At 42.0% G+C, this 144,179-nt stretch overlaps 3 protein-coding genes across 6 annotated transcripts; 1 reads left to right on the forward strand and 2 right to left on the reverse strand.

Moving 5' to 3' along the window:
- PDZK1 (PDZ domain containing 1) lies at nt 21,947–54,032 on the forward strand. 4 transcript variants are annotated; one of them, XM_021089949.1, is made up of 10 exons: nt 21,947–22,251; nt 22,818–22,893; nt 39,018–39,234; nt 40,006–40,252; nt 42,397–42,533; nt 43,359–43,554; nt 46,127–46,323; nt 50,575–50,793; nt 51,418–51,708; nt 53,544–54,032. In XM_021089949.1, exons 3-10 carry the CDS (start codon nt 39,025–39,027, stop codon nt 53,595–53,597), a joined length of 1,551 nt encoding a protein of 516 aa, XP_020945608.1. In that variant the 5' UTR covers nt 21,947–22,251; nt 22,818–22,893; nt 39,018–39,024; the 3' UTR covers nt 53,598–54,032. The 4 variants fall into 4 exon arrangements, with proteins under 4 accessions (XP_020945608.1, XP_005663592.1, XP_020945607.1 ...); XM_005663535.3 differs by having other exon boundaries at nt 21,990–22,251; nt 22,813–22,893; XM_021089948.1 differs by lacking the exon at nt 21,947–22,251 and having other exon boundaries at nt 22,703–22,893.
- Nucleotides 51,714–109,106, reverse strand: LOC100154179 (Golgi pH regulator). Its single transcript, XM_003481473.4, has 14 exons — nt 108,886–109,106; nt 96,065–96,124; nt 94,286–94,389; nt 87,490–87,596; nt 86,823–86,924; nt 81,314–81,434; nt 80,159–80,239; nt 75,119–75,228; nt 72,826–72,914; nt 71,790–71,882; nt 58,321–58,416; nt 56,495–56,584; nt 55,304–55,369; nt 51,714–55,158 (listed from the first exon to the last, which is right to left on the reverse strand). The coding sequence occupies exons 1-14, from the start codon at nt 108,925–108,927 to the stop codon at nt 54,952–54,954; spliced, it is 1,368 nt and encodes a 455-aa protein (XP_003481521.3). The 5' UTR covers nt 108,928–109,106; the 3' UTR covers nt 51,714–54,951.
- GJA8 (gap junction protein alpha 8) lies at nt 118,616–121,805 on the reverse strand. The gene has a single exon (XM_021089950.1). The coding sequence runs from the start codon at nt 121,532–121,534 to the stop codon at nt 120,203–120,205; it is 1,332 nt and encodes a 443-aa protein (XP_020945609.1). The 5' UTR covers nt 121,535–121,805; the 3' UTR covers nt 118,616–120,202.

A 144,179-nucleotide genomic window follows, 5' to 3' on the forward strand; every position in this document is an offset into this window, starting at 1 on the left:
CACTTATAAAATGATTTCACAAAATTATTAATTTTCCTAGATACAATTACTAGTCAGAAAATACGATAGAGGAAAAAAGTCTCACTCATAGCAATAAAGAGAAACTTCCATGCATATGAATTTAAAATGTAAAAATATTTCTATTAGGACCCATATGATAAAAACTATAAAGAACTGTTAAGGAACATAAAAGAAAATATAAATAAAGACAATTATTAATTTTCTCTATATTTATAAATTTGTCCAATCCTAATTAAAAAATTCCAGCAGCAGCCCAGTGATCTGGCCCCCATTGTTGCTGCCTTAGCCTTGACCTCTTGTTCCCATCCTGTGTTGTTACACCTTTGTGCTTCACCCTGTCTCCACCAGAACGTCTTGCTAACCCTTAAAACATTGAAAATTTAGGGATATGCTTTTGTATCTCACTACAAAGCATTATCTGAATTGAAAAGTAAGATAAAAGGGAATTGCAGTGATTCATTCAGCCCAGGAGTGTGGCTCAAATCATAGACTCTGGAGCCAGACTGCTCGTGTCCCAAAACTCATTTGTGGTGAGAAAGGCAAGTTTCTGTACTCAGGCCATAATAAATGAACACCTTTGACACACACTGAGCAACTACAAAGTGTTAGGCAACACAGGGCACAGAGAGACAGACTATCTTAGTGGTTAAATGCAGCCTCTGGAGTCAGAAGGATAGGTTTGTAATCTGGCTTTCACAATTATTAGCTGTATAATGTTGAGCAAATTCTTAATCTCTCTGCAAATCAGCTTAATGATCTATAAAATGATGATAATAATATTCTCTTTCCAGGGTTGTTATATAGGTTAAATCAACCAACCTATGTGAACTACTTGGTATAACACCTGGCATAGAGTAGGAGCTCAGTACATGTTGGCCATGATTATTTTTATGGTTCCTCATATTTGAGACAATTTACAGTGTCTTAAACACATCTGCATATATGATCTGTGTTTAGTTCTTATAAAACATTGAACTATTATGGTTATTTAAAAATTTGTCCGAGTTCCCTTGTGGCACAGTGGGTTATGGGTCAGGCATTGATACTTCAGTGGCTTGGGTTGCTGCTCTGGTGCATGTTCGATCCCTAGCCCTGCAACTTCTACATGTCACAAGAGGGCTAAAAATTTTTTTTAGGGAGGTCCTATCATGGGGCAGCAGAAACGAATCCGATTAGTATCCATAAGAATGCAGGTTCAATCTCTGGCCTCGCTCAGTGGGTTAAGGATCCCGGTGTTGCCTTGAGCTGTGATGTAGGTCGCAGATGCGACTCAGATCCTGCGTTGCTGTGGCTGTGGCATAGACCAGCAGCTATAGCTCCGATTGACCTCTAGCCTGGGAACCTTCATATGCCGTGGGCGTGGCCCAAAAAAGCTTAGTTCATTTGAATTAAGCATATGGAGGCTTAGAGAGGCATTGTGACTAGCTTAAAATCACAGCCTTTAAGTGGGTGGACCAAGGATTCTAACCCCCAAGTTATGGGGTCTTTCTCTTGGAATTTCTTTTGTCTCTTTTCTCATACCCATCCAGTCATTCAGGAACAGCTGCAACACAAGAAGGCCTCTGATAACAATAATAAGATCATAAAGTATATCAAGGAATAAAGAAGGAGAAATGATAAATGAAGGATCTGGAAAGATGGACGGCAGTGTAGTTAGGTGGTGACAGATGTTTGCTGACTTTGGGGAGCCAGGGCCTCACAGGTACAGCAGTGAGTGGGCTGGGAAGATTTGGCTTCCAGTCCTGGCTCTGCACTAGCTAGCTGTGAGCTATTGAGAAGGTCATATCTCTTTCCTAGGCGTGTTTCCTGAGGGACTGGAGCAAGTGAGATGGGAGGGGACAGGGGAGGAACTGCTTCCAAGAAGAGAGTGTCAGAGGCTGGCCGGGTCGTCAGCGCTGATGCAAGAGTGGCAGCTTCGTGATGCCTAGGGCCGAGCTGGAGCCGAGAGTGTAAGTCTTTCGCGGGCCGTTCTGGAGGGCTGTGGGTAGGCGGGGGCCATGGGGGCAAGGATGCTCTTGAATTAGGTGACCTTGGTGCTGGAGATGGGGACACTCCGGTGTGGCACAGGCAGGGCCCTGCTGGTTCTGCACTATGACCGCTAGAGGGCACTGCATCCCAGTTCAAGCCCGAGACCCGTCCAAACCGGATCCTGCACAGTTCCTGATCCCAGTCTCTGGCCCCTTGAGCCACGGGGGTGTGGGATGCATTCCTAGACTAGTAATGAAGGTCTGGAGGGTGGAAGATCGGGTCTGGCGGGTCTTGGGGACCCAGCCTAGACTAGCGCGGCAGCTAGTCCTCAACAGCAGGAAGAGGGGGTGGGGAGGAAAGTTTGGGGACTTTTTGGGTCCACCATGTGCTGGAGGCAGGTCTCCTCTCCCTCATAAAATGTGGCGAAGGATGAGAACTCAGGTGCTCAGGGTTCGTGGACTTTCATCAATAAGAGGGACTCGCAGCCTGCAGGAAACGCCCTCCTTACCCTGACCTTTTATAGAGCAAGGCACATGGAGTCCTGAACTCAAATCCAAGCTTCTTGCTCAGCCTCAACATTCGTCTTGTGTTTAAAGCTCCCTCATGAGAATGTTGTGACTATGTATATATATATAGTTGTGACTATATATATATATATATATATATATATATATATACACATAGGACCGCACCCATGGCATATGGAGATTCCCAGTCTAGGGGTCCAATCAGAGCTACAGCTGCTGGCCTACGCTAGAGCCACGGGCAACTCAGGATCCGAGTGGCAACTTCGACCTACACCATGGCTCATGGCAAGGCGGGATTCTTAACCCATTGAGCCAGACTAGGGATGGAACCCACATCCTCATGGATCCTAGTCAGGTTTGTTAACCACTGAGCCACAAAGGGAACCCCCTGACTGTTAAATGACACGTGAAACTGTCCTCAAGATTTTCTGGGGCAGGTGGACTGTTACTGGTGGGAATGAGAATGTAAAGAAGAGGTTCTGTTCTCTCTGCTACCAAAGCCCAGATCTAGCCTCTCCGAGGAGCTGAAAGGTTACCAATAAGTTCAACAAGTTATATCAAAAGAGTCATCCGGGCATTAGAAGGATGTGTGATAGGAGTTTGAGGCATGGTTCAGTAGTAACGAATCTGAGTATTATACATGAGGACGGGGGGTTCACTCCCTGGCTTCATTCAGTGGGTTAAGGATCCAGCATTGTAGTGAGCTGTGGATTAGGTTGCAGACAATCCCGCATTGCTGTGGCTGTGTCGTAGGCTGGCAGCTGCAGCTCCATTTCGACCTCTAGCCTGGGATCTTCCATATGCCATGGGTACAGACCTAAAAAGACCAAAAGAAAAAAAGAAAGAAAAAGAATGTATGATAGATCTAGCATCAGCCTAATAAACTCTTGTATTTTCATAGTAGTGATGAGCACATATGACATTTTGAGAAATCTCTAACAACGGTAGGGAGATTTGAAAATTATTATTTCTATTGATGACAAATTCTATTTCTATTTCTCTTGATGACAAATTCTAATATAGTTTGTTGCCTCCACTCATAATTGACGCAAATGCTAACTCACAGCCTGAAACTGGTGAAAATGATGTAATTCATGATCCCATGAGTGAAGTCGTGAAGCTCCAGCTAAGAACCCCCACAGGACAGTCTCCTCATTTTGCAAGTAGGGAAACTGAAGCAACCAGGTCTCCTGATTCCTAGATGAAAGGTCTTCCCACTAATGTGTATAATTCTGGAACGTGGGGAAAAATACATCTAAACTATTCTTTTCACCCTAGAATTCTCAGGTTTGCTTTGCCAAAAACGTGCCAGAGGCCCAAAGCCTCCCTTGTTTGCATCGCCTCCAGAGCATGTATCTGGGATGTGACCTTCCCTCGAGGTAACTCCTAGGGCCAGTCCCAAGCTCCATGAAACCCAGTGGCTTGTCCCAGGCCAGCTTTTAAGGGATTCCGAGGAGAGTTGATTCAGGCCTTGGTAACTTTCCTCTGGTAATCATCTCTTTTTTATTTATTTTATTTTTTATTTTAATTTTTTTTTTTTTTGTCTTTTTGCCATTTCTTGGGCCGCTCCCGTGGCACATGGAGGTTCCCAGGCTAGGGGTCTAATTGGGAGCTGTAGCCACAGGCCTATGCCAGAGCCACAGCAACGCAGGATCCGAGCCGCTTCTGCAACCTACACCACAGTTCAGGGCAACGCCGGATCCGTGACCCACTGAGCAAGGCCAGGGATCAAACCCGCAACCTCATGGTTCCTAGTCAGATTCGTTAACCCCTGAGCCATGACAGGAACTCCAATCATCTCTTTTTTATTGATAAGAACAATCCTTTGTCCTTTAGCCTCCATGAAGACTGAACAGAAGAAAGTAGCCTGGACGATATAGAACAGTGTAAGGAATTTAGGCTTTGTCGGGTACAGGTGCTTCAAGGAGTTCACTTGGATTTCCCTCCCATGAACACACAGTGTGTTTCTTTCCCATTTGAGGAAATTGTGTCCCTGAAAGCCTCCCGCCCCCAAGAAAAATGAGCCTGCTGGCCCCTCAGACACGAGTAACACTTCCCTCCCCAGGCTCCTGGGGATAAAGAACATTTCAAGAAATGGGCTTTCGTAGGGGCCTCAGTGGAAGCCTTTCTTGCTTGAGCAGTTTTGTCAACGGTCCCATCCCTGCTCCTGGACCCCAGGTCCCCAGTGGATCTCTTTACCTTAAGACAGAGGCTCTTCTTTCCTGCTCTCAGGCTCTGGTGAAAGCACTTTGAAGCCCTTGAATAAGCTCTCAGCCCTTGACTTTTTCTTTGGTCTTGTTAAAACTCCACCTCTCACTTCTGTCACTGCTGGTGCCTTCATTACGAATATATAAGTTCTTGGAAAACAACAGAATGGGTTCTTTTTTAGCAGTCAGGGTCTTCCTGCTGTTCTCCTCCTCTACCCCCACTGTGAGCTTCTCCACCTCCTTACTCCATTGCTTTCTTCTTTTCCTTTCCTCTTCCGTGTGTGTGTGTGTGTGTGTGTGTGTGTGTGTGTGTGTGTGTGTGTGACTAACATCTTGAAAGGGCTGAGAAGAAACACTCTTTGAAACTGTTTTCTTCACTTTGGGGGACAAAGATTTTTCACTTGATAATTCATAATAAGCATAAGACTGATAATAGAATAACTAAAAGACATAAAGACAGAATGTGCCCTCAAATATGAAGGAAGGTGCCTGGTGTCTTCTTGAGAGAAGACGTGGCTGAGGTGTAGGACCGAGCACAAAGTTCTGAGTGTTGTCAGGTGAGACACACATGGGGAACATTGCCTTATTCCATCAGAGTGTTCAGCTTTCACTACAGAATGAGGCCATTCCAGGAGCCTGGGGTATAGAAACCCTTGTTGGTAGAGGGGTCTTTCCTCCCATTTCATGACTCTCAACACCATCCTGGTCTCAGGACCAGTCCACTACAGCCCATAGGACATCTGGCCAGGTAGAGGTAAACTGTTAGACTGGACCTGGTACCTGGTAACCCAGTATCCTTGTCCCTACAGTAGTGGTAAATTTATGACCTTTCTGTTCCCTCAAATGGAGATTTGTCCACGCTTGTCTCTGGGGGATACTTGGAAGGATGGCTATGAGGGCATCCAGCATTTCTCATCATCCAGGAGTTATACAACAAAGAATGTTATGAACATGAAGAGGAGCTGAAGATGATGGGGCTGTGTCTGCATGAAGGTGGGGCCACTTGAGCCCAGCAGAGCACATGTATTCAGACTCCTCATTGCAAAAACCTCAGAGTTCTGCAAAGACCTCAGGGCAGCATCTGTTCATCTTGCAAACAGTTGCACACACCATTTTCCTAAAATGCTGCTCCTGATCCCTCATCACTGAATGTCATCACGTGGTAGGCACTGTGCGGTTGACGTGACGGAGCAGGGTCTGCTCTTAGAAGAACTTGCTGTGCTGAGAGGTCCTGGTGAGATGAGGCAGAGAAAACCCAGGAAGGAGAGAGGGAAGGCAGACCACCCCGTGCACCAGATACTCTCAGGCTCTTTTGTGGACATTTGAATTGAGCTTTTAAAGAAGGGAAGATTTCAAAAGGCAGAGGCAAGCATTTTTCAGATATAAGAACAATAGGAACAAACAAGGAATAGGGACACACGGGGCTTGTTTGGAAATCAGAGGAGTGATGGAGGTGGCTAGAATGTAGGCTGCCTCCCGGTCGGGGGCGGAGGAGCAGCCCCTCCCCCACAGCCTCCCAAATATTTATCCTGTGAGCTTTTGGATGGCTAAGGTACCTGGGTCCAATCACATAATTTAGCAGCTAATACATTGCTTCCAAGATATGACTAATAAGTGCTCAAGGTGAAAAGAAAATCTGATTGGATGTTAAATTATATTTGTATCACACTGTCCTGGGACTGGGAGGTCTTAGAGATGGAAGGGACCCATGCATCTTCTAGTCCAGTTGCAAGCAGGGTGCAGACACTTCCCTGCCAGTGGTTCTCAAACTTGAGCTTGTATCAGTTCACCAGGATGGTTGGTTAAAATATGGGTGTCTGCGCCCAGCCACAGAGCTTCTGATTTAGTAGGTTTGTGGAGGGGCCCAAGGATTTGTACTCCTGACAAGTGGTTTTCTGTCACATGTCCCCTTGAAGCTCTCCTGGCTCCATCCACATGTGGCTCCTCATGTGTGAGTGTGTAGGGTGTTGTTGGCTGGGAAGAGCACCTCTGATCTTTGGTCTGGTTTGGGGCTTACACTGGCTTTGTGACTGGCGTGCCAGCAGCCCAGGTGATGTGACGAACACCTCAGAGGCTGATGGAGAAGAGGACTCTGCTCCCTTTCTCTGTCTTGGCCTCAGCCCTTCCAGCGTCTCCCCTGGGGAAGGGTGAACTGACCCCTCTGGCACAGCCGACAGTTTCCTGGAAGGAAACCAAAACTCAGGGCCAGAGGGCACTTAGAGCAAAGCTGCGTAGGCATTTCACTCCCCACCCCCCCGCTACTGTCCCCACTGGCCTTTTGCCCAGAGTCCTTGGTAACATTGTATGAGGAGGGAGCCAGGGCTGTGGGGACAAGGTGGCAGCTTCAGGGGTGGGGGTGGCAGGGTGATGGGACAGGCCTGGGAATAACACCTCTCTGTCTGTAGTGACTGGTTCACTGGGAAGAGTGGGCTTAAGTTCTGACTTTTTTTTTTTTTTTTTTTGGTCTTTTGTTGTTGTTGTTGTTGTTGCTATTTCTTGGGCCGCTCCCGCGGCATATGGAGCTGTAGTCACCGGCCTACGCCAGAGCCACAGCAACGCGGGATCCGAGCCGCGTCTGCAATCTACACCCCAGCTCACGGCAACGCCGGATCGTTAACCCACTGAGCAAGGGCAGGGACCGAACCCGCAACCTCATGGTTCCTAGTCGGATTCGTTAACCACTGCGCCACGACGGGAACTCCAAGTTCTGACTTTTTAAAGGAAGGCAGAGAAAAACCTGTCTGCCCAGGTCACCGTGGTGTCCTGTCTCTTCCAGGGCACAGAGGACAGCAGGTTCCTTCATAGCCAGGCCTCCCTTCTGCATGACTGCTGGCTCGGCAGGCCACACGCTGCTACCTGCTCCACACACTGATTTGCACAGGGATAACCTGAGTTTCTCCAAGACACAGCAGCCTGATGGCAGAAGCAGCTGCAGTCACAGCCCTGTCCTCTGGGCTAGGGCGCCCCCTCATCACCACCACGAAACCACACTGTGCTGTGTGAACAAATAGGATGACGGCTCCTCTCTGCAAGTCACGGCCTCTTGGATGCTGAAGTCACTAGCATATGGCTCTGCAGCTGCAGGTCCCCGTCCTCCCCTGCTTGTCGCCTCTCAGGAGCTACACCACATGAATCCCAGGACTGAGCTCCTCTCCAGGGCTCCTGCCAAGCTCTGTCTTTGGTGGAAGGAGTTGAGGAGGTGAGCCTCAACTGTCCCATTTTGTGACAGCTGCCTTTCTTCAGCCTCCCCACAGCCACTAGGAATCCCAGGCCCTCCTGATGCCTAATTCTTTGAATTAAGGACTTAGCATTTGTCCTCCAGAATATTTCCAATCTCATTTAGTGAGGAAGGAAAAGATAGTGTTTAGCAAAGTGTCCACTGCTGAGTGTGGGGTGGCAGGACTCCTACTGGCTGGGGGCACAGAGGCTGTACCCCAACCTTAAGGCTGATCAGATGGGAGCATCCTTAATCTGACCTGGGCTTCTGAGAAGGTGTACATTCTTTGGTGGATAGTGAAGGTGAGTATTGTGGGGTTTTTTTCCCTGGCATGTTAGGATTCTAAGCAATGGGAAAAATGGGGTGCACGTGGGTTAGACTGTTCTCTGAAGTAGAGTGTCAGGGAGTCCTGGGACCATCCTGAAGGAGTGATACTTTCATGCAGGGGTCTTTTAAATCATGCCACAGACTTGGGCCCAGCAGGCTGTTCTTTGTCTTGATGCTCTCTCAACTGGCCCTTTGCCTCTGGACGGGATGGTCCCCAGTCTCTCTGTGAAAGGTGGAGTCAGGCTGTGGCCTTGAGATCCAGGGCACTTTCCCTGCTGTTCTCCTGTCCCCAGGCTTGTTCCTTTGGGGCCCCTGAGAAGCTGGCTCTTTAAGACAGGGTCCAAACTTCCCAAGCACCATAAATTCTCCGTTTCTGTGTTTTTCAGAAAGAGGCAAATAGAGAGCCTAATCTATGTTCCAGGGGTGCCCAGATGGTGGTACATTCAGGAACCCAGGACATGGCCTGTTCTTGCTCTGTACCTCAGTTTTTCTCTTGGTGGAAAAGTACTGTGTATTCTGACCCCTCAGCTGGGAAAAGGAAGAGGGAGGGAATGACTGCTAAAGTACCTTTTGCAGCCAGCTTGCAGGTATTAATAAGTCACAGCTCTCCGGGGGTCCTCAGGCCTGCCCTGCCCTGCTACCTGGTTGGTGAAGAAAAAAAAAAAACTAGAAAGTTTAGATCAGCAGTCATGTGGGATGACAATGTGTGAAGCAGCCAAGGAGTGTGGCTTTGCCCTTCCTTTTGCCCATCACCTTGTCATGCTGTAAAACATTTATCTCAGGTCTGCATCTGGACCTTGGCCTAATAAATTCCTCCAAAGATATGCAGGCTACACAGACTGCTTCTTCAGGTGTTGGATGAGGTCAGAGTAACACAGGGGAGATTGTCGTAAACATTGACTCAAGTCGGGGACAGAAAGCCAGTGGAGCTTAAAATGTCAGGCTCTGAGTAAGTTAATGAGCTACTAAAAAGACAAGGTAATAGTAGGATAATCAGACCTGAAGCTGGAGTAAAAATTTGGGCATATCAGGGATAGAGCTCAAATGTGACATCTTGTGCTAAGCCAGGCAAAGTGGTATAGTAGAAGGGACATTGGCCTTGGAATTTTTTTTATCGACATTTAGTTGATTTATAACACTGTATTGGTTTCAAGTGTACAATATAATAATTCAATATTTGTATAGATTATACTCCATTTAAGGTTATTACAAAATAATGGCTATATTTCCCTGTGTGGTACAATATACCTTGTTGATTATTTTATACCTAATAGTTTGTGCCTCTTAATCTCATAATCCTATTTTGCCCCTCCCCTCCTCCCTCTCCCCACTGGTAACCACTCCTTTGTTCTCTATACCTGTGCCTCTTTTTCTGTTTCATTATATCCATTTGTTTTAATTTTTAGATTCTACATATGCGTGATAATATATAGCATTTGTCTTTCTCTGTCTGACTTCTTTCACCAAAGCATAATACCCTCTAGGTCATCCACATTGTTGCAAATGACAGAGTTTCCTTTGTTTTTATGGCCGAGTGATATTCATTGCATGTAATACATCTTCTTTATCTATTCATTATTGAAACTTAGGTTGCTTCCATAGCTTAGCTATTGTAAATAATCTTGTAAATATTGCTGCTATGAACATTGGAGTGCATATAGCTTTTCTTTTAAGTGGCTATGCCTGAAGCATGTGGAAGTTCCCTGGCTGGGGATCGAACCTACGCCACAGCAGTGATCTGAGCCCCTGCAGTGACAATGCAAGATCTTTAACTTGTGGAGCCACCAGGGAACTCCCTTCATGGATCTTTTCAAATTAATGTTTTCATTTTCTTCGATGTATGTCTAGAAGTGGAATTGTTGGATCCTATGGTAGTTCTACCTTTAGTTTTTTTGAGTAGCCTCCGTACTGTATTCCATAATGGCTACACAATTTTACATTCCTACCAACAGTGTAGGAGGGTAACCTTTTCTCCATAACCTCATCAACATTTGTTATTTACAGACCTTTTGATGAGTCATTTTGACATGTGTGAGGTGATATCTTACTGTGGTTTTGATTTGCATCTCTGATGATTAGTGATATTGAATATTTTTTTAAATGTGACTATTGACCATCTAAATATCTTCTTTAGAAAATGTCTATTCAGGTCTGCTGCCCATTTTAAAATCAGGTTTCTTATTATCAAAATAATATAATGCTATATATTATTTTGATATTGAGTTGTATGAGTTGTTTATATATTTTGGGGTATTAGCTCCTTATCAGTCATATCATTTTCAAATATTTTCTCCCACTCAGTGGGCTGTCTTTTTTTTCCTCGATGGTTTCCTTGCTGTGCAAAAGCTTTTAAGTTTAATTAGGTCCCATTTGTTTGTTTTTCCTTTTGTGTCTTTTGCTTTAGGAGATAGATACAAAATAAATATTGCTACAATTTATGTCAAAGAATGTTCTGCCTATGTTAACTTCTTGGAGTTTTATGGTTTTGGGTCTTACATTGAGGTCTTTAATCCATTTTGAGTTTATTTTTGTGTATGATGTGGGAAAAAGTTTTTATTTTTTATTTTTTTTATTTAACAGATGCACCTGTGGCATATGGAAATTCCCTGGCCAGGGGCTGAATCAGAGATGCAGCTGAGGCCTCTGCCACAGCCACAGCAACGCCAGATTCAAGCTGCATCTGTGACCCATGCTGTAGCTTACAGCAATGCCAGACCCTTAACCCACTGAGTGAGGCCAGGGATCGAACCCACATCCTCAAAGAGACAATGTCAGGTCCTTAACCCACTGACTGAGCCACAATAGGAACTCCATGAGAAAATTCTAATCTTATTCTTCTACATGTAGCTGTTTAGTTTTCCCATCACTACTTACTGAGTAGTCTGTCTTTTTCCCATTTTATATTCTTTCTCTCTCTTTAAAAAAAAAATGTATGTATATAGTCTTTTGGGGGCTGCACCCTTGGCATATGGAGGTTTCCAGGCTAGGGGTCGAATTGGAGCTGCTGGCCCATGCCACAGCCATAGCAATGGGGGACTTGAGCTATGTCTGTGACCTACACCACAGCTCCTGGCAACGCTGGATCCTTAACCCACTGAGCAAGGCCAGGGATCGAACCCGCAACCTCATGGTTCCTAGTCAGATTCATTTCCTCTGCACCATGGCGGGAACTCCTATTTTTTTATTATAGTTGATTTACAATGTTCTGTCAATTTCTGCTAGACAGCAAAGTGACCCAGTCATACATATACATACATATATGTATGACTTTTTCTCACATTATCATCCATCATGTTCCATCACAAGTGGCTATATATAGTTCCCTGTGCTATATAGCAGGATCTCATTGCTTATCCAAATGCAATAGTTTGCATCTACTAACCCTAAACTCCCAGTCCATCCCACTCCCTCCCTCTCCCTCTTTGCAACTAGAAATCTGTTCTCCATGTCCATGAGTATTTTTCTTTTCTGTAGATAGGTTAATTTGTGCCATATATTAGATTCCACATATAAGAGATGTCATATGGTATTTGTCTTTCTCTTTCTGACTTACTTAATGTGAGAATCTCTATTTCCATCCATGTTGCTGCAAATGGAATTATTTTTTTATGGCTGAGTAGTATTCTATTGTGTATATATACCACATCTTCTTAATCCATTCATCTGTCCATGGACATTTAGGTTGTTTCCATGTCTTGGCTATTGCGAATAGTGCTGCAATAAAGATAGGGGTGAATGTATCTTTTTCAGTGAAAGTTTCCCCATTGTATATTCTTATCTTCTTTGTCCTAGGTTAATTGACCGTTAGGTGTGTGGGTTTATTTCTGGATATTCTATTCTGTTCCACTGATCTATGTGTACGTTTTGTGCCAGTACCGTGCTGTTTTGATTACTGTAGCTTTGTAGTACAGCCTAAAGTTAGGGAGCATGATACCTCCAGCTTTGTTCTTTTTTCTCAAGATTGATGGGGCAATTCAGAGTCTTTTGTTATTCCATCTAAATTTTAGGATTATTTGTTCTAGTTCTGTGAAAAAATGTCATGGGTATTTTGACAGAGATTGCATTAATCTGTATTACTTTGGGTAGTATGGACATTTTTAACAATATTAATTCTTCTAATCCAAGAACGTGGGACACGTTTCCATTTCTCTATATCATCTTTAATTTCTTCCATCGATGTTTTATAATTTTCAGAGTGTAGGTCTTTTATAGTCTTGGTTAAATTTATTCCCAGGTATTTTCTTCTTCTTCTTCTTCTTTTTTTTTTTTTTTTTTTTTTTTTTTTTTTTTGTCTTTTCCAAGGCCGCACCCACAGTATATGGAGGTTCCCAAGCTAGGGGTCTAATCAGAGCTGTAGCCACCAGTCTACACCAGAGCCACAGCAATGCGGGATCCAAGCTGAGTCTGTGACCTACGTCACAGCTCACAGCAACACTGGATCCTTAACCCACTGAATGAGGCCAGGGATCGAACCCAAAACCTCATGGTTCCTAGTCAGATTTGTTAACCACTGAGACACGATGGGAACTCCCTATCCCCAGGTATTTCATTCTTAAAAAAAAAATGTTTTTAGGAGTTCCTGTCGTGGTGCAGCAGAAACGAATCCAACTAGGATCCATGGGGTTGTAGGTTCCATCCCTGGCTTTGCTCAGTGGGTCAAGGATCTGGCATTGCTGTGAGCTGTGGTGTAGGCCAGTGGCTACAGCTCTGATTATACCCCTAGTCTGGGAACCTCCACATGCCATGGGTGCAGCGCTAAAAGGACAAAAACACACACACAAATTTTTTTTTAGGTTTTTATTTTTTCTATTATAGTTGTTTTACATTGTTCTGTCAGTTTCTGCTGTATAGCAAAGTGACCCAGTCATACATATATATACATTCTTTTTCTCATATTATCCTCCATCATGTTCCATCAGAAGTGACTAGACATAGTTCCCTGTGCTGTACAGTAGGATCTCCACTCCAAATGCAATAGTTTGCATCTACTAACCCTAAACTCCCAGACCATCCCACTCCCTTCCCCTCCCCCTTGGCAACCACAAGTCTATTCTCCAAATCCATGAGTTTGTTTCTTTTCTGTGGATAGGTTAATTTGTGCCATATATTAGATTCCACATATAAGTGATGTCACATTGTATTTATCTTTCTCTTTTTAATAGGATTGTTTTCTTATTTTCTCTTTCTGTTACTGTATTATTACTGTACAGAAGAGCAACAGATTTAAGTATATTAATCCTGTATCTTGAAATTTTACTGAATTCATTTATTAGTTCTAACAATTTTGTGTGTGTGTGTATGTGTGTGTGTGTGGAGGCTTTAGGGTTTTCTATATAGTGTCATGTCATCTGCAAACAGTGAATTTTACTTCTTCCCCTCCAATCTGAATGCCTTTTATTTATTCTTCTTGTCTCATTACTGTGGCTAGGACTTCCAATACTGTATTAAATAGCATTGGTGAGAGTGAGCATCCTTGTCTTGTTTCTGATTTTAGAAGAAAGACTTTTAGCTTTTCACCATTGAGTTGGATGTTAGCTGTGGATTTGTCATAGATAGTCTTTAATATATTGAGATATGTTCCCTTTGCTAACTTTGATGAGAGCTATTATCATGAATGGATGTTGAATTTTGTCAAAAGTTTTTTTTTTTTTTGGAGTTCCTGTCGTGGCACAGTGGTTAATGAATCCGATAAGGAACCGTGAGGTTGCAGGTTCCATCCCTGCCCTTGCTCAGTAGGTTAAGGGTCTGGCGTTGCCGTGAGCTGTAGTGTAGGTTGCAGACGCAGCTTGGATCCTGAGTTGCTGTGGCTCTGGCGTAGGCTGGCAGCTACAGCTCCGATTAGACCCCTAGCCTGGGAACCTCCATATGCCGCAGAAGTGGCCCAAGAAATGGCAAAAAGACACACACACACACACACAAAAAGTTTTTTTCTGTGTCTATTGAGGTGATCATGTGATTTTTATCCTTCCTAATGTTGTGTATCACATTGATTCATTGGTGAATATTGAACCTTCCTTGCATCCCTAAAAGCCCAGGGTTTTAGCCATGGCTGTACTATGAACTTGGGGTGACCTTGGCTAAGTCACTTCATCTCTCTGAGTCTTTGTTTCATAGTAAAAAATTTGAGTCAGCACAACTCAATAACAGAAAATCAATCTGATTAAAAAATGGGCAAAGGACCTGAAAAAAGGATCCAAAGAAGAGATATGAAAGTTTAATAAGCATATGAAAAATATTCATCACTAATCTTTAGATAAATGCAAATCAAAAGTATAAGGGGATGTAACCTCATACCCACTAGGATAATTATTATTAAATAAAACAGATAATAGCAAGCGTTGGTGAAAATATGAAGAAATTAGAAGTCTTGTGCATTGTTGATGAGAATGTAAAATAGAGCAGCTGCTGTGGAAAAGAGTATAGCAGTAACTAGAAACAAATTAAACATAAAATTATCATATAATCCAGCAATTACACTTCTGGGTATATACCCAAAAGATTGAAAGCAGAGACTTGAACAGACATCTATACACCCATGTTCATAGCAGCATTATTCACAATAGCCAAAAGGTGGAAGTACCTCATTCATCACCCAGGGAATGAATACATAAAATGTGGTGTATACATACAATGGAATGTTATTCAGCCTTGAAAAGGGAATTCTGATACATCGAGGAACCCTGAAGACATTTTCCAAGTGAAAGAAGCCAGTCACAAAAAGACAAATACTGTATGTTTCCATTTATGCGAGGTACCTCAAATAGTCAAATTCATAAAGACAGAGAGTAGAATAGTGGTTGCTAGGGCTCGGAGGATGATAAAAGTGGGTGGTCGTTGTTTAATGGATGTGTGTGATTTCAGTTTGGAAAGATAAAAAATTCTGGAGATGGATGGCAGTGATTGTTGCACAACAGTGTGAATGTACTTAATTGACTCTGACACTCAAAAATGGTTAAAATGGTACTTGATGTTATGTATATTTTACCTCAATAAAAAATTGAGGTGGAGAGATCAAAGACTCCTGAGGTGGGTCAATGCCAAGATACTGATCCTTTCCTGTTTGGGATACTGTGTTGCCATGGAAGCGGGCATCACCCACAGTTCTGTCTGCTCTTTGGACATTTCATAAATGGAATCCCAGAATGAAGACAAATGACCTACAACTACACACAGCAACATGCATGAGTCTCACAGACACTGTATTAAATAAAATAAACCAGATCCCATAGGAATACACTGGAAGAAATTATTGGAAAACGTCCAGGTTTTTCCTCTGTTCTTGGTCATAAATTAACTGTTTTTCTTTGAATGGGTCATTGCGGGACATTCTAGTCTAGTCCATTGATCCATTGACTGTCTTGTGCCCATGCTGTACTATAGCAATTTACCTTCACTCTGCTGTCTTGTTAACCCAGTGGAGTAACTCCTTCCTTGTTCTGTTTTTCAGAACTAGCCTATCAAGTTTCACCCCAAACAAATATAACCAAACAATCCCTGTGGAAAGTTTGACTGGAAATTCATTAACCTGTAGATCAATTTGGAGAGAATGACATCTTTGTGCTGAAATTTCAATCCACAGATACGGTAAAATCTTAATTTACTTATGTTTTCTTTAGTTGCTCCCACTGATGTTTTACAGTTTTCTACAAGTATGCCAAAATATTGATCCCCTCAATCTTTGGGGAGTCTAGGCAGAGCTTGGGGCAGCTGCCCCTAGGCGGTTCACTTCAGCTTTGAAAAGCCTCCTCTGGTTACCCTAGTAAGCTATGCAGCTATTATCAATTTCTCTGTGACGTGGTGGGAAAAATACTGGGAAGCATTGGGATGTATTTCTAGTTTTCTGTTCCTGACCACTTGCACAAAACGTTGTGGGAAAAATGCCATCTGTGGAGTTCCCGTCGTGGCACAGTGGTTAACGAATCCGACTAGGAACCATGAGGTTGCGGGTTCGATCCCTGTCCTTGCTCAGTGGGTTAATGATCCGGTGTTGCCATGAGCTGTGGTGTAGGTCGCAGATGTGGCTCGGATCCCGCGTTGCTGTGGCTCTGGCATAGGCCGGTGGCTACAGCTCCGATTCGAGCCCTAGCCTGGGAAGCTCCATATGCCACGGGAGTGGCCCAAGAAATGGCAAAAAGACAAAAAACAAAAACAAAAACAAAAAAACCCCAAAAAGCCATCCGTAATTCCCCCAAACATCCTGAACTCCTGAATTGCCCACTGTATACTTCTAGCCCATTTATTTTTATGTGTTTGTTCAATGTGTGCCCATTATTCTTGCAAAAACAATTATAATGTTATTATGTACTGAGCATTTACCAGGTTCTAGATGATCTGCAAATATCTTAAGTCTCCAAGAAATCCTCTGAGGTTGTTAATATTATATATATTTCACTGAAGAAAAAGCTGGAGGGTTTTTTGAAATGAATTTTTTTTTTGTCTTTTTGCCATTTCTTGGGCTGCTCTTGCTGCATATGGAGGTTCCCAGGCTAGGGGTTCAGTTGGAGCTGTTAGCCGCCGGCCTACACCAGAGCCACAGCAACGCGGGATCCGAGCCGCATCTTTGACCCACACCACAGCTCACGGCAATGCCGGATCCTTAACCCACTGAGCAAGCGCAGGGATCGAACCTGCAACCTCATGGTTCCTAGTCAGATTCGTTAACCACTGAGCCACGACGGGAACTCCAGAAATGAAATAAAATTTTATTAAAGTATAGTTGATTTATAAAGTTGTGTTAGTTTCTGGAGTATAGCAAAGTGATTTATATATATATATTTATATATATAAAATATCCATATCATATATGTATTCTTTTCTGGAGTCTTTTCAGTTATAGGTAATTAAAGAGATTGAATATATAGTTCCTGTGCTATACAGTAGAAGCTTATTGTTTATTTATTTTATATATAGTAGCATGTATCTGTTAATCCCAGCCTCCTAATTTATCTCATCCCTGCACTTTCCATTTTGGTAACCATAAGTTTGTTTCTGGGTCTGTGAGTCTATTTGTTTTTAAATAAGTTCATTTGTATCTTTTTTTTAGATTCCACATATAAGTGATATCATACGATTTTTGTCTTTCTGCCTTACTTCACTAAGTATGATAATCTTGAGGTCCATCTGTGTTGCTGCAAATACCATTATTTCCTTTTTTGTGGCTGAGTAGTATTGTGTGTGTGTATACACATCTTCTTTATCCATTCATCGGAGAATGGACATTTAGGTTGCTTCCATGTCTTGGCGATTGTAAATAGTGCTACAATGAATAGCAGGATGCATGTATCTTTTCAAATCAGAGGTTTCCTCTTTTCCAGATCTATGTGCAGGAGTGGGATTGCAGGATCATATGGTAACTCAATTTTCTGTGTTTTAAGAAGCCTCCATGATGTTCATTGCAGTGGCTGTACCAATTTATATTCCCACCAACAATGTAGGAGGGTTCCCTTTTCTCCACACCCTCTCCAACTTTTATTTGCAGACTTTTTGATGACGGCTCTTCTGACTGGTGTAAGGTGACACTCACTGTAGTTTTGATTTGCATTTCTCTAATAATTAGTGATGTTGAGCATTTTTCATGTGCCTGTTGGCCATTTATATGTCTTCTTTGGAGAAATGTCTATTTAAGTCTTCTGTCCATTTTTTGATTCTTTTTTTTTTCTTTTAATATTGTGCTGTTTGGAGTTCCCATCATGGTGCAGTGGAAATGAATCTGACTAGGAACCATGAGGTTGCGGGTTCGATCCCTGGCCTCATTCAGTGGGTTAAAGATCTGTCATTGCTGTGAGCTGTGGTGTAGGTTGCAGACACGGCTTGGATCTGGCATTGCTGTGGCTTTGGTGTAGGCCAGCAGCAACAGCTCCAATTGGACCCCTGGCCTGGAAACCTCCATACGCTGCAGGTGCAGCCCTAAAAACAACAAAAGACAAAAATATATGTATATGTTGAGCTGTTTGTATACTTTGGAAAGTCAGCCTTTGTCGATAGCATCGTTTACAAACATTTTCTCCCAGTCTGTCAGTTGTCTTTTCCTTTTGTTTGTGGTTTCCTTTGCTGTGCAAAATCTTCTAAGTTTGATTAGGTCCCGTTTGTTTATTTTTGCTTTTATTTCTATTGCCTTGGGGGACTAACCTAAGAATACATTAGTACTATTTATGTCAGAGAATGTTTTGCCTATGTTTTCTTCTAGGAATTTTACAATGTCCTGTCTTATATTTAAATCTTCAAGCCATTTCGAGTTTATTTTTGTGTATGGTGAGATAGAGTGTTCTAACTTTGTTGATTTACAAGGGGCTGTCTAGCTTTCCCAACATCACTTTCTAAAGAGACTCTCTTTTCTTCATTATATATTCTTGTCTCCTTTGTTGAAGATTAATTGACCATAGTTGTGTGAGTTTATTTCTGGGCTCTCTATTCTGTTCCATTGATCTGCATGTCTGTTGTTGTGCTAGACCACACTGTTTTGATTACTGTAGTTTTACAGTGTTGTCTAAAGCTGGAGTTTTGAGAAGCAAAGTAACTTCTAAGTGGTAGAACCATTTCTGGAAATAATGGCAAACTAGATAATCCAAAACCCTTTCTCTACATGTTCAAAGTTCATAGAAATACTAGATAAAATATATCAAACATTTCCCCCCAAATAGATAGCTGAACTTGGAAGAAAGGAACGAAATCTCTAGGGTCCAGAAGTGAAGAGAAAGCTGAAAACTGATAACCAAACAGCTTGTTTTTACAGGGTACCTTTGGGACAGGAGAGAAGACCTAGGCACTGAGACCCTGCACAGAGCCCAGACCCTCAGAGCTATATGCTTAGTGAAAGGGTGGGATACAAATCAGTCCTGGAGTTCCCATTGCGGTGCAGCAGAAATGAATCTGACTAGTATCCATAAGGATGTGGGTTTGATCCCTGGCCTTGCTCAGCGGGTTGGGAATCTGGTGTTGTTGTGAGCTGTGATGTAGGTTGCAGATGAGGCTCGGATCCTGCATTGCCGTGGCTGTGGCGTAGGCTGGTAGCTGTAGCTCTGATTCGACCCCTAGCCTGGGAACTTCCATATGCCACAGGTGCAGCCCTAAAAAGCAAAAAACAAAAACAAAAACAAAAAAACCCCAAACCCAAAACAAACAAGTCCTGCTGGCAAAAAGAGATGCTCTTATTCACTTACTCATTCAATAACATTTTGGAAAGCTTTCTGTAAGTGAGGCTTATATTTCAGACACTTGGGATACAGTGACCAAAAAAACACAAATCCCTATCCCTGGGGAAATTTATATTCGGTGGGGAAGAGACAGAAAATAATTAATAAACATAGGCTATGAGTATGATAAAAGGAGATATGTTTATAGAAAAAACAGAACAGGGAAGAATGGCTCAGTAATACCAAGGAAATGGTCTAACTTAGGCTGGGCTCTGGGGAGAAAAAAGAATCCTCTCCTGCAAATTTCCAACCACAGATCTGCCTTTAGGAGGTGCTGGGGTCATAACTGACATTAACTGTTTGCTTGGTCTAGAAACATTCAGGCAAGTGATGAACATAAATTGCCCCAGGCTTACCTTCATCATGCTAGGGCTGTGGAAAGTGCTGCCTGACAAAAACAAAGGGAAACCCTCCACCCAAGCTGCCAAGGGTTCCATGGTTAAAGCCCAGACAAACTTGAGCTGACAATAAAAAAATACAAAACTGGGGTTCCAGCTGTGGCTCAGTGGGTTATGGACAGGATGTAGTCTCTGCGAGGATGTGGGTTCGATCCCTGGCCTCGCCCAGTGGGTTAAGGTTAGGGCATTGCTGTGGGCTGCGGTATAGGTTGCAGATGCGGCTCGGATCTGGTGTTGCTGTGACTGTGGTGTAGGTGGGCAGCTGTAGCCCTTCCTAGCCTGGGAACTTTCATATGCTGCAATTGCAGCCTTAAAAAGAAAAAAGAGATACGGAATTATTAACAGCAGATTTAGGATTTAATTCAGTGCCTGCTCAATGCCAAATCCCATGCTCATAACTCTTATCTGCATGCCCTCTACGCCCACACCTATGGCAGGACCCACTACCCCCTCATGGGCAGCACCCATAGCATTTAGGTTCACAGACTCTTAGAGTTGGAAGCGACCCAAGAGATCGCCTACTCCAGGCGCCTAACAATGCAGGACATCTTTCCGTAACCTGACACAAGTCCTTATCAGGCTCTGCTTCAGGGAAGAAAGCACATTCTTTTCCTGGATAGTGGGAGGCTTCATTGCAGAGGCAACACAGTGCGACCTAAGGAGACAGACAGGCCCTTTAATCCTTCTGAGCCAGGGGATCTCAGGCAGGATAATTAAGCAGATGAATTTAAGCTTTCTTATCTCTAGAATGGGGATATTGTCCCATAGGATCCTGCTGAGGGTTCACAGAATGACAGATATAAATGTCTATACAGTAGACAAGGTTATTTTCCCTTTTCATGAATGTCTAGAGCTAAGTAATCAATATGAAGACTTACTCTGCTTGGCATGAACCAGATCAGAGCCACTTATAGGCATGAGTGGTTTTTTTGTTTTTCATTTTGTTTTGTTTTTTGTTTTTGCATGAGGTTTTTTTAAAATCCCAATTTTAGTGAGCACAAATCTCATTCAGTTCACCATGACGTATTTTGCCATTAAAAAAAAACAAACAAAAAACAAACCCAAGCAAGCAACACTCATTTCTATTTGATTTTGAACCCACCCTGTCTCTGTATGTTAAGGCCTCTTCTATTTCCAGTTTGAAGGCTTGTGGCTATTTATCCCATCTGGGCTGGGGTGAAGGGTGAGTCTGAGAAGTCTCTTGATTGAGGACTGAGGAGTATAAATAGACTCCACTGTCTTTTCTTTTGGTGATCCAACTTTTTTAATTATAGAAGCTTTAAGAATAAATTCTACTGACTTAGGTTCTTCAATTTAAAAATGAAGGAATCACTTCAGTGCAATGTAATTCACCTATTTTGGTGTAGAGTTTGGTGAAATTTGGCAATTGGAGATAATTGCATAGCCAACCCACACTCAAGGTACAGAACAATTTCCTCACCTTTAAGGTTTCCCCTTTGGCCTTTGAATTTGAGAGAGACATCGACAAACTAGCTGGGATCCAGGGCGAGAAATCTTGAAGTCATGGGATAGACAGAACACCCAAAAGAAGGAGGGCCATGCATTGTCCCTCCAGAGAAAAGAAGGAGAGGGCAGCCTTTGAATGGTGAAGAGCTGCCGTAGCTGTGGCTTAGTCAGTGGAGGAGACTTAGTCAGTGGAGCTCAGAGGGAGCCATCAGGACTGAGGGGCAGAAGTGAGATATATTTTGATTCAATATAAACACATTTCTAAAAACAATGTAACCACTATTTGCAGATGATGAAGGCAAGTGAGACTCAGAGAGTTAAACATAAATTACTGTAGATCAAACGCTTAGGAAGTGGTGGGGTCAGAATTTGAACCCAGAAATTCTGCTCTTCAATCCAGATTTTCTCCTTCTACCCTCCACTTTGGAAGGTCTATAGGAGACTCAGGGAGCATGGGGTTAGGTGGAGATGACCTGATTTGAGTTAGCTGCTCAGGTGTTTGTCACTGGCTCGGGCCACACCTTCACACGGGGCAGCCAAGGCCCATCAGAAACAAGAGGCCCTTGGAGGGTGGGTGGAGGAGGGTGAGGCCACCTTGTCCCCAGCCTCTGGTTCGATTTGCTTCACTGCTCCTGGCAATCTCTTGCCCTGATTTCCAGTGTGGGCTGAGGATCCAGGTCAGTGAGAAGCCTGGCACTAGGTTTGCCTGTGTGGGTGCTGCTGATAGGGATCAGCTGCTCCAGGCTGGGGCTGGGCTGGGTCTGGGGGCTGGGGGTTGAGCACAAGACCCCAGCCCCCGGCTCAGGCTCTGTGGAGGAGCTGGTGGAAGTGCCTCTGCCTGCCTAGCTGGGCTCACCTGAGAGGTTCTGAGCCAGGACCAGAAGAGAATTGTCTGTAGGTTGGAGAATAGAAACAGAGTACCCTCAGGTGAGAGAGGGGCAGGGAGGGAGAGGGAGAAGGAGAGAGAGAGAGGGGAGAGAGTGTTTGAGAGGAGGCAAGGACTGGGGAACAGAGCGGGCACTTTACGGGCTCAACTCTTAGGGAGCATACAAGTGAGAACTCGCAGATGGAGGAGGAAGGATGGGCTTTGCTCCATTTCCTGGGGCTGCCGGTCTTCCACTGGGTGGGAGCGGCCCAGGTACACTCCCCAGTGGGGCATGAGGATGCTCAGGTGATGGTCCTCAGCCCTGCCTGTGGCTGGAGGCTCCTGAGGCTTTGGGTGTTGTTTGGTGTGACTGAGGCATCTGGGGCGGGGACAGAGCCCGGCAAGGCCCCTCCTCCCAGGCTGCCCCCCTGCCCCCTCCTTGTCTCAGAGCGGCACCCGCATCGCTAGGCAGGTGGCCTGGGAGCCAGGTTTGCTGAGCGTTTTTTCAGGTTTGCCCAGCTCGGGGCCCAACCATTTGGCAGGAAACAGGACAGAGGTCACTTGAATTCAGACCACACGTCCCTGTTAAATACATCAGCTTTTAAATCAATCTTTGTTCAAAGTCCAGTGAGTTCCAAGACTAGCTCTTCAGCAGAGAGAGAATTCCTCAGGGAACCCAGTGGCTCCTCTTCTCCAGGATCCAGGTAAGAGCTGTCTCTCCGTTCCCCCCCCTTCCACCCTGGACAGGGGCACTGGCCACCTGGGTCCGAATCACCTCCTTTTTTTTCTTTTTCCTTTTCTCAGCAGGAGCTGGCTGTCCAGGGCAGAAGAGGAGCTGGTGGGGAAGGAGCCAGGCCCCTCTGCGGGGGGACGGGGTGGGGTGGGGTGGACTGTCCACCCTCTGAGCTCCTCTCTGCCTGAGACGCCTGCCCCTTGCAGGCTGGGGTCTGCTTCACAAAGGAGCTGGTAAACTGACCCTCAGGAAAAGCTTTCCGGGGTTGGGGTTGCATGGGGGTGTTGATGTGCAGCCAAAGGGAGGGAGACAACAGGCCTGGCAGGACACAGGGGAGCTACTCATTCACAGGCCTCCCACTGTCCAAGTGCTTGGGGCAGCAGAGCTTTGCTTCTGGAAGCAGCCCTGAAAGGATACAATCTCACTTTCTCACTGGATAATAAAAACAAATGTCTTTCCTCTTTCATTATGTTGTAGCACAAGGGGAAAAAAAAAAAAAAAAAAAAAAAGAAGGAAAAAAGAAAAAGGCAAAAACAGTGGATTTCCAGGCTGGCTGGATTTGAAAACAGAGACCCCCTGGCCTACTCTTTGGAGCATCTAGTTCTTTGGGTTTTGTGAGGTCCTGAATTTTTTTTTTTTTTTTTTTTTTTGAACACTGTCCCTCCCCAGATGACTCGTGTGTGCAGGTAGGTTTGGGAACTCTAGTAGCTTATTTCCTAGGCAGAGGGGATTGAGGGACTTCAATGTCACTGTCCTCTCAGGGCAGCCAGCCTAGGCGACTCCCGGTCAGCACGGGCCCTGGAAGAACACGTTCCTCCTTGATTACACTTCCTGCAAAGCACGCAGGGGCGTCAGTCCCCGTTTCCAAAAGTCCCAGGGGCTCTTTGTCTCAGGCCATGGTTGTCTAGTCACCTGGAATCACATGTTCTTTCCCGCAGCAAATAACTCAGGGACTTTGAGTTTGTGTGTTAAGACAAAGTAAATTGTTCTTATCTTTGACTCTTTTGTTTGTTCTTTGCACCATAAACGATGAACTTGCTGATAATGATGTCTTGTGTTCATGGACCACTGGCTAGAGAGCAATTTCTCGTCCTGGAGGAAGAAGATGGGGCTGGGATACCCATAATCTGGGTTTTGATTTAGTTGTTAGGGACAGGCCACTGACGTCGCTTCTCCAACTGGAGTCTCCATTTCATCATCTTCCAAAGCCTTTCATTTTTCCCCAGATAAAACTGTATGTTTGAGCATAAGCACAAATGTGCTTACACTTCAGATGTGTGTGTCTAAAGGCTCCGTGGGACAGTGGGACAGCCTTGAGGTCAGCCGGGAGGCCTTGTCCCGTCTTTTAATCTCTTTGAGCCTCTATTTACTCATCTATCAATAAGGAGTTGAGACTAGATGATCGTTAATGTCCTTTTTGGCCCACCAGGTATAAGCGACCCGGGAGCTCTGAAGGCTGGCTCCTGCTTGTCCTTTGGGTATGAATTAAAATGTTGCCTCCCCAGGAATGGCTTTTAAATTCAGCGTCCTCACTCCACCTCACCACCATGTATCATCAGAAATCATCGTGCTACTTTTTGTCACTTTTGCCAGATGTTAAGCTTCAAGAGAGCAGGGGCCTGGTCCTTTGTGTTACCTGCTGTCGTCCCAGCTCCTGGAGTGATACCTGGCACAGAGTTCATGCTTTTTATTTCTGTAAATGGAAGTTTATGTGCCTAGGAGGGGGCTGCAAGAATAGAATCAGTGTGTTTGGATTAAATGCTCTTAGCAAAGAGGAGGCTGAAGAACCCTGATATTCTCTCAGGCACCTAAGGTCCTGATTCTGATCAAGTGGGAATGGGTGTCTCTGGTCACACTGTGGTTAAGAGGTTTTCACATTTGTTTCATGGGAGTTTGATGAGAGTAGCAAGGTGGAGCTAGATGTGTTTTCCTCAAGATCTCAGCGTCTCCTTTCCTTGGCCCTTCGTGATGGTCTCTTTGCCTGGGGGGTGTCATGGATAACTGGTTAAGAATTAGAGACCTGGAGTTCCCATCGTGGCGCAGTGGTTAACGAATCTGACTAGGAACCATGAGGTTGCGGGTTCGGTCCCTGCCCTTGCTCAGTGGGTTAATGATCCTGCGTTGTTGTGAGCTGTGGTGTAGGTTGCAGACGCGGCTCGGATCCCGAGTTGCTGTGGCTCTGGCGTAGGCTGGTGGCTACAGCTCCAATTCGACCCCTAGCCTGGGGACCTCCATATGCCGAGGGAGCGGCCCAAGAAATAGCAACAACAACAACAACAACAACAACAAAAGACAAAAAAAAAAAAAAAAAAGAATTAGAGACCTGAAGTCCAGGGCAGATGTATTCTTCCTCTGTAGATCTCTAGTTCCTCTTTGGTCAAATGGGCATAATAGAAACTCATTCCTAGTGTTATGATGATTGGATGGGAGAAGCACATAGTGCCTGGCACACCTTAAATGCTACTATTCGGATGCTCTTTGGGCAGCTTTCTGACTGGGCATGACCCCAGGGAAGGCAGGGCCTCAGGCAGTGGTAAGGAGTTTTGATAAATATGAGAGAGAGCCCCTAGTATACCCTACGGCAGCTGGGGAAGTTTTGCTCTTGGTCTCAAATGGCTCCCAGCTTCTGAGACGTCAACACTGAAGCTCCTCTGTAATCTCTAGAACCGACGACTCTCAGGTGCTTCACAGTCCACGACCTGACCTGCTTCTTAATTTCAACCTACACCCGTTCTCTGGGCTTTCGGAACCAGTCACTCTTCCTGAACATCCCTGTGCTGGTCCTTTTGCCCAGGATGCCTCCCCCACTCCCAGTCTAACTACTTGAGTTCCCTCACACGGCATATCCCTCATGGTTGGGAGGCTGGGGAGATGGTGGGAGGAAGCCAGACTCAACTGGATTTGAATCCAGGTTTGGTTGCTTATCCACATAGCTAATGGGAACCCAATGTACCCAATGTACATTTTCAGAGACTTTTTTTCTTGTAAAATGGACCGTTAGGATTAAATGAGAACTCATTAAGGTAGCTTGGCTGGTGCTTGGAGCCTAGTAGGAGCTCCATAAATGTGTACAACAACAAACAAACACCTTCTTTTCAATATTCCAACACCCACATTTGGTAGTTATGTCTGTAGCTTTCCTCCACTTGACTCTGGGCTCTGTGAGGGCAGAACAGTGTCTAATCTGGGTTGAACCTCGGTATCTGCCTCATCTCAGGTACTAATCATAGCTTATTGATTATGTAAATGATACTTGAGATTTAGAGGATTGAGCGATTTCTTCACTGTGGTGGTCAGGAAAGAATTTACGTTTAACCTAAAATTTGAACTTGACAGTGGGTAGGTCTTGAATTCATTCACTTGGGAAAAATGTTTGCTTAGGACCTACTATGAATAAATAATCGGTGGGGGTAGGCATTTCAGGCAGAGCAAAGGGCAGGAGGGTGGGGCTGACCACATGCGGGCCAGTTTGGTGCCTGCTGAGGAGCAGAGGGGAAGGAGGTAGGGCTGGGTTAGGTTGAACCTCAAAGCCTGAGCAAGAAGTCTGGATTTTCGGTTCTCGAATGTTAATCTTTAAGACTGACATGGTGAGAGCAAGATTAAGTTTTTCTTGAGGCAGTGACTGCGAGATCCTGGATGCTGGAGGACCCTGAGAAGTAGGAATAAAGCGAGGGGGTAGAAATGGAAGTTCAAGGGGTCTTGTAAAACAAGATACCAGTTTGGGGAGATATGATTGTTCCAGCCAAACCTTGGGATAGTTTAGCTGTTTTCAGGTACTAGTTCTAGCAGCAGCACGAGGGTATCCTTTCCCTGAGGGCATCTCTGTCCTAACTTGGCAGAACTCTTAGATAAGCAAGTAGGGAAGGCCTTGAACTCCAACCAAGAGTCCTGCCATATAGGACTATGTACCATTCATGATGGGTGGGTAGGGGGAGTGGCATTTAGTACCAGCAGGCCAAATGAACTTCAAGATAAGAAGATTCCATTCCTTATCACAAATGAGAAGTAAGAAGGACTCACTGGACCTCTCATCACTTTTCTTTATTGGAACACATTCCATTAATTTTCCACACTTGAAATCTATGGCTGGCTAAAACCAAATGGTAACCATCATGGTGGGGAAGTACTGTTAGTAAAAACAGGTTTTGGAGCCCCGCTTATTTTCCTATTTTTGACACTAATTATTTAAAATTAACAAACTTGAGTATTTGAATTTCCACACCTCTTGCGTTTCAAAGGAGGAATCCAGGTGGCTTGTGTATAACCTGCAGCAAAGATACAGAATCTGCTCTAGGTAAAATACTTTTGGAGAAGGATGAAATTGAATTACATTTATCTCCTTCTTGCTTGAAGCATCTGTCAGCACCAGCTGAGATACAATAGGATTTATTTGCTGCTGTTGGGAAGAGACAGCGTGTGCCGAGGCTCTGGGGCAGCTCTGAATGAAGGCAGACACTCCTGGCCCAGAGCAGGACACCCTGATCTATCACCAGTCTCCACCAATCACATTTTTCCAACAAAAGTCTAGCAATTTCTTTGTCTTACTCATTACGCAGATGCATGTAAATGCTGGAGGGGCAGCATTTCTCACAAGGGCATGGATATGCCTTGGTCAGGCTTCTGGGAATGTTGCTTTCTCCTTGCTGAAGTTCAAGGTGTTTTGTAGACCAGCATGAAGTTCAGGGCCAAGTGAATAACATTCAGGTTGAATCTTACCCAAGAGCTCCTGCCTTCCCTTCCCCTCATGCCTCAATGCAACAGAAATAATTTATTCTATGGTTACATCCTCGGTTATACAAATTTCCTTCTACAGTTGCGGTAACTATAATTAAACACTGTTCACTTACTGTCTTAAGTTTTTGCTGTTTAGTTTTTCATGGTTCAGGTGTTGTTACATCGGTGCCTTTTAAGGAACAGCTGTGTTTTCTTTGTAGTCTTATACTGACTGCCTCACTGCATCTTCACTATTAGAGAAGATGGTGGTGGGTCCAGGGTACTCGTGACTAATGGTTGTAGGTCATAGTATTTATAGAATGATCCTACTACATCCTGCGTTTGGGGAGACAGGCAAAGAAGACAGTCCTGGCGCTCTTTCTTGTCTGATTCTCCCCCTGCAAGCAGAATGCCGTTCATCCCACATCCTTTCTCTAATCTTTTGGAAGTCCAGTGATCTTGTCTGGTGAGTGACCTGAACTGATGACCGTGATCTATACATATATCCATAATCAGGTGAGGTGCGTCTTCTCCACCTTTGTCTGTTCCTTGGGCCCCTTGGCTGGTGTATCTTTTACTCACCTCTGTTAGAGCTTATCTGCTCCAGGTGTTGGGACTCTCTGGCCAGCTTAGTTCTGTATAAGCTCCATGGAATCTTACGCCTCCCCTCCTTGAATCTTGGCTATGCTTCTTTCTTCTTCTTCTTCTTCTTCTTCTTTTTTTCTTTTTAGAGCCGCACCCATGGCATATATAAGTTCCCAGCCTAGGCATCGAATCGGAGCTACAGCTGCCATCCTATACTACAGCCATAGCAACGTGGGCTATGTCTATGAACTACACCACAGCTCAAGGCAATGCCAGATTCTTAACTCACTGAGTGAGGCCAGGGATTGAACCTGCATCCTCATGGATACTAATTGGATTCGTTTCCACTGCACCACAAGGGGAACTCCTGGTTCTATATATATATATATATATATATATTTTTTTTTTTTTTCTTTTGGCTGCACCTAAGGCATGTGGAAGTTCCTGGGCAAGGGATAGAACCAGCGCCACAGCAGTGTCCCAAGCCTCTGCAGTGACAACACTGGATTCTTGACCTTTTGCACCACAAGGGAACTCCTTTTTCGGGGGGGGAAGATATTCTATTTTTGTAATTCCATAGCTTTCTAACCCACATGATACTTCTGGGTTTAGGGAACTCCTAGTTCATTATTTGAGCTTGATTTCATGGGGATCAAAATCTCCAGCCCTGACTTTTCAGCAGCCAACACTCACTTTGCTGAGGTGGGTCAGAGTGAGGGGAGAGAAAATCCCTGACCTGACGAGCAAGATACCTGCCCATCCCTAGTCTATCACTTAATCTCTTGTCTGCTTCAAAAGGAAAATTGGGAGCACTGCTCAAATGTCCTCACGAGAAACAGGGTTCCCTCTGCATCAGGACCCCCACCAGAGAACTGGGAAGCTGATGTGCCTGCAGTGGGCTTCTCTGCTCCAGATACTGTGCTGAGATGATTTACATGGTCCATCTCAGTCATCTTTGCTGCATTCATGTGCATTTCCTATTTTTGGTGTATTTCTATTTCCAGTTCAGAATGAAGTCAACCATGTTCTCACAGCAACAAGTGGTGACACTGGAATCAAAAACCAGATTTGGCTTTAAAACTCTTGTTCTTTCTAATGTACTCTATCCAGACTAGTGTGCTGAGAGAAGACGGAAATAAAAATACAGATTCTCTTCACATTAGCCGCATACCTGTTTGGCCACGTTAGACTTTTTGTTACTGGAAACCACTCTGTTCTAAGATGACTTTTCCTGTGTTAACCCCTTAATTTTTTTTTTCTTTTCTTTTTAGGTCTGCAGGTGTGGCATATGGAAGTTTCCAGGCTAGGGGTCCAATCAGAATACAGCTGCTGGCCTCTGCCACAGCCACAGCAACGCGGGATCCTAGCCGCATCTGTGACCTATATCACAGCTCATGGCAACGCCGGATCCTTAACCCACTGAGCGAGACCAGGGATAGAACCTGAGTCCTCATGAATACTAGTTGGAGCCATTACCGCTGAGCCACAACAGGAACTCCCAACCCCTTAGTTTTTGCAACTTACCCTTCAGTGCCTCCTTCTTGCCTCTCCCCATCCATCCTGCTGCCCCAATCCCTAAAACACCTCATCTTCCCAATGGGACCTTTGCGGCTCCTCTTTCTTGCGCATTCACATGGCCCCACATTCTAACATTCTGATGGGTTCTGTGCTCATTGTAAATGGAAACCTTCACCTCCTGGCCTTCTGTTTTCAAACATGTCATACTCCAATGTGGGTAAAAATTACCACTTTCTCCTTCTATTCTTCTTCTTCTTTTTTTTTTTTTTGGTCTTTTGTCTTTATAGGGCTGCATCTGCAGCATATGGAGGCTCCCAGGATAGGGGTCTAATCAGAGCTGAAGCTGCCAGCCTACACCACAGCCACAGCAACACCAGATCCAAGCCGCATCTGCAAATCCGAGCCGCGTTTTCGACCTACACCACAGCTCATGGGAACACCGGATCCTCAACCCACTGAGCAGGGCCAGGGATTGAACCCGCAACCTCATGGTTCCTAGTTGGATTCATTTCTGCTGTGCCACGAAGGGAACTCCTCTCCTTCTATTCTTGATGTACATTATGGTGAGAAAAACCCACAAGAAACCATGCTGGTTGGTCTGCTATAAATTCATGAGATTTATCTAATGAAAAAAATATTTAGCTTAAGTGGTTTCTTAGAAATTTTTAATCTGTTGACTCATTATAGTGAAACAATGCTGTGGCTCTGGATATCCTTTTTGCTAGGGTTATAATCTGCCAGCCCAGGAGTTCAATTCTGTTTAGTTTACATGAAGTCTCTTAAAACTTTGAAATAGCTGGCAGCTTTTAAAAGTGGGGACATTTCTCATAAATCTGGATTTCCTGGTCCTCTGGAGAAATTGGATGATCTGGCACATGGGGTTCTTATTTCCTCAGAGCAGCTGTCTTTCGGTGGTTAAGTTCTTCTGTGGTGCAGTGGGTTAAGTATCTGGTGTTGTCACTACTGTGGCTTGGGTTGCTGCTGAGGCACTGGTTCGATCCCTGGCACAGGAACTTCCACATGTCATGGGTGTGGCCAAAAATAAAATAAAAATTTTAAAAAGCATAAAGCTGTAACTAGGAAAAAAAGCACAATTAGATTATAATTATAAATAGAATACACATTTAGTAACCACAGCAGAAAGACCTTGGTCTGAGAAGCAAATAGCTAGACAGGAGGAATTCTAGAGTTTGGATTAAAAAAAAAAAAAAAAAAGGTCCACAGCCCTCTCCTGACCAGCTTCACGGATTTATCAGTTTGAGCCCAGTGGCTATTTTGGTCCATAGCCTCAATTTCCTGGTTTGTCTCGGGAAGTTGACCTTATCTCCCCGGTTATCTCATTTTTTCCACTTCTCTCCTGCCTTAGTAGACGCATTCCATCTCATCAGGCCACACTTACTTCCTATAGTCTCCATATTACCCCTTGCTATACCCACATGAAAACTAAAACCATTCATCACCCCTGGTTTCCCCGCGAGATGCTGTCTCAACGCTCATTTATCTGTTTCAAGATAAAGACCCTCATCGCCTCTGTTCTTTACTAGTATTTACTTGCTTGCTCCCTTAGTCCCTTTCCCTGGATTTCCATTTTCTAGACTTAATTGCCTTTTCTGTTTTCATTCTCTTTACCTCTTAGCATCGTTTTTTCTTTTTTTCTTTTTTCTTTTTAGGGCCGCACCTGCAGCATGTGGAAGTTCCTGAGCTAGAGACTGAATCCGAGCTACAGCTGCCGGCCTACACCTTAGCTACAGCAATACCGGATCCTCCCAGCTGCACCTGCAACTTATGCCGCAGCTTGCAGCAATGCTGGATCCTTAACCCACTGAGTGAGGCCAGGGATGGAACCTGTGTCCTCACAGAGACTATTTCGGGTTCTTAACCCACTGAGCCGCGATGGGAATTTCCTCTTAGCGTCATTTTGCATTGGTAAGTTTCCTGTCTTGCTAAAATTCTTCTTTTAGTTTGGTCTACACTGTAAAATCTTGATCTTCTTATTCCTCCTCTGCTTGATCTTCTTGTCTCCTGGGTACAGATATTGCCCAGGGCTTTATTCTTGGCCCTCTTCCTTTCACATTCTCACTGCCGGGCCAACTCTAGTCTATCACCTCCTGAGCTCCAGGCCTGCGCTTGCGTCTACTTGCAGAATGTACTGCCAATTCTTCTGATTTATGACCTTGCCATATCATTCCTCATAACTATACCATCTTTTTTTTCCTATAAGTGTGTTTGTTTATTTTCCTGTCTTTTTTTTTTTTTTTTTTCTGGGGCTGACCTGCGGCATGTGGAAGCTCCCAGGCTGGGGGTCAAATTGGAGCTGTAGCCACTGGCCTACACCACAGCCACAGACATGCCAGATCCAAGCCGAGTCTGCGACCTACGCAACAGCTCATGGCAGATCCTTAACCCACTGATCGAGGCCAGGGATTGATCCTGTGTCCCCATGGATTCTGGTCAGATTCGTTTCTGCTGAGCCCCAGCGGGAATTCCCAACTATACCATCTTTTAATAGCGCTACTTTTCTACCAGTCACAAAGGCATGAACCACTGGAGTCTTTTTGTTTTTTGGATTTTTTTTTTTTTTTTTTTGGACCTCTTCCCTTCCTAACATCCAGCCCAAGTGGGCAACATTACTTGAAAGATTTATTTGTCTCCTAGTGCCAGAACAGAACACCAATGGCAGAATACCATGTGGTTTAAACAGAATTTTTTTCTCCACACTTCTAGAGGCTGGAAGTCCAAGGTTAAGGTGTCCGAAGAGTTGGTTTCTCCTGAGACTTCTCTCCTTGGTCTACAGATGGTGGCCTTACTGTGTCTTCACAGCGCCTTTTTGCTGTGTACATATACTCCTTGTGTCTTCGTATAGAGATGCCAGGCCCCACCTTTATGACTGTGCCACAATGGGAACTCCCTGTGAAGCTTTCCTTAATTTGTCCCCTGCTATAGGACTGTTGGCTTTTATGCTCTGCTCATTGTGGTAGCTGTTTTTTGTAGTAAAACTTTTCCTTCACCCCTGTTTAACTATAAAGTCACTTGAGAACAGAGGCGTTGACTTTATCCCATCAACCACTTAACAGCGTTTTGCATACAAGTGTGAGGCAAATGTTTGTGGCATGGGCAATTAAAATCAGATTTGGGGTGATGTGTCTTCTTGATGTTCATTGCAGAGTTGAGGAAACTGCATTTATGATCCTAAACAAGCTGCACCTACCCCAGTATGCTAATGGGAGAATCTAACTGGCCTCAGGCAGGAATAGAACTCAGGTTTTCACCCATATGGAGGAGGAGAGATGGCTTCAGCTCTTAAGAGGGTTAGGTTTGGAGGACTTCATTCATGGGATAAAGAGCCCATGGCAGCTGAGAAAAGTTGTCTTCATTGCTTGATTCCGTTTGCCTGGCTCAAAACTAGAATGTGGCGAGGCAAGCAGAGGCACAGTCTCCCACACTGGCCGGGCAGGACCGTGGGAAGAGCTGGATCCTGAAGACCCTTCGTCACCAGGCTGCCACCATGGTTTCTCTGGTTGAGTAAAGGTAATCTGAAGGCAGCTGTTAATAATCCACCCAGCCCTGACCTTCTTCTCTGGCCCATGAGGGCCTTATTCCAAGACTGAGGGGAGAGAAGAGGGGCTGGGAGCAGCCAAGGGTGGTTCTAAGCACTGGTTTCTTGAACTGGTGGGGATCCTAAAAATGCTTATGCTCAGGTTTCAAGCTTGTGGTTGAGTTAGTAGATCTGAGGGCCTACTAACAGGGAATGGGCATCTGTTTTTGTCAATTTCTGCAGGTGATTGTGAAGGCAAACTAGGGCTGAGATTTAAACTCTAAGGCGATTGTGAGGATTAAATGAGATAATGCAGCATGCCCGACTCCTGGGGAGTCTTTAAATGGACTACTGCTGGCATCACCTGATGGTCTATAGATTTACAGTCTTAAGTAGCTCTGTGTCCTCAGGTGAAACCAGCCCCTGCCTATGGGCGTGGGTAGACCTCGCCCAGGACGGAGGCGGTGCATGAAGATCCTCTAAATTCTTGCTGACTTCACTCTTTCAGGACTCATTTTTTCCTCCCTCAGAAGAATTTGTTCTTCCTTGGTTTGTGTTTTAGCTGAGGTATAGCAATTTCAGGATTCTTTTATAAAGTAATACCTGGAAGCTTATGGGAATTAGACAAATAACTCTGCTTTGGAGCAGGAAATAATTTGGAGAACTCCGTGTTCCTTTTTGTATTGAGAAATGCTTTGTGTTCTTGTCGGGTTCCCATTGACCTTGAAACTCAGATATTTCTGGGTGATCAAGGACTTTTGATGAACTAAGTGGCTTGAAAATCCCTTCACTCTTAGCCCTGCCTCCTGCACTGGGTGGGTTTAGGAACAGTCATGCTCATGGTTTTTTCTTTTTTTGTCTTTTTAGGGCCTCAGGTGTGGCAGATGGAAGCCACCAGGCTAGGGATTGAAATCAGAGCTGTAGCTGCCTACACCACAGCTCATGGCAACCCAGATCCTTAACCCACTGAGTGAGGCCAGGGATAGAACCTGTGTCCTCATGGGTCCTAGTCGGGTTTGTTACTGCTGAGCCACGATGGGAACTCTGTCTCTAGGGTTCTGATCTCTGGATTGTCTCAGGAAGTAGATGGGGTTAGGGACTGAGGACACAGGAAATAGTATCCTTTTTTAAAAAAAGCATTACCTCTACTTATTTTTAATTTTTAAAATCGAGGTATGGGTTTAGTAGATGCAAACTGTTGCATTTGGAGTGGATAAGCAATGAGGTCCTGCTATATGGCACAGGGAACTGTATTTAATCACTTGTGATGGAACATGATGGAGATTATAATGTGACAAAAAGAATGTATAAATATATTTGTATGTCTGGGTCACTCTGCTATACAGCAGAAATTGATAGGACGTTGTAAAACAATGATAATAAAAAATCAATAAAAATTGAGGTATAATTGGTTTACACTATTAGTTTCAGGTGTATAGCATAGTAATTAAATATTTTACCAGATTATACTATTTAATGTTATTATAAAATATTGGCTATAATCCCTGTGCTGTACAATATATCCTTGTAGTTTATTTTATATGTAGTAGTTTGTACTTTTTTTTTGCTTGTTAGGGCCACACCTGTGGCATATGGAAGTTCCCAGGCTATGGGTCGAATCAGAGCTGCAACTGCCAACTTAAGCCACAGCAATGCCATATCTGAGCCGTGTCTGCCACCTATACCACAGCTCATAGTAATGCTGGATCCTTAGTCCACTGAGTGAGGCCAGGGATGGAACCCACATCCCCATGGATACTAGTTGGAATCATTTCTGCTGTGCCACAAGGGAAACTCCAATAGTTTTTTTACCTCTTAATCCCTACCCCTATCAGGACTTTCCCCCTTCCTTTTCCACACTGGTTACTACTAGTTTGTTCTCTATATCTGTGAGTGTATTTCAGTTTTATATTCATTCGTTTTACTTTTTGGATTCCACATGAGTGATAATGTATAGTATTTGTCTTTCTCTGACTTATTTCTCTAAGTGTAGTACCCTCCAGGTCCATCCACGTTGTTGCAAATAGAAGAATTTCATTCTTTTTAAAGGCTGAATAGTATTCCAATGTGTGTATGTATCATATCTTCTTTATCCATTCATCTGTTGATGAATCCTTGGGTTGCTTCCATATCCTGGCTATTGGAAATAATGCTGCTATTACCATTGGGATGTATATCTTTTTTTAATTTTTTATAATGATTTTTATTTTTTCCATTACAGCTGGTTTACAGTGTTCTGTCAATTTTCTACTGTACAGCAAGGTGACCCAGTCACACATACATATATACATTCTTTTTTCTCACATTATCATGCTCCATCATAAGTGACTATAGTTCCCAGTGCTATACAGCAGGATCTCATTGCTTATGCATTCCAAAGGCAATAGTTTGCATCTATTAATCCCAAATTCCCAGTCCATCCCACTTCCCCTGCCAGCAACCACAAGTCTGTTCTCCATGTCCGTGATTTTCTTTCCTGCAGAATGGATCATTTGTGCTGTATATTAGATTCCAGATATAAGTGATATCATATGGTATTTGTCTTTCTCTGGCTGACTTTACTTAGTATGAGAGTCTCTAGTTCCATCTATGTTGTTGCAAATGGCACTATCTTGTTCTTTTTTATGGTTGAGTAGTATTCCATTGTGTATATGTACCACAATTTATTAATCCATTCATCTGTCAATGGCCATTTAGGTTGTTTCCATGTCTGGGCTATTGTGAATGGGATGTGTATCTTTTCAAATTACTGTTTTCATTTTCTGTGGCTATATACCCAGGAGTGAAATTGCTTATATGTTAGCTCTATTTTTAAGTTTTTGAGGAAACTCAATACTGTTTTCGACAGTGGCTGCACCAGTCTACATCCCCTCCAACAGTGTACAAGGGTTCCCTTTTCTCTACAACATCCTCATCAACACTTGTTATTTGTGGTCTTTTTGATGATAGCCATTCTGACAGGTGTGAGGTGCCATCTCACTGTGGTTTTGACTTGCAAAAAAAAAAAAAAAAAAAAAAAAAAAAAAGGAGGAAGAAACAGGAAGCAGTATCCTTAAATACAAAGGTCCTTCCTAGTTAGGCCTTGTGTTCCATAGTCCCAGGCATCCTCATCACAGAGCAGTGACAGTCTTGCTAAAGTGACTGGTCCTGGCCCTGATTTAGGAGCCAGTGTAACACTAGGCTGTAGACTAGACAGACCCAGGTCTGGAGCTGGACCAGAGCCCTGCCCTCTCAACTCCCAGGTGAATCCCTTCTCTATAAGATGGACAGGAAACACATAGCTTTAGGGCCCCCAAGAACCTCGTGTAAGGCCAGGCTTTGGGGGTTTTGCTCAGCTTTCTCCTTTGCTACAGTTGAAGGTGTTATATATTTCATCAATTTGGTGTGGGCGCCAGCATTCACCCTATAGTGACTGAGCTGTGGGGAGGGCAGATGGGGTAGAAGGGGGTGATCTGGGGCTGGGAATAGGGACTGTGAACTGGCTCTAGTTCTCTGGGCTTCAACCGTAGATGTGAAAAGAAACTCTGATCTCAAGCACCTGAGGCTTCAAAGACCTAATTTCAGAGCTGAGTGATTTGTGTCCTGCTCTTTGAAACTCTAAAGAAACAAACAAAAAAAAACTTGAGATTTTGGCCCAGAAACAGGGATTTGTCTTGCCTTATATATCAGACTTTCAGGTCTCTATTGAAATACAGGATAACTTTGCTGCTTCTCTCCCCAAGCTCTGGACCGACCCACCAGCAAGAAGCTTTCACTTTCCATCCCTGAGAAAGAGAATAAGATCCCGGGGCTGACACGGCAGAGTGTGAGGGGGCTGCATTTTGGGGTGTGTGTCCAGGGGGCGGGGGGTGAAGAATTTTATAAATAGACTTTCATCTGCTGATCACAGCCTCATCTCTTGATGGAAAGGTAGCATCGAATGGCCTTTATTTTGGACATGTTTTGAATTTTGTAGGATTTGGATGAGGTTTCTCTAGAATTACCTCCAAATTTCAGAGGGCTTTTTTTTTTTTTTTTTTCTTCAAAGCTTTTCAGGACTGTGAAATTGAGAGCTGATAGGGATCCGGGGGTAAGTTTGCACATAGATGAGGTGGATTCAAGTTGGAAAATGGAATGGATGCTTGCAGGCTGGGTGGTCAGCAGAAAGTGAAGTGGAAGATCAGAGTCTGAGGGGCCACTCAGGTGCTTGCACATGAGGAAACCCCACCCTGGTGCTGCCCTGTCTCCCCTAGCTCCCTACTCTCCTCCTTTCCTCTCAAATCAGCATCTTCCTGGCACTTGGTCACGATGTGGCAAGGCTGCTCCGCTCTCCCAGGTGTGGGCAGTGATTGCCACTTGCCTTTTCTCTGCCCTTGATCCTCAGTGGGGTGGGCTCAGGTCTCACTTGAAACATTGCCTATTTCTTGTTTCCCTGCCTGCTTAGTCATTCTTGCCCCTGGTGGCATGGCTGCCAGACTCTGCTGAGACCTAGTGAAAGAGCCAAGGGATGGGGCTGTGGGAGGCTCTGTGCCCCATTTGTACCATATGGCTGTGCAGGTACCGAGGTCAGAGTTGGCCATTTCAAATCACCAGGGCCTGGCTTCTTGGGAGCCTGGAGCATTTTGTCATCTCTCCTCCACTCTTCACCCCCACACCCTGTGTGCTCATCTGCTCCTGTCTCTCCAGGAGAGACAGCTGGTCTACTCTGAGTTACTGGTGGGGAGCTGCGACGAGGGGAGCACCAGGGCTTGCCCTGCAGGCAGTTTAACCAGCAGAGTCTGGCCTTCTGCTCTCCACCAGCAGTTCTGGCCTCCGTTCTCAATCTCTTATGAAAAACAAGCTTAAGCCAGGAGGGGCCGGCCACTGGCAGGAATCTTGCCCTTAATAACTGGGTGTCAGGGCCCCAAGCTGCTGGTTTTCACACTTTGCCTTTCCTCCTTTGGTGGCTCAGGACCTTGCTCCTGCAATGGGGCATAAGGAGGGGCAGGATGGATGGCAACAGAAGGGGCTTCAGGGGTGCAGAAATCTGACCTGGCTGCCAGGCATCCCTACTTCGCTCTGACTGGAACGTCAGGGTCCTGAAAAAACCACTTTTATATTTGTTTCCATCTGTGTCTGAAGTCAGTGAAGTCAGGTGGTTGAGGCCTGGCTTCTCTGATTTTTAATTGTTTCAGATCTTCCTTGCCCCACCTCACCACTGCTACTAATGCTTCAGGCCTTGGAAAAGCTATTTCTCAGGAAGTCATTCTTAATGCCTCCCACCCACTCCCTATTCCCAAGACCCTTTGTTACATCTCCCTTATCACTCTGTTCTTCCCCACAAATCATCACTATCTTTCTGTCGAAATATGTTCTCCCATATGGTATGAGAGGCAAAGTATAGATCTGTCTTCAATGCCTAGAACTTGGCAAGCCCTTCAAATATTTAAATGAAAATCGACTTGGATTTTCTTAAAATTTTTAGGTAATGTATTTGGAACTCATTTCTTTTGGTGAGGGGACCAGGAGGAACTTGGTTTCAGAGCTATTTAAATTAAGCATTGGTGTCCAGTGCCCAGCCAAATACACGGGTCTGAAAGTCAAATGAAAGGTCATCTTTGGGGAAATAGCTTTGGAAATCATGAAGGTGACCTCCTATACCCTTGGTGTTGCTACTCAAATAGTCTAGATGTGGTGTGATTTAGAGGAAAAGACTTCTAGGAGATAGAGGACAGATCAACACAATTTGATGTTCTTTCCCATGGATTTGCCTGTTTGTTTTTCAGCACAGAAATGGCTTCCTCCTTCAAGCCCCGAGAATGTAACCTGTCTAAACAGGAAGGGCAGAGCTATGGCTTCTTCCTGCGAATTGAGAAGGACACTGATGGCCACCTGGTCCGGGTGGTTGAGAAGGGTAGCCCAGCAGAGAAGGCGGGTCTGCAGGATGGAGACAGAGTTCTCAGGATCAATGGTGTCTTTGTGGACAAGAAAGAGCATATGCAGGTAAATGGGAAACTTGGGGTTCTTTTGGAATCTCTTCAGCCCCTGCTTCTTTGCTGACTATAGTTTTGGGGGTCAATGGAGCTTTCTTGGCTGCCACTCGCAAGGCAGGGCACCCTTAGGGCTGTATTCTGCCAGCTAAATTGAGTCTCCTACAATTAACCATGAACTGTAAAACTTGTTTTTAGATTTGAATAGTGTCAAGTCTCATATGTATTGCAATTTTGCTATAGGCCAGGAACTATGCTAGGCAATTTCATATTCATTATTTTGTTCAATCCTCATCCCAACTCATGGGGTACATATTACCATTTCACAGATGAGGAGGTAGAGGCTCAGATAACTTAGCTTGTGTTCATGCAATGAACATATGGGAGGGTCTGGCCGTACCCCAGTTCTCTCTGCCTCTGAGTGGGTGCCTCTTTTCATGATAGAATGCGGTCTCCATAGACCCTGGAAGACCTGTTGTGCTCTAGGGAATCATCCATCCCTAGAAAGGAGCAGTCCTAGTAAAAGTCCCCCGGGCTGGGTTTGGGCTACACTCTTGGTTACAATATTGCTAGAGGCCCGGCTTCATGTGTACCTGCATCTCGGGAGGGCCTGGGCAGAGATGGCTGGGGCACTCCGCTAACTATTTGGATGTCAGGGGTCAGCCAGTGGAATCTCCAGAGCCATATAACAAGCCAGATAGTGAGCACTCCCCCCAGTCACCACCCTTCAGTGATTGATAGAGGGTTATTGGTTAAAGTTATCTTTTTCCTTTTTTCCTCCTAGGTTGTGGATCTGGTCAGAAAGAGTGGGAATTCAGTGACTTTACTAGTTCTGGATGGGGATTCCTATGAGAAAGCCATGAAAAAGCAAGTAGATTTGAAAGAGTTGGGTCAAAGTCAGGAGTCGAGTTTGAATGATAAGAAACTACCTTCTGTGATGAATGGAGGAGCACAGACTTGGACCCAGCCACGGCTCTGCTACCTGGTGAAGGAGGGGAGTAGCTATGGCTTTTCTCTGAAAACTGTCCAAGGTGAGCCTGAGGGTGAGGCATGGACAACCAGCTTTCCAGAAGAAAGATATTGTTATCTGTTAACGACTCCTTTGACTAATTTTTCAAGTTGCTATGGATATCCAACAGCAGCTTCTCTCCTTCCTTCCCTGGCCCTTCCTATGCTTTGCACAGTTGTGCAAAGAGGAATCAGAATGTTGGACAGCAGTATTGTGTGAGTGGGAGGGGGCTAGGGGGGATGCTGGGTACACCTGTCCCCAGTGTTTGTTAGGCTGAGCATTTGAGGCCAGAGGAACCCTTGGTGAACCTTTGTTATTTTCCAGCTTCCTTAGAGTGAAGGTGGAGGGGAGGATAGAGAATAACAGGCAAGGAAAAGGAGGTTGTTCACAATAGCTACTTCTGAATAAGAATACTATCTCTTTTTTTTTGAAAATTTTATTTTTTTATGATTTTTATTTTTTCCATTATAGTTGATTTACAGTGTTCTGTCACTTTCTACTGTATGCTATGTCTTTCCAAAGATCCTTTTTTTTTTTTTTTTTTTTTTTTTTAAGGGCCACAGGTGTGGCATATGTAAGTTCCCAGGCTAAAGGTTAAATGGGAGCTGTACCTACTGGCCTACGCCACAGCCATGGCAATGCCAGATCTGAGCCACATCTGGGACCTACACCACAGCTCATGGCAATCCAGGGAGTGAGGCCAGGGATTAAACCCACACCTTCATGGATACGAGTAGGGTTCTTTTCTGGTGAGCAACAATGGGAGCTCCTCATTCAAAAATTGTTGAACACCTATTTGTGTTATTGGACACTGTTATAGTTGCCGAGGGCACTGAAAAAACCCCCACCCTCCTGTCTGTGGCATTTACATAGTACCCTCAGCTGTGGCCAAGTTCTGAGGTGCCTCCCTGACCTTTAGCTGAGAGGTATATAGTGATTTGAAAAACTCCAACCTTTTAGAAAGTACTAGAAATTCTGTTCCTAGAATTTCAGAGGTGCAGGCTGACCCCTGCTCAGTTGACCATAGTTTTCTAATGGTTTCACTGGGGTTTAGGTTGCAACCATAGCTGTGTTAGCCTTTTGATTCTATCTCTAATGCTGTTCATTCTCCGTTCTTTCTGGTGTTGGAGAGGCACTGGTAGTGGGTCATAATTTGGTAAGTTATAAAGAGCAGACCAGTAATAAACATAAAATAATTTCTAAGGCAGGCTTATTTAACCTGTGGCGAGACATATAAACTAGCCATAAGAAGTATTTCTCAAGTTTGTTAGTTATTACAACACAGTGATGAAGGTGGCCAAGGGAAGCCTGGCATTTCTTAGAGGTTATCAGTAAAATGGAAAAAAATTTTCTAATTCAGATTCTATTCATTTGGGCTTTGTATAATGTATGTGGTGAATGGTTTAGCTTAGCTTATGGAGAAGTTGTTTTCTTTATGACAAATATATAACACAGTAGCAGGAGAAATGTTTAAGTGTTTAAGGAAGCAGAATTTAAGCTACTGTTTTTCTTTACAAATGATTTTTCTAGTCGTTATGAAGCTACCCTTTGCCTAGGCTGAAATGGTAGTATCTTGAAAGAATTGACAGCATTTCTTTAAGAAGCTCCTAAATCACCCCACCTACTCAAGACTGTGTGTGTGTGTGTGTGTGTATACTGCCCTCTCCTCCTGGGCCTCTGTCCTCTCTAGCCTGTATCAGTGAGATTTAATCACCTATTGGGATGTGACCGTTGGGGACAGCATTAACTAAAGAGGACAGAATAGAGCAGAGGCCTTCTAATTCTACAGATGCAAAGACAGGGAGTATGATGTGGTGATGCAGCACAGGCATGATTGGGTACCTTCCGGTTCAAGCGGCCAGTGCCACCTGAGATTTCTTCTTTGCATTTCATTGGGCTCAGAAATTTTATTCACAACATAAAGTGCTAACCACTATATGATCACAGCCAGAAATTCTGTTCAAATCAACAAAACCTAACTGAGTAATGGCTGTGTCAAGCTTTGTGCTAGGAGCTGTAATTTAATTCTGGATCAGAAGCCAGAGGCTCTTTGAGTTAGCTCTAAAATGCGAAGTTCTAACTTTATCTTATTGAGAGAAAACCCTTTGCTGTTGGTCTTTCTGTGTAATGAGCTGTGATGCTTGTCTACCTCCTACTCTCTTTCAGATAAAAAGGGAGTGTACATGACTGATATAAAGCCTCAAGGTGTGGCTATGAAAGCTGGAGTCCTGGCTGATGATCACTTGATTGAAGTGAATGGGGAGAATGTAGAAGATGCCAGCCATGAGGAGGTGGTTGAAAAGGTATATCCCAAAGGAGTACTTTTCTTATCTTTCATTCCACTTTCTTTGGAAATGACAGGGAGCAGGAATGGTAGTTTATGATGGGAGGAATATAATAAGGGGAAGCTAAATCTTTGTACTGAGAGCACACAGACCCATTAGTGATGCAAGCAGTGTTAGTATAGGGTTTGTGGATAAGGTTTTTGCCAATTTTACGTTGTTTTAAAGAAAGATGTTCTAAGAACCATTGATTTATCTTTGGGGTCTTATTTATAACTGATTGGAATCCTCCTCTGAATTTAAAATAAATTCAGTGTTGAGTCAATGTTACTAAAATGCTTCAATATAAGCTGGAAGATAACCAAGGTGGGTGATGAATATCGAGATGCACGTGGGGAGTCAAACTGGAAGGCCCGTTATATCCCAAATCTTACGCCCCAGCATGGTGCTGTGATGCATGGAAAACACTCAGACATCTTCCTCTGGGCCATAGGGAACCTGGAAAATTGACCTACTTTATCTTCTCTAGGTTGAAGGATCTTTCAAAGCAGACCTTTACTTTCTTTTCCTTTCCAAACTCCATTCCTAGTCTTCACCTATGTGCCTTTCCAAGTTTTCTGAATTCCAGCTCACAACTGGGTTCCCTTAGCATCTGTGTGGGTGAGGTCATACTTAAAACAAAGGGAAAAACAACTGTAGAAATGATAAATGCCAGTATTACAGCCTAAACTCCGGCCTTACAACCCATATTTCCTGTTGAATCTAGAGACTATGTGCCTCTGGAAACTTTTCCCAGCATCATTCTTGGAGATTGAGGTTGGTCCTCACCTGTATGTGTTGCTGCAGGTGAAGAAGTCCGGAAGCCGTGTTATGTTCCTGCTGGTGGACAAGGAAACTGACAAGTACCATAGTGAGCAGAAGATAAAAGTCAAGAGAGAAACAGCCAGTTTGAAACTGCTACCCCACCAGCCTCGGATTGTGGAGATGAAGAAGGGGAGCAATGGCTATGGTTTCTATTTGAGGGCAGGCCCAGAACAGAAAGGTAAGGCAATAGAAGAGCAGAAAACCTGGCAGTGGAACCATCCAATTCTTTATCCCAGCCTGACTCCTGCGTTCCATTAGGCCCCCACTCCCCATCAAATTCATAGAGGAGACAGTAAGAAACTAGAAAGCATAGCTGGGTCAGTTTCCACATTATGTGGTGGCCTGATGATGGGCAGCCCTCGGTTTCCATAGCAGAATAATAAGGCAGAATTTGGGATCTGGGCAGTAGTATGCTGGTAAATTGGCTCTCTTGGGGGAAAAAGCCCCAATTTGTAGCATGTGTTGTTGTTGTTGTTGTTTGTGGTGTAAATACTCCCACCATGTCTGATTTCAAGCTGTCAACATGGAGTCACAGACTGCAAAGTTGAGAAGTTCATGCAAGTTTGGCTCTCAGAAACTGCTGTGAGCCAACACCACTAGATCTGAGGCAGAGGTGTGGGCTGGGATCTGGGACTTGAATAGAAGAGTCTTTCTGATTCCTTGTAATTCAATAAAGAAACGACAGTGGTCCTCCTATGGAAGCTGAATACATTAAAAAAAAGTGTTGGTTCAGGCCATGCAAACTCTTATTCACCCAGAAGCTGCTAGTTTCTTTTCATTGTATTATATGTATATAGTTATGAAATATTAACTTGGTTCATATTATATTAAAAACACCCTTGGGGCCTTTGAGAATATCAAGCGAATCAGACAAGAATTCTTCAGTCAATGAGCCTTCTGTTTAGCAGAGGAGATAAGACACATATGTCCACAACCGAAGATAGATGGCAAGAAACACCTTAATACAGGGGCCGATAGAATATTGTGGAAATTCAAGGTTGCAACAGATTTTTCTCACAGAAAAGGCACTGGGAGGCCTCATAGTAAAGGTAGCACTTGAGCTGAAGCTTTGTAGTATGAATAGAACTTGGACAAGCTAAGGGGTGGGGACAAAGAAGTCCAATCCAGAGATAGGATTGCATGAATAAAGCAGGGAAACATGGGCACAGTTTGATTGGCATCTAATGTGTAGCACAGAGAACCAAGTTAGAAAGGTAGGTTGAAGAGAGGTGATGGAGGTTTAGTGCCAGGTTGAGGAGTTTGGACTTGGTTCTATGTCAATGGGGAGTTAAACGGTTTTTGAGCATTGTGAGAGAGAATTAAAATTAAGCCTTCAGGGCCTTTGGGGCTTTACACATCTCAATTACTTCTGATAATTCTGCAAGAATTGCTGAAGTTGAGGACTTGAAGATACAAGCATTATAAGGTCAAATAGTTGTGGTATATTTAGTCTCAAGTTCAGGTCTGTTTGGTTCTAAAGCCCATGCCCACGTTGTGCTGACTGACTTGGTCAGACACGGCATCAAGATGAAGCTGAAGGCAGATGTGCACTGGAGAAGGTAGAATTCAAGACAAGAAATAATACAAACTGCATTTTGTGTAGAGGAACTAGGCCTAGAGGAGCTGTTTAACATACTAAGGTAGCATTGAAGGACTTAGTTGACTAGACATGGAGAGTGGATGCTGAGGAAGAATCAGCTGTTAAGTGTCAGTGACAGGGGGGAAATGGTGCTCCCACTAACAAGTGACCAAGAGGAAGGGCCTTGGAATGGGGAGATGGCCTAGATGGTTTTTGGTTTGAATACATTACACTTGAGGAACCTATGGGGTATCCAGTTGGAGATGTCAAGCAACTAGCTTTTTTGGAAAAGTAAAACTGGAACTTGTTAAAACTGTATGAGGGACACAAAAGGTATGAGAGATGTGGAGGCATCTGGTGAAGACAGTTCAGATCAGAAGGCTAAAGACACATCTTGAGGGAGTGTCTGTTGTGGCTCAGCAGTAATGAACCTAACTAGTATCCATGAGGATGCAGGTTCGATCCCTGGCCCTGCTCAAGGATCTGGGTTAAGGATCTGGCGTTGCTGTGAGCCATGGTGTAGGTCGCAGATGTGGCTTGGATCCCACGTTGCTATGGCTGTGGTAGGCCAGCAGCTGATTCAACCCCTAGCCTGGGAACTTCCATAAGCCACAGGTTTGGCCCTAAACAGCAAAGCAAAAAAAAAGCAAAAAAAAAAAAAAAAAAAAAAAAAAAGACACATCTTGTGTCATGCACACAAAATGCATTCACAATCAAACATGCCCAACTGCTACTAAAATGCCAGCATGGATTTTCTAGGGTCTGAATTCTTTGGTTTTGTTCATCATTCTTCTCTTTCTCCTGCTTGTGGCTTAGCTCCTACATAAGATGTATGGATACAAGCATGCACACCGATTTCCTAGGATCTTGGGACCCTTAATGCTTACCATGCTATTTTGTCAGATACTTTTAGTAACAACATGATTCTTTAAGATCCTCTCGTTATTAATGTCTGGGTTTGTTCCTGGAATGAGTTCTGACCAAAGAACAAGGTCTACTGGGATACATATAGACGGCCTAGGGTGCCAGTGGGAAGGATGGGAGCTGTACTCAGCAGGCTTTTTAATCTATTTTATAAGGCCCTTAGGCTCCAGCAGAAACATCACTGTTTTTTAGGGATCTTTCTGATAATTTTATTTATTTAGGGTTTTTTTTTTGGGGGGGGGTGTAGGTCAAATTGTCAAGGACATAGATTCCAGAAGTCCAGCAGAAGAGGCTGGCTTGAAGAACAATGACCTGGTGGTTGCTGTCAATGGCGAGTGTGTGGAGTCCCTCGATCATGACAGTGTGGTGGAAATGATTAGAAAGGGTGGAGATCAGACTTCATTGTTGGTGGTAGACAAAGAGACGGACAACATGTATAAACTGGTAAGTAACACAAGGCCATATATTCTGGCTAAGTTACCACTTTGACTCTTCATCCTGGAAGGAACATAGCAATCATCATTAAGCCTGCATGAAAGCTCAAATGGGTAAGGAGAATGCCAAGTGATTGATACATGAGTTTTAAATACTTAGATTGAGGATTTTAGAAAGAATTTGAAAATATAACTGCAGAATTTCTCTTGGTGACCTGAGAAAATCTATGAAAAATATTCTGGAAATAAGCAGATGTAGCCCTAACTTTCCCAAATAGGGAACAACTGGATTCTAAAGTATAGACCAATAAGTAAGTTCTGTCATTCCCATGTAAAAGCCTGGGAGGGATTATTAAACAGTTTATAAGTCCTTAACAAGGGAATAGAATCATAGCATTAACCAAGATCAAGTTGTGTCAAACCTTATTTCCTCTTAACTCTTAATCACAACAGCTAATCTGCATATTTTAAAGTTTTTTTTTTTTTTTTTTTTTTTTTTTTGCTATTTCTTTGGGCCGCTTCTGCAGCATATGGAGGTTCCCGGGCTAGGGGTTGAATCGGAGCTGTAGCCGCCGGCCTACGCCAGAGTCACAGCAACGCGCAATCCGAGCCGCGTCTGCAACCTACACCACAGCTCACGGCAACGCCGGATCGTTAACCCACTGAGCAAGGGCAGGGACCGAACCCGCAACCTCATGGTTCCTAGTCGGATTCGTTAACCACTGCGCCACGACGGGAACTCCATATTTTAAAGTTTTTATAACATTTATTTTATCATAAAAACTGAGGTTCACTCTAGCTTAGCAGAAATTTGGGGACCTTCTTAAGTACCATCTGCCTTGCTGGGTTGGTTACAAAAATGAACAAAGATGAACTTGTTCTATGTGATATACAATAATGGATACATCCAAAAGTCTGTAAATGATATAGAGGGAGGAATATTATGGGTGGTGGTGGTTGTGGTATTAACCTCCTTTTTAGATTAAAACCTGAAGCTTAGAGAGACTAAGTGATTGGCTAAAGTCACCTAGCTTAGTAAAGACTGAAGCCAATATATGAATGCAAGTTTTAATTCATTATACCATATTCCCTCCAAGCACAACACTTTGATTAGATATTTGAAGAGACCTGTATAATGAAAGGTAAAGAGTGAACTGGATGATAGAATAATTAATGGGTTTTTAGCCAGTTGAACAACCATACCTAAAAAATACGTGACATTGGACAATGTCAACCTGAACAGGTGTCTCTAATGAATGGTTGCTTGTCCTATCCTAGTTTATTATTACCTGTAAATGGAGACATGGAAAATGTATTTGACATATGTGATACAGATGACTTAAGTCTGATCATGGATAATTAATTTACTAGAGACTATAATTAATATTCCAAGTAGTATACTAACTTAAAGCTAAATTGTATGAATGCCAAACGGTGAAACCTAATTTGATGACTAGAAAAAGAGCACAAACTTGATGATACTCTAAGTAGCTGTCCCCTCCCCAAAAAAGTCAATTTAAGGTTATATTAATTGACATTGGGCTTTTGGAGATGATAGTAGTATTGTACTGAGTTGGTCAGACTATACTTTAAACTACCGGTGGTGTAATCTTGGGCAAGTTACCCTCCTCATGCCTGTTTCCATGGTTGTAAGATGAGGGTAGCTACTGTGACGGGTGGGTATGAGTGTTAAGTGAGTTAATATTTAGAGCATTCAGAATAATGCCTTGCAGTGTTTTATATCAACATTGTGTCCAGTTCTGAGAACCTCACTTTAAGAAGGCCAGTGTCAAGAAAGGTAACCAGGGCAGAGGATTTACAAGACATTATGTGCATATTCAGTTGAACAAGCATAGAATTTGGGGAAGAAAGGAGAACATCTCCAAGAATTTAAAGACTAAATGGTGACTATGTAAGGTGATAGATGTATTAACTAATTTGTGGTAATCATTTCACAAGGTGTATATATATATATATATATGTATATATATATATATAAAATCAACATGTACAGCTTGAATATATACAATTTTGTCAGTTATACTTCATTAAGGCTGAGAAAATACATGAAGCAAAAATTTACAAAATTAAAAAGAGAAATATACTTCTACAATAATAGTTGGAGACTTCAATATCCCATTCTCAATAATGAATAGAACAACCAGACAGAAAAAAGCAAGGAACCAGAAGACTGGAACAACACAAACCAGCTAGATTTAACAGACAAACACAGAAGACGCTACCCAACAACAGAACACATGTTCTTCTCAAGTGCACATGGGATATTCTCCAGGACAGACCATATGTTAAGCCACAAAATGTCACAATAGCCAAATGATGGAATCAATCCGATGGAATCAATCTAAGTGTCCACTGACAGATGAATGGAATTTAAAAATGTGGGGTGTGTGTGTGTATATATATATACATACATACATACATACATACACACATATATATATATATATATATATATATATATATAAAAAACATACATATGAATTTGAAAGGCATTCTATGGGGCACAGCTTGACCAAACAGAGAAGCCATAGGGAGCTAGCTTTTGGCTTAAGGACAACTGAAGCTTCCAGGAACAAGCTCTGCAGAGTGGGGGGCTCCCAGTTTGTGGAAAAGGTCAAGCAAAAATCGTAAGGTCACTGCTGTGGCTGTTTAAAAGGAATTCCGGTATGAAGTCCTTTTCAACACTTCCTAGTCATATGACAGAATGACTTAACTATAATTTAATGTTCTGGTTAAAATGAGAGAATTTGGATCTAGAAAAATGACTGTCTCTACCTTCTTTCTCCCTCTTTACCCACTACCCTATACCCCCCAAAGTAAGTTCCATAGGTAGGTAGGTGGGTTGTGGTTGGATCTTTGATATATATCAGTGAATACAACTCCTAAACCAGTTCCTGACATCTACTAGACACCCAAATGTTTGAATGAAGAAAGAGTAAAAGCTCAGTAAGTGTTTAATGTTACTGTACTTGGCCTCAATATTAGCTGCTACTGTCAGATAACGGTTGATTTGCTTGTTTGGGTAGTGATGTCAGAGGCATTTTTTGCATGTGATGAGTCATTCTGATAATTTCCCACATTCTAAAGAGAGAAAGAAATGCGGAGCATTTGCAAGTATATCACTGAAATGTTTGAAGTTATTAGCTAAACTGGGTAACTAGGAGGTTCTGTGCTGGTGCTACGCTTGTTTAGAAAGGCAGATGTAGGACAGATGATACCAGGACCCCAAATCCAATTGCAGCCAGGCTGCTGAACAGTAAGCTCAAGGGCAGAGGATGTTGTACTCATCTTCAATTGCTTGATTTTCTACTCACTGCCAACAAATGTCCTGGACAGCTGTGCGCAGCAATTTAGCTGCTGATCCTAGACCTTATGGTACCCAAATATACTCTTTTAATCCTCACAACTAAAACCAACAGCCAGCTAAACTCTTTATTCCCTCTCATATTCATATATATATATATATATATATATGACAACAAAAAACCCAGTCACATGCTTCCTGTTCTCTACCTCTTTTTGCATTTAAGACAATCACTGCCTTCTTCATATGGATTGTCTAGAGTTGAGATGGATTAGAAGTATTTAAAGATAGTGAGTCTAGTATAACAGAAATGTCAGGTGATGGTTACAATAATAAACAGTATTCAAGATTGGAGGGGGAGGTGAGAGAACCAAGTAGCAAAGCATTGGAATTAACTTGTTACCGTATGTGACCAACTGTGTGATTGCCACCACCCTCTACCCCTCTCCCCAATTAATTACTGTGCTTCAGATAGTGATAAAAATACTGTCTCATGTTTTACTTTCTCTAATGTGTTTAAGCTCTGAAGACCACCTTATTGAAGGGGAAGGGCCAGGTGAACCTACTTTGCCCAGAATACTGGGCAAGTCAATGTTGATAATTTCCCAGCAAGGAGAACGCCTGTAGTTTGTTCAGTGACTCGCTCAATATCATGGAAACAAAACCCAGTAATTCTGGTAGACTTATTTTTGGATTCTTGTACAACATTCTGTACTGCTTTTATTTTATGTATACATACATTTGTTTACATGTTTATGCTCATTACTCCTTAACAAGCTCAATTTTGCTTTATATCTCTTCTGTTTGGGTCATAATTATATAGCTCACAACCAGATGTATCTGGAAGAGGAGTGGAACATGTATGACGCCTTGTAAATTAAACCAGCACACTTAAAGTGCAATTTCTAATGTTTTTTCCCCCTTTGTTTTCAAAAGGCTCGTATTTCTCCTTTTCTCTACTATCAAAGTCAAGAACTGCCCAATGGTTCTGTCACGGAGGCCCCTGCTCCTGCTCCTCTGGAGGTCTCCAGTCCAGACACTACAGAGGAAGTGGGAGATCATAAACCTAAACTCTGCAGGCTGGTTAAAGGTGAAGATGGCTATGGCTTTCACTTAAATGCGATTCGGGGTCAGCCAGGCTCGTTCGTCAAAGAGGTATGGTGATCTGGTTCTGGCAGCCCAATGAACACAGCCAGTTAGAAGGGCCTCAGTTTCTCTCATTCACTGATGCCTCAGTAAAAAGTACACTGAGGGTCTCCTTGGGTTCAAATATGTGCTATAACGGTCCCGTACCATTTAAGATAGTTGCTAGCATGTCCCAAGCTCACATCTTTTGTTTCCTAGACATCTGTTCCACATAATTGTCTCTTTAATTACTTTAAACAGAGTAAGTTGGCACGACTGCAGTTGACAGTCACTAACAACTCTGACTGGGAGTGATACTTGTTTGCTTCTGTGCATTTGGCATAATGCCCCTACCCTGCAGGGACTGACAGTGAGATGATTGCTGCGAAAGCTCTCAAGTTGGGAATGAAGAAGGGGGACCTATGAAACCTAATGCCTTCAACCCCAGAAGACATACAATGTGATATTCAACCACTGTGACACTACTCATTTGAGTGGGGAAGTTGTAGCTTTTACAAGCAGAAAAGCACTAGAGCACCATTCTCAGCTTCTGTATGTCAAGGTGAAATAACATCACCTCTCCTCTGAAGAATAGCTAGTCTAATCTTCTGTTGTCCGTGTTTGGAGGTGATAACTCAGGACTTCTGCTCACAGGTACAGAAGGGCGGCCCAGCTGACCTGGCTGGGCTGGAGGATGAGGACGTCATCATTGAAGTGAACGGAGTGAATGTGCTGGATGAGCCCTATGAGAAGGTGGTGGACAGAATCCAGAGCAGTGGCAAGAATGTCACGCTCCTAGTCTGTGGAAAGAAGGCCTATGATTATTTCCAGGCTAAGAAAATCCCTATTGTTTCCTCTATGGCTGATCCACTAGATGACGCCCCTGATTCTAAAGAAGGAACGCTGGAGGAATCGGAGCATGACTCGCACACGGCAAAAGAAAGAGTGAGTGATGACACATTTCTTTTAATGATCTGACTAACCAGAGTATAGTAAAGTCCTTAATAAGCGCATTACACATCTATGTTTATCTCAGATTTCCTAAAATACTAGAAAATTACAGTGTAACAAGAACTAGCACATCCAGTTATTGAGGGGGAGAGAAGGTAAAGACAACACACTTCTTATTTTTCACTGCGTGGAATTGACAGTAATTGCCTAAAGTTCATAAATCGAGAAATAACAGAAGCTTATCAAAATTATAACAGGAACCACCAGAAGAACCTGAATCAGACTCTTTACGTACAAATTCTGGATCTGCCATTTATCATCCTTGGCCAAATGGATTTATTCTCTGTGCCTCATTTTCCCCACCTTTAAAATAAGGATAATTTGTAGGATTGTTATCAGGATTATGTTAAATAAGATTTTTAAAGTGCTTTGAACAGTGCCTAGTTCATGGTAAGAGTGAAATGAATGGTGGTGGTTAGAGACAGTATTGTTCTTATTATTCAAGTCTATTACTAGGGAAGAGTAAGCATTATTCTATATGTACTTAGATTAGATAAATTCCTTGGTAAGTCTCAACCTTTCACAGATGAACTTGAGAACTGACCTATCCAAAAGCGAACTGACCTATCCAAGTTCATAAAGGGAATGTATAGCAAAGCCAAAACGCTAATAAAAGCTTTATACACTTTCCATTACATTAATTCTACTGATTGATAATATATTAAAAAAATACTCATTAAAAACTATTTTTTTGGCCATGCCTGCAGCATGCAAAAGTTGTAGGGCCAGGGATCAAACCCACACCATAGTAACGACCTTTGCCCCAGCAGTGACAACACAGGATCCTTAACCTGCCACGCTACCAGGGAAATCCCAAATACTCATTTTTTTTTTGTTTGTTTTTCTGCCTTTTTTAGGGCTGCTCCTGCGGCATATGGAGGTTCCCAGGCTAGGGGTCTAATCGGAGCTGTAGCCACAGGCCTACGCCATAGCCACAGCAACGTGAGATCCGAGCCACGTCAGCAACCTACACCACAGCTCACAGCAATGCTGGATCGCATTAGGAACCTCATGGTTCCTAATGGGTTTCGTTAACCACTGAGCCACAACGGGAACTCCCCAAATACTCATTTTTAATGAACACATGCTTAGTCTGTTTGGGCTGCTAAACAAAATATCATAGACTAGGTGGCTTATAAACAACAAGCATTTATTTCTCACAGTTCTGGAGACTGGGAAGTCCAAGATCATGGCACTGATAGATTCAGTGTCTGGTGAAGGTCTTCTCGCTTGCAGGCTCTTGACTTCTGGCTATGCCTTCACCTGGTAGCAGGGGCTAAGGGGTCTGGGAGGACTCTTTTATAAGGGCAGTAATCTCAGTCATGAGAGCTATGTCTTCACCTCCCAAAGGCCCAACCTCTTCATAATATCACTTTGCGGAACAGGATTTCAATTTATGCATTTTGGGGAGATACAAATATGCAGATCATAGCACACATGATAGCCACTGAACTTGTATTCTGGGTTGTTTCACAAAAAATGTATTCTAGGTATCTTTAAAAAATTCTATAATATCTCTATAGGAAGTTAATTATAGTACTATGCTAGTTTGGTAGAAAAGGCGTATGTGTATGTGAGTGTGTGTATAGACACACACACATTAAGAAATGTGTTAGTGTCAAACAAAGCCAAATGTAGAATTTGGGTCATCTGGCTTCTAGTGAGTGACTCTACTCCCTGACTTAAGCCATGCAACCCTGGAACAGATCATCCATTTCCTGATGTTCACACTCTTACCACTTATAGATCCTCTGTTTTCTTTTTCACAGGCCAACAGTACAGCCTCTCATTCTTCTTCCAATTCTGAAGATACAGAGATGTGATGAGAACAAGTAATGGCTTTGGCTGATAACCATTTCTGGGTATTTAATAGGAATCCTTTCCCAAGGAATGAGCTGCCACCAGTTTACTTTCTCTGTTAGAAAAGACTCCTCTGGAAACCAGTTCATCATATGTGATTGTCTTCTGCTGTCATCCATCTTAGGGGTGGCTACTGCACATAGCTTATTTATGGTCAGCTTAGGAAAAGTGAAGGCAGGAGCCAGATGCTTTTCGCATAATCTCTTTCAAGCTTCAACTTAACTACATTTCTCTGTATGATGTTATCTCTTCTATAGGTTCTTAGAGCATCAAAGACAATTCATAAATCTGTATATGTGAGGGCTGCTAATTAAAGTTTCTGAACAGATAAGCCTTTTAAAATTATGCTTTTGTAAAAGAATGTTGTTGTTGCTAAAATAAATGGCATTAAAAATGTCTTTTTTTTTTTTTTTGTCTTTTTAGGGCCACACCCACATTAATTCCCAGGATAGGGGTTGAATCAGAGCTGCAGCTGCTTGTGTATGCCACAGCTCATGGCAACATCAGATCCTTTAACCCACTGAGAGGGGCCAGGGATCAAACCCGTGTCCTCAGAGAGTCTCTTATTCCAGTTAACAGTTACTCATTGTTTTATCCCACAGTACGAGGGGCAGATAAAAAGAAAAAATGAGATATCATCACTGACTTAAATTTAGAGTAATTCACAAATAATATGAAGTTGAGAGGAAATCAAGAAAAATGACATAGTCTGAAGTCTCTCTTGGCAGAACATTTCATTTGTACACCATTTCTTCCCCAGAACAGATAATCTTTTGGTTATTTTCATGGGGCCAGGGTTGGGGAGGAGGGGCAGGATACCAACTCACCTTATACAAGCATAATACCAAGCTATCTTTGATAAAATGAAACTAAGGCCAAAGTATTACAACCTCTGATTTTAATGATAATCAATCTCAAGGGAAAGTCATAACCTTCTCCATGTGATCCTTGACTTAAACAGAAACCCTATGTTTCTGGCCCAGCTACCTGACATGTCTCTTACCCTAGAGTTCCAGTGTATTTTTTCCCTTTAGTTTCTCTGCTCTTTTCCACTCCTACCACCCAGCATGCTGCACCAGCCTCCGACCCAAACAGGTTGGCTGAGGACTAGCTCGAGTTACTCCTCTTTCTCATTTCCAGCTGATGCTACTCATGATCACAGTATCATCTGAGGAGGAAGGCGTAAACTGGAGGTAAGATATGCTACCACAGCATATTGTTTAAAAAATATTAAGTCCTGGTCCCCCCTCCATTTTTTCCCTCTTATATCCAAATTCTGGCATCAGTGGCCTGCAGCAGTCTGTAATAGGCATGAGTTCAAGGTGCCATATGCTTCTCTGGTGCCTGTTTGTGAGCCAAATAGAGGAAAAGTATGCTGGAAAGAGCACTGACCAGGAAGATCACATCAAACCAACGGTGATAGAAGTTGAACTGCAGCTCTCCAAGGACTTCGGTGACTATGGTGCGGTACTCCAGGGGCATGCTCATTCGGATCAGTAGCACCGAGGAGACGAAATACATGCCCTGTAAGTCCAATTAATCCAGAAGTCACTTTGAATGCAGCGACACACGAGTCAAAGGAAATTGTTAAATAAGGAAATATTTAAAAGGATAAAACACATTTCTGGTATTTTACAGCTGTAAACATAAAGCTAGTTCATAAACTCACCATTATCTGTGCTAATAGCAGGACAATGACATTGGAGGACTTACTGCTGGAGATGGCATAAAAGAACTAGAAAGGGAGGAGAGGTGGATTTATACAGATTCCTGTGTCAAAAACATTACATAGTACGGTTAACATTTAACAGTGTCTCTTCTATGCCACAATCCTGCATAGAACCATTCAGATGATTAAAGCTATAAATAAGAGATTTAACTAGATTGCCCCAAAACGATCCACGTATAGTTTTCCCATACGGGTAGTTGGTGGTTTTAAGTATTATAACATGAAAGGAATCCAACTGCTATCAAACTTTTTAGAAACTATGTGATACATAAGACTTTATCACCATTATAACACATTAAAACAAATTACCCTGGGCCACTCTAAGCCTTTGTAATTGTTATTAGGCTCCTGAGCTCTTTCTAAAATTGTGCTAGATGCTTAGAGATCCCCTCTCCCCTCCCAGCCTCTTTTCTCCTTTCATTCGAACACCACTTGGATCTTGAAATCCTTACCTCTTCTACCAGAGAGGATTTACTTTCCAGCTCCATGAAGCCTTCCTATGTTGACCAGAAAGCATTCTGCTGCTCCTACTTCCATATTCTCCTTACAAGCGACTCAACAATTATTCTTCTAATCTCAAATTCTATCTTATTTATTTATTTATTTATTTATTTTTAGCTATTTCTTGGGCCGCTCCGGCGGCATATGGAGGTTCCCAGGCTAGGGGTCAAATCGGAGCCGTAGCCACCGGTCTACGCCAGAGCCACAGCAACGCGGGATCATTAACCCACTGAGCAAGGACAGGGACCGAACCCGCAACCTCATGGTTCCCAGTCGGATTTGTTAACCATTGCACCACGACGGGAACTCCTATCTCATTTATTTATTATAGATATCTGCTCAGTACCTACTATGTACCAAGTTCTGTTCTAGTTGCTGGTGACATAATCAGTGAGCGAAGCAAACTGTGATCTCACTCTATGACTTTTGGCAAATGTACTTATCTAATCGGTGTATGATGTAAATACATCATCAATTTGTGTATTAGTTTAAATTTTTCTTTTATTCAGTTTTATGTCTTTTAAATATCTGTGTCTGCTAAGATCTCAGAAGGCAGAAATCTTTATTAGGTAAAATGATCTTGTAGTGCCACGTGTAATAAGTACTTTTAAGTTCTGTGATACAACATACCTTGGTAAGAGTGATCAACAATCCTCTGATTGATGTGACGATGATTATTCCAACTAGAATGAAGGAAATGTGTTGGGACCAGAACTTCACCTGTCATTATATTAATAAGAAAAACATTTGTTAAATCTCTGTTGAGAGAGATGTGAATATGAAGAAGATGCATTCCGATTGCTTATGTGACGGTGAGTAGGAACTTCATTAAGCCCTACGTGATTTAAAAAAATTTTTAGGGAGGGAGGAAGGTGAGTAAGTGGCAATGAAAAGACCTATAGCCAGACTGCAAAGGATATCTTGATTAGCAGACTTAACACTAATAAATCAGAAGACACAGAGCTAATGACATAGGTTCAAGCGAAAATCATGAATTAAAAGGAAACTAAATAGCAGCCTGATAATGTTTAATATTTGTGAATGACAGTCCTCTAAACACCCAAAACTTTAAGGAAACTTTCTTTTTATAAAATCTATAGACATTCTCAGCTACAATCTAGGAAATAGCTGAATTTCATTTGAATCACAAGAGGATACCCTGTATCCTCCTGGATTACTTCAGAGTGAGAGGCAGCTGTGATACCCTGTGCTTGATTCAGGGCTGAAAAGCATCTTAGGGGGAGCTGTATTGGTAACATCTAAGAGATGTTATTCAGAATGATGAAACATGGAGTATGCAGATGAGCAATAGATGGAGTACATATCCATACACAGCAACTAGCCTTGGAAAGCACTGATAAGGAGGGGCATTTCTAAAAATTCACCCCAGTAAAAAATTTAAAAGAGGAAAACATACGTAACGATAGTAGAACATACTTTACCATATAGTTTATATACTACTTTAAGGAGAGACACCATGCTCCTTCACATGAAAAAGGATACACGACTGATCTGTCATCAGAAAGTGTGTGCTTTGAGCTGTTTCTCAAGGACTGGAGCTCAATTTGCTCTGGTGTATTTTCATTTTATCCAGCTACCAGGGGATGTCCAGCTGAGGTGAATGGCTGAGGGTAGCATGAAGTCTGTGGCCAGGATCATAGCATAGCTAAATGCCTTATAAGAACTAAAAACATGACATTGGTCTTATTATCGAAGTGCCAATCAGCTAGAATCATTGGCCATATACCTAGAAAAGACACTATTCTACAAACAAAAACATTAAACTTAAATTGGGGAGTTCCCTTGCGGCTCAGTGGGTTAAGGATCTGGTGTTGTCACTGTTATGGCTCTGGTTACAGCTTTGGTTCAATCCCTGGCCTGGGAAATTCCACATGCTGTGGGTGTGGCCAAAAAAATGGGACAAAAGTGTGTTTAATAACAGAGGTATCATAAAACAGGTAGAACGATGATTTAAAAAAAGACTTTGTACACAGATGACAGTTACCATTTTTAGCTCAAAGTTCACAGGAATTGATAGATAATTTTTTACAGCAGGAATCATTTCAGTTCTAAGATGAAACACTAATTAGTAGTTATTCTTCTACCTGAAGAATCAAAAGTGAGCTATGTGTTTGAAGATGTCATCAAGTATCACAGAGAGAAGAATTCGAATATTTGGTGGGGAAAAGCTGGTGAGTAGTAGTTGCTACAGAGAAGTAGAGGAGGGATTATAGAAATAATCAGTATCCATATCAATAATAACTGTCAGTCATTACTTAGGGTTTTATGCCCTTTATAAATCTGCCACATGAATATGCCAAAATATACAGCAGAGTGAGAAGAACAAAAGCAGAAACAAGTATCTAAGGTAAGGAGTTGGAATTTAAAGAACGGTAATTTATAGCAAATAAAATAGAAAGAAACATAACAAACTAGGATTTTGATACAACTCTTACATCAAATTGGATCCCCAGATAATTCACAGTGATTTCAATGCCTCTTGTGACTGGATCAGTTTTCCCAACTCGGTCAAAAACGATATTAATGGTTGCCTGTAGAGATACAGACCTTCACATTGGAGTATTTTAATCACTATTTCAAAAAAAAAAAAAGATTCAATATAATGACCAAAAGTATCTTACAGGTGGATATTCCTAAAAATGCAGTTCCACTCCCAATCCAAATCATATATAAGAAATTTATTTTTGCTTTTCACATATAGGCAAACCAAAGCCCCTGTCTATCCTATCTTTCTTTTCTGTAAATTGTAAAGGGGAATACAGCTATGACATATGCAGCTTAATTTATTAGGAGCCAGAAAAGCAACATTCTGGTAGACAAAGTCAGGGTAAGAGAATCAAGAAAGTCTAGGGTCATTCGTGTGATTATTTTCTGAAAGCTCTAAGAACAATCACTAAAACAACAAAAAGACAAGCCAACTAAGAACATCAAGTGGAATTATGAAAAACATCCAAATAATCCAAAAGAAGCCAGAAAAAAAGCAAAAAGGGGAAAAAAGAACACGAGACAAACAAAATCAATAGCAACATAACTGTTTTAAATCAAACAAAATCAATAGCAACATAACTGTTTCAATCCTATCAATAATTACATTAAACAGAAATGGTCTAAACCAGGGGTTGGCAAACTCTGCTACTGTCATGTGACAGTAGGTATGTGACAGTATGTAGATAAATGGGCTTAGCTGTGTTCCAATAAGACTTTTTAAATAAAAGCAGATGGTGGCAGGATTTGGCCTATGGGCTACAGATGGCTGACTCCTGGTCCAAGTATGCCAATAAAATGGCAGAGGCTGTCCAGATTAGATAAAAAATGCAAGTTGCTTCCAAGAAACCTACTTTAAATATAATAATACTAAATATATAAATATATATGGAGTTCCTGTCATGGCTCAGTGGTTAGTGAACCAAACTAGCAGCCACGAGGACACAGTTTGATCCCTGGCCTTGATCAGTGGGTTAAGGATCTGGCGTTGCCGTGAGCTGTGGTGTAGGTCGCAGACGTGGTTCAGATCCCAAGTTGCTGTGGCTATGGTGTAGGTCAGCGGCTACAGCTTCGATTAGACCCCTAGCCTGGGAACCTCCATGTGCCACAGGTGCAGCCCTAAAAAGACAAAAAGACCAGAAAAACAAAACAAAAACCTAAATATATAAATATATATATTTGATACAGATGGGTTAAACATAAAAGTATGGAAAAAGATACATTATGCTAATACTAGACAAAAGAAAGCTGGGATGTCTATATTAATATCAGAGAAAGTAGATTTCATAGCAAAAAATACTGCCAGAGATTAAAAGGGTCATTTCATAATAATAAAAGAAGCATTTCAACAGGGGGGTACATAATGACCCTACATGTACATATGTGAAGCAAAAATTGAGAGAATTAAAAAAAAAGTAGACAAACCCATAGCAATAGGTGGATATTCAACACCCCACTCTCAGTAATTAAGCTCAGCAGGTTAAGAACCTGACTAGTATCCATGAGGACACAGGTCTGATCCCTGGCCTTGCTCAGCAGGTTAAGGATCCGGTATTGCTGTGGCTGTAGCGTAGAATGGTGGTTACAGATCTGGTTTGACTCCTAGCCTGGGAACTTCCATATACTGTGGATGCAGCCCTACAAAAAGACAAAAAAAATAGAGTAAAGAAAACTTTAACAGTACTATCAACCAACTTGACCCAACTGACACCTACAGACCATTCTGCCCAACAAGTGCAGAATATACACTCTACTCAAGGGCACATGGAACATTAAGCATGGTTGACCATGTTCTGGGCCAGAAAACAAGACTCAATTAACTTAAAAAGATTCAAACTAGGAGTTCTTGCCGTGGTTAAACAGGTTAGGGATCCAGTATTGTCTCTGCAGTGGCATGGGTTCAATCCCCAGCCTGGCATAGTGGGTTAAGGATCAGGCGTTGCTGCAGCTGTGGCTCAGATTCAGTCCCTGGCCCAGAAACTTTCATATGCTGAGGATGTGGCAAAAAAAAAAAAAAAAAAAAAAAAAAAATTCAAATCACACAAAGTATGTTTTCAGATCATATGGAATTAAATTAGAAAGCAATTATAGTAAGATATTCAGAAGATCCCCAAGTATTTTATAACATACTTCTAAATAATCCACAACTCAAAGAATAAAAAAGTAAATTAGAAAGTATTGAGGCTCATTTGCAAGTTCAGAAAGTTGCTAGGCAGCTGAAGATGCTAACTCGCTGGGTTTCAGTAAAAACTCAGGATTTGGGGACAGTAGAAATATTTTTAGGAAAAATCTAGGTTAACAGGCATTAATCCCTTCTGCAACAACCAGTGTGACACTATTTAAGCAGTCATTTAATGCAGTTGCCAGCATCCCCACCAGCAGGCAGTGTCCAGCTGAAGGCGGGAGCTAGGTTTTAGCCTGGAGGTTCTGGGGCTTAGCACAGTCTTGGATAAGATACTAAGGGAATGTACTAGAAAATGAGAAACCTGCAACACTGCCGAAGCATTTGAGTGCCTACTATGTTCCAAGCACCGAGCCACACTCTACCCACTCTACCGGAATTTATTTAATCCTCGCACAGCATAAAAGCACCTTGGAGATGGGATTAAGATGGCGGAATAGAAGGACTGGAGCTCAACTTCTCTCCTAAAAACAACAAAATTCACACCTAAAGACTGAGCAATCGTCAACCAAATGGACCGGAAACCTTAAAAAAGATACCCTACTCCAGAAGACAAAGAGGAGGCCACATCAAGAGGCAGGAGGGGCGATTTCGCGATATGAACAACCCCATACCTCCTGGGTGGGAAGCCCCACAGACTGGAAACTAACTGGTTCACAGAGACTCACCTACAGGAGTGAGAATTCTGAGCCACACATCAAACTCTCACGGGTGGGGAGCTGGCACAGGGAGAAAGAGCCCAGAGCATCTGGCATTGAAAACCATTGGGGCTTGTGCATAGGAGCTCCACGGGACTGGGGGAAATGGAGACCCTATTCTTAAAAGGTGCACACAGAATTTCATGTGCACTAGGTCCCAGCACAAAGCAAAGCCTCCATGGGAATCTGAGTCAAACCTGACTGTAGTGCTTGGAGGACATCCTGGGAAAACAGGGGTGAACATGGCTTGTTGTGAGGGAAGGACATTGAAAGCAAAGCTCTCAGGAATATTCAGCAGCAGTGCCTTTCTCTGGAGGTGGCCATTTTGGGAAAACCTGGCCCCACCCGTCAGCCAGCTGCTGAGAAGCCCCAGGGCAAACAACAACAAGCCTGTTTACTGAGAGGTGGGGTCACAGCCCCACCCCTCAGTAAACAGGCTACCTAAAGACCCCTCAGGCACACAGCTGCCTCTAATCCCATCCAGAGACTAAGCCCCACCTACCAGAGGGATAGGAATCAGCTCCACCTACCAGGGGGCAGGCATCAGCCCCTCCCATCAGGAAGCCTACACCAAGCCCCCATACTGACTTCAGCCACAAGGGGGCAGATATCAGAAGTAAGAGAGGCCACAACTATTATCTGTAAGAAGATCACCATACCAAAAACCTATAAAAATGAAAAGACAGAGAACTATAACTCAGATCAGGGAGAAAGGAAAAACCCCAGAAAAACAGCTTAGTGAGGAGGAGATTCTTAACCTCCAGGAAAAAGACTTTAGACTACTGGTGCTGAAGATGATGCAAGACATTGGAAATAAATGTCTGGAGGCAAAGACAGATAACTTCCAGGAAACACTGAGCAAAGAGATACAAGATATAAAACTTCAACAAGAAGAGATGCAAAATACAATACCTGAAATAAAAACTTCACTAGAAGCAGCTAACAGCAGAACACAGGAGGCAGAAGAACGAATAAGCGAGGTGGAGGACAGATTAGTGGAAATTACGGATGCAGAACAGAAAAGAGAAAAAAGACTGAAAAGAAATGAAGAGAGTCTCAGAGAACTCTGGGACAACGTTAAACACACCAACATCCGTATTATGGGGTGCCAGAAGGAGAAGAGACAGAGAGAAGGAGACAGAAAAAATATTCCAAGAGATACTAGCCGAAAACTTCCCTATCATGGGGAAGGAATCACTCACTCAAATCCAGGAAGCACAACGAGTACCATATAAAATAAACCCAAGGAGGAACACCCTGAGACACATATTAATCAAACTGACCAACATTAAAGACAAAGAGAAAATCTTGAAAGCAGCTAGGGAAAAGAAACAAATCACATACAAGGGAACCCTGATAAGGTTATCGGCAGATTTTTCAACAGAAACTCTGCAGGCCAGAAGGGAGTGGCATGATATACTTCATGTGATGAAAGGAAAAAACCTCCAACCAAGATTACTCTACCCACCAAGGCTCTCATTCAGATGTGAAGGAGAAATCAAAACCTTCACAGATAAGCAAAAGCTGAGAGAATTCAGCAACACTAAACCAGTCTTACAACAAATACGAAAGGAACTTCTCTAGGCAGAAAAGAACAAGAGAAAAAGGAAAGGAAAAAGAGCAGCAAAAACAAATCCAAAGTAATTAATAAAATGGCAATAAGAACATACATATCAATAATTACCTTAAATGTTAATGGATTAAATGCCCCAATCAAAAGACATAGACTGGCTGAATGGATATGAAAACAAGACCCATGTATATGCTGTCTCCAAGAGACCCACTTCACTTCGAGGGACACATACAAATTGAAAGGGAGAGGATGGAAAAAATATTTCACGCAAACGGGGATGAAAAGAAAGCTGGAGTGGCAATACTCATATCAGACAAAATAGACTTTAAAATGAAGAATATTTTAAGGGACAAAGAAGGACATTATATAATGATCAAAGGATCAATCCAAGAAGATGATATAACAATTTTAAATATCTACACACCCAACACAGGTTCACCACAATATATAAGGCAACTGCTAACGACCTTAAAGGACAATTTGACAATAACACAATAATAGTGGGGGATTTTAACACCCCACTTACTGCAATGGACAGATCAACCAGACAGAAAATCAATAAGGAAACACAGGCCCTGAATGACGCATTAAACCTGATGGACTTAATAGATATTTATAGCACATTCCATCCAAAAGCAACAGAATACACATTCTTCTCAAGTGCACATGGAACATTCTCTAAGAGTGATCACATCCTGGGCTACAAATCCAACCTTGGTAAGTTTAAGAAAATTGAAATCATATCAAGCATCTTTTCCAACCACAACGCCATACGACTGGAAATCAACAACAAGGAAAAAACTGCAAAAAACACAAACACGTGGAGATTAAACAACATGCTACTAAACAACAATGGATCACTGAAGAAATCAAAGAGCAAATTAAAAAATACCTGGCAGCAAATGACAACAAAGATGCGACACTCCAAAACCTATGGGATGCAGCAAAGGCCATTCTAAGAGGAAAGTTTATAGCAATACAAGCCCACCTCAGGAAACAAGAACAAGCTCAAATCAACAAGCTAACTTTACATCTAAAGCAGCTCGAGAGAGAAGAACAGACAGGACCTAAAGTTAGTAGAAGGAAAGAAATCATAAAGATCAGAGCAGAAATCAATGAAATAGAAACAAAGAAAACCACAGAAAAGATCAATGAAACGAAAAGCTGGTGCTTTGAAAAGATCAACAAAATTGATAAACCCCTAGCCAGACTTAGCAAGCAAAAAAAAGAGAGGACTCAAATCAATAAAATTAGAAATGAAGAAGGAGAAATAACAACGGACATCACAGAAATACAAAGGATCATAAGAGACTACGATATGCAACTATACGCCAATAAAATGGAAAACCTAGAAGAAATGGACAAATTCTTAGAAAAGTACAATCTTCCAAGATGAATTAGAAAAGATGAATGGACCAATCACAAGAACTGAAACTGAAACTGTGATGAAAAAACTTCCAACAAACAAAAGTCCAGAACCAGATGGCTTCACAGGCAAATTCTATCAAACATTTAGAGAAGAGCTAACACCTCTCCTTCTGAAACTATTTCAAAAAATTGCAGAGGAAGGGATACTCCCAAATTCATTCTATGAGGCCACCATCACCCTGGTACCAAAACCAGAGAAAGATACCACAAAAAAAGAAAACTACAGGCCAATTTCACTGATGAACATCGATGCAAAAATCCTCAACAAAATACCAGCAAACCGCATCCAACAATACATTAAAAGGATTGTACATCATGATCAAGTGGGATTTATCCCAGGGATGCAAGGGTTCTTCAATATCTGCAAATCCTTCAGTATGATACACCGCATTAACAAACTGAAGAATAAAAACCACATGATCCTCTCAATAGATGCAGAAAAAGCCTTGGACAAAATCCAACACCCATTTCTGATAAAAAACCTTCAGAAAGTGGGCATAGAGGGAACCTACCTCAACATGATAAAGGCCATATATGACAAACCCACAGCGAACATCATTCTCAATGGTGAAAAGCTGAAAGAATTCCCGCTGAGATCAGGAACAAGACAAGGATGTCGGCTCTCGCCACTACTCTTCAACATAGTTCTGGAAGTCCTAGCCACAGCAATCAGAGAAGTAAAAGACATAAAAGGAAGCAATCCAGGTTGGAAAGGAAGAAGTAAAACTATCACTATTTGCAGATGACATGATACTATACCTAGAGAATCCTGAAGACACTACCAGAAAACTGCTAGAGCTCATCCACGAATATGGCAAAGTTGCAGGATACAAAATCAATATACAGAAATCAACGGCATTTCTATACACTAACAATGAAAGAGCAGAAAAAGAAATTAGGGAAGCAATCTCGTTTACCATTGCGTCCAAAAGAATAAAATACGTAGGAGTAAACCTACCTAAAGAGACAAAAGACCTGTACTCTGAAAACTCTAAGACCCTGAGGAAAGAAATCAAAGATGACACAAATAGATGGAAAGATATACCATGCTCACGGATTGGAAGAGTTAATATTATCAAAATGACTATACTACGCAAGGCAATCTACAGATTCAGTGCAATCCCTATCAAATTACCAAGGACATTTTTCACAGAACTCGAACAAAATATTTTCAAGTTTGTTTGGAAGCACAACAGACCCAGAATAGCCAAAGACATCCTGAAAAAGAAAAATGGAACTGGAGGAATCAGGCTCCCGGACTTCAGACTATACTACAAAGCAACAGTCGTCAAAACTGCATGGTACTGGCACAAAGACAGACATATAGATCAGTGGAACAGGATAGAAAGCCCAGAATGAAACCCACCCACCTGCGGCCACCTCATCTATGACAAAGGAGGCAAGGATATACGATGGAGAAAGGACAGCTTGTTCAATACGTGGTGCTGGGAAAACTGGACAGCCACATGGAAAAGAAGGAAATTAGAACACTCCCTAACACCATACACAAAAATCAACTCCAAATGGACGAAAGACCTAGATATAAGACCAGACACTATCAAACTCTTAGAGGAAAACATAGGCCAAACCCTCTCTGACATAAACGACAGCAACATCTTCTCAGATCCACCTCTTAGAATATTGACAACAAAAACAAAAACAAACAAATGGGACCTAACCAAACTTCAAAGTTTCTGCACAGCAAAGGAAACCCTAAACAACACAAAAAGACAACCCACAGAATGGGAGAAAATCTCTGCAAGTGAATCAACTGAGAAGGGATTGATCTCCAAAATTTATCAACACCTTCTGCAGCTCCATACCAAAAAAACAAACAACCCCATCCAAAAATGGGCAGAAGATCTAAACAGACAGTTCTCCAAAGAAGACATACAGATGGCCGAGAAACACATGAAAAGATGTTCAACATCACTCATTATTAGAGAGATGCAAATCAAAACCACTCTGAGGCACCACCTTACACCAGCCAGAAGGGCCATCATCCAAAAGTCTACAAACAATAAGTGCTGGAGAGGGTGTGGAGAAAAAGGAACACTAGTACACTGTTGGTGGGATTGTAAACTGGTGCAACCACTATGGAAAGCAGTATGGAGCTTCCTCAGAAAACTAAACAATGAACTACCATTTGATCCAGCAATCCCACTCCTGGGCATCTACCCAGAGAAAACCATGACTTGCAAAGACACATGTACTCCAATGTTCATTGCAGCACTATTTTCAATAGCCAAAACATGGAAACAACCTAAATGTCCATTGACAGAGGAGTGGATCCAGAAGATGTGGTACATATACACAATGGAGTATTACTCAGCCATTAAAAAGAATGAAATACCAGCATTCTTAGCAACATGGTAGGACCTAGAAACTATCATGCTAAGTGAAGTCAGCCGTACAATGAGACACCAACATCAAATGCTTTAACTGACATGTGGAATCTGAAAAAAGGACAGACTGAACTTCTTTGAAGAACAGATGCTGACCCACAGACGTTGAAAAACTTACGGTCTCCGGAGGAGACAGTTTGGGGGGGTGAGGGGATGTGTTTGGCTGTGGGATGGAAATCCTGTGAAATCAGATTGTTATGATCATTATACAACTACAGATGTGATAAATTCATTTGAGTAATAAAAAAACAAAAACAAAAAACGTAATAGGTAATCAAGACACAAAGTCTTACTTAATCTGCTAGAGTCCTTCCCAGAAGACATGAAAATAAAACTTGATTAAAAAAAAAGTATTGAAAATAAATGAAAACAATGTACCTCCTAGAAAAAAGACAATAAAGACACAAATAAACTAATGGGACCTAATTAAATTCAAAAGCTTCTGCACAGCAAAGGAAACTATTAAAAAACTGAAAAGACAATCCATAGAATGGGAGAAAATTTTTGCAAATGACTCAACTGACAAAGGTTTAATCTCCAAAATATACAAACAGTTCATTCAACTCAACAACAGCAAAGCAAACAACCCAACTGAAAAATGGGCAGAAGCCCTAAACAGAAAATTCACCAAAGAAGACATACAGATGGCCTGCGGGCACATGACAAAATGCTCGACATCACTAATTTTTAGAGAAATGCAAATCAAAACTACAATGAGGTACTACCTCACACCAGTTAGAATGGCCATCATTAACAAGTCAGCAAATAACAAATGCTGGAGAGGATGTGGAGAAAAGGGAACTTTTCTACATTGTTGGTGGGAATGTAAACTGATACAAATGCTCTGGAAAACAGTATGGAAATACCTCAGGAAACTAAATATTGAACTACCATATGACCCAGCAATCCCACTCCTGGGCTATATCCAGACAAAACTTTCATAGAAAAAGATACATGCACCAGTATGTTCATTATAGCACTATTCACAATAGCCAAGATATGGAAACAACCAGACTTGTGGTTGCCAAGGGGCAGTGGGATGGATGGGGAGTTTGGGCTTGGTAGATGTAAACTATTATATTTAGAATGGATAACCAATAAGGTTTACTGCAGGAATGTAAAGTCAGTTTAATATTTAAAAATTAATGTAATTAACTACTTAGCAGACTAAAAAAGAAAAACCATATGATCATCTCAGTAGGGGCAGAAAAAGCATTTGACAAAATCTAACAGGCTTTCATGATTAAAAACACTCAACAAACTATGAACAAAAGGAAATTCCTCAACCTGATAAAGGCATTCAGGAAAAAACAACAGCCAACGCCATATTTAAATGTGTAAGACTGGATGCTTTCCCCCTAAGATCAGGAACAAGATCAGGATGATGGCTCTATTTATCTCTGTACTGAAGGCTTTGGTCAGCACAGTAAGGCTAGAGAAGGAGAAGAACAAAGGTGGAATGGAATAGGATGGGAAGGGTAAGGGAAAGGAAGGTAAGGAAAGGAAAAAGGAAAAGAAAAGAAAGGAAGAGAAGAAATAAAAGGCATCTGGATTGGAAGAAGCAAAACAGTATTTGCAGACATCAGATTGTCTACATAGAAAAATCCTATAGAATTTATAAGAAGTTCCTAGAACATTTATTAAAAGGTGTTTAGCAAGGTTGTAGAATATAAGATCAATATATATGCATCTATTATATATCTATATACTAGCAACACTCAGAAATTGAAATTATAAAACATCTTCATTTGTAATAGAATCGAAATATATTAAATACTTCAGAGATAAATCTGACAAAAGATGTGAAAAACCTGTACACTAAAAATTATAAAACACTGGAGTTCCTGCCGTGGCTCAGTGGTTAATGAATCCGACTAGGAACCATGAGGTTGCGGGTTCGGTCCCTGGCCTTGCTCAGTGGGTTAAAGGGTCCGGCATTGCCATGAGCTGTGGTGTGGGCCACAGCTGTGGCTCGGATCTGGCATTGCTGTGGCTGTGGTGTAGGCCGGCAGCTGCATCTCCAATTGGACCCCTAGCCTGGGAACCTCCATATGCCACGGGAGCGGCCATAGAAAAAGGCAAAAAGACAAAAAAAAAAAAAAAAGTATAAAACATTATTGAAACTAAAGAAGATCTAAATAAATTAAGAGATATGCCATGCTCATGGATTGGAAGGATCATTGTTAAGATGTCATTTCTCTTTAAACTGATCTGAAGATTCAGTGATATTCTAATACAAATTCCAACAGGCGTTTGTTTAGACATTACTAAGCTGATTCTAAAATTTACATGGAAATGCAAAGAACAGAGACTAGCCAAAATAAGTTTGAAAAAAGAAGAACAAAGTTGCAGAACTTATACTATCTGATTCCAAGACTTAGTATAAAGCTAGAATGATCAAGATGATGTGGTATTGGCATAAATAAAGGCGTGTCTATGTGTGTGTGTATAGAAGAATGGAGAGTACAGAAATAGACCCGCACATATATGGTTAATTAATTTTTGATAAAATTGTAAAATCACCTCAATGGAGAAAGGATACTCTTTTCAACAAATGGTGCTAGAACACTTGGATATCTATATGAAAAAATTAAAAAATTAACTCAAGATGGATCATAGACCAAAATGTAAAACATAAAGCTAAAATTCTAGAAGAAAACATATGAATAAAATCTTTGTGACCCTAGGTTAGACAAAGCTTTCTTAGCTATAACACCAAAAGTATACTCGTAATGGGGAAAAAAAGATATATTGGACTCCTCAAAATTACTAACTTCTGGTGTTTGAAAGGTACTGCCAAGAGAATTCAAAGTCAAGCCACTGACCAGGAGAAAATATTTGAAAATCATGTATTTGATAAAAGGTTTCCAGAATATACCCTTAGATTAAAACAAAAAACAACTTAATTAAAAAATTGGCCAGTAGTTCCTATCATGGCTCAGCAGAAACAAATCTGATTAGTATCCATGAGGACACAAGTTTGAACCTTGGCCTTGCTCAGTGGGTTAAAAATCTGGCATTGTAGTGAGCTGTGGTGTATGTCGCAAACACGGCTTGGATCCTGCGTTGCTGCGGCTGTGGTGTAGTCAGCAGCTACAGCTTTGATTGGACCCCTAGCCTGAGAACCTCCATGTGCCAGGAGTGTGGCCCGAAAAAAAAAAAAAAGCCCAAAATCTGAATAGGTACATCACCAAAGAGGATATAACGGTGACAAAAAAGCACATGAAAAGTTGCTCAACATCATTAGCCATTATGAAAATGCAAATTAAAATGATTTAATACCACTTCATATCTATTAAAATATTTAAAATTGACTGACTACATGTCTGAGTCTATTTCTATTTTGTAGATAGGTTCATCTGTGCCATAGTTTTGATTCCACATAAATGATATCATATGGTATTTGATTTCCTCTTTCTGACTTACTTCACTTGGTATTACAATCTCTAGTTGCATTAATTTGTTCTTTTTTTATAGCTGAGTAGTATTACATTGTATATACGTACCACTTCTTCTTAATCCATTCATCAACAGACTCATAGACAGAGAACAGACTTGTGGTTGCCAAGGGGGAGTGGGGAGGGAGTGGGATGGATGGGGAGTTTGGGCTTGGTAGATGTAAACTATTACATTTAGAATGGATAAGCAATGAGGTCTTACTGTATAACACAGGGAACTATATTCAATCTCTTGGGATAGAACATGATGGAAGATAGTATGAGAAAAAGAATGTATATATACGTATGATTGGGTCACTATGCTGTATAGCAGAAATTGGCACAATACTATAAATCAACTATAATAATAAAAAAAAGACTGACTACGAAATGTTGGCAAGGATATGGAATAACTGAAACTCTCAAATTCTGTAGGTGGGAATGTAAAATGGTACAACCTCTTTGGAAAAGTCTTGCCATTTCTTCAAAAGTTAAACATACATCTGCCATATGACCCGGACATTCTACACATGTTTTCTCCAAAGAGAGAAGAGAACATATATCCATATATAGACTAGTATACACATGTTTATAGCAGCTTTGTCATATCTCCAAATTGGAAAAAAAAACAAATATTGATCAGCAAGGGCCCAGATAAACAAATTGTGGCATTATCCATACAATGGAATACTACTCAGCAATAAAAAGAAATAGACATTACAAAAGGGGTCAAGGAAACTTTTGGAAATAACGGATGGATATATTCTCTATCTTGATGTGGTGATAGCTGTTGCATGGATATATCCAAATATAGAACTTTCCAAATCGTACACTTTAAATATGTACAGCTTACTGAATATCAATTACACCTTAATAAAGCTGTTAAAAAATGCTATGCTCTCTTAAAGCCTGCATCTCAGGAAAAATCTTTAGCAGCTTAGCTAACTGAATACACTATCATCATTTATCCTTTCCTACTGAATCAATCAAGATTTTAAAATGTCATCTGAATGGGTATTAGCATCAATTAGATCTGTTCAGTCCAGAATCCTCCATTCATCTACAATGATGAAAATTAACTAACAAGCTGACAAAGCTCCTCTTTGTGCAAACACAGCTCCAGTAGGAAAGCCACCAAACCAGAAAGTCAAATCAGCCTTTTCTTTAATCACACTGAAATCCATTAATACCTGCAGATGAGTCACAAGTAAAGATGAATAATGCAGTACATAAAATGCACATAAAGAAAAAGAGCCACAAAAGAATAAGAGCTATAAGCATAGATGATTAATTTATCTGTAGAAATATGTTTCAGAATTTACTTTTTAAGGTATATACAGATTATTTAAAAGGACAGGTGGTTTCTATTCTGAGCTGAAGGTAGGAGTTGTGCAATGTATAAATGGGTAATATGGAAAGCAGGGTGTAAAATAAGAAACTTCTACATTCACTTCATATATTTCATAATCTGAGAACATATTTATGGTTTTTGACAGAAGAAAAATGCAACCTCTCTTTTCTAGGTAAACTAAAAAGGAGGGGGGAAAATGAGGCTCAGAGATGTAAAAGATCACATTTTCTGTTGACTCAACTGGATTTGGAATTTAGTTCAATGTTTCAACCAAACCCAATTTTCTCCCTCTGCCTTTACCAGGGAAAGTCACCTAAACCTTGACAGTTAAAAATAATATACTTACCATAAAAATTTTCCAAACACAGTAAATAGAGAAAAAGTAACCCAGAAAATTAAAATATTTCCCTTTGAAAGTTTTGGAGTATTCTATTCTCTCCTGAGGGAAAGCAAACACAAAACATGGTTAGTCTCAGCAAAATATACATTTATGTTCCACAAAAATATTCCTGCCTCTGTGAATCACCATTCAGGCCGAATTAACAATTAAAGCCACACATGATTAATATTGAAATAATAGTTAAAAAGATAATAGTAACAGTATGGGCAATATTTATTGAACTATTACTTTAAGTCAGAAATTAGGACAAACACCTTACATGCATTATCTATTTTAAATTTCATAACAACTCTTATGAGATATGTTCTTTTAATTTTACAGATGAGACAACTGAGGCTTAGGGAGGTTAAATAACTTGCCTAAGGTCACCCAGCTAATGAATAGGGGAAGTTCGGCTCAGGTCTGTCTCCAAAGCCTATGTTAACCTCTCTTCTATATGGCTAGTTCTCTGAAGTGATCCTCAAAAGGGATTAAAATAGTTTGAACAACTTTAACAGATTTTGCATATTTAATTATATTGCATTTAAGGTGTAAATCGGAAAGTTACTTCTTATAGTTAGGTTCCTTCTTGATCTGGATCCTATAAAATAGGGCTAGACCATGGCAAATAGCTGTCTTCCTGCTCTTAAAATAATATTACTAACTTTTAGGAGACTATAAACAACAATCAGAGGGGCTACCATAGGAGCTACCCTCTAGATCCTGGATCATCGGTAGGAAGGGGTGTGTGTCACCTTCCTAGATGCTGAAAACCATCTTCTATCTCACTAATTTCTATTTTTGAGTGTTCCACTAAGGATTTTGCTACTAGTAGGAGCAACATCATGAAGAGTGCAGACATCTAATGCTTCATGGCTGATATTGAAGCTCATGAGGCGCCTCTTACACTGCCTGGCCATAGAGGATGCTAAAATGCTACTCAATCTCGTTTTCTCTTCAATCATATTGGTAAAAACCACACTTCAGTTTCCTTGCTCTGTACCTTGGTAGCATATAGATCAGCTGTTTCCAGAAAAAGCTGCCTGCTTAGTTCTTCCAAAGCATCCACTTCCTGTTGAATAAGAGTAAGATCTGGCACAAATGGGCATCAAGGTTCAAACCATACAGAAGTTTCAAGGAATAGCAATGAAGAAAGCGTATGCTTTCAGTTTCTTCTATAGTGAGTACGAACAACTGCTTATATTTTCAATTTCTTGCTTCATAGCTAGCAGTCAGAACAATTTTCCCAACCTCAGAAACAGCTGTACAAAAACTTTTCCATCAAGAGCATCTCCACCAAACACCTACCACTCAGTTTCTCACTAGCTCAAGTGACTCAGATAGATGGTTCTGTTTACTTTTGCTCTATTTAGTTAGATTAAGTCGAATGTAATCTTTGGAATCTCAAAAGGTTACATAGTAAGAAAAACACTTATAATACAGAAAAGTTTTCTCCTGAATTATCCGAATAAGTACCATGTTAAAAAAGGATAATGAGATAACTATTAAAAAAAATGAAAAAATAATTAAAAGTTAAAAAAAAAGGATAATGTTTACTGAGTTCTAATGCAGGCTGGGATGTAGAGACATTACCTTCTTCAGTTCTTTACAAATATTATCTTCTATTATTCTCAAAACAATCCCATGAGATAGGTGTTACCCATTTTGCAGATAAGGAAAGTAAAGCTCAGAGAATCAAATGACTTGCTTAAAGTCACATAGCTAGCAGACATGAAAGCAAAGTCAGATCTGCCTTACTCCAAGGCCCGCTCTTTCCATTATGCTATGCCAATCTCTAATAACTCAGTAAAGTTGTGCAATTCTCTCCTTTGGGAAAAGGCTCAGAGGTTAAATAATCCTGATACTTCTGTTGACTTGACTTCTTATTGCTAAGATAGCTTAAATCTAAACTTTGGCTTCTATGGATTTTTAAGTAATAAAAAAAGTAAAGATAGCCACTTTTACAGAGTTCCCATTGTGGCTCAGTGGTAAAAAAATCCAACTAGTATCCATGAGAACACAGGTTCGATCCCTGGCCTTGCTCAGTGGGTTAAGGATATGGCATTGCTGTGAACTGTGGTGCAGCTTGGATCTGGCTTTGCTGTGGCTGTGGTATAGACTGGCAGCTGCTCTGATTTGACCCCTAGCCTTGGGAACTTCCATATGCTGCACATGTGGCCCTACAAAGACAAAAAAAAAAAAAAAAGCCACTTTTAAAACAGAAGCCTCGACGTTAATCCAAATCCTCCGTCCTCTCTGTGATTTTTCCCACTATTACCCAACTCAGCAAATGCCCTTCAGTTCCTTCTTCAGTAGTGGCTGCTGCTGGCATGGTGCAGGCCACTGAACAACAGGGTCTAACTAGTTACATGTCCGCCTCTCCCATGATTAGGCAGTAAGCTTCTTGAGGAGAGGCTATCCTCTGCGCATCATTTTAACTCTTAGCACTCTGCCTGGAAAAGAAGATGGGAAATAAATGTTTCCTGATTAAATGGATTTAAAGGAATCCTTTTTTTCCCTCTCCTGTAATTATCCTACTGTTTTTTGGTCTAATTCCTACCTGCATTTGATACCAGAAAGATATGTCATAATTTATAGCAAGAACAGGTTACATTCTTTTCCTCCAAGTTAGCAAAAGGAAATTTGTACTTCCTCAGGCCAGAGAAGGAAGCAGGAATATGCTATCTCACCCCTAGTACCCTTAAATTTTGGCTTAATAGCCTGGGAGCCACAAAGACATTTGGTATTCAATATGGAAATCAGTTTAACACTGCAACCAGCCAGGTCAAGATGAATTCATTTATCCAATCTCCTTGATTCTTTAAACCAAAAAGTCTCTGGAGATACAGAGCTGCTTAAATTTGTTTAGGAATACTGACTGCTTCTGAAACAGGCACTTACAATCCCATATTCAAACTATCAGTATCGGGGAGCCATGGTTTTGTGGTGGTTTTTCAGAATTAGGAAATATAATAGCGTAGTGGAAAGAACTACACAGTTCTGGTCTTATCTTTGCAACAAACCACTGTGTGATAATTTCTCTGAGACTATTTTCTCATCTGTAAAATGGAAAGAATGACTTGTTAGGACACCTTCAGCTCAAAGACAATGGTTTTATGATTTTATAATCTATGGCTGTTGGAAAGATGACTCTGTACACACTATTTCCTAAGCCTAGCCCTCGCCAGCTGGACTCTGATGCAGTCAGGTATCTTAAAGAGACTATCCTAATGATACTTTTTTTTGCCCTTGGACCAGAATTGAGAGAAAGAATCAAGCAGAGGGATAAAGGATACTTTCACTTCCTGGTGCCGAAGTGGTAACACTCTTTATCATTCCCCAGAATCCTGACGGTTTGTTATGCACTTCCCCCTTCTGGAACATAGTTCTCCGTGTCATTGCCATCCTGAAATGAAAGAAAATATAATACCTCAGCAAGGAAGCAGGGATCCTCACAGTCCACTCTCATCTCACCCACTTCTCAGTCTCATATGTGCCCCTTTCATTTCCTGAGCTGTTGAAGGAAGGAATCAAATTCTGGACTCTCGCTTTTCTACGGCTTACAACTGGGAGGAAACTACCCTCTCAGAAGCAAAGTGGCCTAGCAGAAGGAGCACAGAATTGGAGAAGGCAATAAATGTGAGGACTGACTCTGCCACTTGGAAGCTATGCAGCCTTAGAGTTTTCACTTCCTCATTTCCAGATGATAGCAAAGATCAATGAAATAATACATAAGAACTCATGCAGTCAACTACAAAGTACTGTACATATATTAATAATTATTACCATTGTCATTTAAGGACAAAATAAAATAATGGCTAACATGTTTAGCTAAAGGATCAGGTACAGGTTAGAAACACAATAAATGTTTCTTTCCTCCCTTTTCAAAAGCAGACAAAAGAAAAAAAACCCAGAAAAATTACATAAACTTGGCCTCTTCTAAAACAGTATTTTCCCTCTAATGCCAATCTCCTCCTACCAATGAATAAATTGGCAGGCAACTTGTCCTTTCTCTTGTTCTGTCAGTCTGTGGAGAACCTACCCATTCAGTGGTAGCTGTTGGCATGTTCCAGCCCACCACAGAGGTATTGGAATAGGGTCCTTGTGAGGAAAAATAAGGTCATTTGTGGATAAATGGTTACTTGAAGGGTACACTGGGCCAAGGCCTAAAGGCTTAAAATAAACCAGGATGAGTCTAATAAAAATAGAGTTGTAGAAGTAAAGAAAAATTTAACCCAAGGTTAACCTCAAAAGTGTGACAAGAGATAGAAGTGGTAAGGATGAAGAAGCAGCATTAGTATTCACGGTCAGGACCAACACAAATGGTACCAATGGTACCAAATACGAAATGGTATTTCTGTGGGCTCAATTCTTTAAGTCATGGGCTAAAATGATACTAACAACAAAGAATATTAAGTGTGTCGGCTATATTGACTTAACTGTTTCCTCCTTAAAAAGACTTTTATCTGGATATGTAGTGAATGGAATATAACTTCCAAGTTCTGGCTCTTTCTGGCTTTTCCTTAATTACACATGTTTACTGAAACTCAGCACTGTTGGAAGATGTAATTAACAACCAAGGAGAAGCTCAGACTGAGGGAGATTTTGACTTGGCAAGACTCATAAGCCTTAGTTTTCCTATATTCATAGTTGGGAAAGCTGGAGCAAGAAGGAAGAGATCCTTTCCCTCTCATTTAGAAGTTTGCATCAGCATACCATGCTGGATTAAAGGAATAATATTAAAGGTAACAATATTAAACTTTCTGAGATGTGGTGGAGAGGAATGAAAAAACAATGTGAGGTACTACAGAAGCAGATGCTTTTTACCTTGAACTTTTCTTCACTATCATCACTACCACCATCGTGGTCATTAACCATCACTATTGCCTCTTTAATTAAAAAAAATTTTTTTTTGGTCTTTTTAGGGCCATATCCAGAACTCCAATGGAAACTTCTTACAAGTTGATAGTACAGTATCACAACCAGGGTAATACAATGATACAGTCAAAATGTAGAACATTTCCATCACTACGAGGATCCTTCTTCCTGCCCTTATATAGCCCACTTCCATACTTCCACCTCTAGCCCCTCTCTACCCCCTGGCAACCATGAATCTGATTTCCATTTCCATTCTGTCCTTTCAAAAATGTTATGTAAATAGAAGAATACAGCATATAACCTCTTGCAGATTGGCTTTTCTTTTTTTTTTTCTTTTTGCTATTTCTTGGGCCACTCCCGCGGCATATGGAGGTTCCCAGGCTAGGGGTCCAATCGGAGCTGTAGCCACCAGCCTACGCCAGAGCCACAGCAACACAGGATCCGAGCCTCGTCTGCAACCTACACCACAGCTCACGGCAACGCCGGATCGTTAACCCACTGAGCAAGGGCAGGGACCGAACCCGCAACCTCATGGTTCCTAGTCGGATTCGTTAACCACTGCGCCACGACGGGAACTCCAGATTGGCTTTTCTTACTCAGCATAATTTTCTGAAAATTCATCCAGGTTGTTGCATCTAATTGTAGCACATTACTTTTTATTACTCAGTAGGATTCTGTGGTATGCATATAGCACAGTTTGTTTCACCATTCATCCATTAAAGGATAGCTGGATTATTTCCATTTTTGGCTAGTATGAATAAAAGCGCTTATACACATTAAGGTACAAATTTTTGTGTGAAAATAAGTCTTCATTTCTCTTGGAAAAGTACCTAGGAATGCAATTGCTCGGTTGTGTAATAGTTGCATAGTTTTTTTAAGAAACTGCTAAACTGTGTTCCAGAATTACTAGTGTTCTACATTCACCAGTGAATGAGTGATCCAGTTTCTCTGCTTCCTTACTAGCATTTGTTATTGTCACTAATTTTTATTTCAGCCATTCTAATAGGTGTGTGTCATAATATCTCATGGTCTTGATTGCATTTATCTAACAGCTAATGATATTAAAAACTTTTTCATGTGCTTAATTGCCACTTATATACCCTGTACAGTACAATATCTGTGCATGTCTTTTGCCCATTTTCTGTTAGATTTTTTTTTTTTTTTTTACTCTTAAGTTGTGAAAGTTAGTTCTTTCAAAACGTGGTTTGCAAATATTTTCTCCCAGTCTATAACTTGTCTTTTCATCCTCTTAGCAGAGTCTTTCATGGAGCAAAAGTTTTTAGGGTTTTTTTTGTGTGTGTCTTTTTTTTTTAGGGCCACACTTGTGGCATATGTAAGTTCCCAGGCTAGAGGTCGAATCAGAGCTGTAGCTGCCAGCCTACACCTCAACTTGGGATCTGAGCCGTGTCTGTGACCTACACCACGGCTCATGGCAATGCCAGATCCTTAACCCACTAAGCAAGGCTAGGGATCAAACTTGCATCTGCATGGATACTAGTCGGGTTCGTTAACTGCAGAGCCACGATGGGAACTCCCAAAAGTTTTTAGTTTTAATAAAGTCCAATTTATCAATTTTTCATTTTATAAGGTGTGCTTCTGGTGTCAAGGTTACTAAGAACTCTTTGCGTGGCCCTAGATCTCAAATATTTCTATTCTGCCCCCTAAGTTTTACTTTTTTTCTTTTTCGCTGCTCCACCTGAGGCATTTGGAAGTTCCCAGGCTAAGGGTCAAATCAGAGCTATAGCTGCCAGCCTATGCCACAGCCACAGCAACACCAGATCTGAGCCATGTCTGCAACCTACCCCACAGCTGATGGCAATGCTGGATCCTTGATCCACTGAGCGAGGCCAGGGATTGAACCCTCATCCTTATGGATCCTAGTCCAGTTCGTTAACTGCAGGGCCACAATGGGAACTCCTGCCCCCTAAGTTTTACAGTTTTACATTCTGAATTAATTTTTGCATAAGGAGTGAGACTTAGATTGAGATTCATTTTGGGAAAAAAAAAAAATCTAAGGATGTTCAGTGATTCAAGCACCATCTGTTGAAAAGGCTATCTTTCGGAAGTTCCCGTCGTGGCTCAGTGGTTAACGAATCCGATTAGGAACCATGAGGTTTTGGGTTCGATCCCTGGCCTTGCTCAGTGGGTTAAGGACGCGGCATTGCCATGAGCTGTGGTGTAGGTTGCAGATGTGGCTCGGATCCCGCGTTGCTGTGGTTCTGTTGTAGGCCAGAAGCTACAGCTCAGATTCGACCCCTAGCCTGGGAACCTCCCCTAGCACGGGAGTGGCCCTAGAAATGGCAAAAAGCCAAAAAAAAAAAAAAAAGAAAAAAGAAAAAAAGAAAAGGTTATCTTTCCTCCATTGAATTTCTTTTGCAACTGTGTAAAAAATTAGTTGGGCATAATTGTTTGGTCTGAGTTCTCTATTCTGTTTCATTGATCTATGTGTCCATATACCTCTGCCAATACCACACATTCTTGATTATTACAGCTGTATACTAAGTTTTGAAATCAGATAGACTGATACTTTCCATTTCACTCTTCTTCAGAATTTTTAAGCTATGCTAGTTCATTGTTCTAAGAGCTCTACATGTCAGTCAACTCATTAATATTTTTTCATTTTACAGATGAGGAAACCAAGACATAAGGCAATAAGGAAACTAGCTCAAAGTCACACTGTGAATTGTAGGCCAAAGATTCAGATTCAGACAGTCTGAATCTAGAGCTTATGCCTTTACCCATTGCGATATGGATTTCTAGAAATGTCATTTTGAAAACATACATTTTAAAAGTACTTTTAGGAGTTCCCGCTGTGGTGCAACAGAATCAGCAGGGTCTTGGGAGTGCTGGGATACAGGTTCTGATACCTGGCCTGCCATAGTGGGTTAAGGATCTGGTGTTGCCACAGCTGCAGCTTAGGTTGCAACTATGGCTTGGATCTAATCCCTGGCCCAAGAGAACTCCATATAATGTGGTGCAGCCAAAGAAAAAAAATTTTTTTATAAAAATTTTATTATTTATTACTTTTAAATAATAAAAACAACAATGACTGGAAGACTTTTTTTTAAACGTAGTTGGAGAAAAGAAAGTTGAAAAGATTGAAATGAGGCATGAAAAAGTTAATAAAAGTACAGGACAATAAACTATTAAAACATCCAATGTAGAATACCCTCAAATATAAAAGTTATTATTTTTTATCTTAAGAGAATTCATCTAAAGTTAGGAAGTACGGTTGAATTTGAAAATTTTCTTTCACTTTAGATTAGACATTAAGCCTGTCATGCTACACTAACTTAAAAATGAAGATGAAATTCCCTGTTAGCATGAAATCATAGTCAAATTTCCTTGTTGAGAAATTCTAACAGCACAAATTTTTGGTTCCTAGTCGGATTTGTTTCTGCTGTGCCATGATGGGAACTCCCTAATAGCACAAGTTTTTAAATGTGTTAATAACTTACCTTTTCTTTTTGCTTATGATCATATCCATGGTTTGCAGCAGTCGCCGTTCCAGGGCTAGAATATCTGTGTCAGTCACATTCCTATAATAAGCACAATCTGTCAGCAATGTTTTGGGTTCCATCCTTGGGCATAACACAAAGCAGCTGGAGAAACACATAAACTTCAACTGTTACCCAGTAGTACAAGGGCCTGTACTTTTCTGGAGAAATTTAAAATGGCTATAATAAGCAAAAATGCTTTTGTCATTTTTTATTAGCTAATACTTCTGGGATCTCAGTGAAGTGGAAGGTAACTGGCTCTCTTACAGACTGTCTTGGCTTTGATCCAGTGTATGTGTATGCACACTTTTTTTTTGTCTTTTTGCTATTTCTTGGGCCCTGCGGCATATGGAGGTTCCCAGGCTAGGGGTCTAATTGGGAACTGTAGCCACTGGCCTACGCCCGAGCCACAGCAACGCAGGATCCGAGCCGCATCTGCAAATTACACCACAGCTCACAGCAACGCCGGATCAAACCCGCAACCTCATGGTTCAACCTAGGAATCTTTCTAAATAAGTCTTATCACTTACATTGCTTGCCCTTGTTATTTGTCCTACAGTTATTCATTTTTAAAATGACGATTTCAATATAACTTTCTCCATCCCCTCCTCACTCCCACTTTTTAATGGCACTTTTCTAGAGGACAGTAATGTGAGCTAATCCCAACTTCAGCCAATCAGTTCCTCACCAAAGTAATAGAGCAGACAACAATGCCAAGTTAAAAGTGTGCATACACACAGAGTTCCTGTCGTGACGCAGTGGTTAACGAATCTGACTAGGAACCATGAGGTTGCGGGTTTGGTCCCTGGCCTTGCTCAGTGGGTTAAGGATCCGGTGTTGCCGTGAGCTGTGGTGTAGGTCGGCGGGCTACAGCTCCAATTAGATCCCTAGCCTGGGAACCTCCATATGCCGCAGGTGCGGCCCTAGAAAAGACAAAAAGACAAAGACAAAACAAAAACAAAAACAAAGATTCCTAGGTCAATGCCCATAAAGACAGAGGAGAATTAAAAGGCAGTGTCATGGATTCAATATTTAAAAATTAATGATGGTGGCATGATGTGATACATGGATTCAAGAAGTAACTGGGGGAAAAAAAAGAGACAAAGTTCTCATTACCTGAGGAAGTAGGACATGTAAGTGTATGGGCAGTTGACAGCACCAAATCCAGAAAGAAGAGCCATGAGAGTCACCCCAATCACACCTACTCGGCTGATGAGCTGTTCTATGGACAAGATCCCTAAAAATAGCAAAGCACATTAATGCCAGGTGATGTAGATTAAATGGTTTTCATCTGCACTGCAAAACGAAACATCATTGAAATAGTAACTAATTTATAAAAGCTAAATTTAATTATTAATATGTAGATTTTCTACAACAAATACATAAAAGCCTACTGATTTTCTTTGTATCCCATATGCTTCTAGAATCATCTCTCATTGAGTGATGGTAATAGTAAAATAATAAAAAAATAATAACACTTATTGACCGTTTATTCAAGCTAAGTGTGCACCCTAACAAAGCAAAGTAGTACTTTTTAGTAAAAGCTTTGGCAAAAAAAAATTAGGAAAGTAAATCTGCTGGAAAAGTATAAACAACAGGTAACACTTTTCACTGTAGTTATATTCAGTGTATACATTTCTCCCTCAGGGCATAAGCTATTTAGCTATGTCTTATTCATTTTTGCTACCAATAAAGAGGTATACATTTAATAAATGGGATGAATTCATATATGAATGACTAACTCAAAGGTAAATATGTGAGTTTTAAAAACTCAGTTGTATTCTAATTATCAATTGCTTCCTTTTATTTGAGAATGCTGAAAATCAACCCTAGCTAAGATAAATACTGATATTGATGTATTTGGGAAAAGTGAGAGAGAGAAATGCTAAGGATACCTCAGGAAGTTTGGCATCACAGGAACAAACTAGTTTAAATTTGTTTTCATTTCCTATTTCTAGGACAGAATGCACTACAGCCATCCACTCCTATGGCCTAACACTGGAACTGCCATTCAGGAATTCTATTCTTTTTGAAGCCGAACTTCTAACATTTGAGTCCTTTTGCTCCTTTATTTCCACTACACCATTTCAGAGCTCATCGTAACCTCTGGTCTCTAGCCTTGTGCTTCCCCCAACCTTTCATTTCCTTCTTCACTGAGCTTGGACTCCAAGCGTGTATGCTTTAAGTTCTGTTGTCAGGGCTCTCAGTCCCCTACTTTCCTCCTGAAGCACTGATCTTGCAAACTTCCAAGCCTGGATCAATCTAACTGCTTTCCCTGTGCCCGTAACTGAGCTGCCCCAAACTGCTAGGATGCATACTGACACTGATGCCATTAGAGGTGTACAGTCTCCAGTCTTAACAGAGCTCACAACAAACGCTCCTAAGGAAACCTTTCTTGCCCTTGATCAGCAATCTCTCCCTCGTCCCCTTAGCAGATACTCTTTAATTTCTCTTTCCAATCTTGGTTCTTAACTAGTGTCCTTATTATATAAGAAAAGTTAATAGACATAAACTACATCTGCAATCATCCCTCCAACTTGCCCCCTCTTAGAACAACATGGCGTTGCAAGGCTAAGACTTCTCTACTTGGGCTTCTTTTCTAATTTCCCCTTCATTTCCTCTAAAATCTTGTTCCATTGCCTGTCTTCTCTCTTGTATCTTCCTTTGTTATTTGTGTCTTTCTTTGTTATTCATTTCCTTCACTTTAAGTCTCTTTCCTAAGAAAAAGTCTATCCCTGGCACTGAGTTTACTTATAGTTGCCAATCCTCTTTATTTACCCCTTAATAGCCATGCTTCTTTCACTTCCATTTATTTCTCAACCAGTAACAATTCAGCTTTCATCCCCTTCTCTTACACAATTAAAGTGCTTTCACTAATAATCATAACAGCAATATAGTAGGAAACATTCACTGAACACTTATTAAGTACCAGGTGACTGCTTTAAAATTAATTCATTTAATCTTCATAACCCTATGAAGTAGATATTATTAGAAAATCTCATTTTACAGATGAGGAAATGGAGGCACTGAGAGGTAAAGTAACTTAGTCAAGGCCACACAGCTAATATGTGGCAGCATTAGGAATCCAACCCAAATGGCTCTTAGCCATTATAATATAGTCATAAATATTCTTCTGGATGCAAAATTCAACATTTTCCAATTCTTGTTTATTTCTTTTAAAAAAAACTTTTTTTTGACATCAAATCATTCCTACTTAAAATTATTTCCCTTTTTTGCTTTCATACCATTTTCCTCAGTTTTCCCTTTTCCTTTTCTATTTAATTTTTCTTGATCTTTTGGGTCAGAATTCTTTCACTTTAGTCTATGCGTTTTCCTTGGGTGATGTTTCTGTTCCCGAGCTTCATCTAATGGCATTTAACTACTGATGTCTATTTTGTATTTCTGGAATTATCTCTGGGAGGACAGATAAATCCATAACTTTCTCCTAAGTCCTGACTTGTGTATACAATTACCTACTGAGTATTACTTGGATGTGCACAGACAACTCAAATTGAACATATCTCAAGCTCAAATTTTATTCCTTCTTCTGTATCGCCTATCTTAGCAAATGACATCATCAACTATCCAGTCACCCAAATAAAAAAATCTTATTTTTTCTGGTCTCCATTCTGTCCTTACTCCTCCTTGAATATACCAGTCTTTTTTTTTTTTTTTTTTTTTTTTTTTTTTTTAACCTAAGTGCTTTACATGATGTCTCTTGTGCCTTCTGGTTGGGTCTACCTTTGGTCTTGTCCTTTAAATCTCAGCTTGACTATCACTTCCTCAGAATGACTGATGCACTTGCAGTAAATTTGCCATCGTAATCTGAATTATTCTTTATTATAGCAAACTGTTTGTTCCATGACAATGATCACAACTGGCAATTATTTATTTACCTCCTCACTATTTAGTCCCTCCTTCTAGACTGTAAGTTTCAGGAGGGCAGAAACCAAGTTTATTTTGCTCACCACTGTATCTTTAACATTTAATCTAAACTAGATGCTCAATAAATATTTTTGGAATGTTAAACGGATGAATAAATCCTCACCCAAATTCTGCTGATACTACTTTCCAATACTTCTTGAATTTGCATCCTTTTTACAGGAAGAAATTATGTCTTATTGACCTTTGCTTACCTTATTGCCTGGCAAATAGAAGGTGTTCAACAAATTATTGATTGTGAGTACATAATTATCACCCAGTAACATTAAAAAAAAAAATCCAAGGGATTAATACATGTTGCTAAATATAAAAAACTGGGAAAATGTCCCTTCTACTTTTATACTCTTTAAGGTGGTATCCTTTAATTAAATATCTTTTTCTAGTTTAAAGTACCTTTAGATACTATCTACTTAATCTCAGCATTTCTATGAAGTAAAGGTCAATCACTATAATTCTTGCTTTCCAGCTAATAAATGGAAATTCAGATGGATAAAGTAACTCAGTGTTGCTATTTGCTCATACAGATTCTTTCTAGCTTCATATGCTTTCTTAGTCTAATCTTTCCCAGTGTGGAATGTCTTCCAATCTTCCTAGGTTTGGGTACTGCATTAGATATATTTTTATGGGCATTTTTTCATTATAGGTAAGAATTATGTCTTAGAGGGGTTTTTTTGGTTGTTGTTGTTGGTCTCCATGGCAACAAACCATACTGGTTGTTGGGACAGTCCTGTGAAAGCTCTAAAAAGGCAGTGTAAGCCTGGCTGCTTTTCAGTCATTGCCATAACTTTTCTTCCTACTTATTTCTTCTACAGGGTCAAAATAATTGGATACTTGAACATTCAGAAACAAAACCAAAATGCTTATTTATTGGAGCACAAAGGAAAGATTGAAACTGAAGCTGTCTCCCTAGCTCTTCTTCCTGGAGTATTCTTCAGGATATTCCCATAAAACCTTTAAGAGGGATGGATGGAGGTGCAATAGATGTCCCAGTCTTCATCTCCTCTCGGGCATGGTCTGGCTGCACTGGTCATGTGAGCTGACTGCTGACGAGGAGAAAGCTGGAGAAAGGTATTAGAGCTACATCTCTGGACTGCATGTGAGCTTGTGCTATAGTTGTAAGCAGCCTTGGAGTCCTTTTATAACTATTATCCCTCATTTCTAGTATCACACAAAAAAATCTGTCTAAAACACATATAAACTTTGTGTCTTGTTCTACTAGAAATTCTAAAACTCCCTAATATGCTGTAATAAATCACTTTCTGCTTCAAACCAGTTAGGGCAGATTCTGTTTTTTACTGTAAGAGCCTTGATAGATATAGCAGAATAGTGAAATGAAAAGATGTGTATTTTTTTAAAAAAAGCTCCAGTATGACAGTTTCAGTGTATTCATTACAAGTGGGCTCTCTAATCAGAAAAAAAAAAATATATATATATATATATATAGATATAGACATATACACACACACACATATGTATGTATATGTGTATATTTACTTATTTATATATTTCTGGAGTAGTTCTAGAAGAACTTGTTAGCTGAGGACTTTTGTTCTTTTTTTTTTTTGTCTTGCGGCATATGGAGGTTTCTAGGCTAGGGGTCTAATCAGAGCTGTAGCCACCAGCCTACGCCAGAGCCATAGCAACACGGGATCTGAGCCGCATCTGCAACCTTCACCACAGCTCACGGCAACGCCGGGTCCTTAACCCACTGAGCAAGGCCAGGGATCGAACCCGCAACCTCATGGTTCCTAGTCGGATTTGTTAACCACTGAGGCATGATAGGAACTCCTGTTCATTGTTTTTAGCATAGAAATTAGGGCTTTGTCCATGACCAGTTCTTGTATTTAAAATGAACTTTTTTTTTTTTTTTTTTGCGTGAGGAGAGACACTAACTCCTAAAAAGCTATTTGTCTACTAATTTTTTTTTTTTTTTTTTGTATTTTTGCCATTTCTTGGGCCGCTCCCGAGGCATATGGAGGTTCCCAGGCTAGGGGTCGAATCAGAGCTGTAGCCACGAGCCTATGCCAGAGCCACAGCAACGCAGGATCCGAGCCGCATCTGCAACCTTCACCACAGCTCACGACAATGCCGGGTCCTTCACCCACTGAGCAAGGGCCAGGGATTGAACCCACAACCTCATGGTTCCTAGTCGGATTTGTTAACCCCATGACGGGAACTCCTTGTCTACTAATTTTGAGTGTTTATGTCATTGCTCTTTGCCAAAATACAAACACTTCCTAAAGACAATCTTTATTACAACTTGAACACTGGCCGTTTACCTTCTGAGTCACAGACCCCTTTGGGAATCTCATAAAAAAAGCTTATGGATACCTCACCTCCAAACACGTACACAAATATATTCCCATAATTCTGCATCCAGTATCAGGAGGTTTAAATTAAGGACATCTTTCTTTACCCCTTATTGCCTTAAAAAGTTCATTCACTGACCTAGAGCCAAAATTCCTGATCTAAAATTAAAGAAGACTATCCCACAACCAGTATTTGAAAGACTATTACACAACTAGCATTCCTAGGGTGAAAGAGATACAGTTCAAAACTAGATGTTTTTTAGAGAAGTAACTTGCTAAATTTCCCAAAATCCATAGCTTTAAAAAACTGACTTTTTTCAAAATTAGAAAATTATAAACAACCCTTTTCCCCTCTTCACCACATATACACTCACCATGTTTTGGGCTGAGAATGGGAAATGGATCTCCTAGTTTCCAAAAGAAATACATGAAGGTCAACCATAAGAGACAGGAAAAAAGTAGTCGCTGTTTATGCACTAAGAAAGAGGAGACAAAGTGAAATAGATACACGTTAAGGTGCTTTCTCTACTTAAAAATATGGGAATTTGCTAACTAATATTTGGCTGGCTTGTTCACCTGCAAGTGAGTGAAGGAACAATACAGTTTTGAGAAATTGTTTTCTAAATCTCTTACCATCATAAGAGAAATCTGGCTGAAATTATGATGTAGGTAGTAAGTTAGGGGAGACTTTTTTTTTTTTTAAAGAATGCAAGAAATTTTTACAAAGGACAGTTAAAGGGGGAAATAGGGACATTTTCTGATATAGTATTAGTAACAATTATCAATACAAGTCAAAAAGTACAAATAGTACCCTGCATTGGACAAATGAAAAGAAAGACATTATAGGAGAAAGAGAAATAAGGCTGTGGTAGGACAAATGACCTAACCCCTCATTCAATATTTATTTTGTGCCAACCTTTATGAGGTGCCCCCAAACAATAGTAGCTACTGAAAATAATACAGAAACGAAGCTCTCTACAGCCTCAGCCCCTAAGAATATTCATCTTAACCTATGTGCTAACACAAAGGTAAAATACTCACATAGTCGGATGTTGCTCACGATAAAGTAGCCAATATAAAAAGGCACCATGAAAACCAGGATCAACAGAATTACACACAGGTTCATTTTCCAGTGAAAATAACGGGAGCTGAAACACATGTCAAAGAACATCACTAGGAGAGGAAGAGGGCAGCAACTTTCACTCTCTAGTCTTCCAAAGGATCTTTTGCTCTTTAACTCAATACTGAATATATCCCATCTAATCAGTCAACTAGACTTTACTATCTGTTCATTTATAGAAATTAAAAAATGTCTTATAAAGTTCTGAATGATACATATGGCCATATTAACTTCCTGAGAATTTTACTTATTGAATTGAGAATGTTAATGCTCTAGCTATATTCATATAATAACATATATCAATATATATTATTACTGATAGAATGACTGTTTCACTTACGACTGGGAGTCTTATTTCAACATAAAAGAAGATAAATGTTAATAATAATATGTTACAAAGACCCATAAATACTTCTTTTATACCCTCAATATAAACATCTGATTTGCATGACTACTTCTGCTGTTTATAAAATATATTTTACTTACTGATTAAAATATTTTTAGGACTTTTTATTGTTATAACAATTTACTGAGACACAACTCACTCATTTAAAGTGTACAATAGAATGCTTTTTAGTATATTCAGAGCTGTGCAACCATCACCACAATCAATTTTAGAACATTTTTATCACCCCATGATGAAACCCAGTACCCATTAGCGGTCACTCCCCTTTCCTTTCAACTTCCTAAAGCCTAGGAAACCACCAATACGCTTTCTGTCTCTATGGACTTGCATATTCTGGATATTTCATACACATAGAATCACATAATATGTGATCTTTCGTGACTGCCTTCTTTCACTTAGCACAATGTTTTCAAGATTTATCCATGTGTAGCATCTATCAATATTTAGTTCCTTTTATGGCTGAATTACATTCATACCATCATATGGATATACCAATTTTGCTTATCCATTCATTAATTGATGAGCATTTGGGCTGTTCCACTTTTTAGCTATTAAAAATAGTAATGCTGTAAATATTTATGTGGACATATGTTTTCATTTCTCTTTAGGCATCTACCAGGGAGTGGAACTGTTGGGTCATATGCTAATTCTATACTTAATTTTTTGAAGACTGCCATTATTTTCCAAAGTGGCTACACCATTTTACCTTTTGCCCACAGCACATGAAGGTTTCAATTTCTCAAAAGGGCTCGCTAACACTTATAACTGTCTTTGTGATTATTGCTATCCTAGTGGGTATCAAGTGGTATCACATTGTGGTTTTGATTTGCATTTTACTGATAGCTAAAGATGTTGAAAAAAATAATAAAGACGTTGAGCATCTTTTATGTGTTAATGGCCCATCTGTACATCTTATTTGGAAAAATGCCTATTTAAATCCTTAGTTCATGTTTAAGTTTTGTTTGTCTTTTTATTGAGTTTTAAGAGTTCTTTATATATGTTAGATAGAATTCTCATATCAGATTCATGATTTACAAAAATTTTCTCCCATTTGTGGGATATCTATTCACTTTCTTGATGGTGTCCTTTGTATTTACTGATTTTAAACTTATAATTAAGCCTTATTTCAAAAAAGAGTAAGTGGTTAAGTGGCTTATAGGATATGTAAAATACAGGATAATGAAATAAATTATAAAGAAATATGAAAGGAAGGAAAAACAATGACAAAAGATAGGTAAAATCTCAGGTCAGGTCCAATTATGAAAATGCACACCATAGAGTTCTAGAAAGTTGCTACAGGTAGTTCAAAAATTTAGCTTTATGTTTTCTAATGGTTAATGTGAAATAGAAACTTTGATCAGTTAGACAAATCATAGTGTAAGAAAAATAAAAAATTACTTAAAGGAAGCATAATTACCACTGGTTTATAATTACTGAATTATTACCAAGATCATATTGCAATTTCTCCAAAGACTTGATAAAGAAGAAAATATGAGGTCAATTAACAATGTTTCCCAGGGGGAGTTCCCATCGTGGTGCAGCAGAAATGAATTTGACTAGTATCAGTGAGGACTCCTGTTCAATCCCTGGTCTCGCTCAGTGGGTTAAGGATCTGGCATTGCTGTGAGCTGTGGTGTAGACGTGGCTTGGATCCTATGTTGCTGTGGCATAGGCCAGTGGCTGCAGCTACGATTTGACCCCCTAGCCTGGGAACCTCCATATGCCTCGGGTGTGGCCTTAAAAAGCAAAAAACAAACAAAACCCCCCAACATTTTCCACAACAGCCTTTCAAAAGAAACATCAATGAGTTTCAGAGGGCTCGCTCTTACTGTTTCCTCCTTAGTGCAGATGGCAATAATCATAAAACGAAGAGCTATTCAGTAAAAGGTTACCCTAGAGAGACCCGATACCATTTAGTTTAGATAAACTGACAGCTTTTGCTTGTCTAGATTACCTACTTTAGAGAATTTAGAGTTTACGAACAAGATGCACATCCTCCTGGCAATCATACTTAGTATTTCACTAAGCTTCTGAAAGATATTGGGAGGCAGTGGGTTTGAAATGACAAGTGTAATCCATATGCCAACTAAAAGAAAACCACATACTTTAACTGTCATTTGAGCTGAAGGTAAAGAGACGTTCTCTGGAAAAAACGAAGGGTACCAATGAGATTACATATTTGAATAGGAGGCTATACCACTTCTGTTTAGAGGTGAGTCAAAAGAAAATTCTTGGTCAAATTCAAGATTTTCCTTTGAAAACTATTTTGAATACAATCAATGTGCAGATAGTAATATATGATAAACGCCCACAATTCTGTTACATAGTAGGACCAAATGTTAGTCTGAGAAAATAGGTGTAACAGAAGGTGTCTCAGTCTACTTGATCCCCCAAAAAGCATCCAAAGAAGAACCAGATTTTAGCAATGCTACTTCCATACTCTTTAACTATTTAAGAAACGTACTTCCAAGTAACTGAGTGATGATATGTCTTACTATATGGAATTATTAACTATAAATGAATCAAAAGTTGGGAGACATCAGCTACAAAAACAATAATTTTGGTTTTAGACTATTAGTTACAGTTCTATCTATACTACTTAGATCAGCAGTCAGCAAACAATGACCTGTTTTTTTTGTTTTTGTTTTTTTTTTCATGTCTTTTTGCCATTTTTGGGGGCCACTCCCATGGCATATGGAGGTTCCCAGGCTAGGGGTCAAATCGGAGCCATAGCCGCTGGCCTACACCAGAGCCACAGCGACGCAGGATCCGAGCTGCGTCTGCAACCTACATCACAGCTCATGGCAATGCCGGGTCCTTAACCCACTGAGCAAGGCCAGGGATTGAACCTACAACCTCATGGTTCCTAGTCGGATTCGTTAACCACTGCGCCACGATGGGAACTCCAACAATGACCTGTTTTTATAAATGAAGTTTTATAGGAACACAGTCACATCCACTTGATTCCATACTGCTTATGGCTGCTTTCACTCTACAACAGCAGAGTTGAGTAGCTCCTTAGAAATGGTGTGGCCCACAAAGCCTAAAATATTTACTATCTGGCTCTTTAAAGAAAAGTTGCTGACCTTTGCTCAGATAGCAGTGAAATTTCAGGTTGTGATAATAAATTTTTTCCTAGTTTTATGGAGAAAGAATTGACATACATCACTGCATAAGCTTAAGGCATTCAGTGTGATGGTCTGATTTACATATGTTGTGAAATGATTACAATAGGTTTAGTTAATGTAATCATTTCATATGGATACAACGGAAAGAAAAAAGAATCTCCTTGTGATGAGAATTCTTAGGATTTGCTCTCAAAAACTTTCTTGTATATAACACAGCAGGGTACTAGTACTTTTTTCTTTTTTTGTCTTTGTCTTTTTCTTTTTTGTCTTTTCTGGGGCCGCACCAGCGGCATATGGAGGGAGGTTCCCAGGCTAGGGGTCTAATTGGAGCTGTAGCCACCGGCCTACGCCAGAGCCACAGCAACACCAGAGCCACAGCAACGCCAGATCTGAGGCGCATCTGTGACCTACACCACAGCTCACGGCAACGCCAGATTCTTAACCCACTGAGCAAGGCCAGAGATTGAACCTACAACCTCATGGTTCCTAGTCGGATTTGTTAACCACAGAGCCATGAGGGGAACTCCACTAGTACTTTTTATTACTGGAATGTTGTATCTTTTGATCACTTTCATCCAATTCCCCCTCCTCCAAACTCCTGCCCTACTAACTACCAATACGATTTTTTTCTATGAGTTTGGTGTTTTTACTTTTTTTTTTCTCCCTTTTTTAATGGCCATACCCTTGGCATGTGGAAATGCCAGGGACTGAATCTGAGACACAGGTGCGGCAACGCTGGATACTTTTATCCACTGTGCTGGGATGGGGATTGAACCCGCGCCTCTGCAATGACCTGAGTGTTAACCCACTGTGCCATAGCAGGAACTCCTACTTTTGCTTTTAAGATTTCACTTATAATTGAGATCGTCCAGTTATTTGTCTTTCTCTAACTTATTCACTTAGCATAATACCGTCAAGGTCATCTATGTTGCCATAAATGTTGAGGATTTCCTCATTTTTATGATTGAATAATATTCCATTGTATATATATTCTACACTTTATTCATTCCTCCATCAGTGGACGCTTAGGTTGTTTCCATGTCTTGGCTATTGTAAATAATACTGCTATCAACACGGGGGTACAGATACCTTTTTGAGTTAGTGTTTTCATTTCCTTTGGATATATTCCCAGAAATGGAATTGCTAGAACATAAGGTAGTTACATTTTTAATTTTTTTGAGGAGTCTCCACACTTTTCCATAGCAGCTGTATCAATTTACAATCCCGGCAACAGTTCCCTTTTTTCCACATCCACACTTCCAGGTGTTATTTTTTGCCCTTTTGATGATGGCCACTCTAACAGATGTGAGGTGATATCTCATTGTGATTTTAATTGGTATCTCTCTACTGACAAACAATGTTGAGCACTTTTTCATGTGCCTACAGGCTACTTGTAAATCTTCTCTGGAAAAATGTCTATTCAGGTCTTTTCCCCATTTTTAAATTGGATTATTTGGTTTTTGCTATTGAGTTGTACGAGGTCTTTATATGTTTTGAATATTAACCCTATATCAGATACATGACTTGCAATTTTTTCTCATTTCATAGGTTGTCTTTCACTTTGTTGATGGTTTCTTTTGCTGTACAGAGGCCTTTTCTAGTTTTATATAGTCCCATCTGTTTATTTTTGATATTATTGTTTGTGCTTTAGGTGTAATTTCCAAAAAATCATCACCAAGATCTATATCAAGGAGTTCTTTTTTGCTATGTTTTCTTCTAGCAGTTTCAAGATTTCAGGTCTTACATTTAAGTCTTTAATCCATTTCGAGTTAACTTTTGTGAGTAATGTAAGATAGGGGTCAAGTTTCATTCTTCTGTGTATGAATAACCAACTTCCTCATCATCATTTATTGACCAATCTGTCTTTTCTCCATTGAGCATTCTTGGCTCCCTTGTCAAATATTAGTTGGCCATATATGCTTTGTTTTATTTCTGGGCTCTTGAATAAAAGCTAATAACCAGCATGTAAAATAACACTTGTCTAGTCTGGACAGTTACAGGATCTATATCCAGCTCATCCAAGCAAGGTTTGGATTATTAAAGAACAAATTTAAAATCAGGAGAGTCAGAACATATTCCTGTTTTACTATTCTACAAGCTCTGAATTTATCTATTGAGAGACCACAGTTATCAACTCTGATTCTCAAAAAATGAATTTGCGAATACAATCTCTAAGCCTCAAACGTCAGGGGTTTATAATGACTTATATAGCTTAGCTCAGCATTGTCTTTTTTTTTTTTTTGTCTTTTTGCCTTTCCTGGGGCCGCTACCGCAGCATATGGAGGTTCCCAGGATAGGGGTCTAATCAGAGTTTTAGCTGCCAGCCTACACCAGAGCCACAGCAATGCAGGTTCCAAGCCATGTCTACAACCTACACCACAGCTCACGGCAACGCCAGATCCTTAACCCACCCATGGTTCCTAGTCGGATTCGTTAACCACTGAGCCACGACGGGAACTCCTCAGCATTGATTTCTGACTGCAGAGCCAATGTCACTTAATTCTTGAGAGACTTTTCCATGTAGTGATAAAGTACAACAAAACCTTACATAGTTAGCTGATGTACTCACACACAAACATTGTCCCCCCAACTCAAACTTGCAGTTTAACAAGCAAGAAATGCTTTGGATAGACCGTTCAATAAACTAACATGCTGTTATTTGTAGGAGGACAGGAGTTGCTTTTAAAAAATGCTTTAAAGAACAGTCTAAGTTCAATCAGACTTGACTATGCCAATGAAATCAGCAAAAGTAACTAGACTGGTAGGAACTGGAGTTCAGTCTTCAAAGAAACCCTTACTCAGCTAGTTCTGAGGAATTGCGATCTCTTCAGGTAGAGATTTCTCAGTCAGCAGAACAATATAAAGGGCCATTTCTTGGATTCGGTCAGAAAGCAGACTGAGAAAAATAAAACTTCTAGAAGTAAAGCCTGGGACCTTGGCTCTCACAGCCTCAGCCTCAATTAGTATTTCAGAACTAATGGTTAGATTTGTTTTCCCACAATTTCACAATCTTTGTCAAGCTAGTTGCCTGGGACCCATATTTGCTATGATTATTACAGTTGCTGAAACTAAACTAACCACATGCTGGATTTTTTTCAGCTGTGGGATCCCAGTAAATCTTCCACCATAAAGAAAGTAACATAGGTCTCTTTTAGAGGAGAGCTAATTAGTACTCTTACTTACCTGCTATTTAATACTCCTAAGATTTCGAAGATGATGAGCTCAAACATGGTGCAAGAAAATGCAAAAGTCACAGAGAAGATCACCTGTACCACATACTGACGCACCTGTTAAAAGCCAAATAGACTAAAAGTCATTTCCTTGTGTGAAATATTGAGTTTGATAGTCTTATAGTTGCCACTCAGAAAACTTATTTTGAAGAAATTCTCAAGTTATAAGAAAAGGGTCACACAGGTTCGATCCATGGCCTTGCTGAGTAGACTAAGGATCTGGCGTTGTTGTGAACTGTGGTGTAGGTTGCAGATGTGGCTGGGATCCAGCGTTGCTAAGGCTATGGTGTAGGCTGACAGCTGCAGCTCCGATTTGACCCATAGCTTGGGAACATCCACATGCCATGGGTATGGCCCTGGAAAGACAAAAAAAAAAAAAAAAAAAAAAAAAAAAAAAAAAAAATGGAAAAGAAAGGAAGAAACACGGTCATGACAGTAGCTTGCCTGGAGCTAAAGAAATAGGTGAAAGTAGGGAGTGCTTTTGAATTGTAGGTCACTATTACTGCCATCCTCTTGTGGATGAAGAATTATAAGCATAAGAAGATGAAGTGACAGATTCAGAAGTAGCACTTAGAATTCCTGATGTACACTGAGAAACAAAACCTTATATATAGAAGTTAGTGTTAAAAGGGTTTCTTTAACACCCTGCAGATCTTGGACCAGTTTTAGAACCTCCCCTAGGAGGACTTAAAGTATTGAGCAGAACAGAATCTCTAGAATTCTGGGTTCTTTCAGACAATAACCCAAACTCCTTGGGGAAGTTTAATGAAGAACTTCCTAGAAATGACCCCAAAATAGTCCATAACTATTGAGCTTATTACTAAATGAGGAAGATTAACTAGGAAATAGCCAACGTAGGCTGTTTTTTGTTTTTTTTTTTTTTTTTTTAATTCAAGGCTTAAGATAAGAATCAGACTAGCCTTAGGATTTTTGGTATTAACTTAGGATGTAAGATTGGTAATTAACACTGAAGGCCAGACATTCAAATGAATGAGCACATTTATGAGACATTATAAGTTAAATTCTCTCCCAGAGAATAACTATCTGCTATTGGTATGTATACTGCTATGACTAAAGCATGATATTTCTTGCTCCCGGCTTCTGGGCTATTCATGACTTGGTTTAAAAAAAAAAAAAATCAATGAAGCTTAATTATATTCTCCAATTTAAGAATTACATAGTGGCAAAAACTTCCCACCTTGGAAGTGAACATGATTTTTTTTTCTTTTGACCATCGCAGGTCATGAAAGGTCAAATACAATTGATTTTTTAAAATTGAAGTATACTTGATTTAACAATGTTTCAGGTGTACAGCAAAATGATTCAAATATATACATATATAGATACATATATATAGTATACGTATATATATTCTTTTCCATTATATGTTACTATAAGATATTGAATATAGTTCCTTGTATTTTACAGTTATGTATCTATTTTATATATAGCAATGTTAGTAGTGTGTATTTGTTAAGTTTAAATTCCTAATTTATCCCTCTCCCCTTTTCCTCTGGGTAGACATGAGTTTGTTTTCTATGTCTGTCAGTCTATTTCTATTTTGTCAGTAAGATCACTTGTATCATTTTTGTTAGGTTCCATATATAAATGCTATCATATGATATTGTCTTTCTTGAACATGATTTTTATTTAATGGGGGTATTTTTCTTGACCCATTTAAAACAATGTAAATTCATATGGTATTAGCATAATCAAAATGAACTTTTCTCACCTCATAGTCCTTAAACAGTTGTCTCATGAAAAAAAGCCACCCAAATCCAAAGAAAAGTATCTGGAGGGGAAAGAAGATAGAAGGTCAATATACACAATCTTTTGAGAAAAGCCTCATGTAGACTATTTTATAATAAAAGGTCGACTAACTATAAATAGCTTATTTCAGAGATTAAAGGTGACATCCCCTCAATTTAAAGATCTACTTATTAATGTCCTCAACACTGGCAGTAGATGTTGAAATGCTTTTCAGTATTCGAAATAATCCTTGTTTTATAACATGTTTTAGGTTAGACAAAAATTAAAGTATGCATTTTCCTGTAATCTTATGATAATCATTTTATGAGCCAGAGAAATTAACAAATAAAAAAGGAGTCAGTGAAACTTGCTTCTTACAGATGATCCTTGTTTGCAAGTATTTTAAAAAATAAAACAAGACAACTGCAAGGAAAAGGGGTTAAGTTTTTTCAAAAAAGGAAAGAAGTAGAAAGACTGATTTTTAAATTTTTTAAAGTATAGTTGATTTACAGTGTTCTGTCAACTTCTGCTATATACCGAAGTGATCTAGTCATACTTACACATACGTTCTTTTTCTCATAGCATCTTCCATCATGTTCTATCACAAGTGATTGGTCATAGTTCCCTGTGCTATACAGCAAGACCTTATTGCTTATCCATTCTACATGTATTTTTAAAATATATTTTTCTTCATGGACCTTTCTCAGCTTCTCCACTATCTTTTCTAATCCACATAAAGTACATTTCACCTCACTGTAAATCCAAGAGATTGCAGGATCCCATTTTGTCAGTTTTGGTTCAAGCTGTCATGAGAGACAGTAGCCACATGGCAGCTCTGTTCAGTGTTATAAAGCTCATTTGTTTTTCATTGTTAAGTAGAACCTTCTCTACACATACATATTCTGACACAACTCTTTTCTTCTTATACCAGCTAGGAGTTTTATCAAAGAATAAAATTTTTCTTTTTTATATAATGATTTTTATTTTTTTCATTATAGCTGCTGTACAGTATTCTGTCAATTTTCTACTGTACAGCATAGTGACCCAGTTACACATACATGTATCGATTCTTTTTTCTCACATTGTCATGCTCCAACATAAGTGACTAGATATAGTTCTCAGTGCTACACAGCAGGATCTCATTGCTCATCCATTCCAAAGGCAAAAGTCTGCATCTATTAATCCCAAGTTCCCAATCCATGCCACTCCCAGAAAGACAAATACCATATGATATCACTTATATCTGGAATCTAAAATATTGCACAAATGAACCTTTCCACAGGAAAGAAAATCATGGACTTGGAGAACAAACTTGAGAATAAAATTATTATTTTTAAAGTATAGTTGGTCTACAATGTTGTGTTAATTTCTGTTGTACAGCAAAGTGACTCAGTTATACACACACACATATATATATTCCTTTTCATATTCTTTTCCATTATGGTTTATTACAGGATACTAAATATAGTTCCCTGTACTATACAGTAGGACCTTGTTGTTTATCCATTCTAATCGTTTGTTATCTGCTAACCCCAAACTCCCAGTCCTCCCATCCCTCTGTTCTGTTTGTGAGTCTGTTTCTGTTTCGTATGTAGGTTCACTTCTGTCATATTTTAGATTCCACATATAAGTGATGTCATGTGGTTTTTGCCTGAGTTATTTCACTTAGTATGATAATCTCTAGGTTCATTCATGTTGCTGCAAATGGCATTATTTCAGAATAAAATTCTTTTATGTCTTCCCACTGACTTTAGGAGCTAGTATGAACTTGTGAGCACAGTTTAGCAGAGATTCCTCTTGCTATGCCCTCCTCCCCACCAATCATAATTTCAGCCACTTTGCTTCTTTAGACACAGCATTCTTTCATAACAAGACCTCTGATGTTATTCTCTGACAGACACTTCTCTCCAGTCTCCTCCCTACTTGTCCTACAGATCTTAATTATTATTACCTCTGGAAGGCCTTTTCTGGCCTCCTAAATACAGGTAGCTTGCTCTTTTTATATTTCCCTTATCAAAGCACTAATCACACAGTTTTAAAAATGTCTAATTTAAATACACACTTTTTTTTTTAAAGACATTAGACTGTAAGTTCTATGAAGATAGGGATCATGTTTGTCTTGTTAGTCTTTGTATCCTCAGCACCCAGCACAATGCCTGGCACGTAGCAGGCTCTCTGTAAATGTTTGCTGAATGAATAAATGGTCCATAGTAAAAGATAGTTTGTTTTTCAGGAATATTAACCTCAATTTTTTTTGACAATAACCTCTATGTGTTGTGCTAGGTACTGGGGATACAAAGACAAGCAAGACAGTTATACTCTCAAGGAGGTATAGTATAGTGGTGAAGATGCTAAATAGTTATAATTGTAACATGAGACATGCAATGATAGAGATATGCAAAGGATATGTAAAAGAATATAAAAGAGGGAGACCAAATCAATCTAGTAGGGGGTTAGGACAAATTTTTTCTGGGGAAGATAATACCTTAGATGAAGGGGATTTTAATTTAGTTAAAACCTGATATCATGTGCAAATTTGGGGATTATATGCGTTTTTCTAGAGAAAGGTTCCAAGTTATTTACCACACACTCTAAGGTTTCCACCATCCCTAAAACATTAAAAAAAACCTAATACTCTCTTAAAGGATGAAAAAGAATTATATAGGTAAAAGACTGGTAATGGGGGTACGAGAACAGGGCTTTCTTTCCAGACAGCAAAGAGCATGAATAAAGGCACAGAGGTAACAAATAGTATTGTATATACTGGTAACTACAAACAGTTTGGTGCTGAAGGAAGATAAAATTCAAAGAAGGAAGTAGTTAAATGAGGCTAAGAGAGGAGGAGCAGAGGACCAATGACTGAAAGCCTTGGAGGCCACTGCAAAGAGCTTAGATCATAGTCTGTAGGTGATAAGGAGTCATATAAGTAGGGAAAAGACATGGACATGTTTATTTTATACAGAGCACTATTGTAGCTATTTGAAGGAAACAACACTGTAGAGAAAGAAACTTCACTGGACATTATTGCAGCAGTCTAGATGAGAGATGATAAAGACCAGAATAAAGACATTGGTGAGGAGTTCCCATCGTGGCACAGCAGAAATGAATCTGACTAGGAACCATGAAGTTGTGGGTTTTATCCCTGGCCTGCCCAGTGGGCATTCCTCTGAGCTATGGTGTAGGTTGCAGATGCGGCTGGGACCAATGTTGCTGTAGCTGTGGCATAGGCCAGCAGCTGTAGCTCTGATTCGACCCCTAGCCTGGGAACCTCCATATGCCACTGGTGTGACCCTAAAAAGCAAAAAAGCAGGGGAAAAAAAACCCCAGACCCTCAAAAACAACAAAAAAAAGACATTGGTGGTTGGCATACTAGGGCACAAAAGAAGCTTCAACAAATTTAATCATATAGAAATTATTTCAAGCATCTTTTCTGAGCACAACCACAGAAAAAGAAATGAGGAAAAAAAAGATTACATGGAGACCAAACAACATGCAACTAAAAAACCAATGGGTCAACAAAATCAAAAAGGAAATTAAAATATACCTTGAGACAAATGGCAATGAAAACACAACCATACAAAATCTATGGGATGCTACTGTAAACCAGCTATGATGGAAAAAATAAAAATCATTAAAAGAAACCTATATGCTGCAAAAGCAGTTCTTAGAGGGAAGTTCATAGTGATACAGGCCTTCCTTGAAAAAGAAGAAAAATCTCAAGTAAACCACTTAACTTAGCATTGAAAAGAATTAGAAAAAGTAAACCAAACCTAAAATCATCAGAAGGAAGGAAAAAATAAAGGCCAGAGATGAAATAAATATAATAGATATTTAAAAGACAATAGAAAAAAAAATCAACAAAATCAAGAGCTGGTTCTTTGAAAGGATATGCAAAATTGACAAACCTCTGGCCAGGCTCACCAATAAGAAGAGAGAACCCAAATAAACAAAATAAGAAATGAAAAAGGAGAAATATCAACCAATACAGCAGAAACACACACAAAAACTATAAGATAATTCTATGAACAATTATATGCCAACAAATTCGAAAATCTGGAAGAAATAGAAAAGTTTCTAGAAACATATACCTGCCAAAACTGAATCCAGAAGAAATAGATATCTTTAACAGATCAAATACTAGAAGTGAAATAGAATCTGTAATAAAGAATTAAAAAAAAAAAAACAACTTCCTACCAATCAAAGTCCAGATGGCTTCAAGGATAAATTCTACCAAACATACAAAGAACTTTTACCATTCCTTCTCAAACTCTTCCAAAAGACTGAAGAAGAGGGAATACTATCAAAGATACTCTATGAAGCCACCATCACCCTGATATCAAAAACAAAGACACTGCCAAAAAAGAAAATTATAGGCCAATCTCTGATGAATACAGATGCAAAGAATCTCAACAAAATATTAGCAAACTAAATCCAATTATACATTAAAAAAAATCATAAACCATGACCAAGTGGGATTCATCCCAAGTTCACAAGGATGGTTCAAAACACACAAATCAATCAATGTGATACACCACATTAACAAAAGAAAAGAGAAAAACCACATGATCATCTCAATAGATGCAGAAAAAGCATTTGACAAAAATCCACATCCATTCATGATAAAAACTCTTACCAAAGTGGGTCTGGGGTGAACATATGTCAGCATAATAAAACCAACTGATGACAAACCCACAGCCAATATAATACTCAAAGGTGAAAAGCTGAAAGACTTTCTGCTAAAATCTAGACCAAAATTTTAGCTCAAAGATGCCCACTCTCATTCCTTCTATTCAACATAGAATTGGAAGTCCTAACAACAACAGCAATCAGACAAGAAAAACAAATAAAACATATCCAAATTGGAAGGGAAGAGGTAAAATTGTCACTATATTCAAGTGACATGATACTATGTATAGAAAAGCCTAGGGACTCCACACAAAAACTACTAAAACTGATAAATGAATTCAGCAAGGTAGCAGGATACAAGATAACATATAGAAATGGGTTGCATTTCTTTACACTAACAGTGAAATATCAGAAAGGGAATGTAAAAGAAAAAACCTTTTAAAATCATACCAAAAGAATTAAAATACTTAGGAGTAAACCTGACCAAGGAGGCAAAGATTTATATGCTAAGAACTATAAAAAATTAATCAAGGAAATTAAAGATGATTCAAGGAAATGGAAAGATATCCCATGCTCTTGGGTTAGAAGAATTAATATTGTTAAAATGGCCATACTACCCAAAGCAATCTACAGATTTAATGTGATCAAATTACCAATGACATTTTTCACATAACTAGAACAAATAATCCTAAAATTTATATGGAAACATAAAAAAACCAGAATTGCCAAAGCAATCCTGAGGAAAAAGAACAAAGCAGGAGGTGTAACCCTCCCAGACTTCAGACAATACTACAAAGCTACAGTAATTAAGACAGTGTGATACTGGAACAAAAAACAGACACATGAATTAATGGAATGGAACTGATTCTGTTGCAAATGCAGCTGGACAGCTGCATGTAAATCAATGAAATTAGAATATATCCTCACTACACACACACACACACAAAAGCCCTCAAAATGGCTTAAAGACTTAAACATAAGACAGGACACCATAAAACTCCTTGAAGAGAACATAGGCAAAACATTCTCTGAAATAAATTGTTCCAATGTTTTCTTAGGTCATTCTCCCAAGGCAATAAAAATAAAAACAAAAATAAACAAATGGGACCTAATCGAACTTAAAAGCTTTTGCACAGCAAAGGAAGTCATATTTACAAATGATGCAACTCACAAGGACTTCCTTTCCAAAATATATAAACAGTTCAATTAAAAAAAAAAAAAAGAGTCAAAAAATGGGCAGAAGGGAGTTCCACTGTGGTGCAACAGGATCGGCAGCATCTTGGGAGTGCCGGGATGCGGGTTTGATCCCTGGCCCCACTCAGTGGATTAAGGATCTGGCATTGCCTCAGCTGCAGCACAGGTCACAACTGCAGCTCAGATCTGATCCCTGGTCTGGTAACTCCATATGCCTTGGGGCAGCCAAAAAAGAAAAAAAGTGGGGTTTGTTGGGGGCAGAAGACCTGAGTAAATATTTCTCCAAAGAAGTCATACAGACAGTGCTCGCTTCGGCAGTACATATACTAAAATTGGAACGATACAGAGAAGATTAGCATGGCCCCTGCGCAAGGATGACACGCAAATTCACGAAGCGTTCCATGTTTAAAAAAAAAAAAAAAGAAGTCATACAGAAAATGGGCACATAAAAAGATGCTCAACACCCACTATTAGAGAAATGCAAAACAAAACTATGATGAGGTACCACCTCACAGCAGTCAACATGGCCATCATTAAAAAGTCTAAAAATAGGAGTTCCTGCTGTGGTACAACAGAATAGGTGGCCTCTCTGCATCACTGGGATGTAGGTTTGATCCTTGGCCCGGCACAGTGGGTTAAGGATCCGGCGTTGCTGCAGCTGTGGCAGTGGTCACGACTGTGGCTCTGATTTCATCCCTGGCCCAGGAAATTCCATATGATGTAGGTGCAGCTGTTAAAAAATAAATAAATAAGTGTACAAATAGCAAATGCTGGAGAGGGTGTAGAGAAAAGGGAACCCTCCTACACTGTCAGTGGGAATGTAAGTTGCTGCAGCCAGTATGGTGAATTCATATTAGGGAGGCTCCTCAAAAAACTAAAAATAGAATTAATTGTTACAAGCCCTAGGCTCCTCTTTATAACATCTTCCTTCTGCTTACACTTTTTAAATATAGGTGAATGTACATATGCACACACACACACATAAACAGATGCCAATATACAAATAACAAGAGATTATTTAAAGTAAAAACACAGTTATATATGATCCTGCAATTCCATTCCTGGGCATATATCTGGACAATATAATTCAAAAAGATAATGCACCCCTGTGTTCACAGCAGCAGTATTCACAATAGCTAAGACATGGAACAACTTAAATGTCCATTGACAGATGAGTAGATAAAGAAGATGTGGTACATATATAGTGGAATACTACTCAGTCTTAAAAAAGAACAAAATAATGCCATTTGCAGCAACATGAATGGAACTAGAGATTATCATACTAAGTGAGGTAACTCAGAAAGAGAAACAAATGCCATATGATATCACTTAGATGTGGAATCTAAAATATGACACAAATGAACCTACCTATGAAACAGAAACAGACTCACAGACATAGAGAACAGACGTGTGTGTAGTTGCCAAGGGGGAGGAGGTAGGAGAGGGAAGAACTTGGAGTTTGAGGTTAGCAGATGTAAACTGTAACATATAGAATGGATAAACAACAAGGTCCTATATTTAATATATTTATATGAAATAAACCATAATGGAAAAGAAAAAAAATGTATATATATATAACTGAGTCACTCTGCAGCATAGAAGAAATTAAAACAACATTGTAAGTCAACTATACATCAGAAAAAAAGAGAGGAGGCAACAGACTTGACTATTTGGAAGGTAAAATCAACAAGGAGGAATCAAGGAAGACTAGTTTGGAATATAGGATGAAGAGTGAGGCCAACTCACTTTATATAAAGATACTGGAGAAAAAAAAAAGGCATGGGGATGGGAGATAAGGGGATGATGGGTTCACTTTTAGACACAGCTTAGTGCTTGAGGGCCATCCAGGTTGACATAAACAACAGATTACGAAGAAAGGCCAAGATACACCTAAGAGTTGAAACCACCAAATAATATGAGATCACTCCGGAATAATATGTAGAGTACAGAGAGTAATATGCCAAGAAGAAAATAGTGAGGGAAGGAATGGGAAGAGTCCAGGAAAGAGACAGAGAAGGAACGGTCAGAGAAATAACAGCGCCAAGAGTGTGGTATCTTGAAACCAAGGGAACAGAAATTAAAGGAGTGTTAAATGAAGCCGAGGCAGGCAGTTAAACCAGGACTGAAAAATGTGCAAAGGATTTGGTAACTTGGAGGTCAATGCTGACCTTGAGGAAAATAGTTTGAGTAGTGAGATGGAGGCAAGGGCCAGACTTTAGTAGGTTGGGAGTGCATGGAGGGTAGCTGTAGAGACAATAAGCACAAATTGCTCAAGAGACAGCTGAGAATGAGAACCAGGGCAAACATTAGATAGTAGCCTGAGCAAGAATGTGGGGTAAAGAGAAAAATTCACAGGGCAAGGGGAAGAATGCAGTAGAGAAAAGAGATGAACAAATATGAGAAGGAACTGAGAGATCATAGGATATGAGTTGATAATGTTATTAATTTATTATTACTAGGAGCAACTACCTTTCATTGACCATTTAGTATATTCCAGGAACTCAAAGTGCTTAGCCCTGCAATCTCATTAAATCATAAAAACCTGATAAAGTAGGGCTGATTGTCCTCATTACAGAGAAAGCTGAGGCTTAAAGGACCTTAATCAATTTATAGCAAGTTTCAGAATCAGGATTCAAGCTGAAGCTGGTGTGGCTGACTCCAAAGCTTGTGCTTTTAAACCACTTCACAATAAGCTGCTCCATGATTAAAGGTGCAGGTGGAAAGGATGAACTTAAACAGCTGAAGGGGGCACCTTATTTTCTGATATGGGAGGAAAGGAGTTGGGAATGGCTGTGGATATAAATAACTACATAGATTAAGATGTAGGAAGTAGAAGGAGCTCACCCTTTTTGGCCTCACTTTTGTTGATAAAGTTGTTGGCAAGGTCATCTGCTAAGAGTAGGAGATGTAAAAATGGAAAAGCAGACTTTGAAAAGAGAGATAAAGGTTCAGAGAAATTATGAGGGCAAGGGAACAAGCAGCTGATTAAAGACAAGGAAAAAAAATGATTCATTGATCTGAAGGTGTCCATAAACTCATGGCATCAGCAATCTGCACAGTTGTGTGATTTTCTACAGAAGCCTCAGGACCCTTAGTAGCAGACTAACTGTAGCAGTGATCCAAGTGTGGACTTTTGTATGTAGGAAAAGAAACAAGAGGGCATGAGATCCTTTGGGTATTATAAAGGAGACATTTAGATTCATAGTTTAGTGGCCATATTTAAATGACTTCTGAAGTCATGACTGAAGTTGGAGAACTTAGGTATTTAGGATTGAAAGTGGCGAACGGTAGAGATGATAAAAAATCAAATATTTCACCAAGATCACTCTGAAATGGGACTTTAGGAAAAGAAAACAAGTGAAATTGATAAGTCTATATGAGGGGACGGGAAATGAGAGTTATATACCTTAACTATTTCATTGTGGGCTCCTTTCGCATCGACAAAAAAAGCTTAAAAAGACTTTTACACAACTAATATGAAAAAAATACCAGGAGAATTCAGTAAGTCCAAGATTAATATGAATTCTGGCAAGATTAAAGAGGATCTAAAAAGCATGCAAAAGGAAAAAGCAATTTCAAACATTTTTGCAAATAAAATAGAAAATGCACAGATTCTTATTCAAAAAAGAGAATTAATAGTTTTGAAATTGTGAAGTCTTGACCTTGGGACTTAGAGTGTACTTTGGAACTGACAAGTCTTACGACTGTAGAGAGAGGCTGAAAACATGGGTTAGATAACAGCTGCTTTTACAAAAAATAACTGCTACATTGAAAATTAGCTTCATATAAAAAAATAAGATGACCATTGGCAGGACATTCATTAAAGAACAGACAAGACCCCTTCCTTGGATCATTTATTTGCCCTTTTATTTATTTAACAAATATTCGCTAGTGTATAATATGTGTCAGGTCCTAGGGGTAGAAAGGTGAACAAGAGAGCATGGACACTGCTCTCAAGGAGTGTATACTCTATGGAGGAGATAAACAAGTAATTGTGAAACAATGTGATAGTGCTGTTACAAGTGAAGTGGGCAAATGATACTATGAAAGCATGTATAGGGATATCTAATCCATTCTGGAAGAGGCGCTTCGGATATCTATGATGAGATCTGAAGGCTGAACAGGAGTTAGCCAGGAGAAAGTAGTGGAGAGGCATGGGGAAAAGGTCCAGAAAGAGAACAGACTAGGGGAAATTTAGAGGCATGATAGCATGGCCAGGTTAAGAAGTAAAGTTTACCTTTACTAAAGAAGTTTAGCAAAGCTAGTGTATAAAGTGAAGTGAGAAGTGGTACGGGTCAAGGCTGAAGAGGTAAGAGCTGGGGGGTGGGGGTCTCACCATAAGAGATTCCATAAGCTATACCAGGGATGTGAACTTTATCCTGTGGCACAGTGAACAACCTCTATGTCAAGATGTTGCCTGAAGTGGATCAGCTTCAATATATGACCTCTGATTTCAGATTTCATTCCAAATAAATCTTTCAGTTCATATAAAACAGAAAAATTGAGGGGGAGATGTTTCAGGTAATCGCACCTCTCTAGAAAGGTGCTTTTTATTAAATAAATATTTATTAGGCCTCTATGTGCCTGAAACTGATCTAGATCCTGGGGAATACAGCACAGGAGACAGAGAGTACCCCGGATCTCATGGAGTTTCTATCAAACACAAATAAACAATAGAGATGGATATGAAGAAATTAAAAGAGGGAAATGAGATAGAAGGTGTCTGGGGCTATCTTGGCTGGGGATAAGGAGTCAGGTAAAGCCTCCCCGAAGTGGTATTTTTACTGATACCTAAATGATGATGAAGTAGCTACATAAATATCTGGATAGAGAACATTCCACGCAAAGGATCCTTTGGGTCTTAGTTCCTCATTTGTAAAGAGCAGTTTTGAGAATTTAATATTGCACATGAAAGCATGTGTGAAAGTTAAAGTATCATAAGGTAAACAAGATCGGAAAGCTGCTTTCTTGGTTCAACTTATCAATCAATTATATTCATTGTAAAAATCTTAGAGGTTACAATAGAATGCCAATTTCTTTTTTTTACTCCAAGTGAAAAAATGCTACTTAAATATTGTCATTTTTCTTGAGTTAGTAAAAATAACCCTGAGTTGTCACAAAAGGATAACAGAAAGCCTTGGAAAAGTTAGAAAAGCAAAGGACTTACATGTCCAGATTTTTGAACATCAATATGTTTTAATATTATGCAGCCAATAAAAACAATAATTATGAAAACTTATAAAGAATGGTAAATTTAAAAACAAACAAGTATTGCATCAGGCTGTTCCCTGTTTCACACTCTCTGAAAAAAATTTTTTTTTTTTGTCTTTTCAGGGCCACACCTGCGGCATGTGGAGGTTCCCAGGCTGGGGGTCCAGTCAGAGCTGTAGCCTCTGGCCTACCCCACAGCCACGCCAGACCTGAGCCGCATCTGTGACCTACACCACAGCTCACAGGAACGCCGGATCCTTAACCCATTAAGCAAGGCCAGGGATCGACCCCACAACCTCATGGTTCCTAGTCGGATTCGTTTCCGCTGTGCCATCACGGGAACTCCTCGAAAATCTTTTAATAAGTTTTTCAAGAAACAAGGAAAATGCTCCACTCCGAAGACAGAGCATTAGAATAAAGCAATACATAAACAGAATAAAACCCCCAAGGAATTAATTTACTTTTAAATCCCCCAAAAGAAGTTTCTGTTATGTGCCACTTGGAAGAAAAAAAAAAAAAAAAGAACAATTAAGAAAAATTGCTTTAGGAGTTCCCGCTGTGGTCAGCAGGGGTTAAGAACCTGACATGCTGTCGGTGAGAAGGGTTCCATCCCTGGCCTCTTCAGTGAGTTAACCAGTGTTCCAGCAAGCTCTGGTGTAGGTCGCATATGCGGCTCATTCTGCCTTACTGAGGCTATGGAATGGGCCAGCAGCTGCAGCTCCAGTTAGACCCTTACTTAGCCTGAGAGCTTCCATTTGCCGCAAGGTGCAATGGTGACAGGAAAATTTTAAAAAGTTTAAAAATACTTTAAATTACTAGAAAAATGAGGGGGTGGGGTGGGAAAATCACTAATTTAGTAGTATGAGCTTCTACAAATTTTAACAGTTGGCCAAAAAATAATGCTTGCATTTGGAGGTGAAGATGGCGCTATGAACAAGCCAAGATCTCAAAAAATAAGCTCATAAGTAAATACATAAATGATATCAGTGTTGTGATAAGTGCTGTTTAAAAAAAAAAAGAGTAACTCAACTAATGACACAGTAAAACCAAGAGTCTTTTATAAAGCAGAGACAGTCAAATGTCTTATTTGTTCGTATCCTCAGAACTTTATATAATGATCAATAAAAGTTTGCTGACTGTATCACTGAATGAAGGTGGACAATCGGGAAGGAAAGAGGCTCAGAAAAAGACCCTCCTTTAGGGTTGCTGCCCTAAAAGCTTGGGCAGCAAACAGAAGATAAGTACAAACAAAACTTGATACTTAAAAAATCTCTGACGTGAGAGTGGTAAATTCCTCCGCACCCGGATTCAGTATTTGACAACTAACCAGCAACGCCTCCACGTGTCCCCAGGAGCCAGCCCCGATTGGCGAGACGCGCACGGAAACACACTCTTCCCTGATACACTGGTCAGCTGCGCAATCCAGAGCTTCAGGGCACTTTGGGGACCGCTCCCTTCCTGTGGCACTGACTCTGAGCGCTAAGGCCACCTGACCCCTCCCAACAGTGGCCAGGAAAGCTGGGGTGGGGCTGGGGGGAGTAATAGAGACTGGGTTGGGGCGCGGGCGGCCGCCAGATGCCTCCTGACAGGGAGGGCGCAGGGAACCGGCCGCAGCAAATCCCACACCCTCCCGAGCTCCAGGCACCAGAGAAGCGGACACAGGCTGCGAGCGAGAAGAGCGAGATGCCGGGCCAGCCTGCATCTCTGAGGCCCAAAGAAGACGCCGAGAGACAGGGAGACTGAGGAGTCCCGGGGCGGGACGCAGTAGCTCACCTGGGAGGTAATCATGATGCTGGAGTCAATTAGGAAACTCATGGCGAAGTGTAAGGAGGGCTAGTGCTTCCGCTTCCACTCCCCGAGGCCCCAGCACGCTCGGGCCGCCGGCCCCTCACACAGGCGGCAGTCGCCCGGGGGCCACCACCAGACCCTTGGCTCGCCAGCCCGACGCCATCAAGCTGCGCCGCAGCCAGCCAATCAGCAGCTACATACAGCGCTTCCCGCCTCGGCTAGGATTGGGCGGGCGTCTAGGAGCTGAGCGCCTGGGGGCGGGGCCAGGGAAAGGGCCGTTCTTGGGGCGGGGCTTAATTAGACTTGTCCTGCCTAAAAGGGGCGGGACACAATAACGTGGTCTGAAAATTAAAAACAAAACCAAAAACAAAACCCAAAAAAGATGTAATGCAAGGTAGCATTTCCATTTCTGAGGCTAAAGGAGGCAGGGCCTGAACTAACATCTTTTTAAAGTGGCAATTCTATTTTATAATGGTCGTAGCTAATAAGATGAAGTTATTAGTAACAATTATTATAACGGGTTAGACTATAATGTGTTTTAGATGTTACAATTTATACTTAGCTCCACAAACAACTGCATAATTACAGACGAGAGAAGAGTGGAAAAGCAGGTGAGATTTTAGCAAACGTAGCTAACCAATTAAATTTCTGATGTGATAAGGACGATGAAAAAGCACACCATCTGTAAGGAGTGATAATCTCATTGTACTTGATACCCATCATACAATACCCAGAGTTGAATTCTTATGCCATGCTTTTAAAAGGCAAATAGATGTATTGGGGCGTACTCAGAGGTCAGTCACCAGATGAGGAGGAGGAAAGGAAGATGACTCAGGAATGTTAACAGCTGTCTTCATTTGAAAGAATGGATAGAATTAATATGGCCCCAAGAGATATTTGTAGGACAAGGGAATGGAAGTTAAATGAAAGACAGACTTAATTCAAAACAAGAAGTAATTCTTTGAGTCTGAAGATGAGTTATTTTAGGAAATAAACCCATGTTGGAATTACTCAAATGTAGACAGAATCAGTACTTCATCTATTCAATACTCATTGCATGAATGCTTAAAGAAATGCTGTGGGGCTTATCCTTTCTCGCCAGAGCTCTAGCTAGTCTTTGAAGTCCTTGCATGTTATTGGCCTGATGCTGGCCCCAGCTGAAGGCAATCACCCAGTGTGGGAGCAGCTGCATTCAAGGCTGCAGATAATACCTCAAAGCACAGTCTTGAGCTGACCTGCACCTAGGACCTGAGTACTTAGGCTACTGCAATTTGAGTAACTGAGACATTTATTACACACAAGGGAATGTGTCTCTCTTTCTTAGATTTGAACTCTACTCATACTAAGCAGCCAAAAACTACCTGTCAGATGTCCAACCCCCAATGCATAGGCCAGGGAGCAGTGGAGGCAACTTTCCTAAGGGAGAGTCTAAAACCAGAGAACTTTGTGCCGCTGAGATCTATCAGGGAAGCACCAGCATCTGTATAGGCATATAGTAAGTTAGAATCTCACCTGAGATTCAAGGCTGTGACTAGCAGAGAATGCTGGGTGTGCCTATCCAGGCAAACAGTTTACTTTGGTGGTTTACTAAAGAGCATGGTGGGGATCAGGGTCTCAATGAACCTGGCATAGCCGAGAAACGTAGGCAATCCCACTGGCCTCGGGCCTGTGTAAAGCTTTGAGAGGCATCATTCAGGATTCTCCCTACTGTTAACACCTGTGTCCATGTCAAGGACCGGCCTGGCTGACCGTAGGGACTGCTCCCCCTGCTTCTTATTATGGACTGTCTCTAGAAACCTTCATAGCAGATTAACGTCCAATCGACTCTTCTTTCAAAGCAAGTCTCTTTCCTGGACTCTGTCACCAAGATGGCTTGTCCTCCTACCCCTGCCCCAGTTCTGTTCTCCCAGTTCATTCTAGCTGCTGAAATCCTGTTCAGCAGTGAGATCTGCTTCTGCCTCCATGAACTGTCAAGCCACCATGGCTCTGACTCAGTCCCCACTTTGTATCCCATATTCCAAGGATGCTTTCCCAAATATTTCATGTTCATAACTACTGGCCATTGTTTACCACTCATCTAGAGACTGACAGCCAGATAACCAGACAGCTCTGCTCTTAAAGAGTCTACTAACAGTATGACCAATCTCTGTCCCTAGGGCGAGTGTTTGTTCACATCAATTTTCTGTAATCTTTTTCATAATAACTATAGTGTTAATTCCCCCCATCTTCTCACACCTTCCAGAACCAGCCATATCCTGACAGCCATCTGTACTTTCCTCATCTTCAAAATTCATATAAAGGACTGAGCCAAAGGGAGTTCCCTGGTGGTCTAGTGGTTAGGATTCGATGTTTTCACTGCTGTGGTCCAGATTCAGTCCCTGAGAACTGGGATCCCACATCAAGCCGCTGCATGCTGTGGCCTAAAAAGGAAGGAGAAATAGAAGAAAGAAAGAGGGGAAAGAAGGAAGAAAGAAAGAAATTAAAAAAAAAAAGACTAAGCCAAGATTTGATATGAACACTGGATCATTGGGGAACACCCTAACACCTCTTCTTCTGCCCATGCCCAGAGACTAGATGACTCCTGTTAGGAGTGTTCTTTTTAAACTTTTACTGTGATATAGTAGTAAATTCACATGCAGTTGTAAGTTTGAGGTTGTTTGAGATCTATGACATTACCAATTCCACAGCATCCTACTCCATCCGGCTGCCTACTTCCACACATAGTCATCCTACCATGTAGCTTTCCTTGCTATTCCAGGTTCCCCGAGACCTTGAACCCCACTTTATACCCCAGTAATCCACCAAGGTAAGCTGGCCAGGAAACCCCAAATATTCAGAGAAGAGTCACTTACTTCCCAATGGTCCCATGGATGGCTGCTATATTTGGTACCCAGAAAGTGTATAGGTGCCACACCTAAACTCAATTTCTGTAAATAATGGAGAAAATGCTAGATCCTATAACAGATAAATCTTGAGATCTCAGAGGATTAACACAATAAAAGTTTATTTATTTTTTGTTTCATGTAAAGTCCAAAAGTCCAATGAGTGGGAATTGGTAGGGATGTCCGTGGAGGTGGGGGTGGTCCTCTAGTCATTCAGACTCTGAGTGCCACATTCAACATATGGCTCCCAAGGCTGCTCTTGGTGATGGCACCCAGGAATTCATATGAAAATTTCTCTTCCTTCCTTTATTTAGCATAAAGCAAGCCTGCCTGCATTTAGCCTGGAACTCCTGGGACCTTCAGGGCACCTCTATCTTGAATTATATTCCTACGTAGTATCAGCCTGCTCTGGTGCTGGGGTGTGCTTAGCGAATTATCTCCTTCCTGCCCTAGGAGATGTCTCAGCAGTATTCATACATTCATTCATCAAACATTACTATGTTCTAGGCACCGTGCTAAGTATTGAATATTCAGAGATGCATAGTATGATATCTCTTTTTGAAATCACTTTTGACCAGTTCTGTGATAGAAGTGCATACAAGTACTGAGGGATCACAGAGCAACTACTTTTGTCTTGGGAAGTGTGTGAAATTTCATCAAGGAGACAGTTTACCTGAATCTTGAAGGTTGAGAAGAAGCTGACCACAGGAGGAAAGGCAGGGCAGGGCGGAGTCCTAAAATAACATGGAATTCATTTATCACTAAGTGCCAGGACTGTCCATATTGGGGACCAGCCAGTGGTTCCATAACACTGGGGCATATGTGTGTGTGGATGGGTGTGAGAGGTGAGACTAGAAAGGTGGTGTTCCTACCAGTCAGGGGCTTGGAGATATTTTGGGTATGTTAAATTACAAAAAAAAAAAAAAAAAAAAAAGAGGAATTCTGGAGTACTTTAGCAAATTGAAGGAAAGCTAATGAACCAAGATCTGAAAAAAAAAAAGCCCAGCATTTCCTAGAAATCTAGATAAGTAGGAACTAATTGTGAGTCTCTTCAAAGGCTTCTGTCAAGATGAATGAATTCCAATCAAGTTTCAGTCTCTCGGTTACTCCACTCAAGATTCACACTCCAGGAGTTCCTGTCATGGCTTGCGGCGCAGCTGAAACGAATCCGATTAGGAACCATGAAGTTGTGTGTTCAATCCCTGGCCTTGCTCAGTGGGTTAAGGATCCAGTGTTGTCGTGAGCTGTGGTGTAGGTCACAGACATGGCTTGATCTGATGTTGTTGTGGCTGTGGTGTAGGCCAGCAGCTGTAGCTCCGATTGGACCCCTAGCCTGGGACCCTCCATATGCCGCAGGTACAGCCCTAAAAAGAAAAAGAAAAAAAAATTCACACCCCAGAAAGAGAGTGTATGGTTGGCCCATTTGAGTTAAAAAAAAAAAAAAAAAGCTGACCCTTGAGCAAGAGAAGACAGGTAAACATTACTAAGAGTCCCATCAAAACTATATCCAATTGAGGAAGAGTATTTCTCAATAGGTAAATTGAGATGTTATTATGGAAGAAGGGAGAATAGGTTCTGGGCAGGTAAAACAAACATCTTCTTAGGTGGGTCGAAGTCACTTATAAGGGTTCTGTAAACCATGCTAAGGAATTTAGAATTTATTGGGTAAACAATTGAGTCATTGAAGGATTTTAAGCAGAGAAGTGACATAAATCTCAGGCAGAATCTTTTGGCTACTTTTATTTATTTATTTACTTTTATTTTATGGCTGCACCCGCAGTATATGGAAGTTCTTGGGTCAGGGATCAAATCTGCATCTCTGCAGTGACCTGAGATGCTGCAGTTGGATTTTTTTTTTTTTTTTTTTTGTCTTTTTGCCTTTTCTAGAGCTGCTCCTGTGGCATATAGAGGGTCCCAGGCTAGAGGTCTAATCGGACCTACAGCTGCCGGCCTACACCACAGCCACAGCAACATCAGATCTGAGCCCTGTCTGTGACCTACCCCACAGCTCATGGCAACGCTGGATCCTTAACCTACTGATCAAGGCCAGGGATCAAACCTGCAACCTCATGGTTCCTAGTCAGATTTGTTAACCACTTAGTCACGATGGGAACTCCTTTAGGCTATTCTTATTTTATCTATTTTTATCGGTAATGAATAACTTTAACTCTTTCTGCAGTCCTCAATGACATGGAAGAGAACCAATCCTATCCTTTTGTCTCTTCCCTAAAGAAGTATACTTTGGTTTTTCCTGAGATTTGTGTAGAGAAAGTGAGGAATCAAAGTGGCCAAACCTCAATTGATAAGAGTTTTCATGTCTTGTCTTTTCTTTCTTTCTTTTCTTTTTTTTTTTTTTTTTTTTTTTTTTTTTGTCTTTTTGCTATTTCTTGGGCCGCTCCCACGGCATATGGAGGTTCCCAGGCTAGGGGTTGAATCGGAGCTGTAGCCACTGGCCTGCGCCAGAACCACAGCAATGCGGGATCTGAGCTGTGCCTGCAACCTACACCACAGCTCACGGCAATGCGGGATCCTTAACCCACTGAGCAAGGACAGGGATCAAACCCTCAACCTCATGGTTCCTAGTCGGATTCATTAACCACTGTGCCACGACAGGAACGCCTCATGTCTTTTCTGAATCAGAATCTCCTCCATTCCATCTAGTGGTGTGCTGAAGCTGACCTGGATTGGCTTGTAAGAGCCATTTGCTAAATTTCTTGGAATTTTGTGAGCCATTTCTAAGTACAGTCATTATTAACAATTAAATTATATAAACGTAAACATGAAACACAAAAGTAATACTCAAAGCTGATCATTTCTCAATTAGCTTACTATTATCTATGCTCTTGAGGTTATTTATATCTATCATATGGTAGAGATATTTTATATTGGGCTCTTCTCATCTCTGTGTTTAGTGACATCATGTTGGTGGGTTGAATTGGTAATTGTGGGAGAATTTACACCAAGCAAATTGGCAAACACTACAAATCAGGGCTTCTGTACTTTGGAAAGAGGTGGTTGTTACCTGTTTACCAGCATATCCCTGCCCCTTCACCCTCCCTTCCCCAGTCCTCATGTCCCCAAACCCCTTCATTTCAAAGGAAGAGCACCAGAAATTGGAGAAGTCTCTTCACTGGGTAGCATGGCTGACAGGTCAAAAGCAAAAACAAAGACAGTGAAAAGTCAAGTTAGTTTTATTGTTTTGTAACAGTCTAACATTTGACTATTAGCTCTGACATAAAGATGTGGAAGGTTGGAGAATTCAGGACACAATCCCCATGATGCCTTTGCCAGAGATTTCTCCAGGAAGTTTGTTACAAATATATTTCTTAGCTGAGTCTTTACTGATCCTGCTTCATAGATGGGAAATTTGCAGAAATTTGCAATGAAGTAGTCTACTTTTCCCTCCAGGAGACTTTATGCATTCTTCCAGAATACCCTTTGTTTGCACTGGAGAACTTCCAGAATTTGTGAGGCTGAAGCCTGCAGTGTATCCCACTGCTATCTTGTTGGCTACTGCCCCAGAGGAATACCCACCCTCTCCTGACTTTGGGAGCAGCAATGTCTAGGGCACTGGACATGATTTGTCTCTCACAAATATCTTTCTTTCCTCTTATTTAATAGCTGAACCTAGAATTTTATTTCCTTCTTCTCCTTCCTCCCCCAATTACATATTTAGTTATCATACAAAAATTACAAAAAGGGAAAGTCTCCCTACCTATTTCACTATCACTTCTAGGCACACGCTTACTTCATTTTACAGATTGTACTTATGCTTAGAGGAGTTTCCATCCAACTGGGCAAAGGTTTTTTTCATCTAAACTTTTCTCATGTGGGTTGTGTGATCATCTGCATACAATATACATAGAGGTGTAACTCTGGGTTAGGGGAGGGAGAGGGGAGGAGGTGGGGGGACTGGGATGGGGAAAGGAGAGGGGAAGAGGTGGGGGGAGTGGGATGGGAGGTCCTGTTCAGGAGGTATGCTCATTCTTCCCCTGGCATGCCCCAGTGAACCTCCTCAGGAACTCAAAAGAGCAGCTGTCTGCACCAGTCTCGCCCCAGTCCTTCCACATGGCTTGGACTGGAGGGTTCCTGGATGCAGCCCTTTCAGCAGCCATGAACTCCCTTCTGCCACAAGTCAGAGACTGTCTGGGGGGCTGGTGCATCTCTGTACATGAGCCCTCCTAGTAAGCAGAGTCCCTGTAGCACCACTTTCGGCAATGACTTTCTTGCTTGATTAAAAATGTTCTTTTTTTGCAATTTATTCTCAGGAATTCAGAATTACAGAAAAAGTGACCACCCTCCCACGCCCATGTTCTTCCTTTACTCATTGGCTTACTTTTAACCAGTATCTTACTTAACAATCTGTGCAGAATTTGAAAGTGGTGACTGTTATTTCTTCAGTTAACATTTTAGGCTGAGGACTTAGGACAGAGTTAAATAAGACCTCCTTCCCTTTCCTTTTATTTCCAATTGGTAGGTTAAAAACCCACTTACTTTTTTCTAGTATGCTCCTAGTGTTTCTTGCATATCAATTCACCTGATCTGTCTTGTGGAGGAGGGGCAGAACTTACTAACCACAATTAATCTAAGGAAATTGTCATAAGGAGCAGGTAAATAACATGCTGGGTTTCCCAGAGTCAGAGAGGTGCAGCCAACACTTCTGATTTGAATCTCAGTGTTCTTTGTGGGAAAATCTGATCAGGTCACACTGACTTTCAGGAATATTTGTCCAATTCTGTATTGCATGCTTCACCTGGGTGCCAAGTAACAAAATCATGGTGCAAAGCAGACAGGCCTTTTTATGATACTCCGGCTACTAGGCCTAGGGATTACAGAGCTGGGCTTGACACTTTCCTACTGAACTTTGAGTAACCCTAGTCCTCCTGGTCATGGATCTCCCCTGATGGAGGTGTTTTAACTGCTATTTGGCAATTATCCCTTTTCCTCCGGAAAGACTTGCACTTTTAATGTCCTGCTTTCCAAAGCTTAATTGGTAGTTCCACATACTGGAACTAAAGGTTTAGTCTAACAAGAGAAGGATCAGGATTTAAAGCTTGGCCTGGGAGTTCCCGTTGTGGCTTAGTGGTAATGAAGCTGACTAGCATCCATGAGGACTTGGGTTTGATCCCTGGCCTCACTCAGTGGGTCAAGGATCCAGCGTTGCTGTGAGCTGTGGTGTAGGTCACAGACATGGCTCAGATCACATGTGGCTGTGGTTGTTGCCTAGACCTGCAGCTGTAGCTCATATTTGACCCCTGGCCTGGGAACCTCCATATGCCGAGGGTGCAGCCCTAAAAAGACCAAAAAAAAAAAAAAAAAAAAAAAAAAACCAAAAACAGAACCAAAACACTCTTGGCCTTAATGGAGCCCAGAGACAATTATATAATTTGAGTCAATCATAATTATTTGCCTCGGACAGATATTGAGGGATCCAGCTGTACAGAGTAGGGTCCTCCACAGACACACACATAGGGCAGGAGGGGACATTTTCCATAGGATGAAACTAATTGCCAACCTGTCCCCAGCCATTTCTCAAGGTCAAATAGGTTCCTACAAAACATATGAGGTCAAGATTCTGTTTTCTCAATTTCTTTGAGAAAACTCATCTCCAGAGTGTCTATTCCACACTGAAAAACTCTCACCAGATAACTGAAAGGCAGGGTGGGAGGGCCACATGGAAATCACCCACCTGCCCACCTCCCCAGTCTCCCTGCTGTTCGAGGACTCTCTCAGGCACTGCTTGGCAGCTCTAGACTTGGCAGCCAACTCACAAATCCTTCTGATAGCCCTGGAGGTAGGTTGGTGGCAGATGCCATCTCTAGTTTGTAGACAGAAAACTGAGGTACAGAGAGGTTAAGAGAGGACAATAACACAGCTACTAAATGGCAAAAATAGAAAAGAACAAAAATCCTGGTCCCTTGATGCCTGTGTCTGTTTCTTCCAAAATAGGCTTCTTCGTTTGTTGGGAAGACCGACAGGGAAAATGGCAACTTCCATGGTGGTGGGGTAGGTACAGACAGTGAAGCAGGATGCTGTTTCATTCAAGGAAACACACACATAGGCCCAGCCGAGACAAGGAGACCGGCAGCCTTCACCTACACCTCTGCCACCGGTGCCCAGGAGCATCAGCAGGTTTCACTTAGAGCAGGATGGTCTTTTCTCTTTCGAATTAGGTCCTCCTTGAGACAGACACTTTATTCTGGCAATGATCGAGCTATTCTCAGGCTCTTGAGTTAATGTCCTGAAAATGAGTCTTCAAGAGCAAAACTGCAGGAGTACTAGTGCTGCCATTGGAGTGAGTGCAATGATGTCGGGTTCTCAGGCTGGGACTTTGGTACTTTTCTCACCACGCAGAAGAAAGTCTGTCTGGAATAGCACTGATTGCAAGGGAAAGGAAGAGGCAAGCAGCAGCCAGAAAGTCACATGTCTGTGAGATCAGTTTACCTCTTCAGCTGTCCATTGGCTGATACAACCCTCCAACGGTAATTTGTCACTTTGGATTAACCTAGGTCAGATACATTTTAGGCTTTCTCTTTTAAAATGAAATTTCCCCCAGAGTAATTATTAGCAAAATCATACCTTAATTGTTAGACCATTTTGCTTTAGAATGGAGAACAGGAATGAGAATACTGCCACCAGGGAGGAATAGCTTTGGAGGAGGGTCTTTGCTCTGGAAAAGCATATCTAGAACGAACACCTTAAAGGGAGGGTGGGACCCAGAGGGTGGCACAAGGAATTGATGTCCTTTGGGATAACACTGGTTTAGGGGAAGACAGAGTGAAGGCAGGTTTCCTGGGTACCCTGGTGGTCTGCTGTCCGGATCCCTGTCATGTCAACTTGGTTTCTATTCCTCCGATCTCAGCCTTGCCACTGCAGCCCATGATGCATAGCTTTGGTTTAGATGAACCTTCTTGGTTATCAGTTTCTCTTTCTGCTTTGGAAATTGATTGGCTCTAGGTAAAACTGCTCCCTGTGTGAAATATGTACTTATACCTGAGGATTTCCCCTAACTGGACTCCAAGTCTGAAGAGTGTCGGTTGGGAGAATAAAAGGTAGATCTTTGAGATCCCTCTTGTTCCCTTCAGCCTCTACATCCCTTCCAGGGATGAAATCTGATCTGGGACTCGGTGGGACCCTGGCTGTCTGGATTCCCAGTTTGTAAGAGGCCCGTCCTAGTACCACTCTATGGTCCTTTTTGTGCATGTCTTGAGCCTGAGCAAGGCCTGAGAGCTTGTTCTCCTCAAAACAGACCAGAAGGCGGGTATCCTCCTGCTCAACAGAGCTGCTCCCAGTGCCTGATGAAAGGAGGTGTGGGTTTCAGGCTGAGGGCTGACGTTGAGAGAGGAGAGGAAAAAAAGGGCCTTCTTTGCTTCAGGGAAGAAAATTGCAATCAGGCCTCTAAGCCTTTTCAGTCAGGGAGAGGGTATGGGGTCTTACTCTCTTTTTCTGATGGTGCCTAGAGCAGAATTTCTACCATACAAGGAATGTAATTACATCAGAACCCAGGGGCTACAGTGACCCCAAAGAAAGGGCGGTGAGAACTCTGAACATCTTCTGGACTGACGATTTAAACCAAACATTCCAAAATGGTGAAATGAGGTTTGGAAGTCACAGGAACGAGTTGAGACCATACATAATGGGACCAATTCTATAGGAAAGCTGGGCTCAAGAGTGTAAGCTGACCTCACAAATTGGTACCCCATAGGTTAAATTTGGATTGCACACATTTTCTTTGTCCCCCACCCCCGACATATTTAAAATTTAGTTGGCATCATTAACAATGGGGGAAATTTCACTTAAACGTTTAGGTTTCTGGCTTTTGTTTCAAAATCGGATGGCCAGGTAACACTGTCTGGTCACCGTTGCCTGGAAGTGATTAGCAGCTGCCCTCTTTCCCCCCAATTTCACAGCCCTAGCTCTCCCAAGGCATTAGAACAGGCCCACTTCACCAATTTCAACCACCTGCCTGCATCCTGCAGCCAGTTAAGTTTGGGACCCTGGATACAGGGTCACATGGTATCTGCGAGGGCAGGGCTGGGGTGTTAATGTTTTGGCTGAGTTTGTGAGTCTGAGACAAGACTGGTTAAAAAGCTATGAGGCAACCACAATTCTGATTGGAAGATTTCTATAGAGAAATGGGCATGAAAGCAGAATTCCCCACAGCTGTTGGTGTAGAGGGTCACGGCAGTCATGAGACTGGAGGCTTTGATGGGACAATGGGTTTATCTGGGTAGCCTTTATGCAGGAGAAAGGCAGTTTCCTGGCTGTACAGCATGTGCTTTCTACTGCAGTGCCCGTTCAACCGGAGTGGGAGTGAGGGGGGTGGGGATAGATGATTCGAATCATGTTGGCATCTTTAGGTTTCATCTTGCCCTTTGTTAGCTCAGGTGTTTTCTTCTCTTTCTTTCTCGGGCACCGCTTCATACGGTTAGATCATCTGACCTGGCCCGGCTGCTGGCTTTGCTCAGCCTGCTCAGGGGTCTGGAGTCATCCCCCGGCAGCTCAGGACACAGCGAAGGCGCCTTCTCAGCCGGCACCTCTTGCTTTGTTATCTCCTCGGGCTGCAGCTCTTCTGGCTCAACCTCCTCCTCCCCCACCTCGGGGGTCTCCGCTTTCTCGGCCTCCAGCACAGCCACCACCTCCTGCCCTTCCGTGCTCACTCTTTCCTCCTCCTGCCTCTTCTCTCCCACCTCTGGTTCTGCCCCCTCCTCCACCGGCTGCTCCTCCCCCTCCCCCTCCTGAGCTCCCTCCTGAGCTCCCACCTGAGCGTAGGAAGGCAGGGTCTCTTGGTAGGCCCTGGACAGGTCCCCGAGGGGTCCTGTGCCCATCTTCTCCTCGAACTGACTGAAGGGCTTGGCAGAAAGTGGGCTGGTCTCCACTATCCCGACCTCAGTCAAAGGGAAATAGTGGGACACGATTTTCTCTTCTTCCAGGAGCTGGTAGCCCTTGGCCTTCTGGATGGAGGAGACCGCGATGGAGTGGAGGGATTTCTCGGGAACCTCCCCCAGTGGCTGCTCCGCGGGCTTCTTCAAGGCCGACCGGATTCTCTTCAGGCCCAGGTGACTCATCTCCAGAATGTTGAGGAAGAGGGACACCGAGGCCACAGACAGCATGAACAGGATGAAGATGGTTTTCTCCGTGGGCCGTGACACGAAGCAGTCCACCACGTTGGGGCAGGGCCAGCGGCTGCAGCGATAGAGAGGCAGGATCCGGAAACCGTACAGGAAGTAGTGGCCCACGACGAAGCCCACCTCAAAGAGGGTCTTGAAGATGATGTGGCAGATGTAGGTCCTCAGCAGGGTCCCCTCCAGCCGGAACTTCTTGGCGCCTTTGCCGCTGCCGCCGCTCTTCTTGTTGCTGCCCTGGTCGGCCGCGAGGGGCGCCCTCTCGCCGCCGTCGCCCTGCTGGCCCAGCTCCTCTGCCTCGCGCTCCTTGCGCTTCTCCTCCATGCGGACGTGGTGCACCGCGTGCCCCACGTACACCAGCGACGGAGTGGAGACGAAGATGATCTGCAGGACCCAGAGGCGGATGTGGGAGATGGGGAAGGCCTCGTCGTAGCAGACGTTCTCGCAACCGGGCTGCTGGGTGTTGCACACGAAGTCGGACTGCTCGTCCCCCCACACGAACTCCGCGGCCGTGCCAAGGATGAGGATGCGGAAGATGAAGAGCACTGTGAGCCACACTCGGCCGATGACCGTGGAGTGCTCGTTCACTTCCTCCAAGATGTTCCCCAGGAAACTCCAGTCGCCCATCTCTCACCCAGCTGGGGGAAGGAGAAGGCAAAAGTGAGCGGCCACAGTGCGATCCTGAGTCAGCCTCTCTTCGCAAACTCTCAGGATACCTCTCCTAACTGAGTGGCTGCCACAGTCGTGGTGTAAACAGATCTATAGAGTGCTTCCTCTGTGCAGACGAGTTCTAGGGCACGAAAGAGGCAGAAGAGAATTTGCTTCCACTGACCTCCTCATCTGGGTTTATTCATTGAATTTAGGAATCATTTATTCAAAGCATAAATAAATTTATGATCATTTTATAAACAGTGTGAAAGGATAAATGAGGCAATATCTGTATAAGCCTTGAACCCCAGCCCAAGTAAGGATTCATTGTTGATCATAAATAGAAACCCGTGGTTACATGGATTTAAATCAAGACCACAAGCTGAACTGAGGTTCAGGAAGCATAATGCTGAGGAAATAATCTAACCCTTTGGTGTCTGCAGGCCGCCCCCCCCCCCGCCCCAATTCTTAGGCATGCAAAATTGTCTGTAGCCACCTTACTTTTTTTTTTTTTTTTTTTGTCGTTTGTCTTTTTGTTGTTGTTGTTGTTGTTATTGCTATTTCTTGGGCCGCTCCCGCGGCATATGGAGGTTCCCAGGCTAGGGGTTGAATCGGAGCTGTAGCCACCGGCCTACGCCCGAGCCACAGCAACGCGGGATCAGAGCCGCGTCTGCAACCTACACCAGAGCTCACGGCAACGCCGGATCGTTAACCCGCTGAGCAAGGGCAGGGACCGAACCCGCAACCTCATGGTTCCTAGTCGGATTCGTTAACCACTGCGCCAGGACGGGAACTCCAGCCACCTTACTTTTGACTGTGTTGGGATATATAATGATTGCATGTTGGAAGGGAAGTGGAAGGAAACATTTTTTGAATATTTATTTTGTGACAGGCTTTTGACATTACATTATTTCCTCATTCAGTGTGAACCTGCTAGACTGTACTCTTCATGAGAGTCTGGACCACACCTGTTTTATTTACTGTTTATAGAGTCAATGCTTGTCATAGAGCTCAGCACATAATGAGCGCTTGATAAGTGTTTAATTAATTTGATTCCACCTCATGAGGAAACAGAGGCTCAGAGAGGTTAAATAAGCTGTCTAAGATCAGACAGCTAAAGAGCAGCAGTTCTGTCTGCCTGGTCCCAAAGCCTGGATTCTTTCCACTACGTCATTGAGATACATTGCCTGCGATTGGACCTATACAATTCTGTGACTCCTGTACTCTGAATTTATGTTTTCTCTTCTCGAGGTTGAAATCTGGAAACCTTTCTTAAAGCTTTACAAATTAAAGCCTATATGTCTTTTAAATCCAAGAATGGGGGGGAGGAGTGCTTTGGGAAGAAATCACGTTACAGGGTGAGGAAAGTCCACTAAGACAGTTTTAGTGTCCCACAGAATGAAAAGGTTTTAGGGTCTATAACATGTGGCTATTTTAATAGAACTAAAGTTTGGTTCGTGGGAAAAAAAATACCATTAAACATGATAGTATATCATGCCTCTAGCAACAGCAATGACTAATGGACATAGGATTGAACTGACAGGGGTGATATGTGCAAACTGGGTCATTTGTCCAGTGCAAACCTGTGGTGCAAGCTGGTAATCTCTGAAAGACTATGACCAAAACCTCTGCTCCACAGATGTTCCCCCAGCTTAAACATCTCTCCAGTTGTGCTCATCAGTGCCCTCAGACCAGGGCAAGGGCCTATTTTAGTGATGCCGGTCAGGGCCCCTTCCAGCCATGCCCCACCTGATAGGATTAGAAATCCATGGGGCCAGAGGAATATGCCCACTACATTAAATGACAGTGATATTTGCTAAACACTTGAATGAGTGACAAAAAGTGGTATCTTAAATTAGGTGGGATTTTCATTTTCAGGAGAGGATAAACACAATGACATCAGGAAGCTCCTTTCCAACTTGTGGTTTGGAGCTTGGCCAGAAAGTACTTGGTGGCAGATACTTATGGCAGGCATGAGCAATGCCCAACCTATGCTTTTAGCTGTTTCTTATTGAAGAGCAGAGCCTGAGCCCCAGAAAATCCCAGTGAGGTAGGGCTTCTGACAGCAGCTTCTCTCCTGGGAAGGTGCGAACAACTCTGATGTCTCCGGTCATGGCTCCAGCATTGGGAAGAGCTCCCTTTAGGAATGGGGAACTGAGAGGGCGAGAGGGTCCTCTGCTCAAACCCAGCAGTTCAGAATCCCAGTCACATGTATCTAGTTATTCTTCTGCCTTTAATACTCCTCAAACTGCAGTTAAACCTAGCATTTGCCCTAGACTGGCAACCATTCCCATCACCTTCTGGAAAATGGTGGGAAACATCACAATCTGGAAAGCAGCCCAAGGATAAATCCCATTGGAGGCAGAGCTGGGAAAATCCAAGGTTTTTAAAATCAAATTGTTTAATCTAAAATTCATGTCGAAACAAAAATTTGTGTTAAGTTACTCCTAGGAGATCAAGTCTGGCTTTAAGGTGCTCTGAATTGAGTGCTGCCCATGTCTTACCCCCACTGATATGGCGACTCAGTTTAGGGTATTACTTGTACCATGTTAGTTCCTTTGGAATTTTGTGTGTATTTCACTCACGTAGGGTGTGAATGTGTGTGGTGAGCACAAGCTCTCTCAGAAGCTCTTGAAGGACAGGGACCATTTTGCCTTCATCCTCTAAGAGCCATCATGACCCAGAACAAAGCTCTTCACAGAGTGGGAGCTCCATAGACACCTATGGATGGGACCAATGAGAATCACCTGCAATCTGAAATTCTCAGTTTCCAGGTGTGTAATACCAGTACAATGTATGGCATAGGGAACACCAGTCCTCTTTACTGCAGCTAGTGCTGGAGACTGAAAACTTTCCAAGAAAGGGTAAATACCAAAAGAGGATAGCAAGTTGATCCCAAAGTAGCTATTCTGAGGTCTTGTTTGGTATCAAATCAAAAATATAAACTAGGGAGTTCTCTTCATGGCTCAGCGGTTAACGAACTTGACTAGGATCCATGAGGATGCAGGTTGGATCCCTGATCTGTTGTTGCCGAGAGCTGTGGTGTAGTTCTCAGACACAGCTTGGATCCCGAGTTGCTGTGGCTGTGTTGTGGGCCAGCAGCTGTAGCTCTGATTCGACCCTTAGCCTGGAAACTTCCGTATGCCATGGGTACAGCCCTAAAAAGAAAAAAAAAATATATATATATATATACACACACACATATGTACTATATATAACATATATATTATATACATATATATATAAATAAACTAGAAGGCTAATGATTCTTGACATATGAGTGACGTGACGTGTTCATGACACACGAAGACTCCTGACCCCCCACCCCCGCAATGCTAGGATTGTGTGAATGGTTTTCTTTCATTTCTTTTTTAAAAATTTCTAATTACAAAGTTTCTTGTAATAATGGAAGAAGAGCAACTATAACTTAGGACAAACTCTTTCCGATTCCATTCTACTGAAACAGGCCAACTATGCTGTTAAGGAGAAAAGCTTTAGAGGTGCTAAGGAAAACTGGCTTGAGTTGCTTTAAAAATGAAAATTATAATTAAAGGAAGTCAGAGCAGAGTATATCTGGATAAACTGTTCCACTGGAGCAGGGAGAAATCTAAACCAAAGGTTTTCTCTTCTCTTCAAAAAGCATCTCTTTTAATTTGCTTGTGAAAATCTGTTACAGGTGGAAAATCAACCGATGAATCTCAAGTCTATACCCCAGGGCATCCACCAGAACACCCACTGGAGGATTATGCTTTTAGGGGATGATTAAAATAATACCTTCTCTCTGGGTAGCCCTTATATATTCATAAGAAATACATTTGAGCATATCTTATTTCAGTCCTCATAACAACTTGTGAACTAGGCCAGTGGCTCTCAGACTTGGATTTCAGAGACTAATAACAACAACAAAATTAAAAATAATAATAATAAATAAATAAAAAAGGAGTTCCCATCGTGGCTCAGTGGTTAATGAACCTGACTAGTAATCATGAGGTTGCCGGTTCGATCCCTGGACTCGCTCCATGGGTTAAGGATCCTGTGTTGCTGTGAGCTGTAGTGTAGGTCACAGACATGGCTCGCATCTGGCGTTGCTGTGGCCCTGGCGTAGGCAGGTAGCTACAGCTCTGATTAGACCCCTAGCCTGGGAACCTCCATATGCCGAAGGTGTGGCCCTAAAAAGGCAAGAGACAAAATAAATAAATAAATAAATAAATAAAGTATCCAACATAGGGCCACCAACTCCTTATTTTGCCAAGCAAGGACATAAACCTAAGAAACTTATTAAATCACTACGGACTACAGTGTGTTTTCACTATCATTTTATAAAAGGGATTCCTCTTTTTAATAGCACAAAACTAGACTGACATAGTTTCAGAATAAAAGACAAGCCTGTAAATTAAACACATTTAACCTGGTGAAAAATTTACTACAGTGTTTCCTACATCATGGTCACTTTTTTTTTTTTTTTTTTTTTTTTTTTGTCACAGGCTGCTATCTCGGACCAGACCTGACAGGTCTACCAGATGGATATTTGAGAACCGGGGAGTGAGGCGCTATCAGCCCCCATTACCAGAATGGGAGACGGACTTGGAGGATAAGTCTCCCAAGGGAACTCAAGAGGGAGGGCAGAGCCAGGATGTGAGCCCTGGACTTCGGCTTCAAGCCCAGGGTGATTCCGGAATAGCACAGCCTTCTCCTGGCTTTGAAGACGCAGACCAACACATCCGTGTTAACGAGTTCAGCAAAAAAGATTAGCGGCCACTTACCACCGTGGTTGGTAAGGGGGTGTAAATGTGCCTCCATTAAACCCTCTTTAACCACCAGCTCTCGTAGGGACAGCAGAACTTGCTCCCAGCAAGAGTTTAACAGTCCTGAACCAGACCCGTTCCTGTGCCCCACTAAATGCTCCAACATCGAAAATGCAGAGCGCGAGGCCTCTCCTACACCCACAGCGCCGACAATGATTGCTTTTACTCCTATTGCAGAGTTTGGGTAAAAACGACAGAAATTTTGCAGAAACCTCACATACATGGTTTAGGTCCCTCAGGAGTCCCGGGGGGCATGTTAATTCATTCTAAAAAAATGAAAGGCCTTAAAAAGTCAAGTTGTAGTTAGAATGTGGATGTCTCTGCCATCACCCCATCCCTGTCACCCCTGTTCTGACATTTCTTTCCCTTCCTAACCTCTGCCACCTCAGGCCAATTCCAAGAAGGTTTTCCGAGTTGGACTCTGAGTCCAGCCATCCCAACCCAAGGTCAAACCTTCGTGGCAACCCTTTTCCTTTGGGAGAACCCCAGATGTGGCCCTTAGTTTAGGCTGGGAAAGAAAAGAGGGGTGGGGGTGGGAGGGGGTGGGGAAGACTGCATACTGATATCACCCAGGGAAAACTTGCCAATAGGAGTAGGGTCCCCCGGAGAAATATGTGCTCTCTTCCTCTCCTGGTGCTCAGCAGTAAATGGCAACTTTAGCCTCTTTCCTTTGGCACCTAAAAGCCCACCTCCCACTTCTCTACCCCGCCCCTACTGTGCTGCACGACTGAGCAGATATGACTGGATTGGCCCTGATGGGTAGGTTTTACTGTCCAGCAATATTTTAAGCTCCCAGCCAGACAGCTTTTATGAAGGGAGGGATGTTTGGAAAACAATAGGGGAGAGAGAATGGGAGAGCTTTGGGCACGGAGGGGAGGAGGGTGGGGAAAAGCTGATGTGGGAAAGCTTAGATGGGGCTTCTGAGGCCTCCAAAAGTTTCTTTTAGCAGCAGACCAGCCTTTTCCAACAGGAAATTCTTGGCCTCTGTCCAGAGGACAGGAGCCCTGGGGTCTGTTCCCTCTGCCTTCTCATCAGCTGAGAGAATCTTAGGGATGTAGGGACAGTCAGAGGTCTCCTGTGTGCATTTCAAACTGGGCCAAAGTCACCCCAGAAAGAGGTTTGTTGGCCCCTTTAAGGGAAGATATTTCATCTTCCATTGGTGGTTGTTCTTGCATCTCATATCTTTCAGCAGGGCCATCTCCCTCTTTGAGAAAAAGTCTTATTACTCCAAAGAGTTCTGGCACCATTTGTCAAGGTAATGACAGTTCCCACTTTGTTTCACTTGTTAAGTACAGAGGTTTTGGAGAAGCTGCAGAATCAAGGAATTATTCAACGTCAATGACAGTTTTAGACCTTAGTGTCTCCACCTGTGAAATGGGGGTGGGATGCTTTTGCTCAACAGGAGGCTCTTGGATGAAACCCCAGTATGGCCTCAAGGGGCATGCTGCTTGGGAAGGTAGCGGGGAGGGCCTCAGGGCCTCTTCTCTGCCTCTCTGAGCCAGTTCTTTTCCACTGTCCAGGACTGTCTATTGCCCTCATACAGAATATGGTGTTTTAACCACATGTTCTGAACCAAAAATTGGAGCATTTTTTTTTTCTACAAGCTTATTCATGGAAACAATGGAACCCAAATAGTTGAAAATGGGATTGTTTTAGGAGATCTACAGTGTACAATTACTAAATTGAAGGCAGCTTTAAGAGTAAACCAGGACAAAAAGGGCTCTTGCCTCAGCCACACCCCTTAGTTCCTGCCCTTTCTGTGTCCTGGGCATTGCATTTTGATGGTGACAGTTTGAAGAAGGATGGTACCAATGTTGTGAGTCTCAAATCCCATTTTTATTAAAACGTGCACTAGGAGTTCCCGTCGTGGCTCAGTGGTTAACGAATCCAAGTACCATGAGGTTGCAGGTTTGATCCCTGGCCTTGCTTAGTGGGCTAAGGATCTGGCGTTGCCATGAGCTGTGGTGTAGGTCACAGACACGGCTCAGATCCCGCATTGCTGTGGCTGTGGTGTAGGCCGGCGGCTACAGCTCCTATTTGACCCCTAGCCTGGGAACCTCCATATGCCGTGGGTGAGGCCCTAAAAAGGACAAAAAGACAACCAAAACAAAACAAAACAAAACAAAAAAGTGCACTAACCCACAGTCTTATTAACTCTGGAATTCTGATTTCTTTCCAGCTTCCAAGTTTGAGGGTCCGTCCTGACTGAGACAATGCCCTCTAGGGAAGTCCTCCGTTAAAAACAGCAGGTCAGGGTTGTTCCCAAAATCAATAAGGCAAGAAGTCAGAGAGAGAGGGATAGAAACCCAGTCATTCTTTTGTTTGAGAATATTCAGTAAATGTTGACTCCTGAAGCTTGCACTTTCTCTGAGACATTTCAGAACCTTCCAAATGAACTTCTCTCATCCAGGGCTTCCCAGCCTAACTTGGCTGATGGGGTGAAGCGGCCCCATCTCCTGACCTCATTGTGTGAGAGACAAGAGTGGAGCATGTGCTTGTGTCAGGAAAAACCAAATAGCTCTGAACCAAGTAGTCTCTCAGGTTGGATGTACCTAGCTTTCTAATTTAGCACTTTCTTTGCTTATTTATTCTGTTGTCTTAGAAGACTTTCTAAGAGTGCCCAATTGATTGAATTATTTTTGTTGTCAGCTGCAAAGTCCCTGAAAATATAAATACTTCATCCTGTACCTCTTGAGGAGTATTTTGGAAGAGATGGGGAGAGAGACTCATTGGAGCTGTTGCTTAGAGATGGGTTGTGGGCCCTGCCAGGAACCAGAGTTAGTTTCTCAGGTCTTTCAGAGGGAGGTCTTCTCATGATGGCCTGATTGTTTTATTGGATGTAAAGAAATCCCTAGAACATGAGACATAACCACATTCAAATGCAAGTTCCAATTTTATATTCTGTAATCATATAGACTAGATTATTGATATTTTGCATACTTTAATGGTGGTGTACTTTTACCAAGGTGCATTTTGGAAACAGTGAAGCAGTTATGTGTGTACAAAAATTTGTAGTTGGCTGTAGGCCTGACTTTGGATGTGGCTCCTTTTCTTCCTGTTTGTGGGCAGTTTGCTTAGCCTCTTGAGTCTCAAGGTTCTCATCTGTGAAGTAGAGATGACAACAGCTGCCTTTCTCTCTTGTAAAGCAGGAGTTTTTATAGTGGAGGTGGCTACTGATCTAACCCATGCAGTAAATCCCTGCTCACATGCTGGTCATGTTTGCTATGTCTCCTCTTGCTCTGAGTGTGGCTGTGTCTTGTGCCCCAGGGTCATGGATTGGCTTGTTTCTAAGTGTGCCCTGGCCCAGGTCATACACTCCCCTCTTCCTAGGGGGTGTTAGAACTGAGAAAGACCAGAAGAGATCATTGGCTCCAATCCCCTCATTTTACAGATGAGGACGCCAAGGCTTGGGATGGAAACGGCACTCTGATGGTGTGGTGTGGCTCTGAGGCCCAGGCATTTCCCAGGCTCCAGGGTCTTCATGTGCAGGGCATAGACTCATGTGCGGAGCAGGGTTCTTTAGGGAGAAGCAGGTAGCCCTGGCATGAGTAGAAGGGCAGGCACTTACATGGGGCCTGAGCAGCCATCCTCAGTCAGTCCTAGTGACTGGAATTAGGGGACTCAAATCTCTCTCTCCTCGCGGCTAAGGTGTGAAAGGGGAACGAGGTTCTGAAAAGCCCATGATCAGGGCTTGTGGGTGAACTGGGTCACTTCCCTGAGTGTTTTGGGCCTGGTTCTGACTTAGTAGACAATGTTCGGAGATCGATTCAACAAGTATTTGTTAAGCTCCCACCCTGTACGGTGTTTAGGACACACCGGTAAATAAGACAGAGATCCCTGCCATGGCAGATCTAATATTTGTGGGGGAGGCAGATAATGCTCGTTAAATACAATAATGCAGAGAACCCTCCTGTAGGTTAGCAGGTCATAAGTGCTACCAAAGACGAACAAATGTGACAGGGGTGGGGGGCTGGGAGAGCCAGTGGAGGGGAGGTGGTGTGGATGCAGATCTCAGTGAGGGGGGAGGTTTGAGCAGACTTTAAAGAAGGTGAGGGATGCATCTGTGAGGATGGAGAACGAAGGCTCTCAGCAGCAGCAAGAGGCCAGAGGGGCTGGAACACAAGAGGGGCGAGGACAGAAACTGTTAGGAAATGTAATTTCTGTCTTCTGATTGTTTATCCATGTATGGCTTGTTCACCCACATGTCTTTCAAAATCCAGCATGGGAGCCCCCCCCCCCCAGGACCCCCTTCCTCTCCACCACATGCTTTTCGCTCAGCTGTCAGTGTGTGCCTGGCCCTGTGCTGGGAACACAGAGATGGAGAAGGCACAGATCCTGATGGGATGTCTAGCGCATGGATTTCTGCTTAAGGAGCGGGGGACCGTAGGGTCTCTCAGCTCCCAGCCCCCAGATCTGGTCTTAGGGCCGGGGTCTTCACCTAGTAGGAAACTGAACAGCAAGGCTGGGAGGCCAGGCTTTGGAATGAAACTATCTCAGCGTCACCACTAACCAGCTGCCTGTCCTTGTATCAGTGACTTTCTTCGTCTTTGCCTCTGTTTTTTTCTTGTGAAAAAAATGGGAACCAATGTCTATGGCAAAGAGTAGTAAAAAGCAACGTGTGTAAAAGCGAGTCTGGTATTCGGCACTGGGCAAGCACTTGGTAAATAGCAATTGCTGTTACCACCATCAGGAAGAAGGTTTGGATACGACTGCAAAGAGGTCAAGGGTCCCTGCTTCACATGCACAGGGATCAATACTTGCTTTTTTTCTCTTTGCACCACCTGGAGCAGGCTGGGGGAGGGTGTTGGGGGGAGGGAGCCATGCCTCTCTCTGTCCCTCCTCCCTGGCCAACTTGGCTGTGAGACAGATCCTTCTTCATCACAGCCCTTTGGCTGGGGTTCAAGGGCTCTTGTGCCCTGAGGGGCAAGGGGTGGGATGGAGGGTGGAACAGGGGGCACTTTCATTGGGGAGAGGATTTCCCGCACAGATGAGTTGTCAGGACGAGGCTGGGCTCTCTATTGAACTGAGCAGCTCATGCATGAGAGCAGATTGTGCCAATTCTATAGAGCACGACCCCTCAGCCCGGGCTTCTCCTGCTAACAAAGTTATCTTTCCCAATCTGCTTAGGCAGAAGGGGGACACATTTCCCGTCCTTGTGCTGAGCATACACAGAAGGCAGGACCCAGGCCAGGGCTGGGCCAGACCCTCAACCTGCCCCCTGCAGCTTCCCCTTTCCCTGCTAGGTCTTGGGTTCTCCTCAGCCACCCCATCACCTTGGTGGGAGGAGCCCGGGCCACTGAAAGTGGCTGCTGACTGGCTGGGGGTGAGACTAGGGATTGTCCTGGCATTCTAGGTGCCTGGGACATGGTTGCAGAGACAACATCCCAGAGGAGGAGCAGGGAGAGAGGCTGCTGCAGCCTTAACTTCACTGGGGTGGGGGCAATCACTGATGCTCTAGGTCAGTGGGGACCCCCCCCTCTTTTTTTTGCTTTTTAGGGCCGCACATGAGGCACATGAAAGTTCCAGGCTAGGGGTTGAATCAGAGCTACAGCTGCTGGCCTATACCACAGCCACAGCCACAGTGGATCTGAGCCACGTCTGCCACCTATACCCAGGCTCATCACAATGCTGGATCCTTAACTCACTGAGTGAGGCCAGGGATTGAACATGCATCCTCATGGATGCTAATCAGGCTCTTTATGGCTGAGCCACAACAGGAACTTCTCAGTGGGTCTTAAACTCCTCAGTGGGTCTTAAACTGAGATTCTTCCAACCTGTAGCATCACCTGGGATGCAAACTCTCTAACTCTACCCTAGACCCACTGAATCAGGAACTCTGGGATTGGAGACCAACAAACCATCTTCACAAGCCCTCCTGGTGATTCTGATACTGCTTGAGGGGGCTATCGGAATTGATCGTCCTGGCCCCAGTGCCCAGAACTTTCATGTAACAGCCCTCCCCCAACCCTACCCCACTGCACTTCCTGACACTCTGACCCCAAGACGAGGCCCCTGAAACATTTCTTTGGGTCCATCCAGAAAGCAAACCACCCTTCTGAGTTCCTTGCTGTCTCTCAGATGCCAAATGAGCCCATCCTACATCTGTAATATCATTAATCAGAAGGGGAGAAAAAACTTTGTACTTTTCTATTTTATCAAGCCCCAGTGAGGCTAAGTAATTTGCTCATGGTCACAAAAAGAAAGGGGACAGGGCCAGGACTGGAACCAGACCTGCTTGACTCCAAAGCCTGTGTTTGTTCTGGCTGCTCATCTTGTCTCCTTTAATTAAGAATGTCCATTCTACAGAGCTGACCTTTCAGAACATTTGGGGTTTCTGGTCTTTGTGCCAACTGTTCACACCTGGGTATTTAAAATTGTTTTGTTTGTTTGTTTGTTCTAAGAAACCAACATAGCTGCAAATATTTTCTAAATAGATGAATTCACTTTGGCACATGTCCATATTAAAAAATTACAAATATACAGCATGAATACTTGCACATTAAAAAAAAAAAAATCAAACTGGGAGTTCCCTTTGTGGCCCAGGGAGTTACAAACCTGACTAGTATCCATGAGGATGCAGATTCGATCCCTGGCCTTGCTCAGTAGATTAAGGTTCTGGCATTGCTGTGAGCTGTGGTGTAGGTCGCAGATGCAGCTTGGATCCTGTATTGCTGTGGCTGTGGTATAGGCCTAGCCTGGGAATTTCCATATGCCTCAGGTGCAGCCCTAGAAAAGGAAAGAAAAAAAAAAAATCAAACAGTGTAGGAACATGTAGGATAAAAAGTAAGATCTCTCTCTATCTCCTTCCAATTCCATGACCATAACCAGGCAGTTTGGTGTGTGTTCTTCCAGACCATTTTTGCTTTTTTCACTTAATATATCTTGATATCCTTGAAGTATAAATATAGATCAATGTCATCCTTTTAACGTCTGCAATAGTATTCCATGATAAGGGCATCCTATATATTTGTTCTGTCTCCTCTACTGAAGGACATTTAGGTATTTAGGTTGCTTCCTTTTTTTTTTTTGCATCCATATGTACATTTCTTTTTTGGTTTTTTTTTTAGGGCCATACCTGCGGCATATGGAGGTTCCCAGGCTAGGGTGAAATCAGAACTGCAGCTGCTGGCCTATACCACAGCTGCAGCAAAGAGGGATCCAAGCCCCATCTGTGACCTACACCACAGCTCATGGCAATGCTGGATCCTTAACCCACTGAGTGAGGCCAGGGATGGAACCTGCATCCTTATGGATTCTAGGTGGGTTTGTAACCAGCTGAGCCACAAACGAAACTCCATGTACATATTTTTGAGCATATATAGGAATACTTTTGAAGGATGTATTCCTAGAGGTAGAATTGATTGTTCAACACATAGGTAAAATGTAAAAGTTGTTGGGTACTACCAATTACTCTCAAAAGAGACTGCACCAGATTACACTCTCAATATAGCTTGTGAGAGAGCACTTCATGATATATGCTTAGCGTCACTCACTATTCTCTATCTTTACATTTTTTGACAAAAGCCTGGGCAGCAAATATTTTTATTTTAATTTGCATTTTCCTGATTACTAGACAGATGGAGTGACTCATTATATGTTTACTAGCCATTTGCATTTCTTTTTTTTGAATTGCCTACTCATATCCTTTGTCTGCTTTTGATGGGTTATTTGCCTTTTCCTTGTTGATTCATAAGCTCTTTTTATAGACTATGGTTATTATTTCTCTGTTGTATGCTATAACAGTTTTTCAAACCATCACTTGTAACTTTGCTTTTAGTGTGCTTTGCTATACAGAGGATTTATATTTTTATCTAATTAAACTTGTCATTTAAAAAAATGTATGATCTGTTGACTTTGTGCCTGGCTTGGAAAAGCCTCTACATTTTACTATAATTTGGGAAACTGGTAAGAAAAATATTCGCCAGAGTAAATTCTCTTTTAGTTCAGCATTTAAGCCTGGATCCTTGAAAAAATTGAATTGTCAGAGTAACATGAGTACTGCCGATTCTCCTGCTAGTTTTTAGCCTCTTTTTTCCCCCACTGGTCTTTTAATTTTAATAGTAAAGGAACCATACAATTTTTATCCATCAGCTTCATGTAACTGGCAACAGATTTCATCCTTATCACCATTTTCAAAGGCCTATTCTGATTTGCAAATCAGAAAATCGAACCTGGGAGTCATCTGTGTCCTTTTGTTTCCTGTAGGTGTTTTTGTTTTGCCCCTTTATCATTTTGGATGCCTGATTTTTACTTATGTTCAGATAGCATGCGTGGGTGGAAAAAAAGAGCAAGAGTGTTTTTATTTTCTGTTTCACAGGCATATTTTCTATCCTTTTATGAGGAGGATCTTTTCTCTTTTTCCTTTTTCCTTTACCCTTTTTTTTGTGTATGTGTGGCAAATAAAATATCTTTAGTCTGGACCAGCTACCCTGAATTCCAAAAAAGCCTCTTACTTATTCCTTGATTCCATTTGACTTCTTTTTGACTTAGCATTTCAAGTAAGGGGTTTGTATCTGACCAGATTCATCAGGAAGAACATGGCTCTGGAAGAAGAAAAACTTCACTAATCTAGTTGTCTCTCAATCACTAAGGACTTCAGTTTCTCCATTTTTGAAGTAGGGATAATGCCAGTCTCACGGAAATCATGTAACATGGCTCCTAGTCCAAAAAAGACTCAAAACAAATACTGTTTCCCATCGAGCCCTCAGTTTCCTGACCTGTAACATGGATGAACAATGAGACATACCTTGCTGAGTTGTTTTGAGGGATAAATAAGAAAAACTGAGAATTTTACAAATAAATGTGACACAAAGGTTCTTCGGAAGCAATCTTGGTTCCTTTTAGGGTCATGCTGCTCTCACACCACTAGATGGCGTCATCAACACAGCGAGCTGGCTAAGGTGGCTCTGAAGTTCAAGTGGAGAAAGGGCATCTCTACTTTTTTGGCCCACTGAATGTAATAAGTTTGGCAACAGTTATCACAGTTCAGCTTTCATTTTTGCTGTAAGTCATTTATTAATATCAGAGCTTTTCTTAGGCAATAGACTTGCCCTGAGGAATGGTTGGAAGTGGGACCCAGAAGCCAGAGAGTTTTTGGTTTTTGATTTTTTTTGTTTTTGTCTTTTTGCTGTTTCTTGGGCCGCTCCGGCGTCATATGGAGGTTCCCAGGCTAGGGGTCAAATCGGAGCTGTAGCCTCCGGCCTATGCCAGAGCCGGAGGATCCGTAGTATCCTAGCCGCGTCTGCAACCTACACCACAGCTCACGGCAACACCAGATCGTTAACCCACTGAGCAAGGGCAGGGACCGAACCCGCAACCTCATGGTTCCTAGTTGGATTTGTTCACCACTGCGCCACGACAGGAACTTCCAGAGAGTTCTTTTTGAAAGACAAATTTGACCATATCCCTCCTATGCTTAAAACTCTTCTGTAGCTTGCTATTACACACAGAAGTACTGGTCAGATTTTTTTTTGCTTTTTAGGGCCACACTTGTAGCATATGGAAGTTCCCAGGCTAGGGGTTGAATTGGAGCTGCAGCTGCCAGCCTATGCCACAGCCACAGCAGAGCAGGATCTGAGCCATGTCTGTGACATATACCACAGCTCGCTGGATCCTTAACTCTCTGAGCAGGGCCAGGGATCAAAACTGCATCCTCACGGATACTAGTCAGGTTTGGTACTGCTGAACCACAACGGGAACTCCCAACATTTTTATTTCAAATTAAGCCTTACTCTAGATTTGAGTATATAAAATAAGTCACTCAACTCAAGGGCAACGGGCCCCAGCGCTTGCCTCTCAGGAGCCCCAGGAATCAAGGCTTAATATTGTATATGCGTACCATGGAGAAAAGACAGTCTCTTCAATAAATGGTGCTGAGAAAACTAGACAGCTACATGTAAAAGAATGAAATTAGGACATTCTCTAATGCCATACAAAAAATAAACTCAAAATGGATTAAAGACCTAAATGTAAGACTGGATACTAGAAAACTCTTAGAGGAAAAAATAGGCTGGAAAACACTCTCCAACAAAAACTGCAGTGGTATCTTCTCAGATCCACCTCCTAGGGTAATGAAAATAAAAACAAAAATAAACAAATGGGACCTAGTTAAACCTAAGTTTTTGCATAGCAAAGGAAACCATAAACAAAATGAAAAGACAACCTACAGAATGGGAGAAAATATTTGCAAATGAAGTGACTGACAGGGATTAACCTCCCAAATACAAAAACACCTCTTGTAGCTCAATATCAAAAAAACCGAATGACACAATCAAAAAATGAGCAGAAGGGAGTTTCCGTTGTGGTGCAGCAGAAACGAATCAGACTAGTAACCATGAGGTTGCAGGTTCCATCCCTGGCCTTGCTCAGTGGGTTAAGAATCTGGTGTTGGTGTGAGCTGTGGTGTAGGTCACAGATGTGGCTTGGATTCTGTGTTGCTGTGGCTATGGCGTAGGCCAGCAGTTGTAGCTCCCATTCAGCCCCTTGATTGGGAACCTCCATGTGCCATGAGTACGGCCCTAACAAGCAAAAAGCCAAAAAAAAAAAAAAAAAAAAAAAAAAAGATCTAAATGGACATTTCTCCAAAGAAGACATACAGATAGCCAAAAAACACACGAAAATATGCTCAACATCACTAATTATTAGAGAAATGCAAGTCAAAACTGCTATGAGGACCAACCTTACACCAGCCAGAATGGCCATCATCAAAAAGCCTACAAACAATAAATGCTGGAGAGGGGGTAGAGAAAAAAGAACCCTCCTACACTGTTGGTGGGAATATAAATTGGTACAACCACTATAGAAAACAGTAGGGAGGTTCCTCAATAAAGTAAAAATAGAACAACCGTAGGATTCAGCCATCCTGATCCTGGTCATCTATCCAGAGAAAACCATAATTTGCAAAGATACATGAGCCAACATGTTCATTGCAGCACTATTGTCAATAGCCAAGACATGGAAGCAACCTAAATGTCCATCAGTAGAGGAATGGATAAAGAAGGTGTGGTACATGTATATAATGGGATATTACTCAGCCATGCAAGAGAATGAAATAATGGCATTTGCAGCAACATGGATCATGGATCATACTAAGTGAAGTCAGACAATGAAAGACAAACATCATATGATGTCACTTATATGTGGAATCTAAAAAAAAACAATATAACGAAACTATTTGTAGAACAGAAACAGACTCACAGACTTTGAAAAACTTATGGTTACCAACAGGTCAGTTTGGGCGAGAAGGATGGACTGGGGGTTTGGGATTGGCATATGCACACTGAGGTAGGTGGAATGATGGGCCAACAGGGACCTGTTGTATAGCACAGAGAATTCTATCCAATATTCTGTGATAATCTATGTGAATTAGAATCTGTGGGAAAAAAATCTGAACGAGAATGGATGTGTGTACATGTATAACTGAATCACTTTCTTGCACAGCAGAAATTATCACAACCTTGTAAATCAACTACACATCAATAAAACTTAAAAAAAAAACCCTCCAAAAATATATTGTATATGGAATGAATAGTTGGAGTGACCTGGTGGCCTAGCAGGTTAAGGATCTGGCATTGTTATTGCTGTGGCTTTGGTCGCTGCTGTGGGGTGGGTTTGATCCTTGGCCCAGGAAATTCAGCATGCCACGGCATGGCCAAAAAAAAAAAAAAAAAAATAAAATAAAACAACAACAACCGCAACAATAACAAAAACTGAAATGGATGGTCAGTGTGGACTTGCTCTATAGCACAGGGAATTCTCTCCTCAATATTTTGTGATAACCTATATGGGAAAAGAATCTGAAAAAGAATGAATAAGTGCATATGTATAACCGAATCACTTTGTTGTACAGCAGAGATTAACATAACATTGTACTTCAACTGTACTTCAAAAATTAAAACCTAAATGTCCATCGACAGAGGAGTGGATCAAGAAGATGTGGTACATATACATGAAGGAATATTATGCAGCCATTAAAAGGAATGAAATACCGGCATTTTTAGCAACATGGATGGACCTAGAAATTATCATGCTAAGTGAAGTCAGCCATACAATGAGACACCAACATCCAATGCTTTCACTGACATGTGGAATCTGAAAAAAGGACAGACTGAACTTCTTTGCAGAACAGATGCTGACTCACAGACATTGAAAAACTAATGGTCTCCAGAGGAGACAGTTTGGGGGGTGGGGGGATGTGCTTGGCTGTGGGATGGAAATCCTGTGAAATTGGATTGTTATGATCATTATACAACTACAGATGTGATAAATTCATTTGAGTAATAAAAAAAAGCACACAGACACAAAATTAAAACAAAACAGAAAAACACTGCAAGATGAAGTTTGTGCCTTACAAGGCATATAGTGCCCTCTGCTGTCTGGAGCCTGCCTATTACTCCAGCCCCTGTCCTGCCACTCACAGCTTTCACTTGACTTTTAGCATATGCAATCTACTGAGTCCCCTGTACATGTCACCCTGATTCTTGCCTCCACACCTTTGCCCATGCAGTCCCCTCCACTTAAACCTCCCTTACCCGACTGACTCATCTGCTAAGGCTCAGTTTGGGCTTTACCACCTCCAGGAATTCCCTGATCTTATTGAGTTTGGATTTTAATAGTTTGTTTCTGTTTCTGTCTCCTCCACTAGTCCATCAGATTTCTGAGTGCAGGACATGTGTCCTCCTCACGTCTAGTTGGGGACGGCAGGGCAAAGACAGGTGCTCAATGGGTTTTTGATAAAAGAATGGATCAGGGTAATGGATCTGGGTAATGGATCAGCAGTCCAGGTAGCTGAGATGGTAGGAGCTGAAATGTCTAAGTGGGAAAGGGGAGCAGATGGTTGGAATCTGGGAGTACAGGGGGCACTTCTCAGGCTCCAGGCTGCGCCTCCCACGTGAGCCCGAGCTGAGAGCCCCAGTGGTAGCCCTCATGAGGTCACCAGGAGGTGGGGGATTGGAACTCCTTATGGCAGGTGTAAGAGAAGCCCCAGCAGTGGTATGCTCCTGAGAATCATCTGGACTGTGGTCTTCAGGGGGCTGGGTTTGAGGGTCTAGAGGGTTGAGGGTCTAGAGCCACGCAGGAGGCACCTAAAGACAAGGACCTGCCAGGGATGTTGCCTGACAGAATTTTCTTTTTCCTCTTTCTTCTGGGATAGAAAGATACCTGAGAATGTCCTCTGAGGGCACCTGAGAAGGTCAGGGCAAGGCCCCTTGGAGTCAATGAAGGTTACCTTTTCGTGATGGCCTGACAAAGGGGGAGCAGCGAATACAGTTCCAGGAGGAAAATCCTGCAGGGAAAAGGGGCAGAGAAGCAGACAAGTGGTTCCAGTTCCTTGTGATTTCAAATACGGAAATTGGTCCTGAGCTAGTGCTGTGTGTGGGAATCAAGAGAGCTGACCACAAAGCTGTCACTCATTGGTCTCCGGTCCTATATGGCATGAAGCCTTCAAAACGCTGGGAGATTTGCTTTTCCCCTAAAAACAGCTATGGAATTGCCCCACGACCTTAGTACGCCCCAAACAGCAGACTCACTCTGCCAAGTGGTCCAGGTCGGCTTTTTTTTTTTTTTTTTTTTTTTTTGTCTTTTTGCCTTTTTGAGGGCCGCTCCCTTGGCATATGGAGGTTCCCAGGCTAGGGGTTGAATCGGAGCTGTAGCCACCAGCCTACGCCAGAGCCACAGCAACTCGGGATCCGAGCCACATCTGTGACCTACACCTCAGCTCACGGCAATGCCGGGTCCTTAACCCGCTGAGCAAGGCCAGGGATTGAACCCACAACCTCATGGTTCCTAGTTGGATTTGTTAACCACTTCGCCACGACAGGAACTCCAAAGTGGTCCAGGTCGGCTTTTATGTCGCCTTCCCATTGCCTCGCCCTGAGCCTCTCCCACGAGGATGGCAGCACAGTGTCCTGTCATCTGGCCCCTGGAGCTGGGGTCGTCGCTTGCTCACCCTGTGTGGTGACGAGGAACTGAAGAAGCTTCCTTTGAAGGTTCCTGCCTGTTGGTACCCTACCCTGCCCTCCAAGGTAAGACAGGGAAAGAGGCTGCCCAGTTCCTGAGAACCTGCTAGTTCAGGGCTCTGTACTTCCTCAGACACTGCGGCTTCTGATGAAGCTGGTTGTCCCTCAACTTTTGTGCTTGTGACATCATGGCTTGCCAAGGCCAGTCTCCACAGGCACCAGGCCCTTTTCCGGGGTGAACACCAAAATAGGTCAGAGCCGGATTATACTCTCCAGGTGTGGAGGGACCCTGGCCATGTAGTGGGGAGGGTGTGGGGGCCCCAGAGGAGGGACCGCTAACCCTCCGGGCGTTACCATAGTCAGGGGGCTTCAGATGTGCCCCGGGACCTACTGAGGTATGTGAATTGCTCCCCCAAACTGTGGAGAGGGGACATTCTGGTAACAAGGCCTGTTTTTACCTTGAGCATAAGAACTGGCAAAGGATAGAGTGGAGAACTGAGAAAGCAGAGATGGAATTCTAAATTCTCCAAAAGGGGGAATTCTGTGAGTGGGTGAGCGGCAGCTCCTGGCCAGCTTGGCTCACTGTCACCCTGGGCTCCAGGGAGGCAGACGCCTTCCTCTCAATCTCAAATGGGAACCTCCCTCTAGGGCAGAGGGGCCTCTTGGCCTGAAACCAGGGGGGAAGCCACTTGGAATTTATTTTTTGTCAAATTGTTTCCTCATTTTCCTCCTGAGCGGGTCCCCCAGGCATCCAAACAATGCCTCTTCAGGCAGCCGGGCACGGCTGTCATAAAATGCAACTGAAATCCGTATCTATGGAAACAGGCTGGCTCCTTCTGCCTCTCTCACTCCCCGCTTCTGTGTCGGCCAGGCTGGGTCTAGACTCCCGGGCTCTGTGCTCCGATGTAGGAGCTGCTCTGGCCATGCCCTGACCATCCACCAGTGTCCGCCTTCCTTTTATCTCCTCCTATCAGAGGCAGAGGAGGGACTGGGAGGAGGGTGACCTCTGTGTGGCGGCAAAGCCTCAGACAGTCCCAGAGAGACAGAGCTGAGGGCTCCGGGGAAAGCAAGCCGGGCAGCTGAGTGGGGATGGGGACAGCGCTGACCCGGGCGCCCAGAGCTTAACCTCTACCCTGGCTTCCGAGCTCAAGGCTCAGACATCGACCCAGTCAACAATTTGGGTCCCTGCCTCCTTCCATCCACCCCAGGCTTGGCTAGGATTCATTCTCTAGGTCTTTCTTTGCCTAGCAAGGTAATTCATTGTTCCTTAGGGGGAACAGGTGGTGGTGTTTGGTTTGAGAGATTTATTTATTTGGATTTCAGACGAATGAAATTCAGTCTGCTTCAACTTGACAGAAGGGGCCAAAAGGGAAACAAAGATATCAGAACTCTTTTCCTCTCCAGTCCTGATCTGCTGACTTACCAAACCTACCAGTTTTCTTGCAGAGGCAATGTATCTTCAAAACAGACATTGCGGACAGTTCTAGTTTGTGCGGGACATTGGCGAGGAGCAGGGGTCATCATGTTTGGAGACCTCACCATTGGGGCAAAATAGACATCATTCCACAGCCAGAGGCTCTAAGGAAATCATTTCCATCCTGACCCTGTGCCTCTGCCTGGGTAGTCCGGGAAAGCTTCCAGAACACGGCCGAGATTGGCCTTGCATCACTAGGGGGCGATGCTGTCTATCTTTTGCTCTAGGTATGGTTTTTCAGGACCACTTCAAGCCGTGGGCTGAGCAAGAAGCCAGTTGCAGGCCTGTAAGGGTGTCAAGCAAGCCCTTTTTCATCACACCCAAATAGATGGGCATGTTCTTGGTGGGAGGGGACGAGGTGATAGTGCGAAGGGCCAAGACCTGGGCTTTTTCTGGGGGACTAGTTATTATGTGACCACATTTCCAGGGCTGGCCTCCTGTGCCCTCCCTGGTGGAACTGGATGCCTCAGAGACCATCCTCCATTCCTCTCTTCCTTTTCTTCCTACTCACTAGCCCTTTTCATCACTGAAACATTTGCCCTGTCCCCCACAGTGCCCCCAACCTCAAACCACCCAACCTAAGAGTTTCTCTGCTCCAGCTCCCTTCCCTCTTCCAGGGCTGCCCCTGTTTCCTCTGGTCTTGCACAGTTCTGCTGTATCCCTGATTGTACCAGGGGCAATATTGGATCATAAAAGGGCAAAAGTAGATTGGTTCACGTGATGGCAAAGCAAAAGGTAAACTTCAGCAGATGGCAGACCCTGATCTCAGAGATTAGAGGCACAGGAGACAGAAACTTTCTGGGGCCATTCTGGTTAGAGTAAAGAAGAGTCTACTCTAAGGGTTATGGCTGAGGTTGTGTGAATTTAAATCATCCACCTGAACGCTACAGGAAGCCTGTTGCTGGGGGCAGGGTTAGTGGAACTGCTGGGCCGTGGAAGGTGGTTGGGAGGCAGCTTCCTCTGCTGTGAGCTACCTACCTTTAGCCTTGCCCTCCAAAAGCCTGCTGGCTGATCAAAAGTGATATCCTGCATCAGCAGGGATGCCAGGTTCCTGCTTGGAAGTTCATTATACCCCTGGCCTGTCTGCACACCCATTAGAGTAGAGAATTTTTTTTTTTTTTGCTTTTTAGGGCCGCCTCCTTGGCATATGGAGGTTCCCAGGCTAGGGATCGAATCAGAGCTGTAGCCGCTGGCCTATACCACAGCCACAACACCGGATCCCAGCCGCATCTGAGACCTACACCACAGCTCACGGCCACACCAGATCCTTAACCCACTGAGAGAGGCCAGGGTCCTCATGGATGCTAGTCAGATTCATTTCCGCTGAACCACAACTGGAACTCCCTAGAGTGGAGACTTTGCAGGAATCTCCCTCCTCACCAGATCAAGCCATCATTTCCATGATCTTCTAAAGGATGAGGGAGTCTTGCATGGAGGATCCTGTAGTTAAGAGTTCATCATTGGCTTTCTCAACATGGTCTACTATTTCCTCTGCTCTCAAATGCTATAATCAGAGAAGCTGGCTCTGAGCCTCCCACTTACTAGCTATGTGATATTTGGCAGGTTATCTCTTTCAAGTCTCAGTTTTATCATTCTGTAGATGGGGATGATTGCTATGGGGATGTCATGAGATAATCTCTGTAAAGTGCTTGGCCCCAAGGTTGGCACGTAAATGGTTACTGTCATTATCTTGAAATGCAGTAGAGGGTGGCAGCTAAGCCAGCTGGCTCAAATCTGGACTCTACCACTTACAAGCTGTGTGATATCAAGCAAACTGTTTAATCTCTCTGTGCCTCAGTTTCCTGATATATAAAATGCAGTTTAATAATAGTACCCACGTCATAGGGTACTTGTAAGATTGAATAGCTGATGCACGGAGAGCACTGAAAACCGTTCCTAGCACATGGTAAGTACCCAAAGGAGGCGAGCCTCCCTTGCCTGTGGAGTTGTGGGTTAGACCCCAAAAGCGCTCTGCATTTGACTCTGGTATAATATGATGCATGTTTTAGGTGAACTTTTTTGACTTCCTTTGCACTAAGAAGAATCTGTTTTTGTTGCTGGTACAACTAGTAAATGCTGAGGCCTGGGACTCAGTACACAGTCCAGGGAAGCTTGTTAGAGATACAAGATGTGATGCAGAGAGCTCAGAAAACAGATCATTTTGAGGTGCTTTCTGGGCCCCTCTTCACCAGTGGTCCTATATCATTTCTGTTTTACTATATATTAATTTTATTGCTATACCAGTTTTACAGGTGAAAGAGATAGATTATGTGTCCTACCCCAAACTGGCAAAGACAGGATCTATACTCCACCCTCACACCAATAGCGTTTAAAAATAAAAATTAATCAAAGCAGATTTTGGCATTGCCTGACAGGACAGGCCATGGACA

This window comes from Sus scrofa, chromosome 4, assembly GCF_000003025.6.
Source record: "Sus scrofa isolate TJ Tabasco breed Duroc chromosome 4, Sscrofa11.1, whole genome shotgun sequence".
Taxonomy (NCBI): Eukaryota; Metazoa; Chordata; class Mammalia; order Artiodactyla; family Suidae; genus Sus; species Sus scrofa.

Coding starts and splice junctions, on each gene's coding strand:
- PDZK1 (XM_021089949.1), top strand. CDS start 39,025: ATGGCTTCCTCCTTCAAGCCCCGAGAATGTAACCTGTCTAAACAGGAA. Junction 39,235..40,005: donor ACAAGAAAGAGCATATGCAG/GTAAATGGGAAA, acceptor TTTTCCTCCTAG/GTTGTGGATCTGGTCAGAAA. Junction 46,324..50,574: donor CGGACAACATGTATAAACTG/GTAAGTAACACA, acceptor TGTTTTCAAAAG/GCTCGTATTTCTCCTTTTCT.
- LOC100154179 (XM_003481473.4), bottom strand. CDS start 108,927: ATGAGTTTCCTAATTGACTCCAGCATCATGATTACCTCCCAG. Junction 80,240..81,313: donor TACATGTCCTACTTCCTCAG/GTAATGAGAACT, acceptor TGCTTATTATAG/GAATGTGACTGACACAGATA. Junction 75,229..80,158: donor ATCATAAGCAAAAAGAAAAG/GTAAGTTATTAA, acceptor CTTTCATTTCAG/GATGGCAATGACACGGAGAA.
- GJA8 (XM_021089950.1), bottom strand. CDS start 121,534: ATGGGCGACTGGAGTTTCCTGGGGAACATCTTGGAGGAAGTGAACGAG.